The 110,358-nt window shown below is 35.4% G+C and overlaps 1 protein-coding gene across 1 annotated transcript; it reads left to right on the top strand.

Annotated features, from left to right (window-relative positions):
• The first annotated feature begins 36,941 nt into the window (after nucleotides 1-36,941).
• LOC149846363 (sorting nexin 2A-like) lies at nucleotides 36,942-102,108 on the top strand. Its single transcript, XM_089996324.1, has 5 exons — nucleotides 36,942-38,590; nucleotides 43,889-44,098; nucleotides 44,240-44,500; nucleotides 59,758-59,844; nucleotides 101,824-102,108. The coding sequence occupies exons 1-5, from the start codon at nucleotides 37,523-37,525 to the stop codon at nucleotides 101,902-101,904; spliced, it is 1,707 nt and encodes a 568-aa protein (XP_089852450.1). The 5' UTR covers nucleotides 36,942-37,522; the 3' UTR covers nucleotides 101,905-102,108.
• Nucleotides 102,109-110,358: the final 8,250 nt, after the last annotated feature.

Here is a 110,358-nt window from a genome sequence, read left to right as displayed (position 1 = left end):
CCCGAGTTTTAATTGGACCTTCTACAGGTCGGACCAGGTCAAACCCGACCCCAATGACACCCCGTATGGGTATGAAAAAAGCCCATGACATTTGAGTCGTCCCGAGCAATATACAGGCCAACTTTGGTTATGGTTTTTGCTAGGTACCCTGACCAACACTATTTTTTTGTCAGGTATCCGACCAGACCCAAGTATTTTATATGTATTTTTAATAACCAGAAATTATATGAATCCAAGACTGGGATTCCATTTTCGTGACCTGACAAAACCCGAACCCAGCGATCTGTTATTTGGATACGAGTTGCTTTCACCTCCGCGAGTTTCATACCCAATTCTAATTTGGTTGGTTTGACGTCCATAAGTGGGTTGGGTCGGGTTAGAAAAATGGTTGAACTCGATGTAGTTAAAGAGATGGGTCGGGTCAGGTAAAAAATGGTCCAACTCAAATGCTATTGCACCCTGTGTCTGATTTTCTTTAGCAAAGGCAGTAGGGTGCAAACAGGTTGAATATAAACATGATCATGATAGATTTGACTTTGGATCAGAATCTGAAACTCTGTCCAAACCACATCTTATGTAGTAAAATTGAATTTGGGCCCCAATTTAATACAGTAATATTGGGTCCAGTAACAAAAGGTTGTGAACAAGGGCACACCATTGCATGTAAAAGGTATTAGAATACGAATTCAACTAAAAATAAATTGATTTTTGTTTATGAGTTCGAGATGGCCAATTGCAATTTTAAAAAAATAAAATGTGGGTTTTTTATTATTTAATTTATTAAAAAAATGACATTTTAATAGATAAAAATATGTAAATGTAAGTAGGAGAAGGGTGGCCCTTCTAAAAATACTACTAAGGCGGAATGAGACCTATTTAGTAAAGTCTTTTTTGTGTGTGGTGAGTCATCGCTTTGTCGTGTAGATGGTTAGTAGGTTTTAAGGTTGGTTACGATACGTGTACTCATTTCATTATGACAAGTACCCCTTGTTGTGGGACTCGTCGACGAGTTTATGGTAGGGCTCGATATGTGTTGTGTTCCTATTGCGACAAGCACTCGTTGTAGGGCCCTTCGGGGTACCTATTTTTCTTTTATTTTGTTACAAATAATACATAATTCGATGAAGCTCTTGTAGTGTCTAGCAACATCTTTTTCTTTTATTGTTGTGAAGCGTAAGGGGCATACCCGTTGACCATGCATATTTTATTCATGTTTTTATATATTTTTTATACATGATATTGCACATAATCAATGTTAAAAGCACGTGTTTAGCCGATTTTGATGCATTGTCCTGCAATAGAGCTTTGTGTCGTATTTTATTAAAATTTGAGTGAAAAATAAACAATTTAGAGCTAATGGATCAGGTAAAATGTTAAAACTCCATATTGACCCACTTGTGTTTTAGAAAATTTTAGTTTTTTTAACATGTTTTTAGGAATAAAATTTTAAAGTGAGGCGTTTTGAAAAATCTTTGAAATTAGAATCTTTTTTTTAGAAAATTTCTAATAAAACCCCTATTAACCCTAACCCTTTATTATAAATATTTTTTTAGAGAGAGATGAAGGTGTCTTCCCTCATTGGAATTCACACCTCACCCCTCTTTCACTATCCTCTTTCCTTCTTCTTCCTTTCTTCTTTCTTCTTCTTTCTCTTTTTCTCCTTCTTTTTCTTTCTCCTCTCTTGGATCAAAGGTGTGTGACACGTTTAGAGAAGACAGAAGATCACTCTTTCTCTCCCCAGTCCATCAGAGGTGAACCCAAGGTGAGCCTCTTCTCCCCCTTTTCTTTATATTTTTTTTATTGTAGTTCGCTGCATATAAACCAGATTACATTAATTTTTGCATATATTAGTTTAGTTTTTATTTTCGTAGTTGTGCATATACATTAATTTATTTTTATTAGTCATTTCAACATTGTAGTGTAGTTTTTTTATCTTGTTAAAACAAAAAAACAAAAAGAAGTTGACCTGCCGATCTGATTCATTGGGCAGATCCGACCAGCCCAGCAGATCGAGCCATCCTGATCAATTCTGCTGAATATCCAGTCGACCAGATCGGTCGCTTGATCTGCCAGCCAAGCAGGCCAGTTGACAGACCGAGCAGGCAGCCGATCTACCAACAAAAATTTGATGCAACTTTTCTTAAAAATAATTTTCAAAAGGGATTTTCAATAAAAATAGTCAGTGTAAACCGTGCATCAAATTCTAAATAACTGGTTCACACTAGTGGTGAAAACTGGGTCGTATTCAGAAAACAGGTTTAACACCTCGTACTCCAAACAAAACAATTTTTAATGCCTTTAAAAAGAAAGTAAACAAAGTGCACTAAACCTATGACAAAGGTCCGAGCAGAAATAAAATTATTACAACCCAAATTAAATAAATGACCTAAGGCTCTAAAAATAAAAATAAAAAATAAAGAAAATAAAAAATTACAGGGCTTCGTTTGCTCGCGATCTAGCTCTTATTATTTGCACATGTATGACCCTAATATGCTTGTTGTAGTCACATTCCAATGAAAATCAAAAAGCTCATGCCCACCTACAAAACTCAAAACCAACACACAAAAACAAAAACAACGAGACTCTCTACTTTAGTTATGGTTAGTTGCAATAAAAGAATTGAATTAAATTTAAGAACAAAAATCTATATGTATCTAAATCTAAAGGAAGGAAAAAAGTCTAAACTAAAAAAATGGTTTAGCACACAGCTTACTAAAGCATGATTTTCAAAAAAGATTTTTTTTTATAACTCAATATGTAGCAAAACCGTGAGGCTTCAATGCTAATCTACTACCAAATATAAATTTAATAAGCTAATACCTATCACTTCACTAATGATAATAAAATAAAGAAAACACGTAAAGCACACAAATCCAATTTAGTCGTGCCCTGCTAGAATCTAATCAACAGATCGGTTTAGCAAATCAAGTGGGGCTAGTAGATCAAGCTGGATTGATCTGATTGTATATTGGGTCAGCTTGGTTTGCTTGATCTAGGCTGACCTGAGTTGCTGACCTAATCATAGATCTGCTCGGTCTGCCAACTGGCCTGCTCGGTTGGTAGTTCAAGCGACAAATCTGGTCGGCTAGATGTTCAACAAACCTGATTAGGCTGCCCCAATTTGTTGGGCTGTCTAGATCTGCCCAACAGATCAGATCGATAGGTTAGCCACTTATTGTCTTTTTAACAAAAAAAAAAACTACACTATAATGCTGAAATGGATAATAAAAAATATTGATGTATATGTACAACTACAAAAATAAAAACTAAACTAATGCATGCAAAAATTAATGCAATTTGATTTTTATGCAGCAAGCTACAATAAATAAAAATATAAAGAAAAGGGAGAGAAGAGACTCACCTTGGGTTCGTCTCTGACGAACTGGGGAGAGAAAGAGTGATCTTCCCTCTTCTATAAATGTGTCACGCACCTCCGATCCAAGAGAGGGAATAAGAGGAAGAAGGAGAAGAAGAGGATGAAGAAGAAAGAAGAAAGGAAGAGGAAGAAAGAGGAAATAGGAGAGGAGGGAGAGAGAGAAAGAACAAGGGGGGGGGGCATGAATTCAAATGAGGGAAGACTCCCCCCTCTCTCTCTAAAAAAACTATTTATAATAAAGGGTTAGGGTTAAGAGGGGTTTTATTAGAAATTTTCTAAAAAAGATTCTAATTTCAAAGATTTTCAAAAAGGCTCACTTTAAAATTTTATTCCTAAAAACATGTTAAAAAAACTAAAATATTCTAAAACACAAGTGGGTCAATCTGGAGTTTTAACCTTTTACCCAATCCGTTCACTCTAAATTGTTTATTTTCACTCTAATTTTGATGAAATGTGACACAAAGCTCTTTGGCAGGACAATGCTTCAAAATCAACTAAACACGAGCTTTTAACATCGATTATGCACAATATCATGCATAAAAAATATAAAAAAAATGTGAATAAAATATGCATGATCAAATTTTCCCATGCTTATCTTTTGCTAGTCCTCGAGCAATCTTTATTCCTAAACTAAGTGAAAGCATAACAAAGCATTAAAGTCAATAGCCTAAATGCAAAAATTATTATGCAACATCTCATTAGCCTAACTCACTTTCGTAGAAATTACTGTTGCATTTAACATATACAACAAGCCCTTTAAACCCCTGGGTTACCCCAGTGGACGAGTGAGGTCTCATAAGGGTTTACAGTGATGCTACCCACAAACATTGCTGTTATGTATACATTCAATCATTTTTTTCAAAAATAATAGGCATTCAAGAAAGATAGTTTAAACACATATTTAATGAAATTGTAGTCTCGTGGCAAATTAGAATCAAATCACTTCACCACAATAGTAAATTTTTTCTTTCTACCTATCTAAAATTTGCAAGTATTTATGTTTCTCTCTCAGGAAATCATGCATATTCATATTATTGCCCATTTATCCTCACATATATGTTATTTGCACAGATTTTCACAAGTTTTCTTCAGCAATGCCTTTTCATTAGGCCCTTCTCTACTTTTTTTTTTCAGTACCATGTTAATTTTTAAGCTTTCATAACTCATGTAGCGAGCTTTGGGTCAGTGACTCCCAGGCCAGACGACCTTAGGGCACAGGATACAGAGTATCCCTCATACTTAATCACTCGAGTCACTAGGCCCTAAATTTTTATATCTACATATAGTTTTTCCCTGCCATGTGCAATTCCTACACCTCTTAAGCTTTCTAATTGGCCAGCGTAACGAGCTTTGGGTTAGTGACTCCCAAACCAGATGGCTTTAGGGCACTAGGTGTAGAACACCCCTCGAGCTTAATTGCTCAAACTCAAAAAGCCACAGGTGTAGACTAAACAAGAATTCCAACCATCTTAGTTGTGATATTCGCGTGAACATAGACACTTCATCTTGTATCTGAACCTAGTTATTAAGGAGGGAACAACTAAGAAAATCAAAACAAACTACATGTGTGCTCTTTTCTTTTCTTTATATATCCATTGCTCTCTTTTTTTGTGCATATTCATACATGTGATTCGAAACAAACTTTAACATTCATATACATTTTCTTTACTTTGAAATCTACATAAATAATCACTAGTTCTAGATTGGTTTCAAAAAATATTTTTGCATGGGGCTAAACAAAATCCTCCACAATGTCATGTTTTTGCAAAAATCACTAATATATTGCTAAACTTGTTTTCTTCAAGCCTTATTATTATTATTATTTTAAAAGCAGACACATGGACAAAAAAAATTGGGTGTACATACTAGATTGGTGAAAAAGGAAGTAGTCAATTGGTTAGACGCTAAGATTATATATCCTATCCCCGACAATTAGTGGGTGAGTCCAACTCAGGTCGTTCCTAAGAAATCTTGGCTCATTGTGACCATTAATAATAAAGAAGAAAGTGTCCTTACAAGAACTGTTAAAGGGTGGAAAGTGTGCATTGATTACCAGAAGTTGAACAATGCAACACAAAATGACTATTTCTCATTGCCGTTCATCGATCAGATTTTAAAGTGACTCAAAGTCAGAGATATTTTTGTTTCCTGGATGGATATTCAGGATACAATCAAGTGGTCGTTCACCCTGAGGACTAGGAGAAAACCACGTTCACTTGTCCATATGGCACATTCGCTTTCAGGCATATGTCGTTCGATCTTTGTATTGCCCCAACAACTTTACAGAGGTGCATGATGGCTAGCTTCTGATGATTGTCTCCAAAAGTTGTCTAGAGTGCTCAAACAATGCATGGAGATTAATCTTGGGCTTAGTTGAGAAAATAGTCATTTTATAGTTAAGCAAGAGATTGTTTTGGGACACATTGTGTTTGAGAAGGGGATTGAGGTCGACAAAGCAAAAGTGGAGTCTATTGCCAAACTTGCTCCGCCGATCTCAAAGTGACATGTTAGATCGCTTCTCGGGCATGCGAGCTTTGACAGTCGATTCATAAAGGATTTTAGCAAGATTTCACGACCGCTCTATAACTTGCTAGCAAAGGATCAATCTTTCAAATTCGATGATGCTTGTATGAAGGCATTTCTTACTCTTAAGGAAGTCTAAACCACAACACCCATCATGAGATCTTCTCACTGGTCATCACCCTTTGAGATCATGTGTGACGCTTTAAACTACGCGGTAGGAGCCATTTTGGGATAAAAGGTTGATCGGAAGCCGTACGTTATTTACTACACCAGTAAAACCCTTTTTGATGCTCAGATGAATTACACTACTACAGAGAAAAAATTGTTGGTTATGGTGTTTGCATTAGAAAAGTTTTGATCTTATTTATTGGGTTCTAAGGTCGTTGTTTACTCATATCATGTCGCCTTGCGGTACCTGATGAGTAAAGAGGACACAAAACTGTGGCTCATCTAATGGATTCTGTTATTACAAGAATTTGATTTCAAGATTCATGATAAGAGTGGATGCGAGAATCTTATAGCAGATCATTTATCCAGAATGACAGTGGAGTCATCCATTGATCAGGGACAGATAGATGACTCATTCTCGGATGAGCAGATTTTGCACGTTAAGCATCTTCTCTGGTTCACTGACATTATTAACTATTTGGTGACCAGAAGTTCCCTGCATGTTGGAATAAAAATGAGAATGATACATTTTTTATACAAGTAAAGCACTATTTCTGGGATGACCCAGAGTTGTTTAAGTTGTGCGCTAACCAGATGATTCATAGGTGTGTCTCAAAAGAGGAAAGTGAGTCAGTCTTGACCTTTTACCATTCCCTAGCCTATGGAGGACATTTTTCTAGTCGGAAGACCGCAGCCAAGTGTAAACACCCCAAAATTTTAAATTCCATTACAGACATTCCTTTTCGCAGATGCCAAATCTCATGCAGGGCAGTATAGAGTTTCACCCCTAGGTGTATCCTGGTCTAGAAGTCAGTTTATCCCATTTTGTTAATAAAATTACCAATTTACTCCCAAATCACCCTTAGCCTTTCGTATGTCCATCATAGCCAAGCTCATTCTAAATTCAAAAGGTTTAGAATATCAGTCATTTCTAGCTTTTTGAGATCACGATGAGTTGTGTCAATTCATTCAATCTAAATTCAGTTCATTTTAGGTAAAACAAGCTCATTTTTAGCTTGAATTTTAGCCAGTTTGACTCCGAGTCAGCCAAATATATTAGATCCTATCTCTAGGAGTCTAAACTGAGTTCATCAAGAGTTTGAATGATCCAGTTTCAGTTCAAAGTCACTTTTTCACACTCGAACCTTCGTTCTAACTCATTTTAGCTCATTTGAGCTCAATTCAGTCCAAATTGAGCTAACCCCAACTGGTTGAGCTAGTGTCTTAGCTCCGGATTTAGTTCACCTGAGTATAACCGGCTTTTGATTCAGTTCATTCTGATCCAGTCCAGTTTAAATTAGTTCAGACCAGTTCAATATCGTGTTTCTACCCCTGTAGGGCGAAAACAAAAAATACAAATTTCTTTAGGACATTGTTTCTGACATTTTCCAGTCTAGGACAAGTCCCAATTAAGACTCAAATCAATTTCTTCCTCTGATATTTTATCAAGATCCGAGATCCAATCCATTTTAATTCAGATAATGGATTCAATGCTGGATCTAGTATCTAATTTCATCTCGGACCTGGATTTTTCATCTCATTCATTCAGAAATTCATATCTAGAGTCCAATTCATTCTTTGAACCTGGAATATCGCATCAGATATCTAGGATCCAATTAAACCATTTCAGATCCATTTCAGTCTGAATCCACCTTCTGATCCGTTAAGAAGGTTAACTGAACCGACTTCTGAATTCAGATTAATCTAACACCTGAGATTCAATTTCACTTCTTAGAATCTGATTTCGATCCGAGATTCAATTCCATTCTCTGAATTGGATCCAAGATCCAAAATCAAAATCCCAATTTTCACTATGAATTTGGGGTTTTTCCATTTTTAATTCTTCAGAAATCCATATTCAGGGTTTGATTCCCATTCTTTTGAATAAATTTCCTTCAAATCAAGATCCAGTTCCAATCTTTTTCAAAACTTCAGATCTAGATCCTTTTTAAAACTCATTTTTTATCCTAATTTCAAAATCAATCTTTGGATTTCAACTTCAAATCCACCATTTTGCAAAATTCTTTTGAAAAAGACCTTGGATCAAGTTCAAAATTCAGTTGGGATTTCAAAATATCAAAATGCATCCAAATTCAGTACCAAAATTCAATTTTTATCCCCAATTTTAAAAATAATCTTTGAATTTCAAAATCCAAAATCAGTATTTTTGCAAAAATTCCTCAAAATTCAATTTGGATCCGGTTTTTGCCCAATTTGGATTTCATAAACCAAAATTGGATTTTTGAATCCAATTATTTCCAAATTCTTCTTTTCATTTCTCATATTTTATTTCCCTTTTTATCTTAATTTCAAAATTAAAAAGAAAAAATATTCTTTTCAAAGAGGGTCGCCACTTGGCATTTTCTAGATTCAAAATCAAAAATATTTTTTTAATATGCCTTTAAAAAACCCTTTACTTTTAAAATCACACATAGGCATCACTTGCCAAGTGATGTCATATGTCAAATTTTCAAATAAATGTCTACTTTGCCCATCTACTGTAACGCCCCAAATTTCAAACTTGTGAACCTTTTCAAAAAACTGGCAAGAGACTAGAAATATCTCTTTCCTTAAGAGTTTGTTTATGAAATCAGTGAAAGACTATTCTTTTGTTAAATTCAGAAAGGCAAGCTGACAACTTTGGGCGCGTTAGCTAAATGAACCAAAACACACAAACCATGCTACTTCCAAGACACTTGGAAAAACCACTTCCATTAAAAGAAGTTTCTAAATAGTACAAAAGTCGAATATCCCAAGGAAAATCCGTTACAAAACCCAAAACGTCCACGATGCGAGCTAAGAGAAAGAAGAAAAAAATTTTGAGGTCATCTTGCCATCGCGCCATCACCCGTGGCGTACCTAATAATAATAAATTTCCATATTTTTCTTAAAATTTGTTTTATTTTTTTTGAAGTAGTTAGAATCAATTATTTGGTTAGGCATGATTCAACATTTTACATAAAGTAGTTAGTTAGTTAGTCCTTTAGTTAATTTGTTATTAGTTGGTTATAAATTAGTTTCAAGTAGTTAAGTTGTTTTCCTATTTTGTCTTTTAGTGTTAGGTTATTAGTTTAGTTCATGTTTAGTTTAGTTTAGTCTAGTTAATCAAATATTGTTTTTGCTGATTTTTTTTAGTCATTAGATAATTAATTCTTGTTTAGATCGATTCATACTGCTTCATTTTATTTTTGTGCTTTGCAGGAAAGCGATGGAACGTGCGGTAGAGCCCTTTTCGTGCCCTAAAAGTACCCTCTGAGGTCCTATGAAGCCCTCAGAATTGCCCTCAAGGAGCCCTCAGAGGAGCCACAAAGTGATATGCAAATAAGAAAAGCAGAATAAGGGAACACAAGGGAACAAGGACCCAAGCATTGAAGACACTTTTGCTTTTATTTTAGATTAGGTTTTCATTTTTAATTCAATTCAATTATTAGGTCTGTAATAAAACCATTTATTTATTTTGTTTAATCCCTATGCGTAGGGCCGTACTCCCTTATTTAGTTAATTATTAATTAGTTTTTTTATTTTGACAATAAAGCATAGTATAGATTGTGTGTTGAATACAAAGTATTTTCCGTTCCCTCAGTTCGACCCGGAGTCCACCACTCGTGTGAGCCGATTTTTATTAATTTTGGTGTTTGGCTTTCACATTGATTTTCATACAAAATATTATTTTAAAAAGTGTTTTCATAAAACTCACACCACAACCCCATTCTGTTGAGGTATCTTTTTTACTGTCTTTTCATGTTTGATGCCATGATTGGTGCAATACTGATCAAATGGCCCAATGTATTCACCACCATTATCCGAGCGAACACATTTCAACTGTCTTCCAATTTCTCTTTCAACCATTACTTGAAAATGCTTAAATGGATTTAGAATTTGATCTTTAGTTTTCAGTGTATAAGCTCAAACTTTTCTAGAACGATCATCAATAAAAGTAACAAAATATAGTGCACCACCAAGTGTCTTAACCTCTAAAAGACCATATACATCAGAATGTACCAAATCTAGAAGATGAGATTTTCTAAATGCAATATTTCTACGAAATGATACTCTATTTTGTTTACCATGAAAGCAAAGAACACATGTTTTCAAAGATATACCTTTTATCCCCACTAGAAGCTCTTTCTTGAACAAAACTTGCAATCATTTCTCACTCATATGCCCGAGCCTTCTATGTCATAAAAGTCATTATCCACAACATTCACAACATCATTGCAAATCTTTGCTTGCATAGTGTAAAGAGAACAAGTCTTCTTTCCTTTTGCTAACACCAGAGAACCTTTGGCTAGCTTCCACCTTTCATCACTGAAATTTAGGGATGGCAGTGGGGTGGGGCGGAGCGGGGGACAAGGTCTCCACCTCCACCTCGCTTCAAGATTTTATCTTCAACCCCCGCCTTCATCCCCGGTGGGGATGGATTTTATCCTCCAACCCCACCTTCATCCCCGTTTCATGTCCTCCATCCCCAGTTTTAACAGGGATGAGGCGGAGCGGGACAAAGATATTGCATGGAAAAGTGGTCGGGGTGGGGTTGGGGCGGGGATCGTGGCGGGGACGGGGCGGGGTGGGGAAAAGTGCACATCCATCCCCACCTCCATCCCCGTTTCATACCCTTTATCCCCGATCCAAACGAAGCGGGGCCCCGCTTTCCCCCGGTCCACTGCCATCCCTACTGAAATTATTGTTATTGCCTTCATCATCCAACTTTCTAGCAAAGATTAAATTTAGTCGAATATCTGGTACAAACCTCACATCTTTAAGCAATAATTTGTATCATATATTTGTTTCCAAGCAAGTGTCACCTATACCGATAATTTTTGACACATCTTTATTTCCCATTCGAACATTCCTGAAATCACATTGCGAGTAAGAAGTAAAAAAATCAGTTCACGAGGTAACATGAAATGAAGCTCTAGAATCAATTACCTAATATGCTTCTTGTCCGATCAAATTAATACTTGTATTATCACAGATAATCATGAGTTCACCATCTGTGACTACAGTTGTATCATTTTGCTTTTCCTCTGAATTTTTCTCTTTGTTTTGGTCTTTGAACTTGAGTTTTCTACACTCCCGTTTCATGTGCCCTTTTTTGTGACAATAATAACACTCAATGTTTTTCTTTGAACTCGAGCTTGAAAGGCCTCTAGATTTGTCATGATTGTGCGGAGCTATACTCTTATTCCTACCTCTCCCCCGATTTTCCACCACAAGAGCCTCAGAGTGAGAAGGACGTGATGATTTTCTTCTTGTCTCTTCATTTAACAGACTGCTGGTAACTTGGCTCATAGTTACCATTCCATCAGGTGTGAAGTTACTAACAGTGACCACCAAGGTTTCACAACTTTTAGAAAGTGAACTAAGAAGTAACAAAGCTTGCAACTCATCATCAAAGGTAATTTTTATGGTGGCTAACTGATTCATAATGCTCTTAATCTTATTCAAATGTTATGCAATAGAAGTGCCCTCTTTATATTTGAGATTCATAAGCTTTCGAAATAGGAAAGCTTTGTTTAGTGTCATCTTTCTATTATAAAGACTCTTCAATTTGGTCCAAAGACCATGTGCTGAATTTTCAGTAGAGACATGATGAAAAACACTATCATCAATCCATTGCTGAATGAAACCGACAACTTTTCAGTCTAGCTTTTTCCACTCGTCATCTTTCATCTCTTTTGGTTTGCCACTATCACCCTCTATGGGTCCATCCAAATTTTTACAAACCAAAAGATCTTTCATTTTTTTGTTTTCCAAGTCATACAATTTGTGTTATTCAGACTAATCATACGCTCAACATTGCTTTCCATAATTTTCACACACAAAATACAATGAATCAGAACTGGATTAACCAAGCTCTAATACCACATGAGAAAAACAAGCTTTCTCCCAAGTGTAAATCAATGAAAGCAATATAAATATAACTGTGCAAATAAAATAAACACACAAGATTTACGTGGTTCTCTCAAACTGAGGTACGTCCACAGCGATTGATAGGTCAACACCTTCCACTATCTCCAAACAGAGTTACAAAGTGGCCAAAAGGCATAAGCTTTACAAACACACAAAGGTGTAATGAAAAACAAAAGGAAAGACCTCACTGAATGTTCTGAAAAACCCGCCACACGAAGCAGTCCCAAAAGAAGTAAAAAAAACCTCACCCCTCACTTGCTAGCTGAACCATCCCTCTCTAAATAGAGAACGAGATTCACATTTAATAAAGAAGCTGAAGCGCCATCTTACAAAATGCTATTCAACTGAAAAGTCATCCACAAATCTCTATGCCGCTGAAGCGTCATCCCACAAATCGCTATTCAGCTGAGGCGTCATCTTACAAATCACTATTCAGCTGAAGCGTCATCCCACAAATCGCTATTCAGCTGAAGCGTCACAAATTGACCTTGAGACAATCAAAGGTCATTTTTGAAAACCGCACTGCAATATTAAATATGCACAGCTCTAAGGAGCATGCCAATAAATATCAGTTAACAAAGATTTTTATGCAGTAAATAGATAGGTTCCACAAAGGAGGGAAACTCAACAAGGATGTGATGCCATAAAAGTAGCCTAAAGCTCTCCCACCACGATGAGCGGTAGACCACAAGATCGAGTTGGAGGCCACTACAGCAGCCCCCTCACTCGCTTCGCAAAACTAGTGAAGCCCCTTTTGCACTTGAAAAGTTACAGGCTTCGCGAGGTCACTACTTTGGTAGTACATTCACCACCCACAACTAGGAACTACTGCTCATTCGACTTTGCTTTGCTCTATGGCAAGAAATTGCTCATATGCCTAAGTGAGGTTTGTTTCTTTTATTGCTCGTGTAGCTTTGCAAGTGCTTTATGCACCTTGTTAACAAGGGTTTAGAACCCACAAGCTATGTCTCAGGGACACACCATTTGGATATAGGTTCATTCTAGAGAGTAGAGTAGTGAGTTTGAAAAAGAATGAGTACTACTAAAAATACATGTTACTAAAAAAAAATTACCAACCAGAAACAAATACCATTAATGAAGCTCTTAACTCCACAACTGCCCTTGTTGACAACCAAAAAAGGAATGGACTATCCAACCAGAAAAACATGTTGCAGAGAATAACATCAACTACTCACTTTATTCTGAGAGTCACGAAGAAAAAAAAATACTCTACAACTAGAAAGAGGTACTCGAATGTTGAATGTTATGAGTCGAGAGAGAAAGAAGAGAGGGTGTTGTGTGTTCTCCCCCGAAGACAAATTTGCGTGTTTCAATGTGTATGGAGGAATATCTTGGGACCAAAATAATTCATATGCCAATGTTATCCATGATGATTTTATAATAAAATAACATATAAAAAAGGTAGATATGCGTTTGACAAAAATGTCCTCTTATAAAATAGATATCCGTTTGACGAAAATGCCCTCCCATAAATAGCTTTGCACATTCCCGTGACTCTTATCATTGCCTTGGTTTTTAGCTTGTGTTATAATACATTGTTGTCTTCTCGTTCCTGCCTTGTGTTACAAAACATTTTTGGGTTCGTTCCTACATCGTAAAAGCGAGAGAAAGAATGACTAGCACATAAAAATATTGTAAGTCATCTTGCTTAGCTTGCAAGAATAAAGGCCCTTGAACACCTATTGTCTACCTAGTTCCCCTATTTATGGTACCCAACAAAAGTACTAGCTCGCCTGCCAAACTTAGCCAAATCAGTGACAAGTAGTAATTTCCCCTGCACGAGGAGTTTTAAATAAGATAGATCACGCTCAACTAAGGTTTCATCTCCCGGCTATGATATGGAAGGGTTGTGGGATCCTATCGTTGAGTGAGATAAGTGAATGCTTGCTTGCCAGTTTGTCATGCACTGTTCTGCTCACCAGATCCGGCTGAAAATAATTAAGTATTTAGTTCAGATTCACAAGAGAGCAATCTCTAGGGGTTTCATAAAAGCCCTAATTAAAGTAAAGTCCTACTTAGGAATAGATAGGACCCTGAACATTTGATTGCACAATTCTTAAATTAAAATAAAAAGAAAGACACCCTATAAGCAAATTCCAGGTAGTGGAGCGTTTGGGAGATGCCATGAAAGTGGTCATAATCGAACGACCACGTTGGATAAGGTCAAAAACTCGATCCGAGTGATTGATCCACCTTTTTATCGATATCTTTTACTGTGATATCTTTATCTCATAAGATATCTTCACTCGTGAGGATATTTGACTGTGGTAGCAGACTATAGCCCCATGCTCTTGTTTTAAAATGTTATTTTAATAAAAAAAATGCACTTTTAACATCACAATATCAAAAATAATATTTTTTATTGATTATAAATTAAAAATTTTGTGTTCTCATGCCTTATTTTCTAAAAATCAAACTTGCGAGTCAAAATTGTATCACGTTTCCTCTTATCCATGTATCTTTGTGACATAGCCCACGGGCTATGCTCAAGCCCGGCACAAATGTATATCAATTTGAGGCAAGGTCTATATCTTGTGTTCGGTCATCAGTTACACTTTTGGTTGGCACCTGGTCTGGCAACAAAGCCCTGGCCGCTGCCCAAATCCCATCTCCCAAATTTAGGGGCAACCAGTTATTAACAATTGCACCAACGGAACCTCACAAGTTAAAAACCCATGAGTGGTGTTTCTTGGTCGAAGCTAGGTTTTCTATCTGGTGGGCAGGGGGGGGCACAAGGGTTTTACCAACCATAGGCCAGCCAATGTATAGTTGGAGGGGTTTTTTTCTTGGATTATTAAAAAAAAACTATTGCACTAACCGAGTCAGCTTTTCCATAGACAGTTAATGACATTCAAAAGTTACCCTTGCTTTTTTTTTTTTATTGTTGCGTCATGAAAACAAGTGGTAAAATTTTACGGAGAAAGATTAAATATTCATATCATATGGAAAACATGGGACAAGTTTTTCATGTTCATGAATGGTGTGGACCACACAAAAAGTTTTGAAATATTTCATATAACCTCAAATCTGAATCCAGTTTATGGTCAGTCAGATCTCGCCACTAAAAGCAGAACCAGATCTAAGTCCTAGTATAAATGGGCTATGAACAAGGAGCATTGAGACACTGTATGGGGCACAAACTGTTGAGAAAAACAGGCATTTTCTCCCAAGTGTAAATCAATGAAAGCAATATAAATATAGCAACAGAAATAAAAGAAACACGCAAGATTTATGTGGTTCCCTCAAACTGAGGTACGTCCACGGCGACTGATAGGTCAGCACCTTCCACTATCTTCGAACATAGTTTACAAAGTGGCCACAAGAGGCACAAGCCTTACAAGCACACACAGGTGTAGAGAAAAACAAGAAGAAGAAAGACCTCACCAAATGTTCTTAAGAACAAACCACATGAAGCAGCCCAAAAGAAGTGTAGAAGCACTCCTTGCTAGCAAAACCACACGTATTGCTCTACTGCAAAAAAACATGCACACAGTCGTTGTACACAACCCACTCTCTCTTCTCTTCAAGAGATATGAGAGTAGCAATAAATGAAAAGAGGGGGGGAAACGAATAGCCATTCAAACCTCCAAGGTCGTGCTAGGGAAACCCACCAAGTAATGACTATTTGTTGTACCAATGACTATGCCATAAATTGTCTGTCAACAGAAGCTATAATCAGCAAATAGATGGGCCCCACAAAGGAAGGAAACCCAACAATTCTGCCCCTCCTGACTTATGTGGAGGCTTCGACCATTCTTGCCAAGAGTCGAAACTTCTCACGCTTGTCCTTAGGCAATGCCTTAGTCAATATATTTGAAGTATTATCATCAGTGTGAATTTTTTCAAGATATAACAGTTTATCATTCAAGACATCACGAATCCAATAGTATCTAACATCAATATGTTTCGATCTTGAATGAAATGAGGAATTCTTGCTCAAGTGGATTGCACTCTGACTATCACAATGAAGAACATACCTTTCTTGTTTTAATCCTAACTCTTGTAAGAATTTCTTCATCCATAGTAATTTCTTTTTTGCTTCTGTGATGACGATGAACTCAGCTTATGTAGTGGAGAGAGTTACACATTTCTGTAATCTCGATTCGCATGCAACTGCTTTCCCTGCAAAAGTAATCAAATAACGATAAGTAGATTTTCTACTATCGACATCACCAGCCATATCAGAATCTGTGAACCCATCAAGAATAAGCTCTCCTTTTCCAAAACACAAACTCATCTTTGAAGTGCCCTGAAGATACCTCAGAATTCATTTCACTATTGCCCAGTGTTCTTTCCTCAGATTTGACAGAAATTGACTAACAACCCCAACTGCATAAGCAATATTCGGTCGAGTACAAACCATGACATACATCAAAGAACCAACTGCTGAAGCATAGAGAATTTTCTGCATCTCATTTTCTTTTTTATCACTTATAGGACATTGACTTGAGCTATGTTTCAAATGGCCTGCAAGTAGACAATTAACTGGCTTTGCTTTATCCATATTGAACCTCTCAAGAACCTTTTTAATATAATTCTCTTGTGATAACAAGATCAACCCATGTGATCTGTTACGTACAATTCTCATCCCAAGAATTTGTCTTGCTGGACCTAAGTCCTTCATGACAAAGGATTTACTCAGTTCTAACTTCAACTTGTTAATCATGCTTATGTCTTGGCCCACAATTAGCATATCATCAACCTAAAGTAAAAGAATAGTAAAATTATCATCTGAAAATTTCTTCACAAACACACAATGATTTATGGTGGTTCTTAAATACCCATGCTCAGTCATGAAAGAATCAAATTTTCTGTACCACTGTCATGGTGCTTGCTTCAATCGATACAAGCTCTTCTTTAGTTTGCAAACCAACTAATTTGTACCCTTGTCAATGAAACCCTCAAGTTGCTCCATATAAATTTCTTCTTCTAAGTCACCATGCAAAAATACAGTCTTCACATCAAGCTGCTTAACTTCTAAATTCATACTTGCAGTTATACCAAGTACAGTTCGGATGAAGGACATCTTCACAACTGGTAAGAAGATCTCATCAAAATCAATTTCCTTCTTCTGATCAAATCATTTCACAAGTCATGCCTTGAATCTAGGTTGAGAATTGTTCCTATCATTCTTTTGTCTGAATACCCATTTGTTTTTCAAAATCTTCTTCCCTTTAGGTGGCTTCACCAAATCATAGGTGTGATTCTCATGCAATGATTTCATTTCTTCTTTTATCGCCTTAAACCACTCAGTTTTGTTTTCATGCTCCAAAACTTCTTGATAAGTCTCTGGCTCTCCTTGATTTGTTATCATCACATACTCATGTGGAGAGTATTTTCTAGATGGTTGTTTCTCTTTGGTAGATCTCCTTAATGGTGACTGTAGAGGTGGTTCTTGGGGTGACTGCTCTCCCTCAATCTCTTGCTCAACATTTGATTTATCTATATTATCATTAGGTGTTTGCATCTCCTTAATGATATCCTGAACAACAGGTGAAACAAGAGGATCTAAGTCAACAAGATCTCCAGTGCTAGACTCAGTTGTCTCTAGCTTGTTGATGTCTTCAATGGTCTGATCTTCCAAGAAAACATCTTGACTTTTAACAACCTTTTTATCAATTGGATCATACAATATGTAGACAAATTCTTCATGCCCATAGTCATTCCTTCCCTATCCAAACTTTTTTTGAAACGTCGTCATTCAACAAATAAAAGGAGACAAATTGATAAGATCAACTGTTGTCCTCATTGTCTCACCCCAAAAGGATCTTGGCAATTTGGAATGTGACAACAAACATCTGACTCTCTCAAGAATGATGTGATTCATTCTCTCTGCAACCCCATTATATTGAGGTATCTTTTTTACTTTCTTTTCATGCCTGATGCCTTGATTGGAACAATACTGATCAAATGACCAAATGTATTCACCACCATTATCCGAGCGAACACATTTCAACTGTCTACCAGTTTCTCTTTCAACAATAGATTGAAAATGCTTAAATATATATAGAACTTGATCTTTAGTTTTCAGTGTATAAGCCCAAACTTTTCTAAAGTGATCATCAATCAAAGTAACAAAATACAGTGCACCACCAAGTGTCTTAACCTTTAAAGAACCACATATATCAAAATGTACCAATTCTAGAACATGAGATTTTCTAAATGTAATGTTTCTACGGAATGATACTCTATTTTGTTTACCATGAAAACAATGAACACATGTTTTCAAAGATGTACCTTTTATCCCCGTTAGAAGTTCTTTCTTGAACAAAACTTGCAATACTTTCTCACTCATATGTCTGAGCCTTCTATGTCATAGATCGATGGATGAGTCATTCTCCACAACATTCACAACACTCTTGCAAATCTTTGCTTGCATAGTGTAAAGAGAACAAGTTTTTTTCCTTTTCCTAACACCAGAGAACCTATGGATAACTTTCACCTTGCATCACTGAAATTGTTGTTGTAGCCTTCATCATCCAACTTTCCAGCAGAAATTAAATTTTGTTGAATATTCGGTACATGCCTCACATCTTTAAGCAACAATTTGCAGGCAATATTTGTTTTAAGCAAATGTCACCTATACCGATAATTTTTGACACATCTTTATTTCTCATTCAAACATTCTCGAAATCACCTTGCGAGTAAAAAGTAAAGAAATCAGCCCGCGAGGTAACATGAAATGAAGCTCCATAATCAATTACCCAATATGTCTCTTGTCCTATCAAATTAATGCTAGTATCATCACAAATAATCATGAGTTCACCATCTGTGACTGCAGTTGTATCATTTTGCTTTTTCTCTGGATTTTTTTTTTGTTCTGTTATTTGAACTTGAGTTTTCTACACTCCTGTTTCATCTTCCCTTTCTTGTGACAATAATAACACCCGACGTCTTTCTTTGAACTCAAGCTTGAACAACCTCTAGATTTGTCACGATTGTGCAGAGCCCTACCCTTACACTTACCTCTTCCCCAATTTTCCATCACAAGTGCCTTTGAGAGAGAAGGACCTGATGACTTTCTTCTTGTCTCTTCATTTAACATACTGCTGGTAACTTGGCTCATTGTTACCATTCTATCAGGTGCGGAGTTGCTAACTGTGACCACCAAGGTTTTCCAACTTTCAGGAAGTGAACTAAGAAATAACAAGGCTTGCAACTTATCATAAAAGGTAATTTTCATGGTGGTCAACTAATTCATAATGCTCTTAATCTCATTCAAATGTTCTGCAATAGAAGTACCCTCTTTATATTTGAGATTCACAAGCTTTTGAAATAGGAAAGCTTTATTCATTGTCGTCTTTTTATCATAAAGACTCTTCAATTTGGTCCAAAGACCATGTGCTGAATTTTTTGTAGAGACGTGATGAAAAACACTATCATCAATCCATTGCCGAATGAAACCAACAGCTTTTTGGTCTAGCTTTTTTTCACTCGTCATCTTTCATCTCTTCTAGTTTGCCGCTATCACCCTCTATGGGTCCATCCAAATCTTTACAAACCAAAAGTTCTTTCATTTTTTGTTTTTTAAGTCATCCAATTTGTGTCATTCAAGCTAATCATACGCCCAATGTTGCTTTCCATAATTTTCACACACAAAAATATAACGAATCAGAACTGGATTAGCCCAGCTTTGATACCAGATGTTGAGAAAAATAGGTGTTTTCTCCCAAGTGTAAATCAATGGAAGCAATATAAATGTAGCAATTGAAATAAAAGAAACACACAAGATTTACATGGTTCTCTCAAACTGAGGTACGTTCACGACGGCTGATAGGTCAACACCTTACACTATCTTCAAACAGAGTTTACAAAGTGGCCACAAGAGGCATAAGCCTTACAAACATACGAGTGTAGAAAAAAAAAAAGAAGAGAAAAGACCTCACCAAATGTTCTGAAGAACAAACCACACGAAACAACCCAAAAGAAGTGAAGAAGCACTCCTTGCTAGCAAAATTACACGTATTGCTCTACTGCCAAAAAACACGCACACAGTACACAACCCACTCTCTCTTCTCTTCAAGAGATATGAGAGTAGCAATAAATGAAAAGAGGGGGTGAAACGAATAGCCATTTAGACCTCCAAGGTCGTGCTAGGAAAACACACCAAGTAATGACTATTTGTTGTACCAATGACTATGCTATAAAATTATAAATTATCAGTCAACAGAAGCTATAATCAGCAAATAGATGGGCCCCACAAAGGAGGGAAACCCTTAACCACGTCGATGTCACCTCCCTGGGCCTGATTGAGGACCCGAATTTTGTCGATGAATGTGAAAGCCTACCAGTGATTCTGAAGGAAGGAGATTAAGAAACAAACATGGTACACAACGAACTGGGATCAACAGATATGACACCAGAAGGTCAGCCAGCTGAGGCTTTGGAGAAAGACAGTGCAAAAGCTTGGAAGGATCACCCACGGATTGGTCCCCATTGAGGGAGTGTACATAAAATTTCTATATCTCTATACTTAAATGAAATCTGGTAGGGGTTTGCGTTGAAAAAAAAAATTGTTTTAGCTGAAGGGTACAATCGTCAGAAATGCCCCCATATTCAGGGAAAATCAAGGTGTCATAATTCCTCTCCCATCGCCAATGGATATCTTCATGTACCCCTAAGGGGTTCATTACACACTAACCGATCCCAATGTTTTACCTAGTGTTTGGTGAGCTTAATAAGGCATCACACAAGGTTCTGCCAAGTCATGAATTTTGTTGGCTTAGGTGCATCCCTTGCACACTAGGTAGGTCTCCCCTTAACTTCTGCATTATGGCCACGGACATTTGGAAGGGTATGGAATGATTCTATTTTGCAGCATGCTTCTCTTACACACAGCCCACTCGCCCCCATATTGTTAGGTGTTTTGGTCGTGGGGCTTGGTGATAGCAAGTTTTAGAGAATGCAATTTCACCACAAATTTAAATGCCAACATGGGGAAAAAAAGAACTGTATTATTGGATCAGTCTAAATTCTTCCCTTAAAATCATGCCATATATTATATATAGGTAGAAAGGAACACGATGTTGCCATATATAGGTAGGAAGGGACACGATGTTGAAGACCCACAGACTAGGCTCAAGCCTGGCCCAAATGTATAGCAACTTGGGGCAAGGTCTATATCTTGTGTTCAGTCATGAGTTACACTTTTGGTGGGCACCAAGTCCAGCAACCCAGCCCTGCATAAATGTCATCTTTTGTTTTCTTCTCAATTCTAAGGGCGACCAGTCATTAATAGGGCTGCACAACAAACCGAGCTAACTCAAGATCTGCTTGTGCTCGACCCATTTAAGCTCAGGTCGAACTCGTCTGAGAAGATAAATGAACCTAACTTAAACAGGAAATGAAGCTTGGATAAGCTCAATTTGGCTCATAAAGTTATATAAATATACATTTTTCATACATGTATATATTTTGTTAACAAAATAAACAAAAGGTCTTACCTGATGAATAAGATGCTGCTTCTTGGAGGGGAAGTGATTAGTTGAGTTTTTGAAGACTTGAACACCCTGTTTTTTCTACCAAGCCAGTCCAAACTTGGCTCGTGTGCAGCCCCAGTTATTGACTATTGTACCAAGGGAGCCAGCTTTTCTACTGACAGCTCATGGAAATTCAAACGTTACCCCTGTTTTTTTTAGCATCATGGAACACTTCTTTAGGTCAAGTAAAATTTTATGGAAAAAGATTGAATATTCGTGTCATATGAAAAACATGGGATTTCTCCACCCCTGGTGGAGAAATGTTTCTTTAGAAATGGTGTGGACTACACAAAAAGATTTGAATTTTTTTATATAAAAATTTGATCACATGGAATGATTTTGTTTTGTCAATTTCATTTGTCAATTTCACTACAGAAGCACCTTATTCCTTAATTTTCACCACAAATTTTTTCTTGAAAAACAATCATAGTGTACGACAAAAATGACATGTTTCTCAAAATGCCTTACAATTTTTAAAATCCGCCTTTGTCCAAATTCGCAAATATCTAACTTCTTTAGGAGTATTTTACCCTTCATATGAGCAAACCTCTTGAAGTTTGAGTAATATATCAATACAATCTTTGGGTATCACAAACTCTCACTAAAAGGTAGATTCACATATTTTTTTGTGTATCTCACAAAATTCACATAACCATATCCGCAAACTTTCTGTAATTGAAACCTTTTAAACTTTACAAATATTTTACTAAATTTGCATATATAGTACGGAGTTTGCATAACCAAATCTGTGAACTTTCTATAACTAAAACATGTCAAAACTTTGCAAATATTTTACTAAATTCGCATATCTAGCATGAAGTTTACATAACCAAATTTGTATACTTTCTATAACTAAAACCTATCGAAACTTTACAAACTAACTTCACATAACCAAATTTGTGAACTTCCTGTAACTAAAACCTAAAAACTTTGCAAATATTTCACTAAATTCACATATATAGTATGAAGTTAACATAACTAAATTTGCAAACTTTCTATAACTTAAATCTGTCGTAACTTCACAAATATTTTACTAAAATTGCATATATAGTATAAAGTTCACATAACCATAATTACGAACTTTCTGTAACTAAAATCTATCAAAACTTTGCAAACTAACTTTGCATATATAGTATAAAGTTAGTATTACCAAAATTGCAAACTTTTTTGTAACTGAAATTTATCAAAACTTCCCAAATATTATGCTAAATTTGCATATATAGAAAAAAGTTTGCATAGAACTATATTGATATCCTTTAAGTAACTGATTCTCAAGAAGATCTGCAAATATGAGGTGGTTTGTGCACTTTTTTAGCATGCAAATTATATTATATTTGCATGCTTGATGAATTATATATAAAGTAATTTTTGTTCACTTTGTTTATTTTTATTATTAATTTATAAAAATAACCCTAGCCCTTTTTCTTTAGAACCCTCAACATTTTCATTTTCTCCTTGCATTGATTCTCGTGAAAATTTTTTGTTGCATTCCAACGACGTTGCGGTATCCTTCACATTGACTTCTTAGGTTAGGTTGAAAGGTGGATTCCATACAAACAATATATATACATATTGTTTTATTTTATTCTATACTTTATTTTTGTTCATAGATATAAGCATTTAATAGCCCCATGTATATTTATATTTGGTTATTATTGTGGATGCTTCTTATATGTTTTCCTGTATTTTATTTAAAAAAATTCACTAAATTTACCATTTAGGGTTTATAATGTATATATATATATATTTGTTTGTGTTATAGATGATTTATGATTGTTTATTTATTATTTAATTAATATTTTGTGTTTTTATTTTGGTGTAATGGGGCGAGGGTTCAATGTGCACAAGCAATGAATAAGAGTTAAAGGGTTATTATGAGTAGTTGGTTTTTAAACTGGTTGTTATAGATAGTTATATTAATTAAATATATGAAGTGTATATGGATGATCTTTTCTAACATGTTATTTTTATTAGATGAATGACATATTATGTAGTTGGTGTAGGCAATTAATAATAGTCTCTTAAAGGGTTAAAATACACCAACGTAGCATTGATCACCCTACTTGGAGATCTATAGTGGCCTCTAAAAGTAGTAATTATAAAAAAATTATAGCTTTGATGTCTTGTAAAACCAAATATGTGAAAGTGTCAATGATCATCTGGTATAGTTGTTCTCTAAACGTAGATAACCAACATATATGGATAGGTGTTTTGGATGATGATATAAAATCAATGTTATTTAGTAGCAACATTTACTTAGTTGCTCGCAAAGCAAAAGAAGTTGCTTATAAAGTTAAACAAAAAACAGTTAGAAGTGATGTATAAGAAGCGATTAATGAATGAAAAGATGAAAATCATGTGGAGAATATGCATCTATCTCAAGCATCATCTATAGAGCTCAGTCCTTTAGTGAACATTTAATTATCCTAAACAGTGAACAATATTGATGTCTCAAATATTGAGTTTAGGCATGCAGTTGCCCAAATCGATTACGGATATAGATTTTTGACATGCAAGCAATGAAGAACTTTCATGAATGATTGATGTTGTATATGATCAGAGGATGTTGAACTACGTAGACAAATCAATGTCAATGATCTTAATCGCAGTAGTGTAGATAACATCTTGCTTTTTAAGGTAGACGAGAAAGTTAGATACAAGTTATTGGACTTTGTAATTTATGCTTGAGATATAGGTATGATGATGGATGTTATATGTTTATGGTTAATCTTCAAAGTTAAAAATACAAGAATGGTGCATGCATGGAAGCAAAGAAAGCGACATATATAATGAATTTTGATTTAGCTTGTGCAATAGAACAATCAATTAGTGATAACAACGATGACGAAGTCAATGGAGAATTAGATTATATCGATGATGATGACTATGCTATGTTCGTTGAGTCGTACTCAGAAGTGATAGGAGATGACCAAGATACTTATCACATTGGACAAATAATGGTGATTGAAAATTTTGCATAAATGGCAATTGGGAAGTCAAAATAATAGTATGTTGTATAAGTTATATGAGCATTTGTTGGGTAGTAGAATTGTTTTATGTTTTTACACTAATGAGATGTGTTTAAATGGGTTCTTGTTCAATGAATTCTCATATAATGAAGAGCAATTGGAAATCATTGAAGCAGAGGCATCTCAGTTGTATGACGAGTTACATAACAAAAAACTTAATGATTGTAAACATTTTCAGTGACTAACAACAAGCTCAAACAATTAAGAAATTGCTTTCAACAAAAGATATAAAGATATTTAGTATTGTCGCGAGGTTTTGAAAGATCATGTGATCAGGAATATCAATAAAGCATAATTTATGAACAGCTACAATAATAGTCACTATTGTATAAACGAGAATGAACCCACAGACTATGGTTGATTGCCCTTGAAAGATCCATTGTACAAAGGTACCCAGAGCAACGTTCTTTCAATTGAAGAAATATAAAAGTGAGCATATATATGGTGGATCATTAGACAATTTTTTAGTAAAAACACATACACGATAACCTGAATATGACTAAAAGAGAAACCATAAATTATATCAGTCATGAGGAATGTGTGAAGGTCACTTACAAAGAAGCATGGTGTGGATGAGAACCAACGAGGGAGGCACTATATGGTTTATTTGAATAGTCCTTCTGGTTTGGATCATCTGATAAAAGATAACCGATGATCACTAAGGTACATTTGGATCAATTAAAATGATCAATTTAAGTACATGTTCTTATCCTTATGACCATGCATCGATAGGTTTTTGAAAGGATGCCTTCCAATTCTTATGGTAGATGTCATATTCCTAAAAGAAACATACATGAATATATTGTTGTCGGCCAATAGTATTATTACTTATGGTGAGATATTTTTGTTAGCATTTCCAGTTGAGGATAATGAGTTAAAAGATTCATAGGTGTAGTTTTTAAAACATATAAATAAAGAGTTCACTGTCTTTAACAAATATAAAGAGATATTACAATTTACAGTTATCTCATATAGGCATGAAGGTCTAATATATGTTGTCCCCTTGCATAACCTATATGTCATATTGGCTATTGCATGAAGTACTTAACGAAGAACTTTTTTAAGAATTTTGTTTCACTACTTAATATACTTTAGTGGAGCGCAACCTAAGCAACCACGAGACGACAATGTAATTATTCTTTTAAAAAAAAATTATAAGCAAGATGAAGTTGCATACCATTATATTTCAACCGATGTGGATTCTAAACATCGGCCTAACATCACTTTTCAACAAGAAGATATGGGTGTTTAACGTCTAATATAACAAAGAACTTCAATTCGTGAATTCTCATCATAGGTGACAAGCTCTTATTTCCTCTTATTGAAAGACTTCGTCTCATCCTAACAATTTTTTTTGAGAAAAGAAAGAATATCAGACAGAATTTGTCAAGCATTGTGGTGCATGATGTCAAAGAAAAAGTAGAGGCACTTAAGAGAAGCACATAACAACTCTATTGCCACGAACGTCAATAGAAAGCCCATGATCAATCTCACGCTTACAGTGTTGATCTTGAAAAATAGTTATACTCTTATGAAGAGTGACATGTTAGCAGGATTTCGTGCGAATATTCGATCATATGCATTTTGTATGAGAGCAAGCTATCAAAGGATTATTGTGACAAGTTCTTCATAATTGAATTGTATCAAGCTGCATGTAATGTATATACATTCCTTTTGATTGTGAACATTATTTTTGTTTACCCAATAAAAGTGATTTGTAAAGTATGACAACCTAAGGTAAAGCGACAAAGAATAGAACACAAAGATATTGTGTCATACAAGTGTAATGTATATGGTGAGGTTGACAACAACAAACAGAGTACCTATGTTTTACAAAATATGTATTTGTTAAGAGTTGTTTAATGAATTGATTCTTGGTATTTATATATTTTTTTAATGAACTACTCTAATGTCTTATGTAATATGTTTGTTAAGAATTGTTTAATAAATTGCTTCTTTGTATTTATTTATTATTGTTTAATGTCTTATGTCTTTTATTTATATCTTAGGTATTTCATGATGAATACTTATATACATAAAGAAAAATGTGACAGTAGAAAAAGAATGAAACCCCGCCTCTACCCCCAAGCGAGGACCCAATTGTAGTGCCTAAGGTATAATGAATGTCCTGATTCATGTATGTAGACAAACAACGCTACTGGTATGTATATGTTTATATTTAGTTTCAATTGGTAATAAGAACAAGTCAATGAGAAAGAAAAAGATGTGCAACATCCAAAAGAGTCTAAAGAACATAAATTTTATGAAGAAACTATGTTGGTGAGTGACATAAGTGTTAGATTTGCATGCTAGTTAGTTTGTTCTTTTATTACGTTTTTATGTAAACTCATTTAAATCTAACATGAATATATCTCATACCTAATGTCTTATGTATCATCTAACAATATTCATAGAAAGACTTCAAGCATCTCACAATGAGGAGATGAAAACATGAACAAAACTTTCCAAAACTATTTACCTTACCTCGTATTTCTCTTTGAGTCTCAAAAGTGATGTTTCTATTATTTTTCTAACTGGTAAACATTAAATATTTACAACAAATGGTCAAAACTAAAGGGATGGCAACTGAGGCTCATGAATGCTTGGAGACTGGCTAGTTGTTGTATCTATTCTTTGAATCTAACATGGTGTCCGTTGAATAACTTTGCATACTTACAAAACATAAATTTTCATGTGTACAATGACCTTAAGCTCGATCTATATTATAGTTCTTAATTTTTGTCAACTAGGACAACCAACACAGGGTTCTTTGAGAAATAGATATAAATGCAAGAGAGTTCATGTTATACAATTTGATGGGGTCCACAACTAATGCAGATAAGAATATCATAACACTATTATCATAACATTACTTATTCAATAATGTACTTATTTTTGTCTCATACTTGGTACGTTGATTATTGTGTTTAAAGTTTATTTTTTTACAAGAAGGTTTAACTATAATTTTTAGACTCATTAGATGGTCTCATCCTTCAAAAATATTCCTCAATAAGAAAACAGACAATCACTTTACATATATTTGTTAACTCAATTCATCGATATACATGTTCTTGACTTGGTATATGATTGTTAAAAGATTAATTGTGGTATGTTTTTCCTATTGTACATGCAGTACTTGGGCAGAAACACAAAAATGAACTTCACGTAGGTACATATTTATATATCCTATTTTGTTATATTTTGATGATATAAGCTATAGTTAGTTATTCACTAATAACCCTTTTTTATAATGATGCAACAAACTACAAGAAGCGTATGATTAAATTATATAAATACATAAGGGAGAAGACGACTTTGGATGATATCAAACAGAATGCTAAGAAGAAGACAAAGAACAAAAAATGATCGCAATAGAATACAAAAAGTCCAAAGGCTAAATAAAAGGCGGAGGATGAGAAGACATCTAACATTGAGATATTGAATGATAAGATATCAGAGGCTGGGTTGTATTCAATTCTAGAGAGCACAAGTTGATTACTATTGTAAAACAATAGATATAAATTTGATAGAATTGTCAAAGATTGTATGTAAATTTGATGAAATTATTCTGTAAATATACTTTAAATTTTTTTTTTAGGTTTAATGTTATATATGTTTGATTTTATTATGCAAAAAAATGTGTATATTTTGTATGTTTAATTTCATTTCAGGTTAAATGTTTTGTAACAAGGACATACACAGAACGTAGGAAATGAACATATTTTGGAGTAACTTTGCATATATTAAAGATCGGATGAAACTATGCTCAAAAAAGAAAATTTGCATGTTATTCATCCCCAATATTTGTGATATTTTTGAAAATCTATAAATTTGTTAAAAAACATATAAAAAAGCATATATACAATGACCTTATTTACGAAGTTAGTACCTTATTTGGGATGGTCATTTCAGAATACGCATATCACCCCAAATTTATGGATCACCTTGAGGATCAATTACTTAAAGGAGAACTGCATGGTTTTATGTGAACTTCATAGTATATATATATATATATATATATATATATATATATATATATATATATATATATATATATATATATATATATATATATATATATATATATATATATATATATTTAGTAGAATATTTATGAAGTTTCAATAGGTTTCAATTATAGAAAGTTTGCATATTTGGTTATGTGAACTTCATACTATATATGCAATTTTAGTAAAATATTTATAATGTTGGGACGAGTTTCAATTACAGAAAGTTTACAAATTTAGTTATGCAAATTTTGTACTATATATACAAACTTAGTGAAATATTTGCAAAGTTTTGAGATGTTTCAATAACAGAAAGTTCACAGATTTGTTCATCCAAAACTCGTATTATATATGCAAATTTAGTAGAATATTTGTGAAATTACGACAGGTTTCAGTTACAAGAAGTTTACGAATTTAGTTATGTGAATTTCATACTATATTTGTGAATTTAGTGAAATATTTACAAAGTTTCAAGAGGTTTCAATAACAAAAAAATCACATATTTATTTATGTGAATTTCATGTTAATATGCAAATTTAGTAGAATATTTATGAAGTGATGATATGTTTTAATTATAGGAAGTTCGTGAGTTTGATTATGCGAACTTCTTATTATATATGTGAATTTAATGAAATATTTGTGATGTTTCGACAACTTTCAGTAAATTGAATGTTCGTATATTTGTTTATGCGAACTTCATAGATATGTAAATTTAGTGAAATATTTATGAAGTTTCGACAGGTGTGAACTTCGTATATATATATATAAATTTAGTGAAATATTTGTGAAGTTCCGACAGGTTTCAGTTATAGGAAGTTCATAAATTTACAACGGATACACAATTCAAATTCAGAAACATTCAAATTTAACCTAGTTGTATCAAATACACAATTCAAAATTCAAAATTCAAAATATAACTTTTAAATTCACTTATAATAACTAAATTTATAGAAGATACACAATTCACCTATAACATTTAAATCACGTGTAATAGTCAAATTTATAGGTATATAATTTGAAACCTGTAACACAATTCACAAAATTATATACATTCATTCACATTTAAAAGTTAATTTATTACATTCAAACTAAGTATATACAATTCAAACTAGTTAAATTGTTAAACTCGTTATACATTCAAACTAGTTAAATTGTTAAACATATATTCAATTACAACTTCATATATAATTATTTATAAAACGTTGTTTAATTAATTAAAATAATTTACAAAATGGTGTGAGTTTTATGAAACCCTTTTCAAACAATATTTTTAATGAAAATTCAGTGAAGGCCAGACACCAAAATTATAAAAACTGGCTCGCACTAGTGGTGGAGTCCGAGTCGATCTCAGGGAACGAGACATACTTCGTATTCAAACACACAATCTAAACTATTCTTTATTGCCAAAATAAAATGAATTAATTAAATAATTAACTAACTACGGGAGTAGGGCCCTACACACAGAGCTTTAAACAAAATAGATAAATGGTTTTATTACATACCCAATTAATAAAATAAAATAAAATCTTAATCTAAGAAGAAAAGAAAAGGCTTCAGTGCTTCGAGTCTTCTTGTCCCTTCTTGAGGTAGTATATGTTTTCTTGAACTTTTGCTTTTCTGAGGGCTCCCTGAGGGCACTTTCTGAGAGCTTGAGGGGACCTCAAAGGGTATTTTTAGAGCGCGAAAAGGACTCTACCGCACGTCTCCAAACACCTTTCTGCACATCACAAAACAAAACACGAAGCATAAACAATAAATCTACAGAAAAATCAACCAGAAATATGATGAAAAATCACAAAAACATAAATTATTTAACATGAAAGAACTATAATCAACTACACTAAAAGACAGGATAGCAAAACAAAATCTTAACCACTAGCAAGTTAACACTAACTATGCTACTAAAAGAAGACTAATAAACTAGAATAAAGATGCTAAATGCAATCACATCCAATGAACACCACTACTACTAATTAAGAATGATAAGACATATTGCTAAATGAAATACACACAACAATTAAGAATTACAGATCTAATGTCTATTACTAATGAATTAACTAATGTGACTACTAACTATGCAAATGAAATAACTCAATAACGCACCTAATAGCTATCCAAGGACCGGATTAACTGATGCAGCTAACCACTATACCCCTAAGCATCTAGCATTACCATTTGTGATAAGCTAATTACCTATGTAGTTGATCAATAGAAGAACACTGACTAATAGAATAACTAACAGTCTAGAAAGCAAGATAGCAGGAAAACACTAACATGGCTGAACCAAAGAAGCACTAAAACACAAACGATTAATGGACAATGCATAAAATATATTAATTACAAAACTAAGGTTAACACTTCTAAACAAATGATGCTGCTGTGAATGTAAATACTAGAAAATAAAACATTGATTAAACGAATAATTCTAGGGCAAGCTAAGCAGAAAACACATATTACAATTCTATTGCTGAAGCAGATCTACTACTGTATCAATAAAACTAAAAAGCTAAAGGGAACATTAACCGACTGAATAAAGACTGACAACCTAAGCACTTAACAAATCTAATTAATTATTATAAAATCTGACGTTGTAGCTGAAATAAAATACTGTGAAATGGAAGGCTTTAATGTAAAACATCAAACAAGAGAACACTAATCTATAAGAATGTTAATTTTCAAACCGACTTCTAAAAAAAATTCAGAAACAGCAACACGTGAACAAAAAAAAAAACGAAAACAAAAAAAACACAATTAATCTTAATAAGATAATGTAATCTATGTAAATAATCTATGGCTAAGCTAATCTTGCTGACATATGCTGTGAACAAAAACCTAGATGCAACCGTTGACTAACCTATATGCATATGCTAGTGCTGTAATGAATAAATGACAATGATGTGTTATGCTATGCACACTACACAAAAAAAAAAAAAACTATAACAAAAGAAACGAAAAGGGGAAGAAAACAAACTGAGGATTAAGTCGACTAGACTGGTTGCGAAGAGAGTGGTCTCTCCCAATGAGATCGTCACACTGCCATGTTTTGCTGAAAAATAGAAGAGGCTACCGACTGCTGGTATAGAGAGAGAGAGAGAGATTCAAAGTGGGAGGCGTGGATTCAGAAAATTTGGAAGAAGACGCCCCTCTTTTTGTTGTAGTATACTATTTATAATATTATATTAGGGTAAAACAAATTTTTCAAAACAAGTCCAACAATTTTCAATAATTTCCAAAAGACCCATTTTAGTAAAACATGTTTTATTGTCTAAAAAAATAAACTTCCTAAACTAATTAAAAATTAGCTAATAAAAACCTAAGCAAACTAAACTACAATTAAGAATTTCTAACTATAATAGAAACACTAAAAAAAATATATGAAGGGAAAGCTTTGAAGAATACGATTTTCTGATAAAATTCAATTCAATGCAGTTTATCAAAACTAATGATAAAAATGGGTTTTTAGGGCAATTTTAACATGGATCATGCATAAATACTGATTAATAAAATGTGAAATATATGCATGATCACAAAACAATAAAAAACATAAGTCACTTATGTGAATGTGTTCGACACGCTTATAACTCCTCGATGACCTTATTATTGGTAGCAATAAGGTCAGCTTGAATCTGTATAATGGGCTCATTTGCTTTAAGCAACTCTTTTAACATGCAAATTTCAACAAGTGCAATAGCCAATTCACTTTTTGCTCCACTTGCAATCCTTTTATGCTTTGGATTTCTCGCCTTCATTTTCTCCTCCTTCTCAAAGACCCTCTTTTCGGAGAGATTGTTTGCAAATTGCAAGCTGTTAGTAGTTATCGTTGACATATACCATGGATGATTAGTAGATGTCTTCGTCGCTGATTATGCATAAGTTTTGTGTTTTATTCATTCATTTTTTTGCATGATTCATAGAAAAATCATATTAAAAACCCATTCTTATTAGCATTTTTTAGAAACTATTTTAAATTAAAAATAAAAATATATATTTTATGCTCTTTCCTTCAATTTTTAGTGTTTTAATTAGTTTAGAACTTTTTAATTTATAGTTTAATTAGTTTAGAAGTGTTCAACTAATATTTTAATTAGTTTAGAAGTATCCTTTATTTGAAAACACATTTTTCTAGAGGTGTTTTTTTAGAATTTTTGAAACTTAATTGAACCACTTATAAAAAATCGTGTAACCTAATTTTTTATTGTGAATACCATTTTTTCAGCCATGGCGGGGGTCTTCTCTCTTGGAAAACGTAGGCCTCTGTCTCCCTCCCCCTCTTCTCTTCTCTCATTTCACTCTTTGCTGGTTCCTCCTTCAGTTATTCCTTTTCCTCTTGTTTCATCTTGCTTTTAATCCTTGTTGTCGTCGGCTTCTCCTTGTCCCCATCGTCAAAGATACGTGCAGCCCAAACGAAAGATGACCTCTTCTTTTCCTTTTTATTTACTTGTTTGTGCATGAAGTTAGATTTAGATACTTTCATAGCATATATTAAACATGATTTTTATTGCCTATAGCATAAATTTGCTTGTCGTTTTAGCATAGGACAGAGTAACCTATATTTATTTTGAGCACATCGTACTGTTGTCCCATCTGCATGAAATTGAGACCAGATCTGCCATTATTGACAGGTTTGGTCATTTACCGGATCGCCATGAAGTAAATTGGATTGATATTTAATTTTGTCGCTCTGCAGTAAAGCTGTGTTGCGAACCAGATACCTTTCGGGTGCTGCAAATCAGCGTGGGTGCAGAGCACGCAGCCTCCTCTTGAACTCCTTTCACTGGTTGCAACTCGGTTTGGCAATAATACTTAACCTGTCACACACACGCACAACCGGGCATAGCTATCGCATGTTATTAATGTCAATCACGCACCAGCGTGGTTGACGTTAATAAGAGTTTTTTTTTTTTGCAGCAAATGTGCTGAACGAAGTAGGTCTTAATTTGTTGAATAGTCTTAGGATCATTATAATATTTTATTCATTTTATTTAGTAGACGTTATTTGGTGTCTTATATGATAATGTGTTATTGTGCTTCAACATCTTTTCATGAATACGTAGTGTAGTTCATGGCTCTTTTTTTTGTTGCATAGTTCACATCATATTATAATGGTTAAATTAAGTTTTAGGTTATTTAGTTAGATTAGCATTTTTTTTAGTCAACGTCTACCTCTAGTTAGTATCTTAGTTTATATTACAAAATAATCAGATTTTAACCTATAGGTTCTATTATGTAGTGGGTAGTGTATTCAGCCATATCATATGTTTACAACCAACTTTAGTTAATTAGATCAATATATCTTCTCCTAAGTTAGTTCTGAATCAACGTGCTTCCAAGTTTAGTCTTCTAAAATTTGTTTTAATCGTTAGGTTTAATTAGATTATTAAATTTTAGTTTACATTTTTTTGTTGTTTTGAATTGAGAGTATTAATTTGTTTTAGTTTATTGCATATGTAGTTAGATTCACGTGTTTATTAGTAAATTAGTTTCTTTATTGTTTCAAGTTAGTTTAGTTGCTATATATTTGTTACTTTATTAGTTAGTTTGTTTTGCTATCTTGTCTTTTAGTGATTTATTTAGTTTGTTAGATTAATTCACTAGATTCTTGTTTTTTTGATTTTTTATTCAACTAACCTTGAATTTGTGTCGAGTTTTGCGTTATTTTTGTTTTATTTTTTTTTGCAGGAAAGTGTTTGAACGTGCGGTGAGCCCTCAAAAGCACCCTCGAAGATCCCTCAGAAATACCTTCAAAGAACCCTCTGAGGTCCTGAAAAGGCCCTTCAAGCCCTTCAGAGAGCCTTTTAGGAAGCCCTCTGCGAAGAGCCAAGAACAATAATCAAAGAAATATCAAATAAAGCAGAGGCATCAAAAGGGACTAGAAGCTCAAGCATTGAAGACCCTTCTTTTATTTTTAGCTTAGGGTTTATTTTATTTAATGCATTGGGTTTGTAATAAGGATACTTAATTATTTTTATGTGCTTAAGCCCTCTGCAGAGGGCCACACTCTTAGTTAATTAATTAATTCTGTTATTTTTAAGGCAATAAAGAATAGATTAGTTTTCTGTAGAATACAAAGTGTTTCTCCTGTTTCCTGAGATCGACCTGTACTCTACCACTCGTGCGAGCCGATCTTTAGTATTTGGTGTCTAGCCTACATAAATCGTTTTCATCAAAAAAATCTTTTAAAAATGTATTTAATAAAACTTACACCAGTCACCGTTGTGTCAGTCTTCAAGTTCAGAGAGGAATATCGTGGGCTAATCTTTCGTCCGATCCTTTATTGTCATCAACACGATTTTACTAATTGCACGAGAGCTACAGGATGGTTGCTGAAAAACCCAAACTGCTAGACCATTTGATTATCTATTTGGTGCTAAACTTTATTTATGTTGTGCAACCAAATATTTCTCTTTTGAAATGTGATTTCCATCGCTTACATAATATTTTTTCTCCTCCTTTGCGACTTCGTAGGGGTACCACTTTTCCTAGGATATGTTACTTAAAGAAAAATATGCACGAATCTATGCAAACTTTATATTATATATGCAAATTTCGTGAAATATTTAGGAAGTTTTTACAGATTTCAGTTATATAAAGTTCATAAATCTAGTTGTGTGAACTTTGTCCTATATATGTGAATTTAGTAGAATATTTATGAAGTTACGATAGGTTTCAGTTACAAAAAGTTCATAGATTCAGTTATACGAACTTCGTGCTATATATGCAAATTTAGTGAAACATTTGCAAACTTACGACATGTTACAGTTACAGGAAGTTCGCATATTCAATTATGCAAACTTCATGCTAAAGTTCGCAAATTTGGTTATGCATCCTTCATACTATATATGTGAATTCAAAAGTTTTAATTTTAGGAAGTTCACAGATTTGGTTATGCGAATTTAGTAAAATATTTGTGAAGTTTAGATGGTTTCAATTACAAGAAGTTTGCAAATATAGTTATATTGATTTGGTGAGGTAAAAAAATGTGTGAATGTACCTTTTAGTGAAAGTTTATGATACCCGAGGAGCGTACCAATGTATCACACAAACTTTAGGAGGTTCACTTTTGCAAAAGGTAAAATGGTCCTAAAAAAGTTAAAGATTTGGTGTATTTTGAAAATTATAGGGCATTTTGAAAAATGCATTATTTTTGTCCCATATTGTTATGTGCTATGGTCGTGGGATTTAGTGAAAGCAAGTTTTAGAGAATGCAAGTTCCACCAAATTTTAAATTTCAACATGCTGGAACAAAAAAAAACAAGAATTGCAACATTGGATCATAGTCTGAAAATAGAATCTTGGACTCCTTAAGTTCGCGATGGTGACTGACATCCCTTGCATAACTTTTTAAGGGAAGAATTTTTAAGACCTGATGAAGACGTCTCCATAAAAACTAACAAAATTAGCAACTAGGATTCACCAAAACATGGAATCAAATAAGCTAAGCACTTGGTATTTGACTTTTTCATAAGTTGAAATAATGTTTTTTAATGAACTTGTAATACAATAAAATGACTGGAAACCGTCCCTTTCTCCCAAGATACGAAATCAGCATGTCCAACAAAGAGAAAACCAAAGATGTAATTGACAAAATCTCTTATTTCCACCTTCACTCTCATCTCCACTCCCTTTTTTCGTCTCATGTCGTGCAAAACTTAGGCAAATTTAACACAACCAAACGAGTTTTAGGTTAAAGATCTCACTCAAAGACATAGGGAGCTCTGCATTTGGAAATCTATATTCCATATGTATTTACCTTTTTAGCAGGGAAATCCCTAGATTTCATTTTTTTCAAGTTGGTACATTAGGTTGCATTTGAATGTGATTTGGAATCTCATGCAAATGATGGGAATAAATCTTTTTTTCTTAGCTAACTAGATTTGAAATCTCATGGAAATGAGAGAATGAATCTCATTTGCACATATAATCAAACATGTGATTTGGAATCTCATGCAAATAAGAAATTCAAAATCACATTTAAAGTGACTCCATATGGTCTTTTAGCTCTCATGCATAGGCTCTTTATTCAAAGCCTTTTCCTACTCATGCAACAACAATAATATTAGCTTTATATATGTGTATATCATTACATTTTAATTTTTAACTAATGAAAATTCTAATCCTTATATGTCAATGTTGTCGTATATTAGAGGCCGGCCATATGGACAGGCGGATATACTAAATAATAGTCCTAAAAAGTAAAAGTCCTTTGATAGTCCTAACCAATATTATACAAATATTGGAGTTGGTTCGTGTCAAACCCAGCTGGGTCAAGTTGGGTCTGTGTTCTAAGTGCTACCATTAGCACTAAGATGATTACCGTTAATAGTGGTTCACTAGTTTCTTGCAAATCATATAACATAGCACACAATACAAAACAAAGAGATGCTTTGGTCATATAAGAAGACTGATCCAAAACTTGAGAGTGGATGGATTTCTGATGCCAATTTCGCAACATTTGAGCTTCAAAAGGGTCAGGTGTCATCTGCACTCACCGAACCCAGATTGGCAGATGGTGCTTGAGCCAATATTTATCATATCATCCGTCACCCATCTTCTCTTCCTCTCTCTGTTTCCATCACCATTCAAACCCTGCACAACTTTCTCTCTCTAGACATGTTTTTCCTTGGTTTCTGGTTCTCGTTTATGATCACCTAATTGATCGAAAGCCATCATCATCTCCTTCGAAATCGGAGAAGTAGATCGATTTTTAACTCCTCTCTCTCTCTCTCTTGATTTTCCATAGTCTCAGTTAATGGGTAGATCTGGTTGTCGTTTTTTGATCACCTAATTGATTAAAACCCATCGTCATGTCCTTTGAAATCAGGGAAGAGAATCGATTTTTAACTCCTTTCTCTCTCTAAACTCTCTTTCTCCCTCTTGTTTTACCATGGTTTCTGTTAATGAGTAGATCTGATTCTCGTTTTTCATCACTTAATTGATCGAAGCCCATCGTCATCTCTTTCGAAATCGGAGAAGATCGATTTTCCTGGCTTGCTGTGAGGGGAAAACATGATGGGCTCTGAGAACCACCATGAAATCGAAGAGACGCATCCGTTGAGCTCGAAGGAAGAGATGGAAAATCTGGTGCTAGACGACCCACTTCAACCACTCTCCTTCCATTCGTATAGCGATTACAGAAGCGTTATGTCGTCGGTGGGTGACTCCCACCATCCGTTATCGCCTCCCTCGGACCCTCTCCTCTCCCCCTACAAGGATTCCTCGCCGAAGGGTCCGAGGGTTTCGGCTGATAACGCATTTCTGGAGCCCCCATCTTACGCAGACGTCGTTTTCAGGCCGTTTGGGGAGGAACACGAAGCTTCCAGTAACGGCCACGATGGTGGTTTCGGGAATTCTTCAGGGAGGTTCGGTTCTTCTTCGTCGCCTTCGGCGGAGACTGGATCTCCGGCCGCCGAGTACCTGCGAATCGCGGTCACGGACCCTCAGAAAGAGCAGGAGATGACTAACTCGCTCGTTCCTGGGGGGAATACCTACGTTACTTATCTCATCACCACGAGCACGAACATGCCGGAGTACGGTGGTTCGGAATTCGCCGTGAGGCGCCGGTTCCGCGATGTGGTCACTCTGGCCGATCGTCTCGCAGAGTCCTACCGTGGATTCTTTATTCCCCCACGACCGGATAAGAACGTGGTCGAGAGCCAGGTTATGCAGAAGCAAGAATTCGTGGAGCAGCGGAGAGTGTCACTGGAGAAGTATCTCCGCAGGTTGGCGGCACATCCAGTGATCAAGCGGAGCGAAGAACTGAGATTGTTTCTTCAGGTCCATGGAAAGCTGCCATTGGCAGCTAGTACGGACGTAGCATCTAGAATGCTTGACGGGGCAGTTAAGCTCCCGCGGCAATTGTTCGGCGAATCGGTAAGCACGATCTCGGCGCAAGAGGCTGCTCAGCCGGCTAAAGGCGGAAGGGATTTGCTTAGGATCTTTAAGGAGTTGAAGCAGTCTGTGGCTAATGATTGGGGTGGTTCAAAGCCTTCAGTAGTTGAAGAGGACAAGGAGTTCTTGGAAAAAAAGGAAAAAATGCTGGACCTTGAGCAACAGCTCAGCAATGCATCGCAACAGGTGATGCAAGTTTCTCTCTCTCTCTCTCTCTCTCAGTGACTCATCTTTGCTTTACGCATGGACCTTTATGCTTTGATTTCACTCTTGTCCTTCATTATTGTTGGGTTTGTGGTTATAATTGCTTTGATATTTTGTTCTTCAATGTTGCTGCGTGTGATTAAGAATTTGCGGCTATCTACCAAACTTTTTGGGTGGTTTGCTGCCTCACCTCCTTTAATATATTAATGGTAATCTTATTCGCTATTATCAATATCGATATGGATAGACCTTTATTTAAATATCATACAGCTGGAAGTGATAGTGTCGAAGTAGCTAGCTTCTCTGATCTCCATAATATGAAGCTGTTTTAATTCCTTGATAGGCCCTTGTTAAATGAGCATGAACGTTTTCTGGATCAAGAATTCTTAGTCTTTGGTGCATAGAATTGAAAAAGCAGGCAAGGAATAACACATTTTGTATTGACAACTTCATTATTTCAACATTTACTATGTGTAGTTCTTGAATTCTATCCAGAGCAGAATGATGGAAATTCTCGCTTGCCTCGTATTGAGACAGTCCATAATCAATTGTGGGTTTGGATTCCTAGAAGGGTCTGCAATGCTCTGACTAGGTGTTAATGGTGTTAAATGGCCAGAGGAACTCAAATATGGGTTAGGTGCTGATCCCGCCAGAACCATGGACTGGAAATTACAATCATTCCGTCAGTGAATGGTGCATGTAGGAGTTTCACCCAATTGAGACGAGGTTCCAGAGCTAATCGTGAACTGGGAAAATTCAAAAATTTCTGACCAACCCAGTCTACTCATATTTCGATGTATGGGTCTACTAATATGCTTCGTTACACACAACATATCATGCCATTACAAATCACAAGATCTCTTGTTAGCCATTAGTCATTACTAAGATAAGCAATATCCTGATATTGATTTAGACCTCTTTTTTATTAGTTAGCAATCACTAAGATAAGGGATAGATTCTGTGCCATATGCATGTATCATCTATCCCTGGGTACCAGATGAAATAGAACGATCTTAGAAGAGATATAATGAAGTTCCCCTGAACTCTTCGGGGCAGAAATTTAACAATTTGAGTGAATTCAATTAAAAATAAAGTGTTATTATTCAAACCACCCTATGATCTTCAACCAATTCTTGTGCTTCAATATAATTTCCTGGAGCAAGCACTATGGCTTGTTTCCAATGCTCAGGAACATTCTCGAATCTAGACTCCGCAATACAGAATCCCCTGTTGATTGGCCTCTTTTCCCCAGTCAGTATAGCTAGGTCAATTCATTCCCTCAGAGCCGTACTTCTCCTGCCTTATATGGCTCAACTGTCGGCTCTTTTCTCAGATTACATCTTAATCTAAAATATCCAGCTGAATGAGATATACTGGAGAGTTATCTTGTTTTTTCTCAGATTAGCCAAATCAAATAACCTGAAAAGGTTAAGTTATTACATGAGTTTCAAACTTCCATTTGGATCAATAATCAGTTTTATCTTCTCTCTCTCTCTCCTAGAAGAATCAAGCATAGATATCTCCATGTAGTGTTGTGTTTTCTTTTCAAATCATGGATTTTGATGTTATTCATGCCATTGTAACTATGTTGCCAGGACACAGAACACACTATTGTGGTGTAATTTCCAATGGAGAATGACATATAGGGAGACTGACATGGAAGTAAATTAGAGTAGCCTTGTGGCACAGCATTGTAGCATGTTTATAATATGCTTACCTAGATGCATTCATGTGCATGGAATCACTTGGTAAATCAATTTCCAATCACATGAAAGTCATACGCTTGCAATCTGTCTTCATTTAAGTCATGTTTTTATCTTTTGTTGTAGGCATGCTCTAAATTTTCCTGTATATTCACCACTATAATGAAGTTTACCTGCATTGCGTCTTTCTTTTGGTACTGGCTGATATATCATATGGTGGCATATATGAGGTTGCCCTTTAGGCAGATGCTTGAACAATAGAACTTGGGACGGGAACTTTTGAAGATGTCATTGAAATGTAATCTGAAATAATAGTAGGACATAATTGAAATTAATTATCTTTTCCATGCAAGTGCTTAGAATAAGGGGGTTGTAGGTTGCTTTGATGGAGGAGGAAGTGGATATTTGAAATTTCTTGTTTCCATCATGGCTGCGGGTTTATTTACTTTGGGTCACAACTTACTACATATGACATGCATTCCTAGGTTCCTGGACACTGGTTTGACATGTATGATGCATGATGTGCGTCCTGTATACATATAGCTTGTTTACACATATTTTTGTGTGGAACTGTCAATAAGATTAATATTGCTCTAAACTTTAGCTCTATAATGTACACATACACTTTTTATACATCATCCGCCACAAACCTTGTAGCACACACAAATAGGGAGTGGAATTCGACAAAATTATTTTTCTAGGGAAGATCTCAACAATTTGAGCGCTGTTGTGATGCATTGATATGAATATGAAGAATTTATGCTACAAATTTACCATATTATATTGTATCATAATGTACAATATGCAAAGAGAAGGTGAAAAATAAAAAAGGAAATAATAAGAACACATGCCAAAAAGTAACTGCGCAATATTTAATATAATTTAAGTGCAACCAAAATTGGTAACTAATTATTTGTGTAGCAAAGATAGGGAACCAAATTCACATTATTGCCTGCTTGTAAAAGGCTAGAATTTAACAAAAATAATTTATGAATTTAAGCACAATATCATAACTCATGAGAGGTAAATGACCAGCAAGTCATTATATAGCATAAAACCTCATAGTAACTTATCTAACTTTTTGAGATATTCTAAAACAGTTCTACTATCTCCACTTTCTTAAATAGATGCATCATCCCTGTTCTACATATTGTTACACTGCTTATTTAACTTTCTGCAATGTTGATGGTTGATCTTCATCAGCTTTGAGTAGTGTTGGTTGGTTTTCCTTCATCTTTTTGCCACATTTTTTATCAGTTGCATCCTCCTCCTCCATCTCTACAAAACTGCTGGCAATTTTTCATTTATCTCATCCGAAATAGAAAGACATGGCCCTATAATTATTCACGCCCACAAGATATTGTTTTAACCGATTTTTTTTCTAGAAATGCTGTAGCAAACATAAAAAAATTACTATATCTGGTAGGCACCAACCAATCTACTTGATATTCATGCTAGATTATTTCTGTTTATTGCCATTACTAAATCTTATGTCAAATATTTGAAAAAAAGGTGTTCATGCTTCTCCTACACCAAACTCAATGATATACCTTTCCCAAGCATGGAAAGTCCTCAAAAGAGATGCTTCCTTGGAGTTGTGTAGTCAGAGTGGGAGAAATATGGTAGATTCCTGCCATTATTTTGATAGAGTCTACTTATTTTGTCTCCTCTTTCTCCAAGAATGTAGGTCTATCCTTATTAAGTACTGCTTTTAAATTTGGGGTTGAATCAGATTGCTGGATGGGATGGTTATGTCGCACTATCATACCAGGGGGTCCAGGTTTAAATCCCTAGGGCTTATCCCCCAGCTTGCCTTATCCAAAAAAAAAGAAAAAAGGTACTATTCTGAAAATGGCTTCCAAGAATCTCTGTGCAATTTTGGAGGTTGTGTTGTCCAATTTGGGCATGAATGTGAAAACCTGAATTTGAGGGTATGGGATGAATCTTAGTCTTCTTTATTTCAGTAATAAAATAGGGTCAAAATGACTGTATTTCGACCTAAATTCTAGCCTAAATGATTTTAAAAATTTAATAATTGTTGAGAAAATTTTAGTTTAAGCATATAATGGACCAGAGTTCGCTCATAATAAAATCCACAACTACGTTATTTGGTTTCTTCTTGATGGTTGCCTAGTCACCCAGGCATGCATATGGCTTAAACAATGTTCATTACCTCTTGAACCTGCTTCTGACTTGATAACTATAGTCCATGTAGATGACTTAGACACTGTTCATTCATCTTAGAAAGAATAGACACAAGGCAAGGTCCCAAAAAAACCCAGAAACTTGGGAATCAACATAGGACTCCCCAAGTCAATTTAGTATCCTAGCCGGGCCATATATATTATATATATATATATATATATATGTGTGTGTGTGTGTGTGTGTGTGTGTGTGTGTGTGTGTGTGTGTGTGCAACAGGCCAGGTACCCATGGGGTTTTTGGGTACCCGACCCGAATCTTGTCAGGCTCGGGCACCAGGGTCAGTCTGAGTCGGGCATTTATACCCAATATTTATTTATATTATATTATATAAATATAAAATATACTTATATTTTATCATGGCCCATCTTCACTTACTGGGCCCCATAATGGGTCAAGGTCCATATAAATTCAAAACCCCACCCGCAATGGGTGCCTTCTATGTGTTGTAAAGGTTTCTTTTATAGGTAATGAAGGGATTCCACTCTCTTCCTCTCTTCTCCCATAGGCTTTCCACTTTTTATGTATGATGGTATGGGAAATGCAAAGCTTCCCATTATAAATGCTTTGCATTAATTTGCTGTTAATGTTCTCTCTCTCTCTTCTAAAAAGGAATATTGACCATCTTTTTTACCTTTTAAGTATTAAATTAGAAAAGTAACTGCTTGTTGATTAGTCCCGTGTTGATGGATGAGAAGAGACAAGGCCTTTCCAAAGCCTAGAAAATGGGTTCCGATGTGCACAACCAACCGGATATTGGGTAAAACCTGTGGGTTGCCTGCCTGATCCAATCCTACTTGAAAAAGAATACTCGGTGGGTCACGGGCTGGGTCAGCCAATCCGAGCCTAATTGAAGTCGGGCCATGCCCGGCCCAATAATTATCGGGTTGGGCTCTCAGCAGCTTGAAAATTTAATGGGTCAGTCGGGCCCTTCTGGGCCCCTTTGTTGGGCCAGCCCAGCCCAGCCCAGCCCAACCTGTCCAAGTTAAGCCAGATGTGGTCAAGTATGGCAACACCTGTTCAAGCTGCTGGATGGACCAGCTTAGATGCTGCTCTAGATCGTCTTGAGTGAATCAGTAGGTTGACTCATTGGCTTTTTAAGCATGACACTAAGCCACATACAAGACCAAATATTTGGGCGTCTAAATTTCGTCATCAACTTTTATCTGTGTTTGATCTGGTTTCCTGCAATCACCTCCCTGTTTGTGTTCACTACAGCAATATTTTCTGCATACATAATTGCCCATTTTTATTTTGATTGAAAATGCGATTTGGTTAAAAGTGGAGTCTATGAATGAGCCTCTTTTAGGTGATGGATTTTTCTTAACCAGGCATACTTATTGATTGGATTCCCTTATCCATTTCTTCCTAACAGGCTGAAGAACTTGTGAAAGCTCAACAAGATATTGGAGAAACAATGGGGGAGTTAGGATTGACATTCATCAAACTGGCAAAATTTGAGACAGATGTGGCTATGCTTAATTCACAGAGAGTACGAGCAGCTGATACCAGACGAGTAGCCACAGCTGCTGTTAAAGCCAGCAGATTCTATCGTGAATCGAATGCACAGACAGTCAGACATTTGGTATAAGAGCTGTTGCTCATTGTAGTTGAAACTTTTTTTTCCCGTTGTTACAGATTGGTTTGATGTTGGGTCCTTTGCTAACATCAGGATCTTTTACTTTTAAAATTGTTTGCTTACTCTTGATAATATGTGCATTACCAGGACAAACTTCACGAATATCTCGGATTAATGCAAGCTGTGCATGGTGCATTCTCAGATCGGTCCAGTGCCTTGTTGACTGTACAAACACTTTTATCTGAATTATCTTCAATGAATTCGAGGGCTGAAAGGCTTGAAGTTGCTTCCTCAAAAATATTTGGTGGAGACAAAACTAGGAACCGCAAATTAGAAGAGTTGAAGGAAACAATAAAAGTAACTGAAGAGTCTAAAAGTTGTGCCATAAAAGAATATGAACGGATTAAGGTAAGTTTTTGATATTTATGTTTATGAAAAAGTAACCTGAGTTTGATGATGTGATTTTAAGTGGATTCATTTCGTTGCGTTCCAAATTTCTTGTTCTAAAATTTTTGAAGGGTGCAGTGAAGCATCGTATTCTTCCATTTATGAACCTGTTAGTATCTTCTATTTTATGTGAGGCAGCAAGGTTTTATAGGTTATCTCAAGCATCCAGGATTGTGGTTTGTGTGACGCCTGGCTTTCAAAGGCCTGATATTCTGGGTATCTTTATTGGAGATAAAAAGACCTTGCTAGACAACATCATCTGGGCTAAGATGGCCCCTTTTGAGGCCATTCATGTTTTAATGAATGAACATGCTCTTTTGGGTAAAGCTTAATTTATGTGATTTGGTTTATCTTCTTCCTAGGTTTTATGGTTAAATAATTCATATACCGTAAACATCTCTAGTTTCGGAGGCTAAGGTTACAGTTTTCTTATTTTTTGTCCACTAGTCTTTTGTGGCTTGAGTTTGAACTGTTCAAAGTATTTCCCTATTTGAAAATTGAAAAGCATGACTTTTGCACCTGTTTTGGTGTCACTTTTACCTCTATTTTTTTATTGGAGATTTGTTCTTTTGCAGTTTGAGTTTGATTCCATCTTCAAAATTATTTCCCTAAGCGTACATCCCAAAAGTGAACCATGCTTGATTCAATCATGATGCTATTGATTCTAAGCTCCATCATCTTGTTGCGTACTTGATTCCAGAATTTTTGCTTGTTAATAATAAATACACTAGGTTCCTATTCAGTGCTTCTGCTCCCTTGCTTACTCCATTTTAGTATAAAAACTAGGTTTTGTTATTGAGAATCCTGATACAAGTTTTAATGGTTCCTATGAGGGCTGTCAATGGGTCGGATCTAAGGTCAGATACCTGCCCGACCCGAACCCATATTTTCGGGTTTGGCATAAAAAGTTGGAAACCTGAATAAGAAATGAGTGGGTCTGGGATTCTAGACTGAGACGTGACCTGATTCGGATCTGGATATAAGAAATATGTGTGAGCATCGGGTCGGGTACCCGACCTGGCCCATTTGAGTTCAGATTTGAATATTTTCCTGACTTCTATCTGGTCGGGATCTGGCTCAGATCTGCATACAAGAAACAACCATTATATATATTAGTAATTATGCATTTTCCCCAGAGTACCTACTTTAAAAAGCGGAAGAAGAGGCCTTCAAGCACGAACAAGTGTGCACCAAGTATACCAAGTGGACAAGCACAAATGCCTACTAAGGGCTCACTCACAAACAAGCACAAATGCCACTAAGGGCACACTTCTGACAAATGCCACTAAGGGCTTGACAAGAGAGTAAAAGATATTAATTTATTGAGTCATAAAAATGAAAGAAGCATTACAACTAATGAGGGTATATACAACATAGAGAGCCAAGAGAGACATTGGAGCTAGTCCAACAACTCTATTTGTAGTCGTTGGACTAGCTCCAATGGCTAGTCAAACTAGTCAACTTTGTGTTGACTAGTAAAAAAGAACAAAAAAATAAAAGAAAAAGAAAATATTTACAACAAAAAAATATAAATACATATATAATGTATATATACATATATGTATATATGTATATAATACATGTACATACACATACATAAGTATGTATATATAGATACACACACACAAACATATATATATATATATATATATATATATATATATATATATATATATATATATATAATTTAACACTCCCCCTCAAACTTACGGTACAATAATTGAAAATTTGCTAATAATGAAATGAAATCAAGGAGTTAAGACAGGTTTGATGAAGAAATCTGCCAATTGGTATTCAAATGTGACATAAGGCAGATCAATGATGCCCTGAAGGTATTCCTCTCGTACTTAATGGTAATCAATCTCGATGTGCTTGGTTCTGTCATGAAATGTGTGGTTGCTAGCGATATAGATAGCACTCTTATGGTTACACCACATCTTTAAAGCTCCTTGAATTTGAATTTCAATATCAACCAACAATCCTCTTAGCTATACCACCTTCATCGTAATAGTGTCCATGGTCGATATTCAGCTTCTGTTGGAGAAAGAGAGACCTTTTGTTGTTTTTTAGACCGCTACGAGATTAGAGATTCACCTAAGAAAACACAAAACCCATCGTTGAGGGTATTGTTGGGATCACCTCCCCAATATGCATCAGTATAAGCATTCAAATCTAATGCAGATGAAAAAGACATAAACATGCCTCTAAAAATAAAAATTTTAAGGTATCTAATAATACGCGAGACAACCCCCATGTGAACAGATGTGAGAGCGTGCTGAAATTGACTAGTTTTGTGTACATGTTCAATATCAAGTCTAGTAATCAACAAATAAGAGAGAGCTCAAATAAACTGTCGATAAGGTGTTAGATCATCAAGAGACTCCCCATCATCAATTTTCAACTGTCTTAGCATCCGTGATACCAAACCTGAGAATAATATCAGAAGCAAATTTAGCCTAAGATAATAGATACCTTCTAGGAGAATAAACAACCTCTATACCTAGAAAATATCTTAGAAAACCCAAATCAGTCATTTCAAACTTAGTTTTAAGAATCTTTTTAATATTTTCAACTCATGTCTGTCTCCTCCAGTGATAATCATATCGTCAACGTAGATGAGCAAAATTACTGTATCTGCATCAGATTCCTTAACAAACAAAGCAGGGTCAGTTAAATGGAATCTAAAACCAATATCAATCATGACTCTACTAAATCTATCATACCAAGCTTTTGGTGTTTATTTCAAACCATATAATGTCATTTGTTGGCGAATAACTTTCCCTTAAGGAATACTCATATCAGGAGGCGCCTCCATGTACACTTCTTTCACAAGAATTCAATTAAGAAATGCATTTTTCACATTCATTTGATAAATAAACTAATTGTTAAGAGAAACAACTGCAATGAGAATTCTAATAGTGTTCATTACGGTCAAAGGGTGCAAAGGTTTCTTCGTAATCTATGTCATGTTCCTTTGAGTACCCTTTGACAAGTAGTCTAGCCTTATATCTCTCATGGGTACTATCACTTTTAGTCTTTACTTTGTATACTCACTTACATCCTATAAGTTTCTTTCCTAGTGAGAGGTTTTGAAGAGTCCAAGTTTGAGCTTTTTTTTTCAATGCATCTAATTTTATTTCCATAGCCCTAACCCACTTTGTATTTTCTTTGGCTTGAGTATAAGATGAAAAATCTACGTGAGAGTCAATCAAGGCTATGCATGCTTTGGTATTCTGAAGGAAAAGAATCATAGGATACAAATTTTGATGAAGGTTTTGATATTCTAAAGGATTTCCTATTTTCCAGTTCATCTTCATTTTCAGATTTAGAAAACTTTTCAAGTGCACATGGAGGTTTTTGATCTTTACGCCTAGAGTATTGCACATAGGTTTGATCTGTTAGAAACTATGTCACATGGGTGCGGAAGCGGGTGCGGGTGCGGGGATTCGACACTTCCAAAAAACCTGGGTGCGGGGCTGCGGCAGGGGAAAAAATGTAAATATAAGGATCCGAATGAAAAATCAAAGTTCTGAACGGGGTATTAAGGATCCAACATTGAAGATCTAAATAAAATATCCAAGATCCAAATACAAATAAACAATTAAAACAATAAAATATCTTTGTACCAGCCTAAGGATCTAAATCTCAAGTTTATTTATCTTCTAAAATTCACGGGTATTACAGACATTGTTCCAACAATTGAATTTTGAGGGGCATCAATGTCCTTGGTCTCTTGAGGTGGGCAAATCAAAGCTACCTTCCTTTTGAATCTTCTTCTCAACTTAGGACACATGGGTTTTATGTGTCTCGGTTCATGACAATAATGACATAATTTTCCTTTTATTATCACATTCATTTGCTTGTCTCCCAAAGTGAGGTGGTCTATATGCATGAGTATATGTTTCGGGCCTAGAAACGGCCAACACAGATTCTTCGTTATTTTTAAGAGAATACTTCTTTAATCTATTTTGTTCCATACTTGGTTCCTCTATTGTTGATGCAATAGAGAAAACTTTTCTTCTATGTAAAAGGGCCGATTTAGTGGACTCAAATTCGGTTCTTAATGCATTCACAAATTGATAGAAATGCTCCATGTCTATTTGCTTTTGTCGGAGCTCAATATCTTCGAGGCAATGTCATTTTGGCTCAAGAAGAGTTGAGAGGGACAATTTCCAATCATTTAGCTAGAATTAAATGCTCATCTCTCTCTCTCTCTCTCATGCATAATGAATGGATGATGAACCTGAATTCATGGGATGATCACACATGTACATGCATAGATGGATGGATGATAGACATGAATGCATAACATGCATGCTTCTCTCATTTTTTTCTTTAAAAAATCTCATCTTTCTCTTTCATGCATACATGGATGAATGATGCTCACACATGCATGCCATGTGAATGTAAGGAAAACAAGAGGAATACAAAAAGTGGCATCACGGGCATACAATAGAAAACAAGAGAGTGCTCAAACACAAGTCCACAAATGGACAATACACAAGCCAAACAATAGCTAATCCAAAAGATTACAATAGCCACTATTGGGCATACAAAAGAATACAAAACACTTAAAAAATATGATTTTTATTATAAGAGTGCTTAGAAAAGCATTAAACAACAAGAGGGGGGTTTAACCCCTTTATATCACTGTCACCGATATTGCCGATATTTTGAAAATATCTCTATATTATCGACTATTTAAAAGTAGCTAATAATATCGGGAATATATCGCGATATTTTCAAAATACCAGCAGAAACAAAATATCATGATATTATCGCAATATTTTTGAGAAAAAATCTTTATTTATTTATTTTATGTTTGTATTTCCTATTTTTTTGTTTATTTTATATTTAAAACCTTTAAAACATGTTTCTTTATACTCTTGAAAGAAAAATAATGCAAAACTTATTATTTTCTTAGTTTTTTTGTTGTTATTTATATTTTTTCAATTTTTTAAACTCCCGAGATATTCCCGAGATTTATCAACTTTTGAAAATGTCTCCTGGAAATACCCTCACAAAGAAATTACCTTTAATGATATAGGTGACTATGCTTTATATACACACTTAGAGGGCTCCAAGAGGCTAGAAATAGAACCGTTGGGGAGATCCCAACGACACTTTGGACATTTTACCAAAATGCCCATAACAAAAATAAAATGCACAAAAAAGAATATAAAAGACTATTGTGCCCTTAATGGGCATAACCTATTACAATACTGTACAACAACAACTACGCCTTCATCCCAAAACAATTGGTGTCGGCAATATGAACCAACAAAGAAAATCATTCTGGGTCTTCCACATGAATCCTTCTCCTCCAATCATTTCTATCCAATGCCATGTCCTCGGTGAGGTTCAAAGCATTCATATCATTTCCTATCATCTCCATCCAAGTCTTCCTTGGCATACCCCGACCTCTTTTAACTAATATATTTTCCCATTTCTCCATCCTTCTAACTGGAGCATCATTTGGCCTTCGCCGAATATGTCCAAACCACCGTAAACGATTTTCTCTCATCTTATTTTCAATGGGTGCAACGCCTACCTTCTTACGTATCTGCTCGTTTCGAATCTTATCTTTTATTGTATTTTCACACATCCATCTAAGTATACACATCTCAGCTACACTCATTTTTTGAATATGATGTCTCTTGGCAGCCCGACATTCCGTACCATATAGTAAAGTGGGCCTAATAGTCGTCCGATAAAACTTTTCCTTCAACCAATGGCATTCTACGATCGCACAACACTCCAGTTGCACTTTTCCATTTCATCCACCCAACCTTTATCTTATGATTTACATCTCCATCAATTTCTCCATACTTTTGAATGATAGATCCCAAATATTTGAAACAATCATCCACCGGTATTTCTTGCTCACCAAGCTTCACTACACTCCCATCACTACTTCGTTGCTTACTAAACCGACATTCCATATATTCTGTCTTACTCTTACTCAACTTAAAACCTCTTGCTTCCAATGTCTGTCTCCATAATTCTAACTTAGCATTAACCCCAACTCTAGACTCATCAATCAAAACAATATCATCAGCAAACAACATACACCACGACACATTTTCTTGAATTGATCTCGTAAGCTCATCCATCACTATAGCAAATAGGAAAGGGCTTAAAGGAGATCCTTGATGTAACCCAACCGTTATAGGAAAATTGGTTGTCACCCCTCCACACGTGCAGACATTGGTTACTACTCCTTTATACATATCCTTAATTATACTAATGTACTTGAGAGAAACACGTTTCTTCATCATTGTCCACCAGAGAATGTCCCTAGGTACTGTAACAAGACAAAAATACCCCTAATGGGTATTTATTACAACAGTACCCCTAATGGGTATTATGGGTATTGCTTATTACAACATTATAATACACACACACACACATATATATATACAATGAGAAATAAATACATATGTGAATACATATATATTTACATGTACAACTTAATAGTGAAATGCCTCTACACATGCATGTCATGTGCATGCTGCTATGATGGAAGTGGGTCTGGTTGGCAATAATAGAAAGTCGAAAGACGATAACTAAGAGAGAGAGAGAGAGAGAGAGAGAGAGAGAGAGAGAGAGAGAGAGACCAAAGTCAAATTTCTTTATTGTTAAAGCTTTGGAAAAGGTTCCTCTTAACTCCTTGTTTACTTTTTTTGTTTCCAATAATTATAAAAAGGCACAAAGCATTTAACCTTCTTCTAAGCCATTGGATTGGAAATGATCCAACGGTTTATATGTAACGCCCTCAAATCTTAACCCAAATTTTGAGGTTTTTTTTTATAACAGCGGAAACAAGTCATACTATACAGTTAAGCATTCCGGAACATTACAGAGAGAGTAAGCCAAAACGTTAATTGCATTTCACTATCAATGAATAATAACATAAGAGTTTCTCAAACTATCCTTAGAACAGTAAATCCAAAATCTTGATCCGATGCCTCATCCCGCAGCCGCTCATAAACTCTACTCTTCACCTGAAAAATGATAAATTTATAGGAATTAGACTACAACTGTCTAAGTAGGAATTACTCTATTTTTTCTTGCAAGTATATCATATGTCAAGTATGTGGTGCGGGTGCCGAGTGTGATTTTTCGCATATACAAGAATAAGTTTATGATACGACAATCAATAATGTATCAGAAGCTAACTGACAGGTAACATCGTTAGCAACATTTAAATATCCCATAACCATAGATATGAATTCATGTAATGATTGAGAAGAATGCAATTATGACAATTACATAATTCAGGTATACATTCATACAACATGGTGCATCTATTAGGCATAAAAGACCATTAATCAATACCATGAATTACAATTCAAGTAGAACATGACATTTAACATGCATTAGAAGTTAACATCACGCATCCACCAAACATATAACAATTAAGAGAACAGATAGCATATGCATGTTCAAATGCATAACATGAATATGCATGAACATTTCATTATCTTTCATTAAAGTTTCCCTTTCCATATGCATGTCCTATTTAATGCATACAATTTAAGTTCCTCTTTTTAATTATCGTTGCCCGCGGATACACCAAACGGGTAAAATCCCCGAGGTCAAGTTAGGTTCCCTGGGTAGCTTAACACACAATTTGTATTTTATTACTGGGTTCCAAACTTAACCCTCGACCGAATCACCTTCGTAACATTAGACCTGCACATCTAATGTCGGGGACACCAGAGACACCTCACGCCCACAAATGTCACTTCCTTGGTACAAAAAACAACAGCTGTGTCAAATACACCACCCTTAGGTAAAGTGGCGGATTCTCCCTAAAACCGTGGCCAGGAGAAGGAACCTCAATATCAGGTTCAGGGGACAACATAAAGCACACATAGTTTTTGTATCCTCACAGTCTCTCTAAGACCAAAATTCTAAAATTCCCATACTCCAGATGAGATATCCCAGAACGTATATTACACTGTTCTTATTCATTATCTTTTTATTAAAAGCCAATTATTGAGTTTTGCAATTCAACGTGCAAAAACAAGGCAAAAGCTCGCATCTACTTCTGTGAGAACCATCACGAGACTCCAGCCCATGGAAACACATCGAACAGTGCAATATAGAGCAATAAAATTACATTTGTAAATCAACATGCAAAATTAATAACATAGGCTTGCAAATCAATATGCAACCATATGCTCGCAAATCCGCATGTGCACCACCCGTGACAACAATAGAACAACACAATTAAAATCATGGTATAAATGTGATTTTTGCGATGCATTTGAACAATTTAAGAAATAACAAACTAAGGCTCAAGGCTTTCCAGGCCTTATTCATTTAGACCATCGATGCATCGTATGCAAAAGTCATAACAATATGCAATGTATGCAATGAGGTCAACATGCTTCTAAATGCACATCCATCCAAACCAATTTAACAATGTATATGAGTTATCACAGTCATATGCATGTGTTCACCTTCCATATGCGGGTGCTTTCATGTAATCACTTAACACATGCATTCATCCATAATTCATAAGTACATGAGAACATTTATGCATGATTATACATGCCAAACACACATCGATTTCATGTATGCACACGTACTTGAAACCAATTCATAAATGCACAATAACTAAACATGTCCTGTAAATGTAGGTACATGAAACTTTTCATTCATAACATATGTTAACATCCACACACATAAACATAACCCGGATCTAGAAATTGAAATTTCAGGACTGCACACATTCATATCATGTATGCACCCGTACCAAAGCAATAACATATTAACAAAAATCAAATATTTCTCATGTTACAAATTCTACAACACAAACACCGATGCCCCAGTATCTTTAAACCAGTCGGGCAAAAGCATTAAATTTACATTGACTTATGTATTAACTTTATTAACTCAGGGTACAAATGGTGAACCCCTGATTCCCAGACTTAGCAATTCAAGTGCCAACCGCAACCGACCTACAGGTTCGGTTATTAGTTCACTTCTAGGAAATATACATTTTCAAATCAATCATATAAAGGACTTTGTAAAGTTTCATAGATAATAACTTATAGTACTCTATGCCCTCCCTGAATTCATGAATTTCCTATACAATCCATTTGCTATTATTTTTATGGGGGCTATCATCAACCACTAAACTTCCCAAGGGTATAGTTCATCTTTTCTATCATTTTTTTTGTTTGGGAAATACCCAAGAGCTGAACACAGGATTTTAATGGGGTTCCTGTAATGACAAAAATCTGTAATAAGGAGTACTCAGCAATAGATAACTCTTGCATGTTCAGATGTAGATAAGATGCAAGCTTGCGGACTCATCACTGTATACACTCATACATTTTCTTAAATATGCAACATATAGCACATGAAAGTACCCAGACTGGTCTACATAATTGCATCGGTTTTCTTCAAATGCGCCTGCCAATACACGCATAAGTAAGCAGATCAATTCAACGAATATGACAGGAACTTCTAAAATGTGCATGAAATTACTTTTCACATATCCAGCAACAAGTATAGGAAATACGGAACAGAAACCACATGTGCGTGAATAAACACACACAGGCAAGGGCATTTATACATGCAAACATGAAGGCCAAAACGTGATAATAGTAGCAGGATATGCTACTGATCCTCACAACACTGCAAGGGGCTGAGAAACAAAAAGTTAATGCGACCTGTAGTTATAAGTGGAAATCAAGAGCTCAAGCCCGAGTTCTACAGGGTGACGAAGGTTGGCTCATAAAAGTAAATTAAGGGTCAGTCCTAGCAGGAATTAACAAAACAGAAACGAAGACGGATAGTACAACCGAGGATCAAGACCCCAACCCAAGCTCCGATAATTTCCCACCACAGTCCATTCTGCCTCATTTCAACGAGTTACACATACGCGAGTGAGGACTCGTTTAAGGGGGTTTAACATATATTCCCAAATAAGAACCCTCTAAACGAGTGACTTGTTCATTATTATACTCGTTGAACCTAGATTAACAGGTTTCAGAACCTAAATTTCAACACACAGACTGACACAGGCTGCATTAGAATGTATATGCATATATCGTTATTCACTTAACATCATGGACAAAAAGGAAATGACATACAAAACAAAACACACCGGGTAAAATGAATGAAACCACTATCCAGTCCCAACTCAGAATGAGGTTTGGGTAAACACACAGGGTAAAAATGACATGCTTTCCTCAAATTGGGTTTCATAGCAGCCGAAATCCCTAAATCTGCCGATTTGGGGTTTACGACAGCCATTAAAACCTTTCCCATGATTTGGAGATTTACAACACCCTTAAATCCCTGTTCACTGTACCCGCACCCATGCTTGACCCATAGAATACCCAAAAGAAAAAAAATAGGAAAACCTACCTGTTCCGGCGACAAGGAGGTGGCTGTCGCGGTCAGGAAGATCGTCGGTGTCGATTGCTTCTGCTGGCGCGCGTAAAAACCAGATGGAGATGAGAGTAGAGGTGGGATTTGTAGTTAGGTGCCCCCCGAAAAGGAAGGACCCCCGGCGGCTGCGCCTTCCTCCTCCTCCAACCTCCTCTCTCATTGCATTAGGATTCAGAAATGAACCCTTACGCTCATTTTATCAGGTGTGGGGTTGTTTTTTTTTTGTTTTTTTGTTTTTAACTTATAATTCACGTTTTAACGCACACCCCCTTTTTTTTTCGTGCTTTCATTTTAACGCATCAATGGGTGCGGGTTTGGTTCGACTGAACCCGTGACCCATTTCGGTTTGGGTCATCTTCTTGGAACTTGTTTCGAATCCATTCGCGGGTCCGGATTTTCTTTTCAAGTATAGATATTTAATTTAATTTAATTTTTATTTTTTTTAATATAAAACCATATTAAATCACTTTTGGTCTAAGTTCATTCTTGTGGATCTTTACTCATTTATTATGGATCCAAGATCCATTATGCTCATAAAACCCTTTAAGAAATCTGGATCTAAGGATCCGAAATTTTCTTCGTATTAGGATTTGGACCCATGGATCCAAATTACTCTATCGTGGATTCCAAGTGACTTATAATGGATCCAAGAAAATTTTTAATTGGATCGCTACCCTTTTTACCTCCCCAATGTCCGGGATCCAAAAAGAAATATTGTGGATCTAAACTTCACATAAGCTACTACGAATCCCATGAAATCAAGAAATATTCTCATTAACGTCTAATTTAAACTTTGTGGATTCCACTGAGTTCTTCCTAGATCCAGTATCCAATATGACCCTGATATTGAGGATCCAATATCAGAGATCCGAAACAAGAGATTGAAATTTACTACTAGGTATCCACATAATAGGTTTGTGATCCGATATCTACAATTAAAATAGCATATTAGGGTTTTGATATTGAAGATCCAAACAAGATATCCGAGATCCAAATACGTATTAAACACATAAAACAATAAAAATATCCTGGTAGCAGCTTAAGGACATAAATTTCAAGTTAATTTATCGGATAAAAATAACGGGTATCACATTATAAGAGGGAGTAGGTGCTCCGGGAGCACCGTAACATTACTATATATATATATATATGTGTGTGTGTGTGTGTGTGATTCATGTATTGCATAAGCAAATGGTGGGACTTATGATTGGCTTTTAATTGATGAAGGAAAGTTGGAACCTGGGATTTTCATTAAGGCAATATTGAGGGATGAAACCCATTTAATTGGTTAAGCAGACAGTGGACCTTGTGATTCGCTAGCAATTGGTGAATGAAGGTGGGAATGTGAGATTCTCATTAAGGCAATAATTAGAGTTGAAACCTATTTAATTGGATAAGCAAACAGTGTGGCTTGTGATGGGCTTGTAATTGGTGAATGGAGGTGGGAATGTGGAATTCTCATTAAGGCAATAATTAGAGATGAAACCCATTTAATTGGATAGAAAAATGGTGGTGCTTGTGATTAGTTTGTAATTGGTGCATAAAGGTGAGAAGTGGAAATGGTTATCCTTAGTAATTTATTTTAAATTTTCTTAATATATGACATAGGAAAAAGAAAGGAAAAAAAGTAATCTCTATTCCTATCTCTTGACCTGAATCTGAACCAATAAAATTACCATATGTGAGCAGATCAAGGGAAGCTCCAACCCATTCTTGACCCGACCCGGGTTTGGGTCTTCCTTTTCTGACCTGGCTAAACCAGAGTTACCAGTCGAGGAAGCGGGAAGCGATACGCGAAGCGGGAAGCGAGGCACTTTCAAAAATTTAGGAAGCGGGGAAGCGTGGGACCACTTAGAAGAAAATTCCGAACCGTCTCGAAAGCGACCTAGGAAGCGAACCGGAAGCGAGGGGGAAGCGAAAAAATGGGGAAGTGTGGGGGAAGCACGCTTCCCAAAAAAAGGGGGACGCTTCTCCTCACGCTTCGGAAGCGCGACATTTCGCGCTTCCGAAGCATGCTTCGGGGAAGTGCGCTTCCCCTTTTACCTAGGCGCTTCCGGTAACTCTGGGCTAAACCCTGCCCTGATCCGCACCATTGACAGACTTAGTTCCTATAGTAGCAATGACTAAATATTTTTCTAACTGGAGTTAAGATGACAAACTCAAGGTTGTGGACGATCTATCAGAGGATTGATCAGTAACAAATTTGCCATGTCTCTTGATAGCTGTGGTGGTAGTATTGATCTAGGCAATGATTGTAGTAGTGCAGATTGGACAGGCATATTGTGCAGCTTCCTTGTGCTGACTTTGAGTCATCGTCCTGGTGGTGTTTAGGACTCCTAGAATCAATGTCACTTTGACCATCCAATGCTATTCTCAGAAAATTATTTTTGGCGGGTGAAATTTCAACAAATGAAATCTTAAGCCATTTTGTTTCTTAAAACAAATTCTGTGAAAACAATCAGAAAGTTGTTTTTGCAAGAATGGCATTATCAAGCTCCAAATTCCTCTCTGCACATCCCCACAATCTCCTGAAAGTGAGATTGCAACTGAGTCTTGGTACCATGTCAGATGATGGAACCTGTCTACATCATTGACATTACACTGACATCCCTTTGAAAGTTGGACCATATAACAAGATGGCTACACAACTAGAAACTTGTTATGTGCAAATATTTTGTGGAGGTTATACACAAATTTAGTTTTTTTTCCTTGGAGAAAGAGTATATCGAAAGCATAGCAAATGTGCTGAAATATTGGATTAATTCAATATTTGGAAAAATAGCTCCACTGTTGATGCCCATGTTCCATTGTTAAAGAGAACAGTCCATGTGAATATTTTCCCTATACTAGTGTCATCAGAATTTTTATCAAACTTCTCGCAAGAAAATTGAAGATTGAAAATTGCACATTTCTGGTTCAAGCAGTTGGTACTAAACTCAGCATGATAGCTTTCTTGTGGTTGACCATGGACGCTCTCCTTACAAATGAGGAAAATTAATGTTTCAGCAAGGAAGCCTACAGACAAACTGTACATCAGAGTAGGCATCAAGAAATGCAATACAAGAACAGATTACTAGTTTGCCAAGGCCTATGATTGTTGGATATTCATGTATCACCTGGCTATGACTAGTGTACACCTTTTAGGTGCATTTGCTATTTTGGTGTTCCCACACCCATGTGACCACTTTTAACATGCCCCTATGTTCACTTGCTCCTTTATATATATATATATCGGTGAGGCTATTTCTCTTGATATTATAGGTTTGGTGAAAAATCTCGAAAAAATCTCTGTAAAATCTCAAGGCTTAAAAAAATTAAAAAATATATAAAATAACAAAAATAAGTAAGAAAATATCTGTTTAGATAATGAAATACACATATAATAAAATAAATAAGTAAAAAATGAAAAATAAAAAAGAAAAACATATTTAAGATATAGAAATAAATAAAAACAGTAACAATAATCGATAATATCGTGATATTTTACCTATAATATTGTTTGCTAAAAATACAGCGACAATATCATGATATTTTGAAAATATTGCTGATATCTGTGATTATGATATATAAATATATATATATATATATATATATATATATATATAGAGAGAGAGAGAGAGAGAGTTGGTGCCTACCACGAGTGAAGGGGTTTCAGGGTGTTTTTCGCAAATCGGATACCCTAGATTCTTTCAGCATGGTTGATTTGCTAGAAAATGACACTTGGATCATGTTTTTTGATGAAAAATATGAAATTTCCAGCTTGAATATTTATGAAAATTGTAGACTGTCAATTTTTAAACCTTATAAAAGCCTACCCATGTGTTGAAATTAGACTTTCCAAGAGTCTATTCCTATAAATTCAAGCATGTAGAACACATATGTATGGTCAGATTTGAGAAAAACATGAAAAAAAATTCAGAAGCCTGGTAGGCACGGATCAGAGTAAGCAGCTACCCCCTTTTCTCTCTCTCTCTCTCTATATATATATATATTCATTCCTTGAAAGAACTGCTGAAATAAGTTGACTGCAATAGCCCATCACAACAATTCGGTGTGTGGTGCAATTGTGTGGTTACAAAATGGATGCTGGTATTGAATTTCATCATGTGTGTGTGAGTTTTCACATGCACATGCATAAGCTAACAGTGTATGATGTGGTATGAATGCATCTGCTTTGACAATAACATATGAAGGCCATGTATTTTTTGTCTATGGAAAGCTGCAGCAATACTTTTAATAAACAAAAAATGTGTCTATGGAAAGCTGCAGCAATACTTTTAATAAACAAAATTCGTTTTAACGGAATTAAATGGTACAAAGGTGAATTGCATTCACCTAGAAAAGAAGAAAAAATGAAAAGAGGCAGGAACAATGGAGTGAAATCTAAAGAATTGTATTCACAAATCTAATACTCAAATGCCATGTAAAAGTGGTCACTATAATCCATTTGTGTTGAGTATATTTTATGCATATGTTTCCCATGTACTAATACCTCCAATAAACTTCACAATTGTTGTGGCAGTTATATGCACTGTTTGTTCTTCATATTGGACTAGATCTAATTTTAGTTAGTAAACTGTTATACTTATACTTTGTGTATTCTGTGGGGCTAAGCTAAAAAAATGAAGACTCAAATCATCTCTCTTAATTTGATATTTACAATCCTCTTTAGATGAAAGTTATGTTATTGTTGAGAACTGTTTGAGTTGCCCCAGCTAAAATACTGGAATCCTTGTTTCATGATGGACCTCTTTTGTATAGTGAATGCAAGTGAAGTGTAATATGACATTATGAGCATGGTAACGCAGGAAAACAATAGGAGTGAAATTGAAAGGCTTGACCAGGAAAGAACTAATGACTTCTTTGACATGTTGAGGGGATTCGTAATCAATCAGGTATGTTATAGTTTATTTTTTATTAACGCGTAACAATTCTGTCTAGACTTAATCCAGTTTTATCGTCTAATATCCTAGACCTTTTACCCATATTAAAGGGTTTTGCAGCAGTTTTTGTCTTACAGTGTTTTCTTGATATTTTTATGGTCTTTAATGAACAGAAATCTGGGATTTCTTTAATTACACCAGAAGGGTTCAAACATTGGGTTCTGTTACATTGTATTACAAAGTAAAATACGTTTTTTGGAATCTGAAAATTACTGCTTAAATATCCTGTGCATGAATAATAAACAATCTGTTGCCAAATATGGGTTTCAACTTTCAACTGCTGTTGAAAAATATGATTTGCCTCTGTGATTTTGGAGTATTTATAAGTAGCCCTGGGCCATGGGCAGGTTTTTTTAGCTACAGCCCAGCCTAGACCAGACTTTGGCCTGTCCCATTGAAATACCAAGCTGGCTTGACCAGCCAGTACAGGTCCACTGGCAGGCTAGACAGACACAAGGTCTTTTCTTCATTTAGGTGGGAGACCATGGTGGCCTGTGATTGACCAGTTCTGGGCCATGTTTTGAGAACTGGTCTGGGCTTTAGGCCAGTCCAGCCAATAACGTTGCCAGCCTTTTGGCAAACCTATACTTGCACAATTGCACCGATTAGCAATGATAGACATGTCTAATATTTGTTTGACATTTGTTCTATGCAGTCTTGTTGGTTATAATTCTTTGTTTGCTTGCGTTTATGTCTATGTATATTTTAATCATGCTTAGTTCCTCTAGTAGTCTTTATATCTGTCCTGACTCTGGATAAGAGTTACAAAGTTCAAACAGGCAAGGTTCAGGTAAACCCAAACATAGTCAGTAGTCTTTCATTTGAGCCATTTTACTGTGGGCTTTACTTGGCCGCATTAAGACCTCGGCCCAACTGGGTAGTTTAAATTTGTCAGACCTGTGTCGGAGATATGCTGTTCATAAGCCATTTAAACTCCCGTCTTTGAGAAAAATATGCATTTACCTGATTAAGTTAGCTGTATGATGCCAGGAGGTTAAATATGTAATGGATCAAGAGCCTTCATTCACGAACAAAGCGTCCACCGAATCAAAAGGGACAAGCACAAAAGTGGCCCCTAAGGGCACACTCACAAAGTCCACAAAGGGCACACACAAGGCTCACAAATGTAAAAAAATATTATTTTATTAATAACTCAAACATGTAAGAAGCATAACATCAAAGAGGAGGTTCACCCCCTTTTATATACACATAAGATGACTCAAAAGAGTTGTTGGAGCTAGTCCAACAGCTATATTTGTAGCCGTTGGTAGTCAAACCTAGTCAACTTTAGGTTGACTAGTAAAAAAGAATAAAAATAAATACAAAAAATTTATTTACAAATATATATATATATATATATGTATATATAATTTAACACTCTCCCTCAAACTTACAGGAAAATGACCAAAAGTTTGCGTAAAAGGAAGTGAAATATATGAGCTACTAGAGGTTTGGCGAAAAAGTCTGCCAACTGGTACTCTGAAGTAACATAGGGCAGATCAATATTGCCATGTAGAACACCTCTCGAACATACTGACAATCCATCTCGATATGTTTGGTGCGCTCATGAAACGTACGGTTGCTGACAATGTAGTATTTTTGTTGTCACAATACATTTTTAAAGTTCCTGTTACTTGAACTGTCATATCTGCCAATAATCTCCTTAGCTAGACCACCCCATCATTGTGGTAGCCATGGCATGGTATTCAATTTTAATTGACGAAATCAAAACCTTCTACTACTTCTTGCATCGCCACAAAATTAAAGATTCACCTAAAAAAACATAAAAACATGTGGTTGAGTGCTTAGTTGTTAAAAGCGGCGCTTAGGCTCCACCTAGGTAGGCTAGGCGCAGGTCCACCGCCTAGGCGTTTGGGTCTAGGTGGTAGGGCCTTGTTTTTCCGCCTAGGCAGTTACATGATGGTTATTTTTTTCACCTTTTTTTTTTTTTTCCTCCCGCCCTAAAAGTTTTTTTCCTCTCATTTTCTTTTTCTTTTGCATTTCTTTTTTACCTTCTTATTTTTTTATTCTCTTTTTCTTCTTCCTCCTTTTCCCTTCTTTTTTCCTTTTTCCCCTTTTTTCCTTATTTTTCTTCTTCTTCTTCTTCCTCCTCTCGTCCCTCCACTCTCTTCTTTTTTTTTTCTTTTTCTTTTTCTCCCCTTTTTGCCTTCTTTTTTATTTTTATTGTTTACATGTATGCCTGTGTTTTTGACACACATACATGCATATACACACATATATAAAATCTGTTTTTTCAATTATAATATATATTTGAGAACGAGGATCATCCTGTGCCCTTTTATTTTAGGGCACTGTTACGACCTTCCAAATATCAAAGTTTTAGGTGTTTTATGCTCAATTTGAACCATTAGATGTGTTTATCAATACTTATTTATTAAGAAATAAGCTTGGTTTCAAATTGATTTGATTTAAAAATGTAAACATTTTATCATAAAATTTAGTACGATATGAATTGATGATTTTTTAACCTCTTTAAAATACACATCTTAGCATAAGGATGCTTAATCAATTACGTGTTCTCTATTCCTAATGGTTCAAATCAAACATAAAACATTTAAAACTATGATTTTTATAGGGTCCTAACCTATGTCACATGGACTCTTTAAAAGGGCCCACACATCGACACGACGTGACACAAGTGCGGGTGTGGCACTCGGTGCGGTCAAATACCCATGGGTGTGGTCAACCAACACTTAGGGTTGTATTTGGCCAAAATAGACTCGGTCAACTTTGATTGAGTCTATTTTGGTCCAATTAAAAAAATTTGGGTTGAGGAGGTTAGGGCACAATCATGCTCCCACTCCTCCTCCCCCCCTCCCCACTCCTCTTCCGACAGTGGCGACGATGACGGCGAAGGACCCTCTCTCCTCTTCCGAGAGTGGCGATGAAGACGACTTAGGTAAGTCTCTCTCTCTCTCTATTTATGTGTAATATCACGTTTTTTAAAAACTTGAGTAGTTTGTCGAAATGGATCCGGAGTTGGATCGGGTTGGATCCGATGCAAATGATCCGAATTATTATGGATTTGGATCTTATTTAAGACCTACTTTAATCTGGATTTAGTCCAAATCTTGATCCATTTTCGTTTTGGGTATGAGTTTGGATTTTGGATCTGGATCCAGATCCAAATCGAATGCCCAACGTTTTTACAAACTTTAAATTCAGTTAGGGGCTTTAAATTGGAGTTAATTAAGTATAAAAAGTCTTCCTAGTCAATTTAACTATTTTTGGAAGCTTTTAAACAATTAATAATTAATAAATACAAAAAAAATAATTATTTAATTTTTATTAATTCCAAGTTTGAAATTAGGGCTGATTAGGGCTTCCTAAGATGGGTCCTCATACTTACCTATGAAGAGCTAAGAGGGTTTAAGAAGGACTCAAAAGAAAAAATTGGAAAGTTTTAGAAAAGTCAAAAAATTTTAAGTTTGGAAATTTTGAAAAGAAGGAAGGTGAGAGAGGGTCCCAAGGGGGAAACCCTCCCTCTCCTTCACTTTATAAAAAAAAAAATTTAAAGAAAAGGGGAAAGACGAAAGAGAAAGAAAGAAAGAGAGAGAAAAGAGAAAAAGAGAGGAAGAAAAAGAAGAAGCGGGGATTCAACCTTCTCCAACCATCAAATCCACCTTCCACCATCGTTTTCTTCATCTTGGATTCATGGTACAGGTCCTTCTCTTGTCTCGTATGAGAAAAAAAGCCTAAATAAGCTTTAGGCAATATTTTTTATGAGGAACCATGGATTCTATCTTGATCTTTCATAATCCATGGGAATCGATGTAGGAAGGTTAGATTATGTGAGATTTATATTCCTACGATTTTTTTTGCATGTTTTTATGTTTTCCCCAATATATATATATATATATATATATGTATATATATATATATATATGTTTTTGCCTTGTATGAACACTTTGGTAAGGTCTGGACAGATTTGTCCCATGTTTTTAGCGGGTTGATCTGGACAGATTTGGCCATCATAAAGATGGGCAGATCTGGCCAGATTTGAGCCCCTGTCTATGTTGTCCGTTTTGTCCGTTCTAGACACATCTGTCCCCTGGACATGTGTATATTTATGGACAGGTGGACATGGGCTGTGGTTCTTAAAACGGAACCAGATCTATAGAAATAAAAATGTGTATATTAAGTTAATTTCAAAATTTTGAATTTATGGAGGTTTTGGTCCGGGACAGGACGGACAGCTGTCTAGTCCCAGCCTGGACAGTTGGCTGGGACAGGACAGTCTGCTGTCCAGTCCCAGACAACTGTCCAGATTGGTGCTGGATCACTGTTGATGTGGAAAATATTATAATACATATATATATATATATATATATATATATATATATATATATATATATATATATATATAGTGTGTGTGTGTGTGTATATATATATATTTGGCTTCAGCCGATTCAGTTGGCTGGACTGACAGTCCCAGCCCACTGGTCGGCTGGGGCTGGCATGCTGTCATAACGAAAAAAAAACAATATAAAAAGAAATTTTTTTATGCTTAGGCCAGCCCAGCCGACTGTTCAGCTGGGCAGCCAATAGCCTGTCACGTCGGCTCGGCAATGCAGTTAGAAAAAATATATATAATAATGCAAGGGTTAGAGATTGTCATTCATAGGTTCCATGTTTTGTAATGTGTTTTTGCTATCAGACTATCTTTTCCATCAATCCATTTCAGTTGATTGTCTCATCCCCAACCAAATGAACTCAGACATGCATACAGTGGTATCGTGCAGGAGAGGATGTTCCATCATTTCACACTCGTACTGGACTGTGTGATTAACATTAAGATTGTCATGTTCATGCACCCTGAAACATGGGTGCAGTAATGCATACATAGAGCTCTCCCGTGCCACCTTGGCTTGGCAAGTATTGCTATAAAAAAAAAAGACCCCTTTAATATGTAAACAATTGAAAGTTTGTTGTATTGTTTTTTTTCAGTTTTTGGTCAAACTTTAAGATATGTTTGGGAGCTGGAAATGAGGATTTAATAATTCCCACCTACCCTGGAACAACACTGGGTGGATGTGCAACCTTTTAGGCTCAGCCTAACTTGGTTCGGCTGAGTAAGCTTAATATATATATATATATATTCCTGAATAAGTATAGAATAAAAGGGAGATACAAAGGAAATGCTAAGTATGTCCAGATTTTTATGCAATTTTCAAGAAAACTGCATATGAGATGCTCATAATTTTTGTCTAAATTCAGATATGTTGAAAGATTATAGGAGGTTCAGATTTAGCATGCCAAATATACATATTTATGTCTAGACTTTTTTCACACGTAAATGCCCATGTTATTTTCTGACTTGCACATGTTAAAAGTTTGGGTTTTATGCATGCAAAAATATGAACTCATGCATGCATTATATGCAGTTTTACATAACGGTACTTATGCTGATTTTTGCATGATCATTTTTGGACTGTTATACGTGTTATCATGGGAACATTCGAACATGTTTTCATGCTTACCAATGCTGTCTCGCGTGTGGGCAGCATAGATTGGACACGGTGGGTATGTGCGTGGTACCCTAGGCTTGCCGAAATGGCTAGAAGAATTACTGTTGAAGCATAATCATGATATTTTAATGCTATGTTACCTACATAGGAATGTAGTGAGCATGTGCAAATCCTGAAATTGATGTTGTTTCATATATGCATATTTGCATGAATGTTCGCATGATAAGTATGAGATGATTCATGAAAAGAAACATGCAGTTTGCATGATCGTGTAAACACATGCGTATGAAAGTGTTATCTGCGCACATCCTTGTGTAATATATGTGTGAATGTGCATCCCGGAAGCATCATGTATTTTGCCGGTATGTGATTGCATAAGTGTTCACATGTATTAATTCTAAATGATTTATGAATGAAAGCATGCATTTGGCATGAATATGTGAGTTCATGCATATAGATATTATTATTTCATGCATATCTTTAAATTGGCATTCATGATTGTGCATCAAAAGGCATGTGATATGGAAAGAATGCAATGGCATGTTCCTTAAGATTTTTGCATATGAATGCATCAATGATCAAAATGAATCATCGTAGGCTGTGTGAGCCTTGGGCATGTGTTGCTTTTTATTTAGTTGATTTATGCATTGCAAAAATCAAATATGATATTATTGTCTTATTTCACTGTTCTATATTGTCACGAGCTGTGGTCCTGTGAAGAGCTTGGCATGTTGATTTGCAAGCTTACGTTATTAATGTTGTATGTTGATTTGCAAATGTAAAATAGATGAATTAATAATAACAAGATAAAAGAAAATAAATAACAGTATAATTTATGTTTCCTTGATGTTTCTTCTTTAGTGTGAGAATCTTGGATATTGCGATTTTGGGGAAACCGTGAGGATACTAAAACTTCGTGTGCGTTGTTGTTGCCTCTAAACCCGATATTGAGGTTTTTCTCCTAGCCACGGTTTTAAGGAGAATGTTACTTTACCTTGGGGTACTATGTAAACACAACTGTTGTTTTAGTATACAAAGAAAAATGACACTTGTGGATGCTGATGTCTCTAGTGTCCCCGACATTAGATGCTGATTTCTAATGTTTCGATGATGCTGTTTCCTGATATCGGTCGAGGGCTAAGTTTGAAACCCAGTAATAAAATACAAATTGTGTGTTAAGTTACCCTGAGAACCTAACTTGACCTCGGAGATTTTACTCGTTTTGAGTATCCACGGGCAATGATAATAAAAAGTGAAATTTAAATGTGTGCGCATCCTAATAGAGACATGCATATAAAAGAAAACTTGATTAAAGATAATAAATTATGCATGCATTATATTGAAATCATGCATATTCTTGCTATGCATTAGATCATGTATATTTACTTATTCCCTTAATTGTGATATATTGATAAATGCATGATGTTGTTCCTTAATGCATGTTAAATGTCTTTAATGCTTAAAGTGTGATTTCGATCCCTGTTGTTAGTAAACATTCCCTCATGCTTAATAAATGTTCCTTATTGCATGAATGATTATTTGAATTATGAATGTGTTATAGTTATGTCCTTTTAAAATATTGAATAAATCTTATTTATGTTCTTTTTACTTATTTGATTCATTAGAGGGACCTGTATGCAAGATTCTTTGGATTCTGACACCCTACTTTTTATATTTTTCGCAGCCTCGGATGCCTAGATGGGTGATCTGCCTCTGAAAATAGTCACGAGAGGACCACACGACTACATGGCAGATTCTTTGGATAATGTGACTCTTTCTTTTTGCTTTCTTTACTTTTAATTAATTATGTCTTAGATTCTTTACATTTGAATAAATGAAGTTTGGTTTGATCATGATTTGGTATGATAGATGAGTATAAGATCCCTTGTAGTGGTGGTTGTGTTTAACTGTAAGGGCCTCAGGTCTCTGGGATTGTTCCGCATTTGCTTTTAAAAAAAAATCCGCACTTTTTAAGGGGTATGAGTTGGGGTCATTAGACTCTCTCCTCCTGCCTTTCTTCTTCTTCTTCCTCATGTCTTTCTTCTTTTTCCTTCTCCTTCCACCACCTTTTTTTCTTCTTCTTATTTCTCCTCCTACTCTCTTTCTTCTTCTTCCTTCTCTTCCTACTCTCTTTCTTCTTCCTTCTCCTTCCCTCGTTGGTGCAAGGGCCGAACCTAGGCCTGCTGGGTTCAGCAGAACCAAACCCAGGCATGCTGGGTTCAATTCTGTTGAACCCAGGCCAACTGGGTTCGGCTCCATTGAACTCAAGCCTGGGGGTTCACCAGAATCGAACCCAAGCTTGAGTTGGGTTTTAAGTTAGGCTAGTTTTTTTCATGAATTTTATTTTAATAAAAAAATATTTATTTATTTGGTTTAAGGATGAAAATAACAGATAAGGGGAAAGAAATTACGTCATCCTCATCTCCACGTGTAAGTTCAGTTGGTGGTGGTAGCGGTAGTGTTGGTTTTCGTTCTTCGACTGCATCATGTGATGATTATTAATTTGATTTATCACATGCATTTATGCATGATGAATTGATGATATGATAATTATTTTTATTTCATTACTGTTAACTTAAAACTATTAATGCTTATATATATATATATATATATATATATATATATATATATATATATATATACCCTCCTAGCACTCTTGCACCCAAGTTTTTTTAAAGTGCTGCATTTGCACTCGAATCCACAATCGCACCTATGTGACATTGGTCCTAACGGTGACCTAAGGAAACAGGGTGCAAGATAATCTCCATTCTCTATTTCTATCCCTATATATATATATTTTATGTTTAATATTATGCAATTTCATGAATGTTGCGACATGTTACACTGAATTACACACTTCATCCACAATTGCAATCATAAGTTTGTTACTAAATATAACTATTTATTGTAATATTTTTGTTTTGATGTTTTATTTTTTTGTCTCACTAGGCTCTGACTAATCCTTTTAGGGGTCTTTCGACTAGGCTTTGACTAGAGCTTTTAACAAGTACAGTTGAGTGACTATTATTGGGATCACCTCTCCAATCAACATCAATGTAAGCAATTAAGTCCAATGTAAATGAAGCATACAAGAAGATGCCTCGAGAAAGAGAAGTTTTAATATATCTAATAATTCACAAAACTGCTCTCATATGAACAAAAGTAAGAGTGCTGAAATTGACTAGTTGTGTATACAACGTGTGCTATATCAGGTCTAGTAATTGAAATGGAAGAGAGTGCTCTAGTAAGCTATCTGTAAGGAGTTAGATATTCAAGGGATTCTCCATCATCGATTCTCATCTTATTATTGACAACCTTGGGAGTATCAACTCTCTTATCATTTATGATTCCAGACTACTGGGACAACAAATACCTTCTAAGGAAATGAACAACTTCAATCCCTAGAAAGTATCTTAAAAAATTGAAATCGGACATTTCAAATTGTTTTTGAGAAGTTTTTTAATGTTTTCAACTCCTTGTTTGTCTCCTACAATGATGATCATGTCCTCCACATATAGAATGGCATCCGTAATCTTAAGAAACAAAGTTGTATCTGTCAAACAAGTTCTAAAGTCTATCAATCATAAATTTGCTAAACTTTTCATACCAAGCTTTCAGTGCTTGTTTGAGACGATAAATTGCTTTGTTCAAACAAAGAGTTTTTCCCTTAAGAATGTTTACATCAGGGGGTGCCTCCATATATACTTCTTCAACTAAGTTTCCATTAAGAAAGTCATTTTTGATATTCATTTGGTATATAAGTCATTTTCTAACAGAGGCTATAGCTACTAAGATCCTAATAGTGGTCATACTAGCAACTGCAATAAAGGTTTCTTCATAATCTATGCCATATTCTTAAGTATATCCCTTAGCAACTAAGCTGAATTTATATCTCTCAAGAGTCTCATCACTTTTGGTTTTCACCTTGTATTTTTACCTACAACCTATAGGTTTCTTGCTCTGTGAAATGTCTTGAAGTGTTCAAGTATTGGACTTTTGTAAATCTTCTAACTCTACCTCATGGTTTCTACCCGGTCATAATGTTCTTTGGCTTGAGCATAGATTTAAAGTTCTATACATGAATGAATTAACACAATACAAGTCTTATACTTGGATGAAAAAGATTCTTAAGACAAACTTTTCATGTGGTTTTGAGGTTCTAAATGACTTGTTTGCATTTCAGATTAATTTTTATTGTCAAAATATTTTTTCAGTGCACATGGATGCTTAGGACCCCTATGCTTGGAGTATTATTGCAAATATTTTTTGTCACTATGTGATTTCTCTTCACCGATCACATCATTATGGGATTGTTCTTTATTAATCATATCATTTATGGAAACATGACTATTATCAAGATCACAATCACAATCACATGTATCATACTTCGAAATTAAATCTAAAAAGAAGGAATACTCGTTTACGTAGAACTTTTCAAATCAAAGTTTTTTTTTCTAAGGATACATTTCTTGAAACATATATTTTTTTCACTTTTAAAATCAAAGCACCTGTAAAATTTTCTGTATAACTTGAAAAGACACAAGGAATGACACTGGGAAACAGTTTGTCATTCTTGTTAGTAAAAAATGTATATATATATATATAATGTAACTAGGATTTGTTAGCCTTTTTTTTTGTTGCATTTGAACTAGTCAACATAGGGAACCGTTGGGGTCCCAACAACTCCCTATGGTCCTCTTCTCTTCTGTCTATATATGGGGTCAAGCCCCACTTCAAAGATATGCTTCTTGCATGTGTTGAAATCAATAAAAATATTTTTTTTTATCTTTTTGTTCTTGTTTCCCTTTGTGGGTTTTTGTAAGTAAACCTATTTGTGGTTCTTTGTGTGTTCATTGTGATATTTTGGTAGAACTCTTTTGAGTATCCACTTTTGGTGATTTAGTGAACATCTTCGGAGGATTTCATTTCCTTACATGGTATTAGAGCATGGTGAACAAGCTCAAATTGTTTTCAGAACATTGAAAAGTGTGCCACTCCAAATTTGAAAGTGTTGAAGCTCTCTTGCAATTTCTATTTGAAGTGCTCGTGATTGGTGGCATTTGCTTGGTGGTAAAGTGCTCGTGACTTCTACCATTATTCACATTCTTTTTTCTCCTCTTTCTTTATTCTTTTTTTTACCCTTGTAAAAATGAATGACAATGAAAATGTCACCATAAAACCCATTAAGTTCAATGATTCAAACTATGTAACATGGGCTTCAATAATGAAGCACCTTATACGGGAAAAAGGGTTGTGGGGATTAGTGGATGAGACTGATCTGAAACCCAAACTAATCCTTACCAAAGTAGAAGGTGAGAAAGAGGTACCTCTTATAGAGGTTGAGAAAAATTAGACAATGACCATTTATGAAAAAAAGTTGAAGGAATGGAGAATGAGACATGCCAAGATTATGTCTTGGCTCGTTAATAGCATCAATATCAAGAAGTGTTCAAGTCTTGCTAAATTCGAACATGCAAACAATGCATGAAATTATCTTAAGAGAATGTATTCTCTTAAAGATATTGTACATATGTGCAACTTACACGATAAGATACAAAATATAGTTCAACGAGACAAAAGCATTAGAGAATACTATAATAGTTTGTTCGAATTATGAGAAAAGTTGGCTCTTTTTTAACCAAAGTTGCATTGTTGCGGAAGACGTAGAACTCCGTTAAAATCAAATAGATGCGGAACACTTTTACCAATTTATTAATAGATTGAGATCAGAGTTTGAATCCACAAAATCTGCTCTTCTTCATCGAGGGAAAGTCTCTTCGATAGAAGAGACACTAGAAGAATTAAGTATGGAGGAAAATAGGCTTAAAAAGAGAATCTCTAAGAGTGATGATAACTCGGTTCTAGCCATATCTATTGTCCTAAATTGAAGAAACCTTATGAAAAGAAGGTTGCCTCTGTTGGACCTCCACAGGAGTCGAGTGAACCATCTATTGAAAACATGTCCTTAACACAATTGGTGGAGCCTCTTCAACCTCTACTTAAAGGAGCATCTTCATTCACTGGAGTCGCGATCTCTTCATTCGACTTCTCTTATTCCGGTAAATCTCTTTGGCTTCTTGACCTAGGTGCCTCTTTTCATATGACACCAAATAGTGATATGTTATCCGAATTTTATAACTCAAGTCGGTCAAATATATTTATCGTCGATGAAACATCTCTTGAGATAAAAGGAATAGGAAATTTTGAAAACATTTCTCAAAACTCAAAAAGATTTTGTATTCAAAAAATTAGATATATTCCTAAATTAAACTTGAATCTTTTATCTGTTTCTCAATTATCTGACCATGGATGTAATGTTTCCTTCTCCTCTTGTGGTTGTCGAGTGTAGGATCGCCAATTAGGGAAGCTTATTAGGGAAGGTCATAGAGAAGGGGTCTTGTACTGCATGGATTTTTTTAAAATACCCAAGAATACTTTTTATTGCAATGTTCAAAAATTAGATTTGGATCTATGGCATAAGAGACTTGGTCATCCTAGTATATCCAAGATTCAGTTTTTTTTAAAGATGATTTTTTTTTGTAATTTTGAAAATTTTATATGTGAAAATATATTCTTGGTAAAATGAAGAGATTACCATTTCAAGAAAGAACTTTTGTTTCTTCTCGACTACTTGAGTTAATATATTTGGATGTGTGAGAATCTACACCTGTTATAACAAGGTGTATGGTCTTAAACAAGCACCAAAGGCTTGGTATGACAAGTTTAGTCAAGTTATGCTTGATATTTGATTTCAATCTGGTCTGACTAACACAAATTTATTTATTAAGATTTCTGATATAGATTTTATTATCTTTCTCCTCTATGTGGACGATATGATTATCACTGATAGTGATAAAAAGGGAGTTGGACACACTAAAAAAGGCTTCTCAAAACACATTTTGAAATGACTGATTTTGGTTTTTAAAAAAATTTCTTGGACGACAATTAGGCCCGCTTTACTATATGGTACAGAATGTTGGGCTGCCAAGAGACATCATATTCAAAAAATGAGTGTAACTGAGATGCACATGCTTAGATGGATGTGTGGAAATACAATAAAAGATAAGATTCGAAATGAGGAGATACGTAAGAAGGTAGGCGTTGCATCCATTGAAAATTAGATGAGAGAGAATTGTTTACGGTGGTTTGGACATATTTGGCGAAGGCCTAATGATGCTCCAGTTAGAAGGATAGAGAAATGGGAAAATATATTAGTTAAAAGAGGTCCGGGTAGGCCTAAGAAGACTTGGATGGAGATGATAGGAAAGGATATGAATGCTTTGACTAGTCAACATAGGGAACCGTTGGGGTCTCAATGACTCTATTTTGAGCCGTTGGGGTCCCAATGACTCCCTATAGCCCTCTTCTCTTGTGTATATATATGGGGCCAAACCCCACTTCAAAAATATGTTTTTTGCATGTGTTGAGATCAATAAAAACCAGAGTTACCGGAAACGCCTAGGTAATTGGCTTCCCCGAAGCGCATTTCGGAAGCGTGAAACATACACGAATCACGCTTCCCCCTCGCTTCTCTCATTTTATTTATTTTTTTTTATTTTTATTTTTTGTTTATTTTTTCTCTTCCCCCTCGCTTCCTAGGTCGCTTCCGGTTCGCTTCTTAGGTCGCTTCCAAGATGCTTCCTGATTCGCTTCTAAGTCGTCCCACACTTCCCGCTTCCTCGATTGGCAACCATGATAAAAACATTTATTTTTTATCTTTTTGTTCTTGTTCCCCTTTGTAGGTATTTGTAAGTGAACCTATTTGTGATTCTTTGTTTGTTCATTGTGATATTTTGGTGAAACTCTTTTGAGTGTCTACTTTTGGTGATTTAGTGAACATCTTCGGAGGAACTCATTTCCTTACAAAAACAAAGAATTTTCACCCGAAAACTCCTAGTCTAGAATAATCAGGAGCTAATTTGAAGAGTTTTTCAACTAGTGTCATATTTTGTAAAGATAATGACAATCTGTGGATGAGGTACACAACAGTTAAAGCAACTTCAGTCCAAAAGTCTTTTGGTACTTGGTTTGCTATAAGGTTCTTGTGGTTTCTATAATGGGCTTGTGTTTTCTTTTTGCCTAACCATTTTGTTGTGGTGTGTGAGGACAAGATCTTTGATGTGTGAAGCCATGAAATTCTAGATAATTCTTAAATTCCTTTGATAAAATCTTTTGAATTAGTTTGAAAGATAGAAATATTATTTTTAAACTTATTTTTGACCAAATTGTGAAATATTTGAAATGTAAGAAAACTTCAGATTTATGTCTAAGGAAATAGATCCAAGTATACCTAGAAAAATCATCCACAAAAATTACGTAATATGCATATCCATCCTTTGATATGACTTGTGTTGGACCCCAAACATCCGAATGTACTAACTTGAGCGGTTTGAAAAAAAACAAAAGTTATCTCTTGAAATGATAATCTCTTTGTTTTACTAAGAATACAACCTTTACAATTAAATTTTTTAGAATTACAAAAAAAATTCAAATTTGAAAAATATTGAATTTTGGATATATTAGGACCAAGTCTTTTATGTCACAAGTCAAAATCTAATTTCTGAACATTACAACAAAATATATTTTTTGGTATTTTCAAAAAATCCATTTAGTAGAGACATCATTCTCTATGGCCTTCCCTAATAAGCTTTCCTGTCCTGCACCCAGTAACCAGCAGATGAGAAGGAAACATTACATCCATGGTTGGATATTTGAGAAACAGACAAAAAGTTTCAATTTAATTTATGTATATATCTAACTTTTTTGGAATAATTTTTTTTGGAGTTTTGAAAATTACTTTTGAAATTCCCAATTCATTTTATCTAAAGAGATGCATCATCAACATTAATGACATTTGACATAGTTGATTTAGCATGACATTCAAACAAACTATCAATATTGGGGGTCTAGAAGAGGTTGAAGTGCCTCAACCAATTAAGTCAAAAACATGTTTCCAATGGATGAGTCTTATGGGTTACTATTATTGTTGGACTCTCGAGGTGAACCAACCGAAGTCACCTTTTTCTTTCCCTTTCTTTTTAGTTTTAGTCATTGAGGCTTAATGTGTCTCGATTTATAGTGATAGTGATAAATAATTTTTCTCTTGTGATATTCATTGCCTCGTCTCCCGAAATGAGGTGGCTTGTAAGTACCGTATAATTTATCGGCCTAGAGACGGCTAAAATCGAATTATCTTTATTCTTCATAGTACACTTTTTTAATCTATTCTCCTCAGTAGTGTCAATAATAGAAGAAATATGTTTTCTATGAAGGAGGGCTGATTTTGTGGTCTCAAATTTGGGTCTCAAACCATTTACAAATTGGTAGAAATGTTCTGCATCAACTTGCTTTTGGCGGAGCTCAATATCTTTGAGGCAATGCCACTTAGGTTCAAGATGAGCCAACTCTTCTCAAAGTTCAGATAACTCATTGTAATATTTCCTAATGCTTTTGTCGCCTTGGGTTATAGTTTGAACTTTGTGTTACAAGTTGCACACATGTGCAATATTCTTGAGGGAATACATATTTTTGAGGTATTCCCAAGCCTTTTAGCATACACGACTTTCGCAAGCTAGAACATGTTTTAATATCAACACTACTAATAAGCCAAGATATAATCTTGGCATGACCCATTCTTTACTCTTTCCATTTTTTTCATAGTTGGCTATAGCCTTAGTTCCCTTACCATCCAAAATAAGCATTTCATTCTCGTTCTCCACCTTAGTGATAACTAGTTTAGGCTCTGGATCGAATCCATCCACTAATCCTCACAATCCTTTTTCTCAAATATGACGATTCGTAATTAAAGACATTACATAGTTTGTATTGTTGAGTTTAATAGGCATAATGGTGAAACTTTTTTTTTGTCATCTATTTTATAAAGGGTAAGAGAGATAGATAGAGAGAGAGAGAAAGGGATGAGATGAGAAAGAGCGAGAGCACGAGCACCACACCACGAACTTTGAGTAGGATCAACGAGTACCTGAACCAAAAAACCAAGTCAATCTTCAAATGCATGATCATGCAAACACTTGAAAATTAATCACTAATAAGCAAGCACAACCAATCTTTGATATCATGTAATGAATCTGTAATAACCTAAAATTTTCTTAATTAATTGGAAATTTTGTTTTCGTAATTCTATAAATTGGGGTTGGGATTCACATTTTGGATCTAGGATCCATAACGAATCCATATATATACGTAAAATAGCTGATATATATATAGAAAAAGAGAAATAACAATAAATTATAAACAAATATATATATAATAATAATCACTTACTTAATGCAGGGATCCACAGTTGGATCCAACTTGCGGATCCACACCGTTGATCCAGACCATGATAGGTTCACGGGTCTCGAACCCGGGCCGCGCCCCGGGTGATGAGACGAGTTACAAAGAACGGACCCGGGTCAGATTCGACCCGGACCGTGCCTTATGAAACGAACAGAAAAAAACAAAAGGTTTTAAGGTTCAGCCGCTACAGGGTTGAACCCGATAATGGGAGGATGAGGGAAGGCATTAGGGTTCAAAACCCTAACGTTGTGCGAAATCGGGGGGAGTGCGAGGCCGCCTGAGTGAAAGGGGGGAAAACCTATCTCCTCCTTCCTTTTGGGGGTCCACCATGCTATTTAGGGGGCTCTCCCGAACCCCTTTCTCCCCCTCTCGTTCTCCTTCTATCTCAGTCTCCCTGTTCCTCTCCCTCTCGAACCCCTTCACGGTGCCAGAGCAGCCGAGGTCGGTGGAAGCGACCTTCCTCTCGCTGCAACAACCTCCTCTCGCCGGTTAAGGTAGGATTCTGTACCTTTTCTTTTGGGTTATTGAGTATGCTCGTGTGTGTGTGGGATTCCAAGAACCCCCAAATTGGGGAAAGGGGGTTTCAGAATTCTGTTAAGAAGGGGGGAGGGGGGGGGTCGGTGATGCAACAGGGTTTTGGTTTCGGGTTACAGGGGGTGTTATGACTGCCGAAAACCCCAGATTGACTGATTGGGAATTTTGTTTGCCATGGAACTCAAATTAGGTTTCAGATCTCGATTGGTAAGTGGGGGTTTCTTTCGATTTCTGCAACAAGGGTTCGATTTAGGCGGCTGGAATTCCACTCCCCCCCCTCCCCCCCGTGTTCTTTCTGTTAGCCGCCAGTGACCTCTGTACACTCCTGATCGCCCCTTCACGGCAGAGGATCAATCGTTGGCAAAATCCCCTTCTCACAACGACAGCAACCTTCAAGCGACGATTTGAGACGTGGGTCTTAAAAGTGGAGGCCTTCACGTTTCACGTTCACCTGTGCCTGTGCAGGAAAAAGAAAAGAGCCAAAAGGAGAGAAAGGGGTGCCGGGAAAAGACGTCAGAGAGTTGCGTCTTTCATTCTATTAAACATATATACAATATACAAATCTAGGGTACGAAAGTACCCTCTAATGACATCTTAATTTACATTGTATAGTTGGATCTTGACCCGATCCGGAACATGGATCGGATCGGATCCTGCACATATATAAGTTGTGTCCAAAACTGACAACTTTTTTTCAGCCTCCCTCAAGTTGTGCATGGTCCTGGACCATGAACAACTTGCCTTTCAGAAACCAAAATCTGTCCTTTGTCAGCCCTTTTGTAAAAATGTCAGCAACTTGTTTTTCAGTTTGCACAAACATGGGCTCAATCTCTTTTTCTTCAACTTTCTTTCTAACAAAATGTTGATCTATCTCAATATGCTTTGCTCGACTATGATGAATGAGATTGAAAGACATATTGATGGCACTTTGATTGTCACACAGTAGCAGTGACCGAGCAATCAGTTCTCCTATTTTTGTTAGGAGATGTTTTATCCATGTAGCCTCAGCAGTGGCAGCAACCATTGATCTGTATTCAGCCTCAGTGCTCGACCTAGCAACCGCCTTTTGTTTTCTACTACTCCAAGATACCATGTTCGAGCCAATGAAGCTGCAATAACCAGATACTGATCGTCGTTCATCTGAATCACCCGCCCAATCAGCATCAGCATAAATAATGATCTCATGACCGTCGTTTGGATCTAATTCACTTTTCTTGTATACCAATTCATCGCCAACTGTACCCTTCAGATAACGAAGTATTCGTTTGACTGCCTCCATATGCGATGTATGGGGTTCATGCATAAACTGAGACACTTGATTAACCGAATATACTATATCAGGTCTAGTGAAGGTCAGGTATTGCAGCATCCAAACTATGTTACGATACTTAGTAGAATCTCCATATATTTCTCCTTCTTTAGAACTCAGTTTCTGATGGATGACACTTGAAGTTGCTGACGGCTTACAATCTTGCATACCTGCCCTACTGAGAACAAGGTTTTAAAACCCGTGACTTGGAACTCGACTCGTTCTTTATTGACTCGTGACTCGGCGGGTCAACTCGGTGACTCGGACCGGGTTTTGTTAACTTTTGATTTTAAAAGAAAAACAATATATAATTTGTCTGAAACCATGTTTTTGAGTAAACATAGTCTCCAAATGTCTGTAAGAATATAAAAACAACTGCAAAGAGCTATAGAGGTTTGCTTGAATAATTGAATTTGATATCTATACAAGCACTTTGACTAATTCATGATTTGAATTAGAGGATTTGGTCACCATGAGTTCAGTCTGCTACTACCTAAGGTTCCTAAAATGGCCAATCATATATGCTAGCTTGTTTTAAAAGTTTTAATTCCCTCTCTAACAAATCCATAAATGTAAAACGGGATATATGTGCATATTGAAAGTTTACATAATGCCCTATATCAACATAAATAAGCAATTTTCTCATGTATAAAACTATACAACAACAACAACAACAACAACTACGCCTTCATCCCAAAACAATTGGGGTCAGCGATATGAACCAAAAAAGAAATTCATTTTGGGTCTTCCACATGAATCCTTTTCCTCCAATCATTTCTATCCAACGCCATGTCCTCGGTGAGGTTTAAAGCATTCATATCCTTTCCTATCATCTCCATCCAAGTCTTCCTAGGCCTACCCCGACCTCTTTTAACTAATATATTTTCCCATTTCTCCAACCTTCTAACTGGAGCATCATTAGGCCTTCGCCGAATATGTCCAAACCACCGTAAACGATTCTCTCGCATCTTATTTTCAATGGGTGCAACACCTACCTTCTTACGTATCTCTTCGTTCCGAATCTTATCTTTTATTGTATTTCCACACATCCATCTAAGCATCCGCATCTCAGCTACACTCATTTTTTGAATATGATGTCTCTTGGCAGCCCAACATTCCGTACCATATAGTAAAGCGGGTCTAATAGTCGTCCTATAAAACTTTCCCTTCAACCGCAATGGCATTCTACGATCGCACAGCACTCCAGTAGCACTTTTCCATTTCATCCACCCAACCTTTATCCTATGATTTACATCTCCATCAATTTCTCCATACTTTTGAATGATGGATCCCAAATATTTGAAATAATCATTCACCGGTATATCTTGCTCACCAAGCTTCACTACACTCCCATCACTACTTCGTTGCTTACTAAACCGACATTCCATATATTCAGTCTTACTCTTACTCAACTTAAAACCTCTAGCTTCCAATGTCTGTCTCCATAATTCTAACTTAGCATTAACCCCAGCTCTAGACTCATCAATCAAAACAATATCATCAGCAAACAACATACAACATACTGTATAAAACTATGCAGAAAATATATTAATGGCAACTATAAAAAGACTACTAATATTTGAATATGTATAATGCTTGTTCACATAACAAATGGATGATGAAACCTAAATGTGACTTCCCATAGGCACAGTTGACCCGCCATATATAGTGAGAATCATTTCTTTAAAATATTTTGCTAGAATAAGTTGATAACACAGGGTGAACAATAGTTCGAACAACATGGCGATTTTATTCTATGGATTTAAATGTTTTTTTATCTTTAAATGATTTTTATTTTCTTTTTTATACAAAATCTGGGGGTAACCCTTGTTAAAATATATGTACTTATATATTTCGAAGCTGTAATTTGAAACTCAAAAAACAAATTTCAAACATCCCAAAACTCGCCCGAGTCAAGCCGAGTCAGGCCAAGTCAAGCCCGAGTTTTGGCAAACCGAGTTTGCCTTGCCGGGTGGACTCGCTGGAGGGGCGAGCTGAGCCGAGTCAGCCGAGTCAACGAGTTGACTCGGCGAGTTTTAAAACACTGACTAAGAATGTCCAACGTGTATTTATGTTGAGTAAGTGTGAGTGTATCACATCTTTTATCAACTTCCACTCCAAGGAAATATCGTAGCTCCCCTAAGTCTTTCATTTTTAATCTCTGATTTAACAACTTCTTTACTTCCTCAATGTGACCTTTGCAGTTCCCTGTGATGATGATATCATCTACATATATCAATAGAAGAGTAGTGACATCTCGTTCATTGTAAATGAATAACGAATGATCCAGAAAGGACCGAGAGAAGTGCCTTTGTATCTCTAGCGAAAAACTCTCGGACCAAGAATGAGAAGCTTGTTTCAATCCATAGAGTGCCCTTTTTAGCTTGCATACATACTGCTTGGCGTCTCGTTCTGCATACCCAGTGAGTTGTTCCATATAGACTTCCTCTTTTAAATCCCCATGTAAAAATGCATTTTTTACATCTAACTAGCTCAATGTCCATCCATGTTCAATGGCTAGACTCAACACAATACGAATCGTTCACATCTTAACAACAAAGATGAAGGTTTCATCGAAGTCTTGTCTTTGTTCTTGAGTAAATCCCTTGGCTACAAGTGTATACCTTTCAATGCTCCCATCTGGTTTATACTTTATCTTGTATACCCATTTTGACCCAACGACATTTCTATCTAGGTCTAGGCACAATCTCCCATGTCCCACATTCATGTAAGACTTCCATTTCTTCATTCATCGCCTCGACCCACCTTCTAGAACTTGCAGCTTGATAGAACATGAGAGGCTCATCCTCTTTATTTATGGACGTCAAGAATAGCTGAAAATCCAATGATTTTTTTTATAGCTTATCCATCTGTCAAGTGGATGTCGAGTCCGTGAGGATCTTCTGATATCCAGTGTCTGTGGAGCAGGATCAGAAGTACCCGTATCTGTACAAGGAATAGATGAGGGCTCTTTCTCACACCGGGTGTATACAACACCCTTATACCTTATTGGCTCCAGGTTTTGTATGGTTGTCTCTTCTGTTTGAGCTACATTTGTTGATTCTTCATATATCTCCTTCTCACTACAGTCTGCTGGGCAGTCTTCTTTAGCATTGGAGAAGAGTTCTGAATTTAACCATGGATAGTATACCTCGACACTGGGACTTGAGTTAACAACATGAAGACTTGAATTAGTTGGCTGATTATCAAAATTCATTTCGTCAAAAACTATATTTCTCGATATTTTGACGCATTTTCTCAATGGATCATAGCACCTATATCCTTTGTAGTCTTCAGCATATCTCACAAACCTACACTTTAAGGCTTTGTCTTGAAACTTATGTCTCAATGAGCTGTCAATGTGAACATAACAAATAGACCCAAACACACATAGTTCATGATAATCGGGTTGAACACCAAATAGAGAAAAATAAGGTGACTTATTTTCTAAGATGGTCATAGGTAGTCGATTTATCACATGAACCGTGGAGTGAAAAGCTTCAGTCCATAGAGCTACAGAAAGATTGCTCCCGTGCATCATGCTCATTGTACTCTCAACAATATGTCGATGCTTCCTCTCAACAATCCCATTTTATTGAGGTGTATGTGGGCAAGACACTCTTTTCTTTATCCTATTATGTTGAAGGAAATTAACAAAGTCACTAGAGGAGAATTCACCTCCTCCATCACATTGGAAATTGAGGATGTTGGTTGAGAAGTGGTTTTGAACAAAGGAATGGAATTTTTGAAACAATCCACAAACTTATGATTTGTGCTTCATGAAAAATATCCAAGTATAGCGTGAGTAACTATCAACAAAAATGAGGTAATATTTGCTGTCAGAAAGAGAAACAATTAGAGCAGGACCCCAGACATCAAAACATATGACCTCAAAGGGCCTTGAAGCTCTTTTATTAATGGAATTGAATGGCAAGACATGACTCTTACATAAATGACAACTAGAACATTTTATATCAATGTCTTCTGAACTCAGACTGGACTTAGGAATGAGATTATTTGAGACAAACTTTTCAATAAAATGACGACCACAATGACCCAAACGACTATGCCAAAGTCTTGGCTTATTACATTAAAAAATGTCAAACACAAACTCAGAAGGAGCAAAAAATTGGTGTTGGTGAGGCTTCAAGGATGAACAAGTATAATGAACGGAGGAAGGATCTTCTTGAAAGACGTACATGTTGCTCCGCCTTTTTCCCTCAGCGAATGTCTTCCTCGTGTGAAGATCCTTAACATAAACAGAAGAGGGAGTAAATTCAACTGAAGCATTAACATTATCAACAATTTTTTAGACAGAAACAATGTTCTTCTGAATATTAGGAGCATGAATAACATTTGAAAGATTAAGAGAGGACTTGGACATGGGTATAATAGTATTTTCGATATGTGAGATGGAGTGATGTGAGCCATCTCCTGTGACTATGCTATTCTTACCAACATAAGGAGTGAGATTCAAAAGTTTATTCGCATCACCTGTGACATGAGTCGCTGCTCTGGAGTCGATGTACCAAGTGCCTTTATCAGTTTGCTTCATGTTCAACCCTACCAAGGTTGCCAACAACAACTCTTTTACTTCTCCATCCTTCCTAGCCTCTGCTTGTGGAGGTTTTCCCTTGTTTTGAGGATTGAACCAACAATTTGCTTTAACATGTCCTTTCTTATTACATAAAAAGCAGGTGGGAATGGGGCTTTGTCCCTGTATATTGGGCGTAGGAAGTATACTACGACCCCCAAAATTATTTCTTCCTTGTCCTCCCTTTCCTCGAAAGAAATTTCCTCGACCTTTACCATAAGTCATCCCTGTGGCCAGCACATCTTGGGTTCCTGAATACCCATGAGTGTTCTCAGAAGATCCTTTCAAATTCATTTCATACTGTAACAGCTTTGCACGAAGGTCTTCAAACTTTGGAAGCTCTGGGAGACACAATAAAGTCGTCGTCAGAACATGATAGTCTGACCCCAGTCCACTCAGGGTTTGCTGCACCTTATCTTTATCACTCACTAGGCATCCCACTATGGCCAGCTGATCCGTGATGCCTTTCATTTTATTCTGGTATTCCATAATAGACATTGAATCTTTCTTCAACATTTGAAATTCTTGCTTAAGGAACATGATTCTCGCCTCAGAGATCTGTGAATATGTCTGAACAAGCTTGTCCCACAACTCTTTGGTTGAACAGTAATCAGGAATGGCTACGAGGACCTGTGAGAGCGTGGAAGTAATGTATGCCACTAACGCTTGATCCCTTTTCATCCAAGCAACATATTCTGGGTTTTTGAGAAGAATAATAGATTGTGCCCCTTTATCATCCGTTTTTTCCTGCGAAGTGAACTCTGGAGGGGGTGAGACCGATCCATTCAGATGACCAGAGAGATCCTGGCTCCTTATAAAAAGAACAATTTGCCTTTTCCAGGTCAAAAAGTTGGAATTATTCAGTTTTTCAGAGACTAATTGGCCAAGAAAGTTGGAGGAAAGGCCTGGCTGTGGATGAGGTGAGTCCACTTGAAAAATTGAAGGAAGGAAGAAAGAAAAGAGAAGCGTCTGGACTAGACAAGGAAAGCAGTCACCTGAATATTCTGCTTTAATATATATATATATATATTCATATATGATCAGAAAAAAAAACTAACTGATCAAAAACTGAATTTCAGTAATTGTATCAGTGATATACTTAATGACAATGTGTAGCAAAGTTGTAAATACTTAAAGATAGATGTATTACAAACTTAAGCAATATAATGTTAATCTCAGGAAATAGGGTAATCTGGCTAAACAATATTCAAACTGATGAACGAACAGAGGGAATGGAAAAAGAGGAAGCAATGAAATTTTGATGAGCAAAATGAAAGTAGAAGGTGAACGAACTGGGGGAAATCAGAACCGGATGAAAAAAAAGAGGGAAATCAAAACCTGATGAGAAAAGAAGAAGAGGAGGCTCGCACTACCAGAAAGATCCTTTCAGGAAGAGAAGAGTTCACTGACAATGAGGAAGAGAAGGGCTGCTAGTCACAACAACACTCGTTGACAGAAAGATCCTTTCAGGAAGAGGAGGGCTCACTGACAAGGAGGATAAGCACTCGCTGACGAGAAAATGAAGAGGAGATGAGGGGCTGGAGACGAATCTGCACTCGCTGAGAGGATGAGGGGTCGAGACGCTGGAGAAGAGTAGAAGACGAGTTTTCACACCCAGGACTTTAGCTGCTCTGATACCATCTTAAAAGTGGAGGCCTTCACGTTTCACGTTCACCTGTGTTTGTGCAGGAAAAAGAAAAGAGCCAAAAGGAGAGAAAGGGGTGCAGGGAAAAGACGTCAGAGAGTTGTGTCTTTCATTCTATTAAACATATATACAATATACAAATCTAGGGTACGAAAGTACCTCTAATGACATCTTAATTTACATTGTATAGTTGGATCTTGACCCGATCCGGAACATGGATCGGATCGGGTCCTACACATATATAAGTTGGGTCCAAAAATGACGACTTCTTTTCAGTGGGTTCCCCTTTTGATCTCGAGTGAGAAAAGGAGCACAAATGTGTTTCTCATGCAATAGTTAATGGATCCAGTGTAAGAGATAAAACATCATCACTAGAACCGGTAGATTAGCTAATGGGTCCAATTAACAGGTCATCACCTGGATACATTCATTTTAGTCATATAATGCATTTTAAGGAGATGAGACAAACTAGGTGGAAAAGATTGGAAATGGTATAAAATTTGGAAATAGTGTTCCTTTGCGACTTCAACTTCTTTGTATCTTTTGCTTGACAGAATATTCTTCAAGAGTTAGTTCTAGTGCTATGCTAATCTTTGAATATTGTTTTAAAAAGTCATTTTGGTTCATTATACAAGGTAGACTTTTTTGGCACAGACAAGATGACTCAAGAACAAAGCATCTTCATCCTGGAGTATGGCATAACACATGTATGAAGTATGTAGTGTGGTCAAATACCTATAGTTAGCTGCTAAAACATATTAAGATATAGCTTTAAATGTTGACATAGTGCTTTCAAATATGTTATGTTCTATGTCACATGGGTGCGGGTGCGGGTGCGACACGGGTGCGGCGCAATTTCAAAAATTTTGGACACGGGGACTCGGCTATATATATATTAAAAATAAAATAAAATATATATATATATATATATAAGACTTGGTCAAAGTTGTGCCCATTAGGGGACAGGTGATGAGTTGTGAAGGCATTCTGTACACTTTCTTCATACAGGAATAATTCACTTTTGGGCACTTTCTTCATACACTGTAATAATTTACTTTCTTCATACAGGAAAAAACCACAAAAACTTGAGTTGTGCCCATTCTGTACTTAAAACTTGAAAGTGTACAGGTTTTTTAGTTGTGATGGGTTTTTTTCCTTACAGCTGTAGCCTAGAAAATTTTAAAAAAAAAATTCAAAAAAAAAAAATTCCAAAAAATGGACCAAAATGACCCTGGGTGCGTTGACCGCACCCAGGGTCGGGTTGACCGAGTCCGAACCGCACTCGTGTCCGCACCCGTGTCGGTGCGTGTCGACGCGGGTGCGGCGACCTTGGAGCCGAGTCCATGTGACATAGGTTATGTTGTACTCTTCACAGCTCACTCTGAGGAAGCTAAAATACTGGATGGCTTATGAAGGGGTTCTAGATTTTCATAGATTAACAGTCATTAACAGATTTTGGCCATGGACTACATTTGTAATTTTTATGCCAAATATAAAAATATTGGCTTGTTGGTTGTCACATGGATATGACTGCGGATACGGGGTATAACAATTTTTATGAAATTTTCAATATAACTTGTATATGAAGGGTTATGGAATGATAGTCAAAATAGACTAATAGAGTATCCGTGTGACATAACTTGTTGGATAGTTATGTAGGTTGTAGTGTGACAATCTTTTATGGTTCTTTTTGCCTTTTGATCACTATCTTGCTTGGGTGTTGATTTTGTTTTTAGGAAGCCAAAAATTCAGAATGCCTCTCTTCTTAATTACCTCTGATAAGCAGATAATATGCTATGTTATTCTTCTGCGGTGATTATCATGAGATTGGCTATGAATTGCCAGAGATTGTAAACTTCATAGCTGAAAATATGGCTATGGATTTGCAACTATATTTTTTTTACGTATATCTTCATAGCTGAAGATGCATAGAAAAAAAAAATCTATTGCTAGGGTCTTTAGTTTGTATCATTTTCTTAGACAGGTGCTCCTTTCACTGTCAGGAAATTAGGCCCTTGTTCATGTTGGCCCTGTGCAATGGACCATAAATTGGCTTATTGTGAAGAACAAAAAAAAAAAAACCGTGGACTATCTGGGTGCTTTTCTATCAACTGACAGGTAATTATTGTGCATCTTCATCATGGAGCTCTGACCTTGATCCACATGTTGAGCACTTGTTGGACAAGCAACCAAAGTAGTATCACTAAGTGAGACCTGGGCAGTTTAAAATATATATATATAAATAAATAAATAAATAAAATAATAAAAGAGGAACCTATGTATGGGTTGGCTCGGCTAGCCCGGGCTGATAGGGGTCTGCCAGGCCCAGTCCGGCCTTAGGCAGGACTGGGACAGACCTGGCAGTCCCCTGCTAGGTCCGGCCCAAGGTTGACCCGACCCAGCTGACTAAGGTCAGTTGGGCTTGTTTGAAACCCCAGCCAGCTGGGTGTAAACCTTCTTCAAAATTTTTTGGGTATTCAGTTAGGCTTTTTAAATTTATTTCAAGACTTGTTAATTAAACTAAAGTTGGCTTGTTGTGTATAAAAGAATGGGGTTTGGTTTCATATGCTCGGAATTGATACGATACGCATTAGCAACATACTATCTCAAGTGATTCCAAGTGCTCATGTACACTTAAAAAGAACGTGCCTAGTCATGTGATTATTTTCCAGAATTTTTGCTAAGTATGGTGGACGTAATTTGATGAATGGAGTTCTTCTTATGCTTTAGTTTGAATTTAGCATGTTGGATATGAATGCATGCCTGTTAGCATGTTATTGCAAAGTTTGTTTTGGTACAAGTGCATATCTGATATGAATGTGTGTAGCCCTGAAATTCAATTTCTAGATCCGGGTTATGTTCATGTGTGTGGATGTTAACACATGTTATGAATGAAAAGTTTCATGTGCCTACATTTATGGGACATGTTTAATTATCGTGCATTTATGGATTGGTTTCAAGTGCATGTGCATACATGAAATCGACGTGTGTTTAGCATGTATAATCCTGTATAAATGTTCTCATGTACTTATGAATCATGAATGAATGCATATGTGTTAAGTGATTACATGAAAGCAATTTCACATGGATGGTGAACACATGCATATGACTATGGTAGCTCATGCACATTGTTAAATTGGTATGAATGAATGTGCATTTGGAATCATGTTGGTATCATTGCATATTGTTATGATTTTTGCATACGATGCATCGATGTTCAAAATGAATCATGGGCCTAGTGGGCCTCGAGCTTTGGTTTGCTCTTCCTTTATGTATTTTAAATGCATCGCAAAAATCACATTTATTTTTATTGCACTGTATTGCACTGTTCTATGTGTTTCCATGGGCGGGAGGCCCATGATGGTTCTCACAAGGATAGATGCGAGCTTTTGCCTTTGCTTTTACATGCTGATTTGCAAAACTTAATAATTGGGTTTTAATAAAAAAGACAATGAATAAGAACAATGTAATATATGTTCTGCGATCTCTCATCGGAAGATTGAGAATCTTAGAGATTCGGTTTTGAAGGATCATGAGGATAAAAAAAAAGACTGTGTGCACTAATGTTTATCCCTGAACCCGATATTGAGGTTCTTTCTCCTTGCCACGGTTTTAGGGAGAGTCCGTCACTTGACCTGGGAGTGGTGTGTTCGACATAGTTGTTGTTTTGGTATACCAAGAAAGTGACACTTGTGGACATGGAGGGTCTCTGGTGTCCCGACATTAGATATGGAGGTCTAATATTCCGAAGGTGATTCGGTCGAGGGCTAAGTTTGGAACCCAGTAATAAAATGCAACTTGTGTGCTAAGTTATTATGGGAACCCTACTTGACCTCGAAAAATCTTACATGTTTGGTGTATCCGCGGGCAACGGTAATTAAAAAGAGTAACTTAAATTGTGTGTATTTAATAGGGACATGCATATGAAAAGAAAATCTTAAGGAAAGATAATAAAGTGTTCATGCATTGCACATAAATCATACATATTCCTGCTATGCCTTAGATCATGCACATTTTGCCTGTTCCCTTAATTATTACATGTTGATGAATGCATGATGTTTAAGTTCTAATGCATGATAAATGTTTTGCTTACTTGAATTATAATTCTTATTATTGATTAATGTTTTTTCATTCTTAATAAATGCTCCCTGTTGCATGAATGCTAAATTGAATTATGCAATTGTCATAATTGCATTCCTCCGAACTATTGCATGAAATCTTATCTGTGTTTTTTATGCTTAGTTATTTCATTAGAGGGATTCGTACGCAGAATTCTTCGCCCTAGCTTCTGGGTGAGCTACGAGTGTTACGTTTTTTGCTAGACAGTTCACAGAGGGACAACGTGACTCACTCTTCTTTATCTTTCTCTTACATTTGGTTGTCTATGCACTCTCAATTTCATTTATGCTATTGTTTTAAGACTTATCACTTATTATTCAGTAAAAGTTTGCGTTGGTAAGGATGATAAATGTAAGAGTTTTTGTGGTGTATTTGGTTATCAAATTGGGAGTGAAACTGTAAAGACCCTGGATTTTTGAAAAGATTTCCGCAATTTTTTTTTAATCTTTTTCAAGGGATATAAGTTAGGGTCGTTACATAATCAAGGGCCTTCAATCATGAATAAAGTGTCCACCAAGAATCAAAATGGACAAGCACAAAAGTGGTCACAAGGCTCACATGTAAAAAATATTGTTTTATTAATAACTCAAACATGCAAGAAGCATAACATCAAAGCGGGGGTTCACCCTGTAACCACCCTAACTTATCCTCGTGAAAAGTGATTTTTTAAAAAGAATTGCGGAAACCAAAACCCAAGGATCTGGGGCCTCACATACTTAACCACTACCAAACCATAAGTGATTTTATATTGAATCAACCAACGAATAACCAACTTTATTAATTAATAATGAATGTCATAAAACAAGAATAAAATAAAGAATGAAATCCAGAGCCACACTCTAAAAAAATATCAGAAACTAGTCACGCGATCTCGCAACCTTCATGTGGTAGTTACCCCCATCACTGAGCTCCAGGTCTTTAGAAAAATATTTGAAACACCGGGTAAGAACTCGAGATTCTTTATACAAATTCTTCTAATAATCCAAGTAGAAAAGAAAGAGTATAAACCAAATTTATGCAGAGAGATTAAGAGGAAAGTAACAAGGACAACAATTTCATAATTCATTTACCATTCGAGCATTTAAAAGCAAGTATCATGCAATAATAATTTTTTACATGCGACAGAATAAGTATAAATATATGAACTAATGCAGAACAGTAAAAGATGCATGATCCAATGCGCATGCATAAATAAATTATTAAGTTATTATCAGAGTTCTTTTTTGCATGCATGTCCCTATTAAATGCACACAAGTTTAGTTTCACTTTTTATTAAACGCGCGGATACTCAAAACGGGCACAACAGTTCTCGAAGTCCAAGATAGATTATCAATTATAGCTTAACACACAATTTGTATTTTGTTACTTGGTTCAACATTTGTTCTTTAATCGATATCAAGAATCAACACAATCCATCGGAACATTAGAAATCAACATCTAATGTCGGGACATCAGTCGCCACTTTGTTGGTATACCAATAAAAATAATTGTGTCACAACACCCCTCAGGCAAAGTGACTGAAAACTCTCTAAAACCGTAGTCAGGAGGTGAACCACCATATCGGGTTCAGAGGCACAAATGCATACAGAGTTTTAGTATCCTCACGGTTTTCTCAAAACCGTCATTCAGGATTCCCACACTATTGAAGGGACATTCAAAAAGAAAATTAATTACACTGTTTATCTTTTTTATTTTTTTAACAAAAGTCAAGTTCTTTATACAAAAAACGTTTTGCAAATCAACATGCAGAGCCCAACACGGGATCTAGTCCATTACAATTTAATAGTGCAATTAGAAAGCTAATTATTTCAGAATGAATTTTGCAATGGATAAAAACAAATCTTGGAGCAACACATGCTCCTGGCTCAGATGGCCTACAGTTCACGTCTGACCACCAATGCATTTTAAGCTAAATCCTTAGTGAACATGCAGTTCAAAACATGTCCACATGTATTCATACACAACAAGAATGTATATATAAAACAATTTGCATATGCATATGAATAAATGTTTGCAACATGCATTTCTTATGATCCATTTTATGCATAAGCTCTTAAATGTGAACGTGATCATATTCATGCATATAATGATTTTCATAATTTTTCATGCATATGACATAAACATTGCAACACGATAAATCAATGAATAACATATGCAACAAGTACTCTGAAATTTATATGGATCGGATTTGAGCATAACTACATAGTTCAGGAAGCATATCATAATTGCCGGTCATAACTATGCCACAGCACAACATGCTGTCCCTAGGCATTAGTATGTTGTTGGCAACATGCAGAAACATGCAGCCACAGGCTGTGGACAGCGGACAATGTTCCACAAAAATGTGCAGCATTGTGCTGCCCTACAACAGCCCACTGATATCATAAATAGAACACATTTAACAACATTAGAATAACTCCTTTGGCAGTATTGAGAACAAATAAAATTCTGCTGATTATAACAGCATGTACGAAATATTTTAACGGGGTGCTAACCTGGATCAAAAGTCATGATATTAAGGTTGTTTCGATGCCAACCCATATGGCAGCATTGAACAACCTAATGACAGCCATCTCATTGCTGAAAAAAAAAACATGAATAACATGTTCTTAACCCACACAGGGGTCGGTTTATGTAAAACATGAAATAAATAGCAGATCGTTAGAGATCAGCACTATCGGGCATAAGCATATTTCATTTTTTTTGCATAACAGCCAACCGATGACTAGAATAAACTTCTGGACAGGCCTTACACAGGTCGGCATAATAGCCAATTCAAAAACATGATTTTGCGAGCTCGATTTTGAAGAACCTACACACAAGGACAGTCAGCCAGCACAAAAAACATAGCTCGGACAGATCTGTCCAAGCGACATAAAGTGATAGATCTGTTCAGATCTGCTGTGTTTACCAGATTTGCTTGCGTAAACGCAGCAGATCTGTCCACTAGCAAAAGCCTGCAAGTCTGTCCAGATTTACCTGTGTAAACACAGTAAATCTCGACCAGATTTGCCATATGCAGTAAACAAATTTCTAAAATCAAACAAAAACTGCACTACAACAGATTTTAAACCAAAATAAAAACTAGTTTTGAATCAACCTGACCGCATCTGAATATAGTTTAAAACATAAAAACAACTTCGGCAGCCAGCAAGTATCTTTAATATAATACATTGATGGTGCTGGAATAATTCTGTTATACATCTTATCAAGGAAATTGGCTCTAAATATTTTTGTACAGCCAACAGATTTTCAGCATAAGTAGATCAGTTTGACAGTCGATCAAACACAGTCATATCAACAGTCAAGTGAAAGAAAAACATGTTGGAAAAATAAATCTGCTGCACAGCCGTACCTGAAATTCGGTTCTTCTATTATTTTTAACAGCTAAAAGATTTTTTGTACCAGTACATATGCCTTAATGGCAGGTTAAAAAAACCCCATTAAATATGGCAGTAGCATGCTTGAATCTGTGACAAGTATATCATCCAAACCAGACCTCGCATGGTCACCCCCCACCACCACCACACACACACACACACTATATATATATATATATATATATATATATATATATATATATATATATATATATATATATATATACACACACACACACACACACACACACACACACACACACACACACACACACGTGTGTGGGTGGGTCCCTGCGGCAGGCCTGGTTTGGGGTCAGATTTGATTCCAAACCAGCACCTTTGATGGGTCATTCAGGTTTATGGCCGACCCCCATATATATATATATATATATCCAGCATGCTTTTGCTATATCGATAATTTAGACATGGATTTACACATGAATAAACAAGAAACAAAACGTGCTTTTATCAAAAAAATCGAGATACATGCAACCGTGCATCGAGGCATTATAAGCTTCAAAAATCAGATTTCTTATTTTCTAACTAAAATTTCACACAAACCTGATTTAGCCTATTTTTTCCCATTTGAATCAAGAGAGGAACCCATACTTTCGATCGGAGAAGGGAAAAGATCAAAAAATCTTCGTCGGATAATCGGAACGGAAAGTGATCCTCCCTTCTTTCTTCTCTTTCTTCTTTTTCCTTTCCTTTTTCTTTTTTTTTTCCTTCTCTCTTTCTTTTCCCTGCTCTCTCTATAGAAAATGAAATCTAGAGAGAGAGAGAGATGAGTTAGACCTTTTTATAATTTTTTTTTTGTCTTCTAGAGAAAGGGTGACGTCCCTTCTAGAGTCCTTCTATAGAGGATAGAATTGTACAAAATGTAGAACTCTATGTCTCTCTAACCACTACTATCTATCCTCTTATTATCACTTATTTTATTAACTAATTTGGGATCTATCTAGAACACCTACCTAGGGAGAGTTCTATTCCATATAGAACTCCACCTTATCCAATAAATAAAATTTTGAAATTTAATTATTTAATATTTTTATTAATTATTTAATATTAAATTATTAAATAATTATTTTTTTTAATATTCCAGAGGGTGTCTCTCCCCTCTGGAAGTCCTCTCAATTTAACCTTTAGATTACATTTAAAGTTTTAAATTGGTTGGACTTGTATTTCAGATCCAAATCCATATGGATCCCAACCTAGACCAGATCCTAGTTAATATGGGTCTTGGACTGGGTCCAGATCCATATCAACTTGGATCAAATGGAGCGGTTCCGATCCGATCCAATCAAGAAAATGGTAAAACAAATGCGGGTTATTTTTGAAAATCGTGATTTTCGGGCCAACCGTTGTCCGAATTCAAAAAAATTAAATATCAATATTATCAAAATTGCGAGACACATCTAATGATATACTACTTGATTTTCGCCTTTGAATTTTGCCTGAATTTAACTTGAATTTTGCTTGATTTTAAAGGTCAAAAACAAAAAAATTTATAAATATTATTTTTCTCATTTTGGTCTTGTCAATGGGTCTTGGGTCACACCCAGACCTAGACGCCACCTAAAAACAAAGATTTCTATCAACTTATAAAATATTTAGCCCAATTTTCAGAAATTTCAAAATTTAAAATGAATAAAAAACACACGATATTACACACCCCTTTTTATGTACACATAAGATGGCCTAAGAGGCATTGGATATATTAGTCTGTCTATATTTGTAGCCGCTGGACTAGCCCCAACGGGAAGTCAAACCTAGTGAACTTTTGGTTTACTGGTAAAAAAGAATTAAAATAAATACAAAAAATCATTTATAAATGTATTTAATACATATATATATATATATACATGTATGTGCAAAGATTAAAGAATTCAATCAAGAACCAAAGGTTCTTCAATCTTCAACTTATGTAGATAACAAAAGTGTTCTCTCAAGAAACACATTTACAACACCCACAAAGAGAACCACATAGTGTTCTAAAGATCACACTCACAAGCCTGACAAAGGGGATACACAATAGTAATATAATTTATTTAACAAAAAGAGTATGCCAAAAAGGCTTACATTACAAAGGGGAGAACACCCCTATTTATACACAAAGGGAGAGGAGTGAGGGATTAAAAGAGAGAGAGAGAGAGATCATAACATGAACAACTCAGTTTGACTCCCTATATTACATATATTATTTATATAAATATATATATATACAAGTATAATACCATATATATATATAAGTATAAATATATATACAATTTAACACTCCTCTTCAAACTTACGGTAGGATAACCAAAAGTTTGCCTAAAATGAAGTGAAACCTAGGAGCAGAGAAAAGTTTGGTAAAAAAGTCTGCCAACTGGTACTCTGATGTGACATAAGGCAGATCTATAGTTCTTTAAAGATATTTTTCAAGATATTTCTCTTGAACATAATGGTAGTCCATCTTGATGTGCTTTGTGCTTTCGTGAAAAGTGTTGTTGCTGAAAATATAGATCACTCTTGTTGTCACAACATATCTTTGAAGATCCTAGAATCTTGATTCCCATATCAGTCAGCACGGAGTTATTGGAAATGCCATAGAGAGTGGGGAAGTGCACTTCCCCCTCGCTTTCCATTTATTTATTTATTTATTTATTTGTATTTTTAATTTTTTTTCTCTTTCCCCTCACTTCCTAGGTCGCTTCCGATTCGCTTCTTAGGTCGCTTTCGAGACGATTCTTGGTTCGCTTCTAAGTCATCCCACACTTCTCGTTTCCTAAAATTTTGAAAGTGCCTCGCTTCCCGCTTCAGATTTCTGAATCACTTCCCGCTTCCTCGATTGATAACTCTGAGCCAGCTGTCTTCTCAGTCATGCTACCTCCATTATAGTAGTAGCCATGACTTTGTACTCAACTTTGGTTGAGGAAAGAGAGACCTTGTTATGCTTTTTGCACCTCTACGAGATCAATGATTCACCTAAGAAAACACAAAAACTTGTGGTTGATTATCTATTGTTTGTATCACCTCTCCAGTTTGTATATGTATATACAAGTAAATCTAATGTAGAAGAGGAAGACATAAACAAGTTTCTAGAAAGAGAATTTTTAAGATATCTAATAATACGCAAAACAACTCCTGTGTGAACAGATATGGGAACATGCTGAAACTGATTGGCTGAGTGTACAACATGTGCTATATCAAGTCTAGTAATAGTTAGGTAAGAAAGAGCTCTGATAAGCTGTCTATAAGGAGTTGGAGGCTTCCCATCATCAATTCTCATCTTAACATTTGTTATTTCAGGAGTGTCAACCTTCTTATTATTTGATATTCCAAACCTGAGAATAATATAAAAAACAAACTTCCATTTGTAGAAAGTAACATAGAAAATCCAAATTAGTCATTTCAAAACTAGTTTTAATTTTTTTTTTATATATTGAACTCCTTGTTTGTCGCCTCCAGTGATTATCATATCATCTACGTAGAGTAGCAAAATGACAGTACTTGCACTAGAATTTTTAACAAATCAATGTCAGTCAAGTAAGATCTAAAACCAATATCAAACATAACTTTGCTAAATCTATCATATCAGGCTTTGGGTGCCTGTTTCAACCCATATAACGCCTTTTGAGGGTGAAGAATCTTTTCTTGAGAAAAGCTCATACCCAGGGGTGCCTCTATGTACATTTCTTTCATAAGATTTCTACTTAAAAAGATGTTTTTAACATCCATTTGATATATAGACCAGTTTTTAATCGAAGCTACTGCAATGAGAGTTCTAACTGTGGTCATGTGGGCAACCGGTGAAGCGGTTTCTTCATAATCAATGCCATGTTTTTGCAAATATCCTTTTGCAACTATCCTAGCTTTATATCGCTTAAGAGTTTCATCACTTTTGGTTTTTATTTTATATACCCATCTACAACCTATGAGTTTCTTTCCTGGTGGAAGATTTTGAATAGACCAAGTTTGAGCCTTTTCCAAAGCTTCAAGTTCTATCCTCATAGCTTTAACCCATTTAGGGCATTTTTTGGCTTGAGCGTAAGATGAAGGTTCTACATATGAATGAATTAGGACTATGCATGCTTTATATTTTGAAGAAAAAAATCATAGGATACAAATTTTGTTGGGGGTTTTGATATTCTAGATGATTTTCTAATTTATAGTTCATCTTTATTAAGGTTAGAAAACTTTTCAAGTGCACATGGAGGGTTTTGATTTCTCCGCCTAGAATATTGTATACAAGTTTGATCATTGTGGGACAATTCATCAAATGATTCAAAATCACTAGATCCAATAATGTTCTCCAAATCATGTTTGCAATAACAATTGTCTTAACCTTGTTTTGAAACAACATCAAACAAAAAAGAGTACTCAGTTACTTCCTTCGGTTGATCTTTATCAAAGAATTTGTCTTTTTCCAAGAAGGTTATATTTCGAGAGATGTATATTTTTCCATTTTTAGAATTAGAATCCTTTTTTGTTATTGGCATAACCAAAGAAGGCACAAGGAATAACTCTAGGAGAAAACTTATCATTCTTATTGGTAAAAATAAAACATTTGCAATAAAAAATTCATAATCTTAAATAATCAGGGAAGAGTTTGAAGAGTTTTTTAGCCGGTTAGATATTGTGGAAAGAAGATGACATTCTGTTTATAAGATAAATAGCAATCATGACAGATTTTTCCCAAAAAACCTTAGGCACATAGCTACCAATAAGTAAAGTCCTTGAAGTTTCAATAATGTGCCTATGTTTTCTCTCAACTAGGTCATTTTGTTGTGGTGTGTGTGGACACGATCTTTGATGCGTGATGCCATGTGAGTAGAGATAATTTTTAAATTCTTTTGACAAATGTTCTCCTCCTAAATCATTCCAAAATATAGAAATATCTTTTTCAAATCTATTTTTGGCAATCTTATGAAAACTTTGAAAGTGAAAAAATACTTCAGATTTATGCTTAAGAAAGTAAATCCAAGTATATCTAGTAAAGTCATCTAAAAAAATAACATAATATGCATATGCACGGTGCTGGACCTCAAACATCTGAATGAACCAACTCAAATGGTCTAGATGAAATAAAAGTTTTATCTTTTAATGATAATCTTTTCATTTTTTCAAGAACACAGTCTTCACAAGTTAAATAATTAATATTACAAAATCTTTTCAAACTTGAAAAAAAATGGATTTTAGATACACTAGGATGTCCTAATCTTTTATGCCATAATTTTAAATCCTTTTTTTTTGACATTACAATAAAAGGCATCTTTTAGTATCTCCAAAAAAAATCATATAGTAGAAACCTCCCTCTCTATGGCTTTGCCCAATAAGCTTTCCTGGCTGGCGATCATGTACCAAACATTCATTTGAAGAGAAAGAGATATTACAACCATAATCGGATATTTGAGACACGGATAAGATATTCAAATTTAATTTAGGAATGTATTTAATTTTTGGAATGAGATTTTTTTTGGAGTTTGAAAGATCCTTTTTAAAACTTTCTATTCCTTTGATTTCAAGAGGCGTACCATCAGCCGTAAAAACTTTTGACATACTTGAGTTGCTATAGCATTAAGATAAAATATCATTGTTTGGGGTCACGTGGAAAGATGCACTAGAATCAAGAAGCTAATGTATCTTACTTGGGTCCAAATAAGATATCTGAGCTAAGAGGTTGAAGGGCTTCAATTAATTGAGCTAGAGACATGCTTCCAATAGATGATTTTTGAGGTGTGAGAATGTTCTTCTCCTTGTCCTTTGACTCTTGTGAAGAGTCAATCGAAGCAACCTTCTTTTCAAATGTCCTTTTTAGTTTAGGATATTGAGGCTTAGTGTATCCCGATTCATAACAAAAACAACAAATGATTTTCTTTTTTTCAGTCATTTTCTTGTCTTATATAGTGAGGTGACTTATACGCACGAACATAATTTTTTGGTCTAGAAACGACTAAGACTAAGTCATCTTCACTTTTGCTTACATATTTTTTCAATTTATTTTTTCATATTCGACTCTTATATAGTGTATTCAATAGAGGGCAATTTTCCTCTATGGAGAAGAATAGACTTTGTAGATTCAAATTCTGGCCTTAGACCATTAATGAATTGATAAAAGTACTCTGCATCTATTTGTCTTTGGCAGAGTTCTTGTCTTCGTGACAATGCAACTTTTGCTATAGAAGATCGAATTCTTTCTAAAGTTTGGGTAGATCATTATAGTATTCTGTAATAGTTTTATCCAGGGTTACCGGAAGCGCCTAGCTAAAAGGGGAAGCGCGCTTCGGAAGCGTGAAACCTCGCGCTTCCGAAGCGTGGGGGGAAGCGTCCCCCTTTTTTGGGAAGCGCGTTTCCCTTTAATGGGGGACGTGTTTCCCTTTAATGGGGGACGCGCTTCCCTTTAATGGGAAGCGCGCTTCCCATCACGCTTCCCCCACGCTTCCCCTCGCTTCCCCTGTTTTTTTCAATTTTTTTGTATTTTTTATTTTTATTTTTTTCGCTTCCCCCTCGCTTCCGAGACGCTTCCTAGGTAGCTTCCGAGACACTTCCCGAATCGCTCCTAAGTGGTCCCACGCTTCCCCGCTTCCTAAAATTTTAAAAGTGCCTCGCTTCCCGCTTCCCGTATCGCTTCCCGCTCCCGCTTCCTCAACTGGCAACCATGGTTTTATCCCCTTGAACCATAGTCTGAACTCTCTCTTGCACATTGCATACATGTGCAATATCTTTAGGAGACTACATTCTCTTAAGATAATCCCAAGCTTTGTTAGCATGCTCAAATTTAGAAAGACTTATCCACACTACTAATAAGCCAAGACATGATCTTGACATGTCTCATCCTCCACTCCTTCAACTTCTTCTCATGAGTGATTATAGCTTTAGTTTTCTCATTTTCGATTAGAGGAACCTCTTTCTCACCCTCTACCTTAGTGAGAACTAACTTGGGTTCCGGATCAGATCCATCTACTAGTCCCCATAATCCATTTTCCCAAATAAGGTGCTTCATGATAGAATCCCATGTTATATAATTGAAATCATTAAATTTTATGGGTTTAATGGTGACATTATCATTGTCATCCATTTTTACAAGGACTAAGAGATGAGGAAAAGAGAAAGAGAAGAAAGAAGAGAGGAAAGGGCACTCCTCCACCAATGAATCTTAAGATCACTTGAACACACTTGCAAGATCACCAATACTTTTGAATAAGATGCTTCAATTGAGCTTTAACATTTTCAAGCTCTGATACCATGTAAAGATTTAAGAAAACTTTAATCACGAACCAAAGGTTCTCCAATCTTCAACTTATGTAGATAACAAAAGTGTTCTCTCAAGGAACACACTTACAACACTCACAAAGAGAACCACAAAGTGTTCTAAAGATCACACTCACAAGCCCCACAAAGGGATAAACAATAGTAAAAAAATATAATTTATTTTATAAAGAGAGAGTGCCAAAAAGGCTTACATTACAAAGGGAGAGGAGTGAGGGATTAAAAGAGAGAGACATATATCATAACATGATAGGGAGCAATGCTCCCAATGGCTAGAATTTTTAGCCGTTGGGAGCAGTCAAACCAGGGTTACCGGAAGCGCCCATAGTTAAGCTCACTTCCTCAAAGTGCGTTTCAGAAGCGCGAAACATGGCGCTTCCGAAACATGCTGGGAAATGCCAAATAATTGAGAAGCGCCCTTTTCATTTAGGGGAAGCATACTTCCCAATTTAAGGGATGCTCGCTTCTCCTTTTTCATTTTTTTTGTTTTCATTTTTCTTTTTCTTTTATTTTTCTCTTTTTTCGTTTCCCCCTCACTTCCTAGGTCACTTTCAGTTCGCTTCCCAGGCCGCTTCCGATACGATTCTTGGTTCGCTTCTAAATCGTTCCGCACTTCCCGTTTCCTAAAATTTTGGAAGTGTCTCGCTTTCACTTCTTGCTCCCGCTTTCCCAACTGGCAACTCTGAATCAAACTCAATTTGACTCTCCCTATATTACATATATTATTTATATAAATAAATATATATAATATTATATATATACAAGTATATATATACAGGAAAATGGGTTCGTGCTAAACCAATTTGGTGCTAAACCACGTGCTAAATGGGGTTTTTGGGCTTCTCCAGTGCTTTTTATGTGGTTCTGACCCCATAAATGTGTTGGGCATGGTCGATTTACTAAGAATCCACACCTGGATCATGTGTTTTCGATGAAAAAAATGATGTTTGGAGCCTAAAAAATTTACAAAGATTTTAGACCGTTGATTTTTTGAACTTTATAAAAACCCACCAATGTGTTGGAATCGAATGCTTCAAGAGCTGATCCCTCTAAAATCAAGTACATAGATCACATCTGTATGGTCAGAATTTAAAAATAAAATGAAAAAGCCCGAAAAACCCATTTAGCACGGGGTTTAACACCAAATTGGTTTAGCACGGACCCATTACTCTATATATACATATCCATGTATGTATATAATACCATATATATAAGTATAATTATATGTATAATTTAACAATATATATAGTCACCTATATCGTTCAAGGTGTTATCTTGGTGAGAATATTTCTTGAAGATATTTTCAAAAGTTGAAAAATCTTGGGAGTTTAAAAAATTAGAAAAAAATATAAATAACAACAAAAGGATAAGAAAATAATAATTTTTTCATTATTTTTCTTGCAAAAATATAAAGAAACATGTTTTAAAGGTTTTCAAATATAAAAGAAACAAAAAAATAGGAAATGCAAACTTTAAAAAAAAAATCCCAAAAATATCATGATAATATCGTGATATTTTGTCTTCCGGTGATATTTGGAAAATAATGCAAGATATTCCGTTTAATACCGTCTACCTTAAAATATCGGTATTTCTCACGATATTTTCAAAATATCGATGATATTGGTGACAGTGATATATATTATATATACATTGTGTGTATATACAATTTAACAAAATATGAAGTTTGATCTGGGCCCCATCCATAGTTACCTGTTTACTATCCTATCATCTGAGTTGAGCAACCTAAGACCCATAAAGGTCATACTTCAATCAGCTTACCTTGAAGCATCTATGACACCTATTTTTTCTGTTTTTTTCTTTTCTTTTCTCTATGCCTTTTTCATCTTCTGCATGATGCTGGCTGGATGCCAACTAAGTAGATTTCATCTCAGTTTTTCATGATCACACAAACAAGTTCATAGGCTGCAAAGATGGCAGAAAAGTACATGTGCAAATATGTGTAAGCATATAGGCTGAATATTTCTATTAACAGTTTAAGCATGAATTTAAGCTTATATTTCTTTGTTTTGCCGGGTCTTTTATAACTTGATTCTTTATAGACTATGAAAGTAGATAGAAAACCATGCTTGCAGGTAGTCCTATGGATACCAGGAAAGATGGTCCTGGCTGCCATCCAAACCAGAATAGATGGAGTTGATTGAAAGAATCTGCAAATAAAGACCCCCTAGAAATAGAAGATAGGGCTGAAGAGAGCCAAAATAGTCATGTATAATCTTGCATAATCCTGAGTGTTTCAGTTCCAGTACATGGACACAATGGGACAATGCAAGCAAAATTCAAAGATTCATGGTGAGCGTATGACTATGAGTAGAGAACGCCCGCATATCCATGGTATATTGACATGTTCAATACTGTTCATAACGTCTAGACCAGCTGTAGTGCAGTGTTAGTAGGTAACCCATTGCATTTAGGTCCAATTTTGGTTGTCAAACAGTATATATATATATATATATATATATATATATATATATATATATATATATATATATATATATATAGAGAGAGAGAGAGAGAGAGAGAGAGAGAGAGATTTGTTTGTGTTTTTCAGTAGTCATAAATATTAAATATGCAATCCCACCGTGATCAACTGAAACTATGCATCACCATTGTGAGATGCTCGTGTTGGGTATCTCTTGTGGCCTCGTTGGAGAATGACCAGTGAATGAAGGGCCATTAAGCATTGGTATGTTGACCAAAATAGAATCAAAAGTCAAGTTTCCATTATGTCATGCTGCCAGTTGTACAAAATCAGGGGTATGTATGAGATAACAGAAATGGCAAAAGAGACTTTGTAAAGGAAGTGCTAAAAATTTAATTAGTACTTTTATTTAGCTTAGGCAAGGAGTGGATGGGGGGCTGCATCTCTGTGGGATCAGTGTAGCTAGGAACCATAATTGATGTACCATATTCTCCGTTGTGTGAGCTTGAATATCTGATTAAACCAAATTTCGTCGTTCCTTGATTTTCAAGAAAGGATTGAATTGGGGGTATGTGAACATGGTTTAGTAGTTGACTGCTCATTTAAGGTGGCCATGTTATTGACCTTGTAGTGTGGATGTTAACAATAAACTACTTGTTCCTAATGAAAATTTTCAGTGCTATGAAGGTGAAATTTTTCATTGTTATGCTGCATGCCTTGTGTTCTTGCATTAGAACATGCCGTAAAGAGTGTCAATTTTTTGTAGGTGATAACCTGAATCAAACAGAAAGTTTGATGCTTATGATTTCCTCTTTTTTTCCCCTCATATTTCCAGTTTGTAGTAAATAACATAAACGTGATTTCTCGACAGGTTGGGTATGCAGAGAAGATAGCTAGTGTGTGGGCTCAAGTTGCAGAGGAAACAAGTGGATACGCAAAAGATAGCAGTTGAGGGTTGTGTTGTAAATGAAACTTTGGGTGTATACCTTTTCAAGAGTTGTACACTAGGATGAATACCCAAAATGGCTTCAGAATAAACATACTCTAAAATATTTGTCTAATCAAACTCGATCAGATGTGTGGCCATCCCAGTTTAGTGAATTGCTGGATTTGAGAAAATTCTAACGAACTTTCCTCGAGTTTGGACCACCATGAACACTAATAAGACCGAGGATTTTGCGTACAGTGCAAAAATATTGGTGCATGTGAAGGCACACGCAAGGTACTTTTTGCTTTCAGGAGGCACAGTATCACCAAGGAAACTCATTCTCATGTCCCACCATTCACATACTTAAGAAACTCATTCTCATGATCCCACCATTCACATACTTAAGAAACTCATTCTCATGATCCATCTGAGAAAATGATTCGCAATAGGGAGAGATCTCCCATAAACCATGAGAGAATGGTGCACATGTTGAGAAGTGAATCATTCTCATAAATCGGATTCTCATGTGAATCCTTGTCTCAGGTGGAGGGGTCAAGCAAACATGCACAAAGTTTATTCTTTGCGGTAGTGCCATTTTGCCAATAAATTAGAGTAATTTACAGAAGTTTGCCCAACTTACCAGCTATTTATGCAAATATTTGAGTAATTATGTTTAACCACCTAAGTTACATTTCAGGTATTGACCTGACGTATAAGATGATGTTTTTGTCATTTTTATTAAGCAACTCGTCCTCCTATGTCATCTTATGGTCTTTCATTTGAACAAATCAACATTGAGAACTTTTCAGACACTTTTTTTTATTTACATGGAAAACCCACTCTCAGGATTATAAACCTAGCTACCTACTTATGACGACCTCAAACTGACCCTCGAAAAAATGTGGATTTATTTTTTGTTTTTTTTTAAATGATTGCAGAAAACCTCCCAAGGATCAGGGATGTATCATAGATTTAATATACCTATTATATCAACCATTCCAAACAGAGTCAATTTAAAATAATATGAATTGAACTTTATTTATTTAATCAAATAAGTTAAGAGAGTTTAAAATTCAAAAATCAACTTTATTCATCCTATGCATATCAGAACCCGGGCCACCAAGTCATACAACCTTGAGTCATCCAGCCAGTTAGTCTCTCTCATTATTGAGCTTTCGTGCCTGAAAAACATTTTTAGAAAATGAGTAAGAACCGAAGTCCTCATACGAATTCTTCTAAAAATTTAACAATAAAAAAATAACATAAATTAAATCATGGAAAAATTTAAAGGAAAATCATAAACAATAATTTATCAAAACTAATTTATCATTCAAGCAGCTCAAGCAAGCATTCAACAATATCATGCTAAATCAAATATTTAAGAATACATGAAACTAATGCTGAATAGTAAATGATACATTAATCAATGCACATGCATGGATAACTTTTTAAGTTAATTATTGGAGTTATTTTTTCATGATTAAATGCACAAAAAATTATTTTTTACTTTTCTTAAAAACCCTGAATACTAAAAAATGGGTAGAGTTCTCGAGGTTCAAGGTAGTTCTCAGTCATAGCTTAATACATAATTTGACTTTTAATTACTGAATTTCATACTTGTTATCCAATCAATATATGGCATCAGCACCATCAATCAGAATATTAAGCATCAACACTTAATGCTGAGATAGTAAGGACATCAACATCTATCGATGCTACTTTCTTGGTATATCAATAACTATAGTTAAGTCAACAACAACACTCCAGGCAATGTAGTTGAAAGTTTCCTAAAACCGTAGTTGAGAACATGAACCTCTCATATCGGGTTCTTGAGGATAACAATTGCACATGGAGTTTTAGTATCCTTACAGTTTCCCACGATCGTCATCCAAGATTCTCACACTATCAAAGGAACATCAAGGAAGAACATTATTATATTGTTTGGTCTCTTTTACCATCTTAAACAATTAAGAGTTCTTTACAAAATAACAGTTATGCAAATCAGCATGCAATAACAAATTCGAGCCCTTGCACTATGAATTCAACAATGCAATTAATTTTGAAAAAAAACGATAATTTTCAAAAATTATTTTGCAATGCATAAATAGTTTCAATAAAACATGAGCAACACATGCTCCTGGCCTACATAGGCCCATCAGTGGTTTACACCCAACAACTAATCAATCTCATAAAATAATTCATGTCATTGCAAAATTTCAGTCAACATAAATCACACACAGATATACAAACTTATGTTCACAATGCACAATCATCAATGCATATTTTTGGCAAATGAATGAATCCAATTTTTACCAAATTCATCACATTAGCCAAAAGCTCAACTTTTAAAATCAACCAGCTTTAGCATCTATTTATCTCAGATTTAGATTAATATACAAAACCGATATGATTCCACAATTTCAATAAAAAATCATATTTTTGAATGCATTGACTGCAACCCTAATACACAGTTACCACACAAAGATGACTGCAGTGATATGCATACATATGTATGTATGCAACAATATATATATATATATATATATATATATATATATATATATATATATATATATATATATATATTATATATATATATATATATATATATATATATATATTTACAACAATATAACATGTTGTTGCTGCATATATACATGAGCAACATGTATATCATATGCTGTCACTGCATACATGTATGCAACAATTATAATTACCACCCACTTGTTGTTGCTACACACGCGTAGACAAGATGTTGAGAGTGTGTTTGTTGTCACAACACAAGCATGACCGGCAACATGCTGAAAGCATGTTTGTTGTCACAACACAATTACCAACATCTTGCTAGCAGCATGATTGTTGTCAGATCACCATCCCGAACAACAATAGGTGTGAACAACCACTTGAATAGTTGACAATATACATGAACAACAATAGGTATAAACAACAATATGTACATAAAAACAAGGCATGAACAGCAACATGTAATGTACAACAATATGTGTGTGATCAGCACATGTATAAGCTATTGCATGCACGAACTGCAGCAGGTAAAGAACAACACTTATATGACCAGCAACATGCTGGCAACATGTTGCTGTCATTGCACACGTATGAAAAGCAACATACTGACAACATATGTGTGAACAGTATCATACCGACAACATGATTGCTGTCACAGCCCAACTATATATATATATATATATATATATATATATATATATATATATATATATATATATATATATATATATATGCACTGCAATCAAGAACCAGATTGCGTACAAATCTATATATGTATATACAATCTATGATACATAACAGTTTTGATGTCAGCTATATATATTTGCATTTATACCACAATCGGCAACCAGATTTTATATAGATAGGTATATATACAATCTACGAAACATGACAGATTTGCTACCATTTGTATATATATATCACAATCGTTAACCAGATTGTGTATAGATATGTATATATGTAAAATCTGCAATAAGTAATCAAATCGTAAACGCATCAAGGTTGCTAGAAAACATATTTATGCAAAAAATCGCAGGCATGATTAAGGATGCAGAAAATCAATTTTTAAGCATCAAAGCAATAAAAATATAAGCAATATGTATGCTGAAAATTTGCAAACATGATTAGAAATGAATAATCTTGGATTTAAGCATCAAGAACATAAAAGATACATGAAATATCCATGCACAAATTTTTATACATGCTCATGGATGCAAAAACATAGATTAAATCATCAAGAACGTAAAAAATACATGAAATATGCATGCAGAATTTTTTATGCATGCAGAATTTTTTCAGACATGTTCATGAATGCAAAAACATGAATTTAAGCATCAAGAACATAAAAAATACATGAAATATGCATGCAAAAATTTTCAGACATGTTCATGGATGCAAAAACATAGATTTAAGCATCAAGAACATAAAAAATACATGAAATATGCATGCAAAAATTTTCAGACATGTTCATGGATGCAAAAACATAAATTTAAGCATCAAGAACATCAAAAATACATGAAATACGTATGAACAATTTTTCAGATATAATTTATCCTTAAGCCCACATGATTTAAGACAAGCTAAACCCTTGTTTTATCGAAAAAAGAGAGAAACCCGTACCTTGATTCAAAGATTCGTAAAATGAATCTAGAAAAAGACGGATGAGATATTTTCTTTTTCTTCTCTTTCTCTTTTTTTCCTCTTTTCCTTCTCTCCTTATCTCTCTATGACATTTTTCTCTTTTTCCTTTTCTATCTCTTTTTTTCTTACTTTTCCCTCTCTCTCTTTCTCTCTCGAGGGGACGGTTTCTAGAGAGAGGCTCTCTCCCCCTTTTATAATTTGAGAGGCCTCTAGAGAGGGGTGACACCCCCTTCAAGATAATTAGGTTAGAGTTCTACCCAAGTAGAACTCTACCTCTAATTAACCTCTATCTTTTATTTATCTTCTTTTTTTTATTACTTTATCCTGTGAAATATTTCATACTAGAGGGACGCCCACTTCTAGAGGATTAAGTGTTGTAGAGTTCTACCCCGTCATTTCTCTTTAGATTCATATATTTCACTTTTTATGTTTTTAAAGTTTAAATTCAATTTAGTTTGAAAAATGTATGGATGGATTATGCATCCGGTTTGGACCCATGATCCAAATCCATATCTAATTTCAATTGAATCTCAACCCAAACCGGGTACTAGTCAATATGGATCTTGTACTGGATCCAGATCCATATTAACATCAGTCCAACTAAGTAGGTCGAGTCCGATCTAAATCGAAAAAGACTAAAAAATAGAGGTTGGTCAATTTAGAAAAATGTATTTTTTGAATCAACCATTATCCGAATTCGATAAAACAAATCTTCTACGAGATCTACATTCTGAAACGTATCTAACTATGGTCTTAGATCTATTTTGCTTATGAATTTTGGCTGAATTTAACCTAAATTTTGCTCAAATTTAAAGGTTAAAAACAAATAAATTCATTTTTTTTTTATCATATATGGATCTTGTCAATGGGCCGTGGACCATGTCCAGACCCATGTTGACATCAACCCATATTTAAATATTTTTCATAATTTTTGTCATATGAAATATAAATATTTAATTAAAATTATATTTTTTTATCTTAAAAATTATCCAAAAATTATGAGATATTACACTACCACACTTACAGTTGTTGTTTTGACAGCAGAAAACTCTGGGCTTACACCTTGCCCACAGGAAGTCATCACACTTTAATTTGCACAAGGAGTGATGCCCATGGGATTTGAACCTAGACCACCCCCCTAGCGGCCTAGGCGCCATACTAGGGTTCCCAAATAAATCCTTAGTGCATGTTTGAAAGTGGGAAAGAAGTAAAAAAAGTGATGTAAAGTGAAAAATCCATACGATTTTTTTGACTTTCAAATGAGAAAAAAATTCTATTTAAGAGATTTTTTCTAAGGGCACGTTTGGAAACAAAAAACATCTAGGAAAGTGAGCTGAAGTCGTAAAATTGTATAGTTTTTTTGACCTTTCCAAATGAGCAAAAATGTTTTGCTGAGAAACATTTTGATACAGTTTTTTATGGGAAAGACTCCTTCAAGGGGGGTGAAGGAATCATTTCTATCAAAAACTTTTTAGGCTAGGGCAAAGCCCCTTTCTTGCCCCCTCTTTCATTTGTTGCATACCAGGGAGAGACACCCCTCCACTGCAACCCTGCGACCTTGTTCCTCCTGCTCACTAAGCTCAAGGTAACCCCCTTCTCTCCCTTTCTCTGGTATTTTCATTCCATCGTCAACATATCCATTGTTGACATTTTTTGTAAAAGGTGGGGAACCATGTTTTGGGTTATTTGTTGCATCTCCATGTTTTGGTGTTGAGGGTCCCCATGTTTTGGGTGAACCCTATTTTGGATAAACTTGATGAAAGCATAGCCTTTATTTTCTTGAGAGTGTTTATGTTGTGAAATTGGTTGTTGTTGCTATCTTCTTGGATTTATGTTGTAAACCATAATGTTGGTACTTAATTTGTTATAAATTTCAATATTGCAGTGTTTATAGCTTTCATGGTGATTTGGTACTGAAGAGTGGATAATGAGAAAAGTAAGTAATGTGCCAAATAGAAGCTTTTTTGAGATTGAACAATAGTGCTTGTGTTTCTAGCCTCTTCAATTACATGCTTGCTTCATATGCTCTTGACAAATTTACTAATTCATTTGGTCATAACTCACAAAGTAGATTTGGATCATGGTCAAATATTTGAATAGGTTATGAGACATACAAATATTTGTGGTATCGCTCTGTGTGTGTCTGTTGAGCATAGAGAATCCATTTGAAAAGATAAAAAGTGTGTACAAGGATGTTACAAGAATAACTGAATTTTAGTGGTGAGTGTTTCTCTAAAGTTTTGGAAGTGGTAACCACCTTCTTTGTTTGCTATTTAATTGCTCATTGTGGTTGAGAGATAAGTTTGAATAGTTTGTAAGTTTTTTGTTTGAATATCATATTGAGTCATAGGTTATAGTTTCTCTTTGTAGCAAAAGTGAACTTTGATATAGAGTTCACAATCTTTGAAGACTCGTTAACAAGTAATTTGCATGTAATAATACTTCTAAGATATTTGAGTTATGCTATTTGTATTTCAATATGTCTAGGCATATTTTTCTCAAGGTTAGCTTACAAACTAGGTATTCCTAATCTGAGGCAGTAATTGTTGTTGTTTGTTATTTTAAAGCAACATTTAGTCAAGACATGCACTTTGGATTTGAGATTTTCTTATTCTATTGGTGGCTACTCTTCCTTCCATTTGCCAAGTTCTACTTTTGATTGCTTGGTGAACTGAAATATGTTTATAGCAATCAGTAGAGTGTGAAACTAAATAAAAGACTCATGTCACCATTAATGCTTGGAACTTAAAGGGTTGTGTTTTAGGTTAACTATTGATAACACATATTTATTATTTTTAGACTTTTAACTACCGTTGTAATGCCCCAAGAATTTTAACTTTTGAAAAATACATAAAAATTATTTTTTTTTCTTTTAAAATAAATAGCAAAAACCATTTTAATCTTTGGTTTAAAACCTTAGGTAGGTTACATTCCACAAACCACAATATAAATAAGGACATAATTAAATTCAAACATACATTATACACAGTCCTTTACACAAGGTCCAAACAGTTAACATTTAGGATTAAAAATTTAAAAATCTAAAAGTATTTCTGGGATTCTGAAAATCTGGATTTTTTGATGCCACTCCTATCCAGTATCCATTGTCGTGAAAAGTGTCCTGTACCTAAACTTGTATTTTCTCATAACACAGAGTCAGACTTGTGATAGTCTGGTAAGTAAATACTAATTACAGGTAACCTAAAATATCAAATCATATTCAGGAATCATGATTTAACTCTATATATGCAATTCAGATTCAGATAATAAAAATAAGCAAAAATGTATTCAGTATCATGCAAGTAACTACTCATACATTTAATATAACTAACAACTCATGCATTTAATGATAATGACATTGTCTACCATTTTGCAAGTAGTTATTCAAATATTAGAGCTTTTGTTTCGATATTTATTAACCCTGCAGATACTCGCAAGCCACTAGTCGTCGTACAACTAAGACCATTTGGGGGTTTATTATGCCATGTGTATTTTAATTACCCCAAATAACTAGTGTACAGATTCCAAGGAGAATGGTTTGCAACCAGGGGAATTCCCCCAAGGGCCACTAAAACGTTGCTTTGGATGCATCCTGAAACTTCTGCAGAAGTTGGGCCGGTCACTTACCCTAGTGTCCAAAACACTTTCGCTCACAAAAATATTTTCACATGTCACTTAAGGCATGTACCACCTACCTAAGTCACAACTATATTATGCTAAGTTTTTCTATTAGGTGTTTCAACTCATTCAATTTGTATATACATGCACTTCACCTTTGGAGGCAGGAAATCACTTTAAATTTTTGTGCAAGCATATTCATTTAACAACTTGTACATAAGAAAATTTTCAGTACAATGATACCTTTCAACAATAATCACATGCTACATATTTATCAACATGCTCCATGGCAACAAATGTTGCTTGAACCTTGGCCATAGCCTGGCCAAAATAATTTATTTCATAAACAACAATTCCAGGTATTTAATTCAAATCCTGTGGGGTTTCATTAAACCCTAATCTTATTATTAAATAACAATCTTTATAACAAGCATTCAAGGCATACTAACTTGAATTAATGCATGCACATAGGATTTAATGTATGTAAACAAGGTTCAAAGCATGCAAACATGGATCAAGGTATGCAGACTAATATAAATTGATGCATGTAAACATAATTCACATCTATAATTTTGATACAAGTATCCAGAATATATTTAACATTTTAAATCACAAGTTTTTTTGTATAATAACTTACTTTGATTTTTGCGTAGTAATTGGTATATCATGGCAGTACAAAATGATAACTATTGGTAG

The sequence above is a fragment of the Nuphar pumila genome, chromosome 2, assembly GCF_984573655.1.
Source record: "Nuphar pumila chromosome 2, dmNupPumi1.hap1.1, whole genome shotgun sequence".
Taxonomy (NCBI): domain Eukaryota; kingdom Viridiplantae; phylum Streptophyta; class Magnoliopsida; order Nymphaeales; family Nymphaeaceae; genus Nuphar; species Nuphar pumila.
The sequence above is the reverse complement of the archived record's forward strand: the minus strand, read 5'-3'. Positions and strand labels throughout refer to the sequence as shown.

What these genes read in the sequence shown, in the direction of transcription:
- LOC149846363 (XM_089996324.1), top strand. Translation starts at nt 37,523, where the DNA reads ATGATGGGCTCTGAGAACCACCATGAAATCGAAGAGACGCATCCGTTG. An exon ending in AAGAATATGAACGGATTAAG is followed by an intron (nt 44,501 to 59,757) that starts GTAAGTTTTTGA and finishes ATGGTAACGCAG; the next exon opens with GAAAACAATAGGAGTGAAAT. An exon ending in GGGGATTCGTAATCAATCAG is followed by an intron (nt 59,845 to 101,823) that starts GTATGTTATAGT and finishes ATTTCTCGACAG; the next exon opens with GTTGGGTATGCAGAGAAGAT.